General features: G+C 41.7%; 1 protein-coding gene across 3 annotated transcripts; it reads right to left on the reverse strand.

The window, feature by feature from the left end:
* Positions 1–47,455: 47,455 nt before the first annotated feature.
* RNF144B (ring finger protein 144B) lies at positions 47,456–118,485 on the reverse strand. Of its 3 annotated transcripts, none has more exons than XM_030971600.1 (8): positions 118,452–118,485; positions 77,957–78,146; positions 66,090–66,194; positions 58,038–58,098; positions 53,171–53,375; positions 51,882–52,026; positions 50,058–50,147; positions 47,456–49,864 (listed from the first exon to the last, which is right to left on the reverse strand). In XM_030971600.1, exons 2-8 carry the CDS (start codon positions 78,119–78,121, stop codon positions 49,724–49,726), a joined length of 912 nt encoding a protein of 303 aa, XP_030827460.1. In that variant the 5' UTR covers positions 78,122–78,146; positions 118,452–118,485; the 3' UTR covers positions 47,456–49,723. The 3 variants fall into 3 exon arrangements, with proteins under 3 accessions (XP_030827460.1, XP_030827458.1, XP_030827457.1); XM_030971598.1 differs by lacking the exon at positions 118,452–118,485 and adding an exon at positions 116,970–116,993; XM_030971597.1 differs by lacking the exon at positions 118,452–118,485 and adding an exon at positions 95,172–95,523.
* Positions 118,486–137,536: the final 19,051 nt, after the last annotated feature.

Genomic DNA, 137,536 nt, shown 5'->3' on the forward strand with positions numbered 1-137,536 from the left:
CTCAGTTTAGTCTCTGTCTCCCATACTATATAAACACACACGTGCTCACACACACAGGGTTTCTTTACTTTTTTTTTTTTGCTTCTTTTTTTTTTTTTTCCTGTTTTCCCAATACAAAGGAATAAAGTACAAGTGTGTTTGGAGCAGATAAAGTAAAGACTCCTTCTGTCCCCAAATTGGCTGCCTCAGAGATTAAGCAGCAAGAGCAGACACTCGCTGATTCAAAGGCTGCTGCTGTGTCAGAAACCAGAGGCACCTAAGCAGATTCAGGTTGTAAACCCTACGCAAATTATATATCCAAAAATATAAGGAGGGTTAAATTATAAAAGCACGTTATCAAAAGACACCTTCTAAAGTACATGGTTCCCGATTAGCACCATCAGATGCCAATGCAAAATAGCTCGTCACCTTGGCACGGCCTCCCACTTCCACACTATCTCGCTCTCTCACTCTGTCCTTCTCCGCCACATCGTCACCAGCAAGAAAAGCTGCAACAGTGTGAACAGACTTAGATAAAGCGACTGTGAGGCATCCAGCAATGTTTAAGATCACCATTACTGCCCCGGCTATCCATAAGGCGATTGCATGTGATTAAAGTCTGGCGCAAGGGAAAAACGCGTGCCTCGGGCATAGCCTGTGGGGGAGCAGGCGGGGGCTCTCTCTGCTGGGAAGCAAGTGGGAGGATGCAGGGAGTAACACTTTACCTGCACCCTGCTTCCCTTATTTCCATCTAGGGACTAAGCACCAGATTTTCCACTTGGGGAACACTTGGCCTGAAAGTCAAAGATGCGGTTTAACATTTCACAGTCCTTTTTTGAGGAAGCACTTCCAAAAAGAGCATTGTAAAATCTTTGATACTTCTGTCTTGTAAATGAAGTGGTGGGAGCAACTCCTATCCTAGATCCTAAATGCAACAGGCATGAGCAGTAACTTCCAGTTGCCAGCACACTTCCCATACTACAAAAATCACATCTGCTTTGATGCGTTCCCCCTGAATGCTTGTTGTCTGAGCTTACTATTTTGATTTCAAAATATATCTGAAGAAGCTGACCTTGGAAACATACCAGGAAAAAAAATAATAACATTCACATCCTAAAGCATAGTTTTCTTATTGGTCATCACTGCTTTTCTTGATAATTGCCAGGCCCCAGTTTTGTCAAGGATGATTTCATCTGTCAGCGGATGGTGCGGGTGGGTGAGGGTCAGCGTTCCTGGTACACAGGGAACATCCAACACAGCTACAGTCCTTCACCAGGGGTTGTCTGAGCATCTTTTCTTATTCCCATCTGACACCAGCCACACAAGTAGCTGCTGCTTTGCAAATCAGACCCAAGTGCCCAAGGAGACCCGTTGCAGTTCCAGAGCTTTCCCCACAAATACTCTCAGTTCAGCATAACCCACTGCACAATCACATTGTTCATATATCAGCAGTCAATGACATTATGTGCAAAAGCCTATGCTGAGGATGACCCATTTCTTCCTCCCTGACATCTGGTAGGTTTTATGCAACTCAGTGGCCAGGACAGAGTGCAGTAACTCTAATAATCTTCCTCTGCCACATCCAGGTCCCTTTCAGTGCCTTATGGCCCGCGCTGCTCCTGCCGCAGCGATTATGGAGACAGCAGTTGTGCTGTAATTAGGATCCTCCTGGGCAAGCCAATCTGAGTTAGCAGCAGAGGCCAGCTGCTCCACTGCCAGCCACATCTTTTTGGCACACCCTCCTCTCGGGCACTCATTCCGTCCTCTCTTCCCAAGCACCGGCAATGCTCGGACAGGCTTTGGATGAAGAAATTTGCCTCCTTTCCACCACTGCCAGGCCCATCCAACACTGCAGCCAGACAAAGCTTTCCCCAAGGAAGGCTGAGCCCAGAGCACAGCCCAGTACCCCCCTGTTCTGTCCTACAGGGGCCTGCTGCTGTTTCAGCCCTTTCATGCTGTTTTCACTGCCAGAAGCCACATTTTGCACAATACGGATGTGCACATTCCTTTTTGCATCAAAATATAAAGGCGGGAGGAAGGAGGGGGTGCATGTTCAGTATAGTTCTACCCTGTCCTTTTCCCCTCCTGATAATGACCCAGACAGTTGCAAGTTTGACCACCTCTGAGTCACACATTAAGAATCTCATTATAGTTCCATCTTTTAATTTTTTCCAGAGTTGGAGTCCTGCACCATTCCTGCTTCCTTTCATTACGAAAAAAAAGTGTTGACTTTTTTGTTTGATTTCTACTGCTACCAACAGCATATAATAGCTTGTATTTAAGCATATAAATAAATTTTAAAAGAAAAAAAAGGAAAAAATCCACACACATGCCTTTTCTCTTGACTTGTTAGTGTCTCTGGTTTTTATCTGTTCAGGCTTGAGCAACAGACAGGCTGTGGTCACATTCATTCTTAGTCAGTTTTGCTTTCTATTTTTATTATTATTTTACTTACTATTTTATTACTATTACTTCCATGCTGCAATGAACTGCCTTACCTTTTTTCTTTAATTTTTAACATTATTGGGAAAAAAAGAGGTCTACTGTGATCCCTCAAGAGCACCCCCTCAAAACATATCTTCCAAGAGATGGCAACACCTTTGCCTCCAGCATTTTACAGCACAGTGCTATGACCATGACCATCATAAAAAAGTCTAGAGCAGAGATGCACACTTAGTTTTCTTCTTACAGGGACAGTAGCTTTTTCTGACATGTCTAATATAACCATACCACACCTTGTGGGGAAAATGGATGGTCCCCTTAATCACAGATGAAGGTAAAAACAGCGTAGCTACCCAGTGCCTCTCTGATGACAAAGCTGACCTTGGGTAATTGTCATAATCACAAGTCTAGGGCAGGTTGGTAAAGAGCTACCAGGTTTCATGAAGTAGGTTCTGAAAGCAAAGGGAAGTTGTTCTCCAGTACTCCCCATGGGATCAGGTTGCCTTTACAACCGTGTTCACATTGCAAGGTTGAAATTGTCATCATCTTGCTCTGAAAGTAATGTCAGTTTGCTATGTTTTCAATAAAAAAGAAGGGATGCCTGTGGTGTACTGCTTCAAGAATACAAAAAAGTTTCTGCTTTTGTTAAAGATTGGATTTGGTTTTTTCCATTAAATTCTGTCGAAGGAAAACAGCCCACCTACTACAATTCTACATGTTCCTCACCTATTAGGTCCCAAGAGCATCTGCTTTCCCGCCTGGAGTGGATGGACGGAGCAGACCGGAGTGGGCGATAATTCCGTGTAGTTTTCCTCCCTCTAGCGATGGAAACCGAGATTGCGGGTCACCCCTGCTCCGAAAGAGGACAAGAAGCTACAAGGAAATCCCCCCCGGAAGCTCGGGGGTACGCTGGAGGAGCCCGGTGACCCTTCAAGCATCTCCCAGACCCCAGCACACGAGTCCTGTGCTAGGAGAATCACCATGTGCCAGCCCAGGGGATCAGGAGCCCTGCTGTCCATTCTCCACTTGCAAATAAACCCTCCCTGCCAAGAATTAGGGACAGAATTTTCAGCCTTGACCCAAGAGGCATCCAAGTGCATTTCCTTCCAGAGACGAGAACAAAATGGGGTGATAAGCGTGAACTGCTCCCGCTCTTCCGCTGCATTTTGCCTGGGTTTAACGATTGTGGGGCTCATAAAAGAGCATGTGTCTTCACAGGGCTTCTCAAATATTTACAGAATGTATTTGGTATCCCCTGCTAATAATAGCCCATTAGGTCCCCAGATAGAGTGCAAGAGACTGAGGCACTCTTGTTCTGGCTGTTATTTCACAGCCTTGCCTCACAATGCTGAAAGGCTCCTCAGTTCTTGTAAAAGGGTAAGAGACAGGGAAACAGATTGCAGAGGTTCCCGAAGATGTTATTTTAGGAAACACTGCTTCATCGGTGCAATTGTGTGCTTTCTCCAACCAGAGCTGGGTGAGGTTCACACTTACTTTGCTTCAACTTACTTGTTGAAATCAAGAATAAAACACCACAGAAGTGGACAAGTTTGCTAGACAGATTTCTTGGGCTTACACTTCTGAAGTGAAAATTGCTTGTTTTGACCAAAATACATTTCTGATACCAAATGCCAAAACCAGAAAACACCATTTCAAAGCTGCCTGTCCTTAGCAATGAGCCACCCCAACTAAAGCCCACCTATGCAATAGCCATAGTCTCAGCCTTTGCCCTAAGCTACCTGGAGCTACACAGATTGGAGGAAAGGAGTTTATCTTTCATGGTCTGGGATGATAAGAGCCAAACGGGCCTTGTGGGAGTGCTTCCCAGGCAGGGACATATAGGAGAAACCATGTTTCCCACAGCCTTCCTTTGATCTCTGGCACACACACACAGGGGCCTCAGGGGCCTGCAGTTCCCGCTGCAGGGAAAGGAAGGAAACAGCATCAACCCTCTATGAAATCTCTGTGGGAGCAAGGTTTCTTTGTATTGCCCATTCCCACAGCAACCCAAACACAGTTCCTCCCATCCCATTGTGCATCCTCTCCCCTCAAAAGCCACAGCTCTGGTCTCTCTCTGGAGACCCTCCAGCATCATATCTGTGGGTCCAGAAAAGCACCTGAGCTAAGATGGGGTCCAGGGACAGACCTGTGCAGCTGGATGGAGATAATCACTCCTGCATCACTGATGCACTCAGGGGCAGGATCAACAAAATCCAAACTCTTGCCCTAACAGGGGTAGTCAGTCCCTCTTTCACTCCTTGTATCCAGCTGCAAACATTAGAGAGGGACCAGGCCTGCCTCAAGCTGCAGGTCTTGCGAGGTGCAACAGGGCAGTTACAGTCTGCAAAAGAGATCCAGGTCTGTCTTTAAGCTCCACTCAAGTCCCACTCAATCTCAGTTGGACTCCAGCGTGCAATTAAATTCTGTCCTAAGTGAGAACACTCTTGTGAACTGGGCTCACAGTTTGCCCAAACTGTGTTTTAGGACCAGCAGGCTGAAGAGAATGGCTGCTGTCAGGCATGGTGCCAAAGACATGACCACAGAAAACATTTCCCCAGGCAGCAGGTTGACCCCAAACTGAGCTGAGAAATTTTCTCCTTCCACACATGTGCTTTTCGGGTTTTTACCCCTTTTTTATCCTTTTTACCTCCCCACTTCCTTCCCCCTCCATGATCAAGGGGGAAGGAAGAAGCAGAAGTCACATCTGTATTTTGGTGCCAAAAGCATTAACAGCACCGCTCAGTGGTGGCAGGGGTGCTCTGTGGGGCACATCTGGGGCTCCAGGAAATCTGGAGCTGGGCCAGCCCTAAAGGAGGCACATCTCTCTCCTGTTGTCAAGAGCACAAAGGCAGGCACACCAAGGGCAGAACCATATTTTGTATGAAAGTCTTGCACAGGATGGCAAGGCACCCCAAGAAAGGAGATTTGATGCATAAGAACATACATAAATGCCCTTCTCTCCTGGCTTTGTGAAAAGTCTTCATACCAGGCTGTAAACAAGTCCCCTAAAGCCAAAATGGTGCTTCATTACTCAGATGCCCCATATAGCACAGGCACTGCAGAGAAACCATTTGCAATGCATTTGTTGTTTCCTGCACCATAGTGCTGCTCTGGGCTGAGCCCAGGTTCTTACTGGGACAGAAATGTGTTGACTCAAAAGCCTACAAAATGAAATACTCAACAGCCATGGGCCTGCACCCTTCCCCAGAGCACAGCAAGTGGCACACAGGGAAAAGGGAGGAGATTCTTCTAAACAAGTCTAAAAACTACCCTTAACAGCCAAAAGACGTGTTAACATTGGCACCAAAAAGAAGCAAGGACGAGTCCGCCAGTGAAGGAAAAAAGACATGTAACTGCAGTGGAATTTCTAGGAATAGCTTCATTTCTCGTCTCCCTCAAGAATTCATGTGAAGAGCTGGAAATACAGAGGATGAAGCTAGGCACGCACAGATGTCCCAAGGATGTACTGAGGGATGTGCCAGGGCAGCTTCTCCAGGCGCAGCTCCCTGCAGATGGTTGTTGAGTACATCCATATTAGCCCAAGGGTGTTTCTGCACACCATCTGAAGTCAAGGAGATGGAGCAGGGCTGCACAAGCAGAGGCTGTACTGAGAGCCCCCAAGGCTTCCCCCTTCCCAGTCACACCCCTTCTTCCCACCTCAACCAGCACTGGTAGTCCCACACGAACACAAAGGGACAAGCTCTGACCATCAGCACTGTCGAGTTTGCATTGACTGGGCTTTGCTGCATTGGTTCACAAGAAATTACCTGCCTTAAGCACTCTTCCACCCCATCCTAGAGTGAGAACTACTCACTTCAGGCTGCTGCTGCCTCATCCTCTTGGGCAGGTCCCTTTGCTTAACTATTTTCACCCTGCTGGTCACCATTAGCTTCCTCCTAAATCCCAAAAGCCATCAGTCTCCACCATCTGGGAGCACTCATCTGCTAGCATCTCATATGACACCCTAGGACCTAAAATACTGGGAAGAACAGATCCAAAAACACATGCAAAAGGTGCACATCTGAATCCAAATTGCACCTGCTTCCAAACTAGCCAAGCTGAGCTCCCAAGGACATCACCACAAAGCAGCCTGTGTCATCACAGACTGGAAGACTTCCAGACTGTGCCTATTTAGGTACTGGAGCCACTATGCTTTGGTCCTCCCATCCAAGTCAGTACAGCCTGTAGCAGCATGGGAACACATGCTTTTGGACGGCTCAACCTTCTCCATTCCCAAATCTAAAAGGAAACCTTGGAACAGCCCAATGCTCCATTTCAGCTCAGTTCTTCTGGAGGCAACAAACATGTGCATGAGTGTGAAAGTGAACACATGAGGAAGATACGAGTTGCAGAACATACATGAATACACTTGTGGTTTGTGTGCATTTATTTCATGATGGTTAAAGCATCATCAAACACATCCCAGGAGCCTTTAGCAAACCAAGAGCCATTCCTGGTTACTAGATACAGTAATTTTCTACACAGATACTGTGATTTGTCCTTCAGAAAACTTCACAGCCTTGTCATGAATCTCTATGATTTACAGTACCTGCTGCTAGCTGGAGCTCACAGATGGAGCGCCAGTACTCCAGACTGACAATACGCAGCCAGTAACGCTGAGCAGGGATGTGTCACCTCTACAAAGGTTGAAAATAGGACAAAAATATCAGAGAACAGAATAAACTTCTGATAGAGGCTATTTTAGTCCTCTAATCTGAATATTCAGGCTTAATTTAGTATTTTACATGGGTCAATTAGGCATCCACAAAATGGCACGAGGCTGGTTTGCACTGATGAGTATTCTGGGTTTATATTTCTTCTGTCAGCAGCCTTAGTCACTTGTTATTTCATGGTCAACTTACAGGTATCTTTCCAGGGAGGTAGCAAGGAAGGGAACACATTACCTTAAAAAGATATTAATTTAAATTCCATCGGGAGACCATTCTTTCCCACTTACGTATGCAAGTTTGCTTAACTAGGTTGCCTGCCATTTTCAAACATCAGAATTTCAATTTATCCACCAAATTAAACAGTTACCTTTGTACCTCAGGGGAAATCTGCACGGAGGGAGGAGAAGGGGGAAAACGCATACACGTGGGCACACATGCACACTTTTCTGGCTTTTAGAAACAATGAATAACTTTGTTATAGCAGCATCAGATCATCTAGAAGAAAAAAAAGAAAACAAAAATAATTGTGGGACTTACCAGTTAAATTTAGCTGTTCCAGCAAGGGTATATGGTGCTCAGAAGGGAACGTGCAACTGGCTATTAGTGGAAGTCTCTGCCACATCGGAATTGTGCGCCAGCACTTCTCCATTTGTGGCACAGCCTGAAAGGGACTGCATGCCTGTCTGTCATGAGCAGATCACTTAAGAAGTGATGAGAAACATTTCTAAAGGAATGATGAGAACTGTCAAAACATTTTAAGTGTTAAAAGCAACAAAAGATTTGATTTAGAATTTTATTCCTCTATCCAGCCAGAACTATTGTCATCAAGGATGCCTGAATCTTCTCAAAAAATTTTCTCTTTTTTTCTTTTTCTTCTTTCTCCCTCTACTAAATTTAAAAAATATTCCTATAATTTCCAAACCAATGGCAGGAAATGAGGATCAAAGAAACTGAATCCTCCTAGAAGCCAATGCAAATTCTAGCAGACTTACTGACACACATTAGAAGACAGAGAAACTACTGACATTAAGAAGTGATAGAAAGTTCTCAGCAGCCTCTCACAGGTGCCATAGACTCAAGGACAAGGACACAGAAGATGGTCCATGCACGTCACACACCTGCTCACTTTGTGCATTGAAAAATCACAGAAGAGGCCAGAACAACTTCCAGTCCCACCTCAGCAGCATGACCCCAGCAACAGCTCAGTTTTAGCATTGATAACCAGAGCTCTGCAGGGTGGCATCCTCACCTGAGGAGGCTTAGGCCGTGCAGGGGACATGGTGTGTTCAGCGCAGCTCTGTGCTGAAGGCCCACGCTCTGTGGAAAGGGAACTGCAGGGCTTAGTGTCCATCACTGAGTGTCAGGGCACAGCCATGGCAACCACTCAGCAATTTCAGGTTAAGAGGGAGAATTGAAAAGCATAGCAAATGATCAGGATAAACAGACCTTTATTTCATCTTTTTCAGAACATATCTAATAAGCAAAACTACAATGACTATGCCAATACCAGCCTTCACAGCAGCTGGCCTCCAGCATTCTTTCAAATGCTACAAAAGTCAGAGCTCTTCCCAGCTGAGAAAGTAAACAAGCCATGTTTGCCCTATGACAAACCTGTAGCTGACTTGGGAACACATTGATAGGCTCTCACTAAGGGAGAAAGTAGTGCTTGTGCACTGAGTTTGGCTCCTGGGGCACTCTGGTCCCACAGGAGTTTGCAGAGGCAGCAAACATCAGTCACAATCTTATGGGTTGAGGATAAGATTCAGGTCATGAAAGGGGTCTCAGCTAGAGACAGGTCTTAAAAGAGCTCTGTATCCTTCAAAAAACTTTAAGGAACTGTTTTTTTCCTAGGAAAAAGGCAGATTTTAAGTGACCTATTTCCAAAAAAATAAGAGCCAAAAGGAAGTTGTATTACAGTTTTCTGTTCTCCTTACATCTTTTAACTTCTCAGTTCCTCTCACACACTGGGAATTCCCTTCTAATCAACTTAAAAAAAAAAAAAAAACCACACACAGAAATGAAGAAAAGGGCAGCCTTGGACCTGGTATCACATGCTTCCAAGACAGGCAGAAGCTTTTTTCAGGAGACTAACAGATCAGTCAAACACAGGACTACTCATTTTTATAACTCCCATCAGGAGCCGCCTTGCCCTGACAAGCCTTCATTGTGCTCTCTGCAGGCAGCAGCCAGTGCAGACCTCCAGCATCTGATGAACCCAAAAGGATCAGTGGCTGGAGGGGAAAGGGGACAAGAAGGGTGACCCTCCTAAATAACTTTTGCAAAGTGACTCATCCTTTCACTGACAGCATTAACATCTCTGCTCCTGCCAGCTGGGCAGCTGCTCTAGCCCTCAGAACACTGAGGGAATGTTTTGTTCCAGAGATGGGAAAAGGGGGGCGCAGGGGGAACAACCCTTCTGTGTGCATGTGAGTGTGCATGTTTAATTGCCGTATGATTCCAGCTATTTTGACCTAATAGGAGTTATTGCATTAGTCACCAGCCCTGGTACAAACAGATGGGTTTGCAAGAATTTAAAACAGAAGGGCAAGGGAAAAAAGATATGAGAGATGCCACAGTCTCCAGGGCAAAAGGGCATCCTGGCCATGGGAGCTGGGGAGGTCCCACACAGCACAGCCCCACTGAGAGCAGCTGGCCCACAGCACCTGGTGGCTTCCCACCTCTCTGCAGTGAAGTGCCAGGAGATCCCATCCTTCATCCAAACAACTGGACTCAACACTCCACTTGTGCTGAAAAAGTTTCTCATGAAAAAGAAAAAGCACAGCTGATATTATACAATAGTTTCTTTATAGTTTCTTTAAAACCCTCCATATTTTTGTCACATTGTAGGATCAGCTTTCAGGTCTTCATCATAAATTTGCAGTACAAGTCTGTAAGGCTTGCTTGGGACACAGACTGTCTGGTTTTGCTCAGGGAGCATACTTAGTGCTTGGCTAAAGGAAAAGGCATGGCAAGGCAAAAATCAGCCTTCCTACCCTCTAAGCATCTAGATTAATCAAACATAAGCCTCAGGTCCACAGGGTTGAGCCCACCAACATTAGGAAAGCAGATTCAGTGCATCTGGAGCACTGTTCCCATAGCCAATATTTACTTTTCCAAACTAGAGCAAGAAGGCTTTGCCATCATTCATGGAAACATGGGCAGTTCTCTACTAAAAATACTTTCTAGCCTTCCCCCTTTACTCCTCCCTACAGCATTTCCTATTTTCTTTCCAAAAGCTTTGCATAGGCCTCTGCAGACTCTACTGCCAAGAGGGACTGGACACACAGACATCTTTCCTGCCTGGCTCCAACAACATTCTTGCCGTCCATGCAAAAATTCTTTTTCACCCAAGAGCTCCATCCAAGCCCGCAGAAAACTCCAACCGGCTTCTACCTTGGAGCATCAATTCTAAAAAACTCTCCTCTGAAGCCTCTAACTTCCCCACCCTATCCCTCTATATTTACTCTTTGTCTCAGCACCTTTCATTGAACCAGTGAGATCAATGCCACATTCCTGGTCCCTGCACCGGAGCATTCACCAAAACACACATACAGTCATTCCTGCACAGGGTTGGAGGTGGGACATGACAACACAGAAGGGGGTTCAGTTCTAAGCACAAGAAGCCCATGGACCAGAACATCTAGTCTTTCTGGGGCACCTCTGCCCAAAAAGATGGGAGCTGGGAACACTCAATGCCAAAATGACAACTCTCATTGTGCAGGGAAAGGGAGGGGGAAGCTTCTTGCACTAAATTACAGGTCTGAACATCAGCGACAGAAACCCCAGTCGATGAAAGCTTGTAAGAACCTGCCCAAGCACATACATTTTAATTCTGAAATAAAAGAGAACAAATTTGGGAGCATAAAGGTTTTAAATTGTTGATTGGAAGATTTGCATGTAGACAGAGTATTGTTTTCTTCTCCTGGCTCACTGGGTAGCAAAACAGAAAAATTATGTGTAATTAAATGGAAACAGTATCAATTAGCTGTGATTCTCCAAGCTGTGGAATGAGTAAACCAATGAGGAAAGACTGTTCTTGTCCTCTGGCAGCCTCTTCATGTCAAGATTATTCTGAAGATATCTTAAATCCACTTAAGCATGAACTATGCAAACAAATTTTAAAATAAATCAGTGCAGGTGGAGGGTTATTTACTAGCCAGCGTATTACTCAATCAAACATATCCTGAGGAATTAACTTGATTGCCAGTACTTGAGCTCATTTCATTAACATTACTTCTTTGTCCTCCTTGAGTTATGTCCCTGAAGTTTAAAGACTAAATCTATATAGGGACAGGCCTATCTTTTACCACTATGGAAAGGGGCCTTTGGGTCAACACTTTTAGATACTCCTAGAAAAAGGACACACACAAGGACAGCAAAAGTCACCAAGTTACTGTATCCAGTGCACACAAAATCCTGAGCTTTAAAACAGTCAGGCAGACTCCACAAAGACATTGCCCCTAAGTACCATTGCACAATGACAAATTCTGAATGAAGTAGTGTTTTATTATAGACTTCTTTTCCCCCCTGTGATACTGTTAAGTCAGAAATTGCATCACTTAAATCTATTAAGTAATAATAAGAATGGCTTGCTTCTTATAATTTAAAAGTAGTATACTGAGTGCACAGATCAGCAAAGATTAATATTCCATGTTTATATTAGTGTTTCACACAAGAACAGAGTTGGACTTGAATTTGATATAGACAGATTCTTCCAATAGTTCTCATCCATGAGAATAATTGCTGACACATGAAGGAGATAATTTAACACTTTGGTGCCAATCCAACATCTTGACTCAGACTTCTAGAAGACAGACATCCACCAAAACACCATCAGCACATTGTTCTTCCATCTTTTTTCATGCATATTTTTAGGCTCAGCACCAAAGGGGCAGAAGTACATAGAGAACACATTTGCCAAAAAAAAAAGGAAAAAAAGTCACAACTTGACCGAGTCACCATTTGAAGCCATTTCATAATACCATGATGTCTCTGAAATAACACTAATTTCTTCCTGTCCCACAAATCACTTGTTTTGGTGGTCTTGAGAGCTTGATATTAACACACCCCAACTAAAGTTTTTTCTTCTGAGCAAACAAATGGCAGCTTGCACTCTCTAAAACCTCAGGACTAGTCTGCTGCTGCCTGCCTGGGGATTTTTGGGATATCAGGAGTGCACCTTGGAGCTTAAAGGAGCAGAAACTGTGCGTGGCCAAGAGGAACATCTTCTACACACCAAGGTTAGCCCAATACCATGTGTCCTGCCCATTCTCCACCCCGGTATGACCCTGTTAGCCTTCCTCCAGGCAGGGAGCATGCCACCTCCATAGCACCTGCCAGCACCCTTTCAAACTATTTGTCAAGTAGTTATTTGTGAAGAATTCTTTTAGTGCTGACACATTTTATAAGTTGGCTGAAGATAATTAACAAATAGGGAAAAAAAATACAATTGTGAAGTAGAATAATTTATTGCTAATTATTCTCTCAGGTCTAAGAGAGCTGCTGACCTTCTCGATGCATTTCTTTTAGTTAAATGAGTACAAACAGATGCTGACCTTCATCAAAACAGCACTGATATATTTCCTGAGGAAACACAAATGAGAGTGTAAAGACATGACCAAACATATCGCAGCCAGTCGCACATTAGTCATGGAGAGCATTTTCCAAAGTGCTTACTTGGTTCTAATGCTCTGTGTTTTGGAGGGGAGTAAAGGACCCATCCCACCTCGGACAACTCAAGTGCAATGGTCTTGGAGGTGAGCAATTGAAAACCCAAGGACATAAAACAAGTGGGTATTTCAGATCATTTTATATATTGTTTTGCACTTTTTTTTATTTGTCAAGACAGCTTCTGGACCATTGCTACTCATCATTTGCATCAAGTTTTAAGCTAGGGACAGCAAGAGCTGTGAGTTTGAAATGTGACACCACACATCACAATTTAATGAGGCCTCTAGGGCTACATGCAACACAGCCCCATTCCCCCTGCATGTACAAACACACTCAGATGGTGAATCAGAATGGAGAGCATCTTGCAAAGCACCCCAGGGCTTTATTTAAAGGAAAAAACCCTGCAATTTGTCAAAGACACTACAGCTCCCTGGAAAGAATGAGATAGTCTTTCTGAGTATTTGTGCTCATGGACACTTAGAGATCCTTGTCAGGAGTGGAAAATGGAATCGTTCTGGTTTTTAATCCTGAGTAGCAAGTCATTTTAACAGCAAGGTTTCTACAAAATCATTTTTCTTGACCTGAAAGGGTACACACATACAGCCTCCAACAGATGTGAAAAGCAGTTAAGTCAGTATAGATGCTCCATTCAAGGCCTTCCTGAACAGAGATGCCAGTGCTACATAAAGACAGGTATTCATAGCATCCTCTTAGAGCAATTCCAGCCATCCAGCTTGGACATTATTCACAGGAGCTAAACTCAGAAGCACAAGTTTCCTCTGCATTCCCTGGAGTGAGGAGACTGACCAAGCACAGCTGTGACTCCCCACACTATACTAGAGTGGGATGGGCTGAGTGAGGACCACTGCTCCCTGTCAAGAACTTTTTGAGATACAAGTCAGTGCTCCGTGTGCAGCAGCCCTCACACAAGAAAGCCAGCTGAAACCATCTAACAGACTACAATCAGGCACTTTAGGCAGCTTTGAAATAAAACTACCAAAACATCATATATCCTTTTCCCTGGCTGCTGGGGTGAAGAAAGAATCAAAATGACAATAATAAACTTTTGCTTTTAGTGTTGAAGGATGAACTGACAAAAAACACTCAGCGCAAATCCAGATCCCAGTTTCCTTCTAAGGCTCCCAAACATGTATTTCACCTACTGCTCATGCACACTCAAACTTAAGAAGCTGAAAACACTAACTTTGATCTAGCATAGAAATCATTAATTACCAAAGGGAGACTAAGCTTCATCTTTCAATTTTCACAACCCCATCTCTCTGTAGGCTCTGCAGCTATGATACACACATAACCTGCAGGAGATCTCGGGTTTTCCAAGTACAAGCAAACTGCCAGCAGCACTTGCTGCCCCTCATGATGAAAGTTAGTACCAAACCCTGTTACTTACACATGGAATCATAGAACATTAAGGGTTGGAAGGGGACCTTCAGGATCATCTAGTCCCAACCTTCCTGCCATGGACAGGGACACCTCCCACAAGGCCAGGTTGCACAAGGCCCTATCCAACCTGGCATTGGACAATGCCAGGGATGGGGCATTCATAACCTTCCTGGGCAACCTGTTCCAATAACTAACCACCCTCATAGTAAAGAATTTCTTCCTAAGATCTGTCTTTAATTTCCCCTCTTTTGTTTGTGAATAATCTGACACTTGGAAATTAAGGCTTTTAACAAAGGATCCATATTTCACATGTGACACTGTCTTAAGTGTCAGCAGACAGAGCACTTCTTCCTACCTACCAGGGTGTTGCACATTGTCCACAAAGCCCAGGTTTTAAACTTTTGGAAGGTTTATTCAAGAGTATACACCACTGCCTGTGTGCCAGAAAGAGTTGGAAGGGCTGGTGACACTATTAGACCCCACAGCTCTCTGATGGCTGGAAATTCAATTGTTGAAACATCTGGGAAAGGCAATTTGTATCCTATATTGCAAATAAAAGCAAACAAAGCCTTAAGACTTTCACTATTTGACCCCACACATCATTCTGACTTTGGGCATTACATAACCAGCCCCATCCACAGGGGTTTAGATCCCCTATCCAGAGCTCTGCTGAGCATGATATTTCAGAGAAAGATAAGAGCTAAAAAAACAGGAGAACAAATTCCCCAAGCTTGGAAAACCCCTTACTAGCAAGTAAGAATAAAGTTTGACATCCATTCTATAGGGTGTGACCCAACAGGAATCATAGCACTCTATGCCATGAAAAGAAACCCTTCTTTCCTGAATATCCTCAAAGACAGGGATGAATGAAGGGATACTTGTACCAAGAACTAGTGGCTGAGTTCACATATAATCTTATTGTTAAAAAAATACACCAAACAAAACAATCTTTTTTTTTCTCCTTTTAAAGCTGCAAGTGAAGCTCTCCTCCTCTGAGCTGCTCCTCTATTTGCACTACTCAAATACCTGTAACACCATCTCTCTTACCAAGATTAAACTCAGGGAACTGGCAGGGACTAGACAGCAGCTCTTTCACAGAAAAATAGTTCTGGAAAAGGTGTCTACGTCTTCCAAATATAGGTACTTATATGGAACGATCAAGTTATCCCTCAGTCTGTTTCTGATTCACTGAAATGCACAAACCTCTTTAGATTCACTTCATAAACAGATAGTTTCTAATGCCCTCATCATTTCGCTGACCTTCCCTCAGATTTTCTAGATTTTCTTTGCACATCAGCACTGATTCTACTAAGAGTTCTGAGATGGACTATGGTCCTTTCAACATAAACTTGACAGTTATAGGTAGGAAAAAAAAAGTAATATCAAGAAGATAGGAAGTTAATTTCTCCAAAGGCATCATATTTATGACTATTTGCCAATTTTGACAACAAAGTCCCTTTCACAGTGTGCATACAAGTTATCATCCACCATTCTCAGAACATTAGCAAGCAAGTGTCTGGATTAGCCCATCTAGCTGGAACAGAAGGAACTGCATTATGAATTTCAAAGGTGAGGAAGAGCCCAGAACACCTGAGCACCACAAGTGCACGTAGCACACTGTACTTTGAACACCAGCCACTGAGACTACATTGAACTGAAGCACAGGAGGAACCACAGTCTTACTTTAAAGTACCAAAAAAATATCCAGCATGATTTGTAACTCAGCAAGTAAAACACTAACTCCTAAGTTGAAGATAGGACAGAAAAACATGCAGAAAACAGTGCCAGTGAGGGGGGAAAAAAAAAACTAGAAATAGTTTATCAGAAATGTGCATCTTCCTTTACTCATCATTTTAGCAAATATATGAAGGAGGAAAGCACTCTTTTAGTATTTCACAAACTTAAGAGAAAATCAGTAAATCCTTTAAAAACAAGCACTTACCTAGGACTTTTCCCAGAGCTGGTCTACTTCCTTCAGGCACCACGCAGAAAGTCACCTCGCGTTCTGCAGCTCATAGCAAAGAAGCTCCTTTACAAATACCTGTCTTGCTCTCCGTAGACTTTTGTGATCCTAAAATACTGTTCAAATGGAAACAGCTGCAGAACTGAGGGAACGCTGGAACGAACATGCCTTCATCCTCTTTTCTCCTTGGTTTCACCTTTGCACTAGAAGATGCCAGTATTTGCAATGCTTGGTCTTTTGAGACTATTCACTTTTATTTTACTTTAAATTATACTTCCCTGTGTTACCTTAAATGTTCTGTTTGCATGTTTCTTACTGTTTGCAGAACCATCTTAAGAGGCCTTGGAAGACAAGGCTAAATCCCATTTTTGCCTCCACATAAATGACATTATCCATGAGGAAACCAAATTCAACTTTTCTAGTAACAGCAGAGAGAACTTATGAGGAAGGGATTTGGAGAAAGCTGGGTCTGACCAAACCTTGGTAATTAATGAGGCTTGGGACTGAAGAGAAGAAATAAGGTCTGTGGTGGGAGATGCAAGTGGGAAGCTGAAAGTAACTGAAGCTTTGGCAGCTGGAAAGAAACCCAGGGGCTACAAGGGTCAGGCTGACCATGGCCTTTCCAGCAAGGTCATTTTCTGTCTCCTCAGCTTTCCATTTCTCTAGTCTCTATGACTACTTTCCTTGCTTCCATTCCTTTTCCTCCTATTCCCCACTCTGAGATAAAACAGAAGCTCAAGGGGTATTATTTTGAAGTACTGGATATCATCATTTGTACATCTTCTTGCTGTCAACTCCTTCACAAACTTCCACCTCCTCATGGCAATGGTCAAGTGCAAGGCAGGGATGGGGTTCCCATATGGCTGGGGCAAGGCAGGCAGGTCCTTCTTGTGGACCACAAAACCACACACACAGCTTGGGGACTGCGCCTGTGATGGTGAAAGCCATGCTGAGCCGGAGAGAAAGGAGAGCAGATAGAGCCAAATATGTCAGGGCTGCTGGGGAATCAGCCATGCCTCAGTGATGTTGGATTCTGCTCTCTATTAATAGGCCACCAGCTTCCTGCTCCTCCAAGAGTCAGAGATGCTTTGAAGTAAAATCAGCTTTTCCGGGGACTGATCAAAATAGAAACCCAAGCTGCCTAAATCTGCAATGGAAATTTCAATCAACATTAAGTTTTTAAATAAAATTTGGACTCTATTCTGGTTCAAAATGAATTGAATAAAGGAATCAGATACACAAATAAGGCTTTTGGTCAGCTTTTGCTTTACATTCACTCTAATAAAACTTCCTGTAAAAATGAACATTAACTCTAGGAGATCCCAAGTCCTCACTTGTGTTGAGACACTGCTAAAGATGCCAGCAGTCAGCCCAAAGACAACAAAGAATAACTAGAAATTTTGTACAGGTGGAGACCCCATCCTCCCGTTCTGACAACTCCCAGTCAGCGAAAGTCAGCCTCCCAAAGAGTTAACGCTCAGTGGGCCAATAAATTGTGATTGATTCATCGATAACACACTGCTTCTGCCTCGGGGAGAGGGAAGAAGCCATCTCCAGAGACAAGTGAGGCGATTGTTTGCTGTCCCTGGTGCCCGCAGCGTGCCCCGCGGTAACCCCTGCGCTCTGGAATACTCACGTTGGTTATTGCCGAGCGGGGTGCAGAGCTGTGCTTTCCCATGGCTGCCACTAATGACTTGCAGCTGTTGCTAATCCGTGCCTCTGATTTCCTTTGATTGCTGTGTGTATGGATGCCTGTGGTAAACAGGCATCTGCCAGGTGCCAGCACAATCAGGGGGGAGAATATAAAAAGTTCCCTGTTTCAAATTCAATGTGACATTGTGCTTGTCGAGAGGCAGCCGTTTAACTATTTAAGGGGACCAGTTTCCTGGGCTCTTCACTGGCCTCCTGGCTATGTAGGAGATTCTCATGCATTTTGGTGACAGCAATCTCCCAGCCCCAGCTGTAGGAAATAGCCATGGGGAGAAGGACAGGAACTGTCCCAGCCATATAACATAGCCCATGACATGTGAGTTTGGCTCTGCTATCCCAGAAAGCAGGGGCTCTCTGGCTCCACTTATTCCTCCCTCCTCAGGCGCAGCATCCCAGAGCCTTAGAAGGACATTTGTTCCCATGTGAACCCTCAGGCTGACCTCAGCCTGCTGCCCCTTTCTCCTCGAAATTCTCTGGTCTTGCTTTGTATTACACAGAAAGGCAGTGAAACACCTCAGCTCACAGTTCCAGGCTAAAAAGAGTGGAGCAGAGGCTTCCCACAGCCCATTAGGAAAATATATGCCTTGATGGAAGCCAAGGCTAATATTAAATTTTACAGAAAGAAGCACAGGGGTCTCGCAATAAGAAATGTCCCTGAAAATGTTTCCCCAGCAGAGTGCTGTAGCATGTTTCTAGCACTAATGTTTTGCCTCAGCCCCACAGCCCCTCCAAGCAATTTCTCTGGGCATTTCTGATTCCCCTCCTGTCACAGCAGCCAGCTGAAGATGCCACACAGCTGCTCCATGCCTCCATCCATCATCCTTCCTCCTGGTAGCAGGTAATTATTCCCAGCTGTTCATTACCCAAGACCATCACACCTGACCCATATTGTTTGCCTTTCATTTGCACCTCAGGTACAAATGAAAGGAAAGCCTCAGAGAGGAACTGATTATATGCCAGTGCTAGAGAAAGGGGTATCCTGCTCTCTCCAAAGCTGCTTTTGTGGTTCCTTTCCTTGGGTTGCTGCTCGCTTGTGCACAAGTGCACATTTAAGGGGCAACAATTAGTCAAAGGGGCAAGTCTACTGGAGTCCTCAGCACTGGCTCATTCTGGTTTCCCTGCCTGCTCATCCTGCTCCCCTGCATGCTGTGAGGAGTCCTCAGGCTCAGGAGAGTGGAGCACAGCAAAGGATGCAATCCCTGTCCTCACAACAGTGCTGGAGAAAATCATGAATACTGAAATTTAGCGCCGTTTCTTTAAGTCCTGTTCTACTCCCTATCAGAAAGAATGGGGAGCTCATCTTAGGAGAGGCCAGTGATGTTGCACCTGAAAAGCCAGAGGGTACATCACTGCAAGAGTTATGTTCTCTGAGAGTCATAGCTGTGTGCTGGCATTTTAGTCCTCCTTCCCACTCAAAAAAAGAAGGCTGAACATGAACAATGTATCCAAATGTGCGCACAAAATTTCTATAGCCAGAGCTGTTTACCTTGGCTACCAACTAACAGCTAAGATAACAACTAAGAGTTATTTGACTCATATCACTATCATAGCTGATATTGTCCTTTCAGTTTTGTGCAAAGTGCTAGTTCTGGTTCCCTACAGATAGATAACTGAAATGGAAAGCTGGGCATCCTACTCTCCTAAAACAAGGCAAACAGAAACAAGGCCTTAGAAATCTAAGGTCTCTCAGTTAAAAATGATTGGGCTCAGAGAGCCAGGATGACAGAGGGAGTTGGTGAGAAGCTGATCCAGATGGAGAAGGAGAAAAGCCCTTCATCAGTGTGCCACAGTGCACAGCCCATAGGAGAGGTGGAGAATAGGGTTTCTGAGCCAGGGGGCAAGTGATGGGAAATGGGGGTTTTGAATAAAAAGGCAGCCTTCTAATTGTTTGACTGCTAGTGTGTTCAGGGTAACACAGCCTTGTACTTGGGAGTTACCATCTGACTTCAGAGACAACTGAGCTCTCTATCAGCCTTTTCTCCTCCATGGAATAACTTGAACTTTTAGCTTTGGTCATTATGTCACGTTTAGCTGATGTAGAAAAAGCACACCAAATTCAATCACTGAACAAGAGAAAGCAAAAAAGCTCTCTAGCAAATATAATGCACATCCAAAAAGTTTTCTTTAGCTTAAAGACTGGGTGATTTTGGGCTTGGAGCTACACTGGCCCTCAAGACTTCTGCCAAGGAAGACTGCTCTGCCCCTTTTAATCAACACTGACACTCCAGACTTCCTCTGGGCTGTAAAGCAAGGCTCTCCACACTCCCAGCTCACAGGGGGGAAAATATGGACATTGGCAAAGAGCAGCAGGGTGAAGGTCACTGCACCTCCCAATTAGCCTGTCAGCTCCCTTCAGACAGTCACATATCCTTGTTCAGATGTGGCTGGGGACTCAAAGGGACAGGAAAGTTTTACATTTCACCACTGAGACTCCCAGAGGTTTTGCCAAGTACTTACCAAGTTATTTAGAAGGAAAACAAGAACTCGTCTGGGCTTCTCCTTTGTTTCAGTCCTGCTCTGGGATCAGGCACCTGAGCTGGCAGCTGCATCTCGTTCTAATGACACGAGAGAGAAGGGGACATTCATGCTGTCATCCCTGCTGGCATATCCTGTTTCTGTAAGTTCACATCTTGTAACTACCCTAAGCTAGTCAGCGCTGTGTTTTTCAAGGAAAAGAAAAACATCTGAACTTTGGCATCAAACCCCTCTGGAAACTGGCCATTGCCTAGGACGTAACCAAGCCCTTCAGCTCAGCTTTCATTACAGCAAGAGTTCCCAGGAGAAAATGCACAGAGGTCCAACAGCAAGGAATTTTCTTAGGATTTACAGTGTTGCAGACCTGGTTTCTGCAGCAGTAAAACACACAGATGCCACCAATCCCACTCAAAAGCCATTCACAGACCCACACGATCTCTGCTGGGAGCACACATCTGTCATCAGCCTCCCTCCAGGCAAGGTAGGAGGGTGCTTGAGGACCAGCTGGATGCCAGTGGCAGTGAGCAGGCTCTCCCAGGTATCCCTTTCAGTGTGGCAGCAGGCAGCACAAAGAACAGAGGGGGCCCAGGGTCCCAGCCCAAGCATGGTGCCAATGATGCCAAAGAGAGATACCCTGCCCCAAGGAAGGCCTGTAGGGTCACTCCCCACGAGGGAAAGTTGAGGATCAGACCAGGCATAGAGTCTGACCCTGTTTCCCTGCATGGGTTTGCAAGGTTACACACTCTGCCCCCCTGAGCATTATTTATTCTCCAAGGTGCACTGGCCAACACCAGGTCCCAATGATGGCAACAGCCACTTTTACAGCTCCAGCCTCCACAAAATAATAGAGTGGGGCAAGTGCCTCACAGTGGACGGATGTACTGCTCAGTTTGCCACTCTAATCTCTTCCCACCATACCTAGGAATGGTTATGAAGATAAAAGAGAAGCTGGAAACTGTTATTGTATCAAAGCAGATCTGCAGTATCCAGATTTTGTGCGGTTCTGTTGTATTCTCCTCTGCTGGCTCTCTATTTTTAAAATCTGAGCGACAAAAAATAAATTACTCTCGACCTGAGTGTGAAAAAGAATTTTCTTTTATACTGGAATCTTAACTTTATCTGATAATGAGACCCAAGTAATTTCCTTGAGTTTCAGCTGCAGCAAGTAATGAAACAGTGAAATCTTTCTTCGCTGATTAACAGTATTAGGCTTCCAGGGAACTGAAGCAATTCTCCAGTCTCAGGGAACATGAGAAATTTGCAGGTAATCCTAACCTCATCCATGTCCCCTCTGACTCCCCAGTTTCTGTCTCACTCAATATGTTAGATTGGCAATGCAGCAGAACATAACTTCCCAAATCATTAAACTGATTTAAACCTCTTGGGGAGAAAAAGTTTATGGGATTTGTGTTGTTGTTTTCCAGGGTTTCAAATCCTTAAGGGACAAGATTTTTTCGTAACTAGGAAAGAAGGCCTGCTTGCTCTCCCTTGGTACTTCTAGCTGTGTCATCTCAGCTAAAGTACCCAGAAACTCAAGGAGACACTTTCCATTAACTTTAGTGGGCTCTCAAGCAGTGGGTTTATGTCAAACACCAAACACTGTTTTAATCCAGAAAGAAGTATATCTCCCTATAAATTTATAAACTATATCTGCATTCAGACTGTGATATGAATCCACATCTTAAACACATAAGTTACAGTTTGATTATTATGTAATTATAAAATTATCCACATTTTAATTCTATAAATTCCACATCTTCTCTTACAGGTTTTCTGATACATCAGCATATACACCGAGCCTCAGCACTTGTACTTCACAGTGATCAATCATCAGCCAATCTCCAGTTTTCTTTCTGCAGCCAGGACACCATGGTCAGTCACAGGCAAAAGCAGCCACGTTTTGGGAAGAAGTAAAAGTGCTGTAACAGAGACCAATTATGACAATAACCCATAGCTGTGTTACAGAAAGAATAATCTAGAGTCTTTTTAGAGAAGCTGTTTGGAAAATAGCTAGCCATTTTGGTGCCAAATGGGATATAAGCATCTGGTTTCCAAAGGACACTGAATATCGGTTCTCTGGCAGTAAGACACCTCTGCAAGTTTCGCAGGCTAGCCATTTAAAAAAAAAGGACACCCCAAAACTTATCAACTGCTAGGCTACAACTAGCTCTTTTTCAGAGCTGAGAAAATGATGTGAGATGATGAAGCAGCAGAAAAAACTTCCATAAGGTTTTTCTTTATTTCCACATGCTGTATCCTCTGTGCTGGTGCTTGCAACTTGCAGCTCCTGGTGCCTGCACAGCGTATGGGAACTGAGACATTAATGCTCAACTCTGTGGCAACCACATGCCTGCCTACAACTGAAGTCAGTTGCACACACTCAGTGTATAAGCCTACTATTTGGGTATTAATTGAATAAGCTTTCAGAAATAGTTTAAGCAAATTAGTTCCTGATACATTGCACATCTTGAGCTTTTCCATTTGTGGCCTTTCATTCATAAGCGATCATCCACAGAGTGAAAAGAAGCACACTTCACTCTAATTAGGGAGGAGCTAATTATCCTCCATCAATTAGATCCTACAACACTTATCTGTAAACAGTTGCTGGAAAGGTACATAACAGATTAGTGACTGAAGACCTAATTAATAAGGAATAATGAGCTCCTTCCTGCAGGAGATAGAGGAAATGTGCTCTCACTCCTTGAAAATGCCTAGTGATAAGAGCCATAAAACAGACCATAAATGTGGCAGGAGTAATTTTGTACATAAGAGTTTTCTCATTTTTACATCCAATGTGCAGCCTGTGCTTTCCCAGTCTCACTGTGCAGCCATGCCACACCACTCTGTCTGCCACCAACAGAGTCATGCAAACAAAGTGAAGGAAATGTCGAATTTCCCAGCTCTTATGCCTCATCTGCTATTTGTATTTCCTTTCATTAAATTAAATATGTGCATTTTCCTCTGCCTATTTATAGAAAGGCAGCAGTTTAGATTTTTTTTCCCTAACTGGCTTCACATGTGATTTTTTCTGCTTACACCCAAGCAGTTTTATGCTGCTCTGCTGCAGTCACTGTCAGTTATGAGTCCCCATTTCCCCCGTCACATAAATCCCTTTGATTTCTAGGTCTTGGCTCCTGGTGCAGTTGGATGCTGCTCTCCTGCTCGGTTTCCTCTTTCTTTTGCACCAGGATAGCTTACCATTCTGCTTTTGTTAACAGCAGTTTCAGTAACTGACAGTTCATTTCTCTCCAGGATTATCTTCCCAGAAGACACACATTTACCTGTTTCCCAGGCTTGTTGACATCTGCTTTTTGAAGTTCACTTCTCTTTTTCTTCCCCTTTCACTACCTTCTTTCCCCAGAACACTGATTCTGTTGTTTCATGGTTGCTTTCACTCAAATTTCTTTCTAACTCGGGTTTATCTCCATCCATTTGTCCCTTGCATAGTCAAATTTTAAAACAGACACTGCTCTGATGTTTTCAATATTATAAAGTCTGAGCTTGGGTCAACAGGAAAGTTATAAATGATGCTCTGGTTTTATGCACCAAGGTGTCTCACCGAGATGTTTCTCTTACACTCTGTCCAGTGGAAGAAACTCATCAGGTTACAGTAAAACCAAATAAACCTGGATTCCTTTAAAAGTGCATAACTCTAGCAGCATTCAGTTTAAAAATATCAGGTAATACATATTCTGCAGATAAATAAATTATATCAGTCAATGAAAAGTTCTGTGAGTGTCCTACAAAAATTGTTCTAATCCACATCAAAAAAAATGTCTAACTTTGAAGCCTTAGAAAAGATAGGGAAATAAATTATTCCTGAGGAATCACTGACTGAGGTTGCATAGAAATCAAATTAAATGGGCAGGGGGGGAATTAGAAAAGTTAAAAAGAAAACCACTCAAAAGATCTCAAAAAACCCATAAAATGCCCTCTTAGTAGCTGCCCTCTCCTGTTAAAGAACCTCCACTAGCGATTATAACAGTGCAGATGGACAAATGTTTCTAAGGTGGACCTGGTCCCAGGCTACTCCAGACTTCAGGCCAAGAAGATTTTGTATGGGATGAGGTGACAGAAAGCCTGGGTATGATCTGGCTGGGAGGGAAACAGCAGCAACTTCAGCCTGTTCCTCCAGCACATTCAGGCTTTACACACTCCAGCATTTTCCTAGAGTGTGTGTGTCCTGCACAGCCAGGAACAGGCAGAACTGAGCCATGGACAGTGATTTAATGCACACCAAAGCCAGATGTACTGAAGCTTTAGAGTTTTGAGGAATGAATGCATGACAGAGCACTAAGAGTTTTCTGGAAAACAGAAACTGGTCAGAAAAGACCAATATTAGAAAGCTGCAGAGGAAATGGAAAGAAAATTTGCTGCTCCTATACATAGCAATTTGTTTCTTCTGCTCTGGATGATGAGTAAGGCCTCAGCTGGAGCATGGTCTCCAGTTTTGGGAATCACACTGTGAGGAAGATAAAGACTAATAATAAAATATTTAGAGATCCACAGAAACAATCAAATCTCGATGGGATTACTTTATTAGAAAAATTTGATTGAACAATGCCAATTTATTCAGAGGAGAGCAGACTCAGAGAAGTGGGATGCATTAAAGAATTAAGTGTTTTATCCAAGGAAACCTGTTTCACATACTGAAGACAAGAAACAGATGCCCAGCAGTACCACATTAGGGAGGGGAAAAACCAGGTAAAACAATAGGTATGGGATTAATCTGGCTAAACACAGGCATCTCTGCTGTAGGCATCTTGAGGTGAAGAAATCAACATCAGTGAAGGCTGTGAAGGTGAGACTCTTTTTGTCCTCAGTAGGTGACTACAGTCAAATTCAGCTACACTGAGCAGAGAGACCAAATGTCCATTGAGCATCACGGGAGCCGAGACTGCTGGGTCAGAATACAGAGAGCAAGGGAAGTCTGGTTCCATGGAGGAGCTTTCATGACAGTCAGAGACCAGAACTGTGACAAAGTCCACTGCAACAGATACAGGGCAGCTGGAACTTCTTGGGACTCTTATAACTCATTCATCAGTTAAAAGTAAAACTTATATTCAAAGTATTTTAAATCATAAAAGTGCCCATGTGTGCCAAGATGTACTTGAAGGCAGCATTTAACATGTCTTCCTAATAAATTAATATAAAAAAGTTAATTGACTGTGAATATTTATATATTTAATAATAATACAATACTTAGCAATATGAAAAACTAAAATAAGGTTTCAATGGGAACATGTTTGAGAGGACTGTTACTAACTCAGCAAAACAGGGAGTCTTGGAATACAGACATTTTATCAACCAACTGCCTGCTTGTGTAGATCCTGCAGACATCAAATCAGACTCTAAGAAAGCCATTCTGAGTAGGGCACAGATAAACCTGAATAAACCAATACAACAAGCCCCTGGTGAATCTGGGGCAAATCCCTGTTGCAGATCAAATCCCCAGCACTGAGGGCTACCTCTGTGTTTTTCAGGTCCCACAAGGCACAGCTGAAGGGCACCAAGGCTGAAAGAAGAATTTTTGCTCTGGACCCAGACCTGGCAGTTCCCCTCACTCAGCTGTTGTACCAAGCCACCACCACAGAGCCCCTCTGCCACCAGAGCTGCTATAGAGCCAGGGCCACTGTGATTGGCACTCTGGCCACTTACAGCACTGTCCCAGATGCTTCTGCAAGCATACATGGCTTGAAGGAGGTTCAAGAAATGTGTGATCTCTAACTCTGTGGATTACCTAAACAAATGCTAAATTCCAAAACATTTTTAATCCACGTGAAGTTAAAATCTAGGCTTGTCAAAAAATTTCCCTGGGCAAGGCCAGCTCCTTTTCAAATGACTCAGCTCAGATACTGTCTGACAGAACCCAGAAGTGCAGCTCCCTTGGGACAGACAGGGATGACCTGAGATAAAGCTGATGAGATGAGAAGGACCGATTAGGATTACCATGTCAGGAATTTGTCCATCCTTACCTACCACAAGAACTACTGGACAAACCTGATGGCAAATCACCATTATTTTCCACCTCAAGGGCACTGGAAGCAAAGGCCAAAATCATTCTCATTTGTATGAAAGCAAGAACAGCTTCAGATGCAGAAAACCTCAGTGAAGAGGTTTTCATTAAACATTATCGTCCAGATAGAAGCACTGATTTTTTTAAAACATCTGCAAGGCATCATGACCCAGTGAAGAGATGAAAGACAGTCTCTTGCCACCAAATCAAACAGAAAAGGGAATCTATGTGGATGCAGTTATACTCTAGCTGCTCTTCTCACCCCAGGAACGCTCCAGCTGGGAATGAATAGATTGCAGTGTTAAAAAGCAAGGTGATCACATCTGTTTTATTTCTGCACATATCCACCACTAGAAGCCCTTGCATATCTCCTCCTCTGGGGAAGGCTGCCCTCAGTTAAACCCCTGTGGCTGAGCACAACAAAAAATTACATATTTTTAAATCAAACTCTCTGCTTGAGGAGTTCCAGCCCAAACGACTGATAAGAGATGATGGCTGAAACTTTAAGCCTGTGATTTTTCCTGCCTTAGCATCCAACACTCAGCCTGGGGGCTTTAGGTTTGATACATAAACTTCAGCAATCTCACTTAGGCTTCTTGTCCAACTTATATCTTCTGGCATCCTTTCAAGACAAAGCCAGACCAATTTTTTTTTAATCCATCTATTTAATTCAAACAATATCAGAGGATTAGAGTTTACCCATGTGCTTACATGTGTTTATCCAAACTCCAAAAGACATGCACATTTTTCTGCCTGCCATGCAAGTAAAGCAAAGCACTTTCTCAGATGTTTTTCATCAGTTTTACAAGGAGTTCTGAGGTCCCAGTTTTGGTCCTCTGATACAGCTGGCTGTGAAGTCGATCTGAATGTTTGCCACGTACATGGTTCCTAGCATGAGGAAAGGCTGTGAATGGAACTTTGTACATAATATAATAATTCTCTTTTTCCTCTACCTCAAATGTTACTCACTGTAGTCATCTTCTGATTTGGTTCGGTGAAACCAGCTGGTCATTTTTGCATCCTCATATATATTGGAGAGGATAGAGGGCAAGAACTTGAGTGTGACCCCTGCTAGATCCTGCTCCCTATGCTTATTCTAGTAAGAAGTTAAAAAGTAACATAGAACAGCTCTGGAAATGTAAGGCACCTGAATCCTTTGCAAAGAAGATATTGCAAACATGAGGATTTGACATCACCAACATAAAAGTCTTATGAAGAGAACTTCTAAAACCTTATAGGTTTGGGGTATATAGTGCTGCACTTGCTATGCCCTGAGCCCAATTACTCATGGCTTTGTTACACCGTGACTTTGGGAAAGACATCGCATCTTGATTTGGCAACTTAAAAGGATGGAGATTGCACCAACTGTTCCAATAGTAACACTCCTAGTTACAAATTGGGTCTGGTTTCCAGTCTGGACATGCAGTGTACATGCTGGATAATGCTCCATGAGAGTCTTTTCCACTTTTGCCATTACTAAACCTGTTGGGTACTACATGCCCAGGGTTTGAATTTGTGAGCTAAGTTCCTCCAGATGGTCTCAGTGGGACAAGACAAAGAGCAAAATCCTTTCTGAGCAGTAACTCTTGGTCATCAAGTGTGACCAGTGACACCTCCACTGCTGCAGAGGACACATCTATCCTACAGCACACAAAAGTTCTACCCTGCCCCAAAATTCATGCCCAGATGTTTCACAAAGCTGGCCTCCTGATGGGAGCAGCAAAGGAGGGATGCAGTAGCCATCAGGAGTTGGCTGAGCCCAGCAGCAACTCTGCTGCCCCCATGCTGCAGCCTCCTCAGCCTTACAGGTACATCTCCTGCTTCTTACTGGGGACCAGCTGGGGCAAAACAGGGGCTCATCAAACCCAGATGGACCTTATTAGTTATGCAGTGCCATGGTACAGGTCCAGGAAGGGAAAGTTTGGCCTGTCTGCATATGACAGGTGTGGAAAGGGCAGGTGCCTCACCTTGTGAAAGTCACTGCTCTGCTTTTTGTGTACCTTTCACCACCTTAATCTCAGCTGCACTCCTCCAGCAATTTTTTGACTTTACTTCTGTCCAATTTTTTACCTCTCCAGTGATCAAAAAGTATAGCACACCTATCACAGCAAAGATACATTCACCTTCAGAGCAGGGAAGTACTTCACCACCATCCCCTCATGAGGCTGTCTGACCCACCAGCAGCCCCAGTTCACCTCTCACATCCCCACCTGAGTGCACTGTCAGCTCCTCTGGGGTCACACACACATCACCTTCCTGTGTCCAAACAAACCTCCTGACTCCAATGAAGGAGTCTGTCATCTTTAATTCCCTTGTAACAGTCTTTAAAACATTATAGATGGATAAACACACTTTCAAGGCCATTACACATTTGTTCCCTTTTTAACAAGGGATCATTAACCTTGTTTTAAAAATACACAGGTTGGAGAGCAGTACTTTGAGTGTTGTATTCCTGTTTGGCTGCTTGCACTGCCCTTGGTGCCAGCAGTTTGCATCTTATCAAGGATTTAAGCTCTTTTGGGATGATGGCAAGGTTTTTTCTGATGGCTGAAAGCAAGGGTCACTCCAAGTAATTACTACAGCTGCCCCCAAAGACACCAGCAGCACCAATGATTTATCACTGTTGGCACCACAGCTCCCTGAGATGCCAGGGAACAAAAAGGACTGAAGGAATGGGAATGAGACACCTGCAGTATTTCTAGGCATCCTGCTTTCAGCAGCAGAAGACCTCTTGGTGGTTTTCCCTGCAAAGCTGCAGGCTGGGAGGAAGGCACAGAGAAAGAGTGTATAAGGAAAAGTCATTGTGCAATGCGCTGTTTCTATCACAGACCTTGCAAGAGACTGTTTGGAGGCAAAGGAAGAAGCCTGCTAGGTGATTACAGGATGCAAAGGTGGTTCTTGTCAAGGGTATTTAGAGACACAGGAGCAAGGTTAGAACACCCATAACATATTATACTGGGATGAACGGGCCACAGCAGCAAACAAAAAGGAGCTCCAGGAAGCTTTCTAAAAATGTTTCCAATATAAAAATATTATCTTCATCATGTTCTTATTTTGAAGCAGTAAAAGGATTCACAAGTTTTATAGTAAAATCTCAGCATAATCAGAATTTATAGAGGCTTCTTTAATTTCTGTAGAAAATGCACAGATTTTCACCTTTAAGTTCAAGAACGTCCAGTTAGAAGATTAATTGCAGTCCTATTCATTTTCTAGAGCTGGAAGGGTCAAGATTTATGTGATCCCTATAAACCATTTAAACAATCCATTAATGTCCTATTTCTCTGCTTTTCTAGGTCTGCCTTACACTTCTCCATGAGAAAAAATGTTGTGGGTCATGGTCCATCATTATTAGGGGAGTCTGAAGCATTTGAAAGTACAAAAATAAAAATAAATTTTCCCCTTTTTTATTGAGATAAACTTTGCTGGTGAATCTGGAGTTATCTTGGGGTCTCCTTGCCCGGTCAGGGGCATCACCAGGGCACTGTTACAAGGAATGAGCACAGCCAAGCAAAGCCAGCCTGCTCCAAGGCAGAGCCACACTGCCATGGAGGAAAAAACCCAGCTTTAATTTTGCCTCAAATCTGGGAAGAAACCTTATTCCTTTATTCAATAAGAAGTGCATTTTATGACTAATAAACCCACCACAGCCTGTCTTGGCGTGCCGGAGCTTCCCAGGGTTGTTTTGTAGGAGATACAGGAGCCAGACACCAACCATGGTGTTTCAGGATTGTTTCCCCGCCGTTTGTCTCTGCCAGCTCAGCCGCTCCGCTCGCAGCCCGGCGCTAGAACCAAGCACTTTTTGACATTTTTAGGTACCCACGAACGTCACTAGATGGCAGCAAGAAACTGCACTTGGCCACCCGATGGGCATCTGCCCACCTGAGTGTCCCCAGCTTCCCCTCGGCCTGCGGGCAGGGAACTCACTTTGCTCGGTGTCACAGACATATTTTATGAAAAATCCTTTTGCTAGGATCTTTTCTCCCGAGAGGCTTCAGCTTCTCCATGTTTTGCTGCTTTGGAATGTGATTTGGAGAACTGTTTACCCAGTATGTGAAATTGTTTTTACTTGATGACCAATGACAGCCACCTCTGTCGAGACTGTGAGCAGTCACAAGATTTTATTATCATTCCTTTCTTTTCTATTCCTTGCTAGCCTTCTGATGAAATCCTTTATAGTCTTTTAGTATAGTTTTAATATATCATTTTCTTTTACTGTAATATATATAATAAAATAATAAATAAGCCTTCTGAAACATAGAGTCAAGATTCTCATCTCTTCCCTCATCCTGGGACCCCTGCGAACACCACCACAGCCCAGGAGTATTGATGCCTTTTACCCAGGACACCAGGGACACAGCTTGCTGCCCACCTCAGTCCAGCAGCTTTTCCAACCCAACAGCGTCCTTAACACACAGTAAGATCACATAGATAGAGCCTGAAACCTCACAAGTTTCACAATGCAGGCAAGTGTGCATTGTGAAATGCACCTTCCCAAGAAGCTGGAGGCATGTTCCCATTTCCAAATGCTCTTCATGCCCTTTTTATCATGCCTGCCTCACATCACTTCTTGCTTTCCCAAGAGTGAATGTTGTACACCCAGGTGGCAGAGAGGGATCTGCTGGAAAAGCCCTCAGCCAGCTGCAGCCCCAGCCCATCCCAAGTCAGGACCTCCAGCAGGAAATGCCTCCTCAGGAGCATCTTTCCTCCCCCGGCCCCAGGTTTCTCTAGGAGATGCTTTCTCAAGCTGTGCTTACAACAGCAGGGGTCACACACACGCAGTGTCAGCAGAGTGCTCTGTGCTGTGCTTTCTGAAAACCTTCCTCAGTTACCAGATATCCATCTTTGGCCTCCCATATCCCCCCACTATCTCTGTCTCTTCCCCTCTGATGGAGCAGCTTTTCAGAGTGTTCCCACACACACTCACTTCTCCTTCTGCTCTAAGGCATGGCTTTCTTTCACCAACATCTCTTTATTTTCTATCAGAGCCAACTTTTTATATAACTGTACTGATCTGCATGACAGAACTGTCTCTGCCTGCCCCAGTTCATCCCTCTATCCTGACATACCTACAGAGATGCCCTCCTCACCTGCCTGATGGCATGGAAGGCCAGAGAAGAGAAAATAAGTGGAATAACCCATTGGATTTGCTTCATTCTCTTTTCAGTATTCACTTAGAGGCCATGGACAACTTCAGTCACCCACCTGGCCATGCGTTTTGCATTTCCCCCACCATATCCCATGACAGCTCCTCTCAGAGGGCAGAAGAGTCACTCATATCCTGCTTTTATCACCACATTGGTGCCTCCTATCCAGGGGTAGAAAGAGCAACATCGAATGGAATCTTTAAAATGTATGACAACAGACTCAAACTGTTCTGTGGCAGAAGAGCAAAGAGGCTGCTCACATCTTTGCTTTCCCCAGCTTTATTTCCCACGAAGGGGCACCCAACTGTGCAGTTTCTCAAACTGTGCACCCCTCATAAGCCTCTGAAAGCAGCTTCAACCAGTGGCCACCTGGAGAGATTATTTTAAGGGCCTTCCAGTGCTGCTCAAGGGAAGCCGAGGAGGATGTACTGAGGTACATCATCTGTCACACTCCATTTTTAAGCTCATTCTTTAGGTTAAGATGACAGGATGGGATTGAGGTGAGTCCTTTGTCTAAGCAGCACAGTGCTTATGTTCACAGCACACAATATAAAACACATATCCCCCTGTATTTACTTCTGCAAGCTGCCTGACTCTTCCTGGGAGGGCCCAAACCTGCCAGCCCCAGCCTTGAATCCCTCCTGAATCAGCCACAGAAGGTAACAAGGAGCACACAAATTCCCCAGTCTCGTATCCATAATAGCCACCTTTCAACCCCTTACTGGCAGAAGGGGAGACCATGAGCACCTCTTACCAGAGGAAGGCTGAGACCTGACAGAAGCCAATGTTCCAGCTACAATTCCCCTTTGACATCAGATGGATTTAGCATCATGTGCACATAATCCCCCTTTTTCATCCTCTCCCCAGTACTCAACCCCTGGAGACTTATTCCTGACTCAAGGAAGCCCATATCCCATCTCTCCTCTGCAGCCTGCTCTGACACAGGTGCCTGGTGCAGGAGCCAGGGCCTGCCCTGGCTGCCCTCTGCAGCCAGGACACACCTGGGCAGGGCTGGGGTGTGAGCTGGGAGTTGTTGTCATCTAATTGCAGGGGTTCCATACTGTTATCTCCTATCACAAAAGTTTCACACCTTCTTGGTGTTTCTCATGGGCATCTCCTCTAAGCACTGGCTCTTTCTTCTTCGCAAAGCAGCCAACTGAGTCTAGTTCCTTTCTCAACCAGCCACCCCACTCTTTTATAGCACTCTTCTTCTCACTGGTTACAACTGTAGCCTGTTAAAGTCAGGCCTGTTCCTAATCTTTGATAACTGGCCCAGCTGCAACTCCTTAGGGGTAAGATTACTTTCTACACTAACTTTATTTTCTTATATTCTATCCCCCTACAGGGAGGGGCAGCATGCCCCAGCTACAGTCCCACTCCCATGGCAGGGGGTGAGCTTGTGAGAGCTGCCAGAGCTGACAGCAACCTGAAAGAGGCAGAGGTCCTCTTGGCAGACCTGTGCTTTGTGCCTTAAAGCTGCACAAACTTGACCAGCTAAACTGAGTCCCTTCTCCCTTCTTTGCTAACACTGCCCAGGTTCCTTCCTTCACTGCACCAAGTTTCTACAGACCAAGAGAAAACATAGCAAAGTGAAAACAGGGAGCTCTTTCATACAGTCTAAGTGTGTTTCTCCTTCCCTGTTAAGGCTGCTCTCCTCTCTGCTAAAGCTGCTCCTTCAAAACACACTCTGACCTTTGATGTCTCAGCCAGATCCAGTTAGTCTGCTGCTGTAGCCATCACTCTGGCAGTTCAGAGAGCCCCATTTCACTCAGAGGCTTCAATTTCACTCTCTCTTTTTTCCTAGCATTTATTCCAGCCTGCTGCAGAACTACCCCACTGATATTTGCTAGCAGCAGCCAACCTTCAGCCTCACCAGCCTTCTATCCAACCCAACAGCAGTTCCAGGGAAAACCTCACAGGCAGCAGAAGGGACTCCTTGGCATTTCCAGACCCTTCAGAGCCCACACCAAGAAGAAAATAAAGACTTGAGCAGGAAAAGCATAACTCTGTTTTCTGGTGCCCACTCCAAGATAAATGATATTAATTTTCTAAAAGGCAAAGCACTGGCTGTCATCATCAGCTGTATTTACCACCTGCTGGGAAGGTCACCCCCTGGCCCTGCCACAGTGGCTGCTTCTGCAGTTCCAGAGCACTCATGCAGCTTTGGCTCTGAAATGACACTCAGCTGAAACCTCTGCATTAGTGCTCTGCTTTGTCCCATGGGGACAGCAGCTGCCTGGCAGAGGGGCAAGAACATCAGCGCTTTCCCTTAATCCTACCCCTTCCCATTGCCTTGGGTCACTCCTGCAGAAAGGGGAAGAAGCAGCAAAGAAAAGTACCTAGAAAGCCCTTCAGTGCACAGATTGTTCCCAGACTTGTAAAGGCTCTGTTCCTGCAAGTAATAGTGAAATTTTCCATACAGAGAAGTGTCTGAAGCATTTCAGAGACATCCTTTAACTTCCATGAAAAGCAACACTGTTTTGCTCCCACAAAGCCTCACACATCACAGCTGAAGCTCACAGCAGTCCGTGGTAAAACCCTCATCCCAGTTAATGGGAAGTTGCATCATCCCAGCCACACAAACCATGTTTGGATGCGTCAGATGTTGTGGCACTTGGAGAACATAACCTACTTCCTCTGGCTGAATTCTCTCTTATTTCCAGAGGAGCAACCGCTGCAGCACAGCCAGGCAGGGGAGCAGAGCTTGCACTCAGCTGTTCTGCAGGTCAGTATTTAACCTTCCCACTGCTGCAAAGGGGAAATTGCTGTCTATGGACCCTTGTAGGGCCAAACCTCACCAGTTTATTCCATTTCTATTCCCACCCTTGCTAGAGGTCTGATAAGAGAAATGGACACTATCTGGCAGCTTCCATGGCCCCATCCCTTCTTGCCCCTCTCTTCCCAGATTTGGGGAGTTGGCACTTGCTCAGCCAGAAGCCACGAGTGCCCCATTATCCAGTCAGCAAGCCCACACACAGGCGTGATTCAATTTCCTCTGCAACCCCTCCAAGACCCTTGTTGTCACTGTGTAAAGCCCCCAGACTTGACCCAGCTGGGGCAGAGTGTGTGATCATGAGGTGAATCCACACCTCTGAGAAAAAGGGTATCCCACTTTCTGGAGCAGGAATGTGGTTCTGCAGTGTCTTGGCTTCACCCATCCTTGAGGCCACACAAGGAAGATCTGTGGGGAAGTGAGGGAAGAGAACAGGGAGGCACAAGGACAAACACAGCTTCCCATTATTACTCAAGGATGCTCAAGTCAGGTACCTCCAAGACTTATGCAGCAGAACCCCATCTGCAGGGTCAAGTCAAAGATGTGCCCACCTGAAGCCCCAGTACAGGCTTGAAAAATTCCCCTAAAGGTATTGGAGAAGAAGATTAGGGACTGGTCAGCTCAGGGCTCTGTCCTACCCCAGTGCTGGATCTACTAGGCAAAAGGCACGATCTCATATGACATCCCATGACAGCAGGGCAGAAGGGTCCCCACATGCCCCCCGTGGGTAGCTGTACCTCTCTTGTGCCCTGTGGAGCCAACACCAGCTCTGCAACACATGCAGGTCTCCATGGGGTCATTCATGCTGTGGTGTCCATCCAGGTGCCAGTCCCTCAGCTACCACTTTGAGAAACCCAGCTTCCAGACCCTCAACACCCACCTCCAACATCACTTGTGATTCCTCCAGGAGCATAAAGTCTGACAGTGTGCCCACATCAACTATTTCCCAGCAGAGACTGGGCAACATTAAAGGAAAAACAGCTAAATCACTCCATGAAATCAGCTGGCAAGAATCCTCCTTTTTGCATTTGAGTCGGACAATTATTGTAACCTGCTTTTTGTTTCCTGGCCCCTGTTTTGCCTGTTTGCCCACATAATCCCTCACTTGCAAGCTGTTTCCCTGCCATGACACAGGCAGGAGATTCAGAGCAAGGAGCACAGCCAACTACTGATGCCTCTGCACAGCTTTTCTGGCAGCTCCCTTGCTTCCTGGGAGCAGAGATGATGTAGCACAACCTGCAGTAACATTCCAATGGTGGCTATGATGGACAAAGAAAACTTCAGAAGTGCAAGACAAATCTCTCTGACTCTCATCACTGTTTCCCTCTTACTCTCTTTCTCCCTTCCCACACTCACTTTCTCCTCTGCACAAAATCACTGGTGAGCAGCTGCTGTTCCTGCTCCTCTCTCACACATCACCTGCCCTGTACTCCTCAGGAATGCAAACAAAGTGGTGAGCTGGGTTTTACCTCAGGGCATTTGACTCTCAACGTTACTGCTTAGCCCAGAGATGCACTGAATGGATTTACTGTGGGTGCCACAACAGTAAATGGCAGAACCCTACATCCAAGGCAGTATTTGGTTTTTCTTTTTCCTCTCTTTCCTACCTTGGACTTGCACATCTTTCCCCCACTGTTTTCCCAAAGATGTAAGTGAAACACAAATGATACAGCATGAAACAGTGCAAATGGTTTCTAGTTAAACCCTGATTAAAAATAAATGGTATCTTTGCTTTTAGTACATTAGCATCCATTTTTTAAAACAAATCTTGGGGAGGAAGCTATTATACTTTGCTTGATGCAGTCCATAGAGTATAAATCTGTCTCTTCTTCCTCTGTCCTGCCAGGCCACGGGAATGCTGGAGTCCAGCAGCAATCCCAGCAGGCCCACAACAGTGCCAGCTTTACAGGAAGCTTTGGATGTGCAAAATCCCATAACAAGAGGCAGAGGGCACATCTTCAGCCAAAATCACTGTCATTTCAAAGAATGAGCCAGGGCTAAGGGGGACAAGGATGATGGTGACACATGATTTGCAAAGAACAAAACTTCATCTTCCCCCAGAAAATGCCTCCATCCTCCCCCAGCAAAGCAATGACCTACACAGCTTGAGTGCCTCATCACCCCTGGACTTCTCCAGGCCTCATCCAGCCAGGTATTATAGTTTCACATGCACTGGACCACAACCGTGTTTGGGAAGAAACTGGTAACTTCAGGTATCCCAAGATCATTGCATGCATATAAATATCTAGTTAGATAATAGCAATTATATAAAATTATATGATAGAATAATATAACTTATGAATAATAGGGCTTATAATAACACCTCCACTGCTGAGGTCATAAGCAATCCTGGTTGTCACTGGTGCTTATCCTTTCAGTGTGACCTCAGTTTAATGACAGCTGCAGACATGGACTGACACCAAACCCTGGCTCTGAGAGGGACTTGCCTTCCCAGAGGAGTGGGAGCAGGATTACTGAGCACCTTGCTGCTCTTGTACAGATCAGCCTGGGGGAGAAGAGGTGAGCTGCAGATGCCTCCCTGCCAGGGTGTGGTGTGGGGCACACACTTCCCTCTAGGCCACCATCACAGCCTGTGCCAGAAAGGCCCTTCTCTGTAGATATTAACAGCTGTAACATCCCCTATCCCACTCTGCACAGGCTCCAGAGTCTGCTGGAGTCACTCAGGAGTGAAGGTGTTCACTTAGAAAAGCCACCAGTCTCGTTAAAATCAAGTCTCTCCTTGCCTCAGTAACTGGGTCTCCCCATGCCTCAGTAACACCCACAATACATGGATCAGGACCAGGAGACACTAGGCGCTTAGGAAAAGAAGGGGGCACCACCCTCCACTCCCTTGGGTGGTGTCAGCAACAGATGAGGCTGCTGGAGGAAAGCAGGCAGGCATGCAATCCCACCAGTCTCTGTGCCCATTGCCATTCAGGGTTTTCCTCCTGCAGAGTTATCATTCCACAAAATTCATATCCAGGCACAAACTTGGCACAGAACACACTGGCAGCAATGGGACACACATGCACATGTAACACTAAGTACAACCATAAGCCCAGGCCTGGCACCATCAAAACCCAAGCCACAGCTGGGAAGAGTGACCAAAATCCTTAGAGGGATTATGAACCACCAGAAGCTTAGAATTAGGGGCTTGCTTTTAATTAACAAAGAAGTACATGCTTGATTTTTGCTGAGTTACCCCCTGTTGTTTTCATACATGCTCTTTTCTTTGAATTCTTTTATTGATCCCATATGCCTCAACACTGGCAGCTGAACCAAGTCATCTTACAAAAATTAACAAAAATAATGTAGTCTTATATATTACTCCCATTATTTGTTCTCCAACACAGGCATTTGCCTTCCCCTACTTTGAAAGGGTTTTTCTATCTCTGCAGTCAGTTTTTTCCTCTATAATATTCACCTCCAGAGGGATTTGGAGTGGCTCAGAGGAAGGGTCTTGCCACACCAGGAGCTAGCTGCCAGGAAGCAAATGTGAGCAGAGCCCTGGAAGGCAGGAGAGACACTGGGGCAGCAGCAGCCAGGTATCCCCCAGGTCCCCAAACCTGCCTCCTCTTCCAGGCTCTTGGGGAACACCTTTCATATGCCCTGTTCAGGTCCCAGGCTGGGATTCAGGACGCTGGACAAAAATCTTCCACAGCCATGCCCATTCCCCTTGTGTTTCCTCTACAAACAGGTCTCACCTTAAGCACACAGATAGTTTTATTGGCTCATCTAAGGTGGGATTAGGGCATTGTTTAAAGAAGTCAACCCTTACATGGAGAAGAGAGGTGAAAGGGCCAAATTCATGACAAAACTTTCCCTTCATCTCACTGTCCAAGCTCCCTACAAGTGATGAAGGGGTCCAAGCCAAGCTCTGTGCAGCAGCACAGCCCTGTAAGGAGACACATTTACCACCTCTCACAGTGCTCAGGCAGAGTGATCCTCTGGAGTGGCCATACCAGGCACCAATTCAAATAAATACATAACAGCATGAACAGCTGTGCCACTTGTCTGCAGGGAACAGGCAGAAAGAAAACCCACAAGCATCACAGTCGAAGGACAGGACATTATGGGAAATCGCTCATCTTCATAAATAGAATTAGTGAGAGGGTCATAGCTACAGGCTGAACTTTAACCAGGACACCTTTGGCTAACTAGTGAAGTGTCTTTTCCTCCAAAAGCTATCTGCAATACAGACTAAAGCCTTTAATTAAACACTTTCACCATACCAAATGTTATACATTTGGTGGAAGAGAGAAAAGTTTTTTTACAGCCACCCCAAACCTCCACTCTGTCTACCAGACTTCTCCTGCAGCCAAGAGCCCTAGACCACACATAGGGATGATGTGAAGGCAACATAGCTCAGAGGTGGTAGGCATGAGTGTAAAACCCAGCCAACCCACCACTACTACAAGCACTCTTCTGGTTTCTGAGCCACCAGAGATTTATCAGGCCCTGCTGCACTTTCTCACCCAGCCAAGAGGGACTCAGGTCTGGCTGAAGCCCAGAACATCCCTGTTACCACTGTGAAACCACTGCCCCTGAGGAGCCACAAACTGCTCCCTGCTGAACCTCATGATGACACAGGCTGGAGGCCGCAGGGCATGCCACATTTTAGTTGTTTGTAGTCATAGCCTGAGCAAAGCCAGCAGTCTCCTATCCATTCTGATTGCATTTTTAAAATGACACTACCTCACTTGGTGGCACTGGCACTACGACACTGCTCACTCCAGCTGACTTTGGTAGCAGACATGCCACTAGGCTTCTCCAGCTGAAAGATCATCGGGAACGCCATCCCTTTCCAGGCAACGTATAGGTCAACAAAACTGAACACAGCTTAGCAGAAAACAGACTAATTCCCCTCTCCTGGCAATGCTGAGGGCAGAACAACAGAGCTTAGTCAAGATTCAGTATCCCAGGGAGTCAGATATCAATTCCTTGATCTTTCCCATGGTATATCTCACTGTACACTCTGACTGGGAATCCCAGGGAGACCAGAAAGAAAAACCTCCAAATGGGAGCAGGTACAGTTAAAAAAACCTCAAAGCTTTCTGAAGAGACATTCAGCTGAGCAAGGCTCAAGGTCCTGAATTATGTCCTCTGCTATCCAGTGTCACAGACATCTTTTTATGAAAAAACCTTTCCTTAGGATTTTTCCTCCTGAGAAGCCGAGAGGCCTCAGGCACAAAATGTAAAAAATGGTTATCTGCTGCTGTGGAATGCAACAGGTGGATCTTTTATTGGCCCATCTTGGATGTTTATAATTAGTGGCCAATCACAGCCCAGCTGGCTCAGACAGAGTCCAAGACAGCTGCCTTTGTTATCATTCCTTTCTATTCTTAGCTTAGCTAGCCTTCTGATGAAACCTTTTCTTCTATTCTTTTAGTATAGTTTTAATGTAATATATATCATAAAATAATAAATCTAGCCTTCTGAAACATGGAGTGAAATCCTCATCTCTTCCCTCATCCTGGGACCCCTGTGAACACCATCACAATCCAGAGCACTGCTTCTGGGCACTTCCACAGGGCACTCCCTGGAGTCCTCTTCCTAGGGCATGACCCACAGGCCCCCATCCCACAAAATGGTTAGGGTTGTAAGGGTCCTTGAGGTCATCTAGTTCCAATCCCCTGCCACAGGCAGGGACAACTCCCAGTGGACCAGGTTACTCCAAGTCTCATCCAGCCCAGTCCTGAGCACTTCCATGGACAGAGCACCCACAACTTCTCTAGGCAACCCAACCAAGCAATAGGATGTTCAGACACACTCACATGGGTCAACCCAACAGCTGCCAGAGCAGCTTCCCCACTAGCTGGGGTGTCCAGGATGAGCAGGAGCTGCTGGAAGCAGCAGCAGCCTCTTACCTCTCACACCTGGGAACCACACACACTACCACAGGCACCGGCACCCACCTGGGCTTAAATACAAATTTTTTAGCCAAGACCCAGGAAAACACAATTATCTAGTAATTGGCCAGTCATCCAGGTTTCTCAAAGTCTGCGCTCTTAACACTGGTATGGATCTGAAGAAGGTGAGACTGTGAAATTACTGACTGTGCTTGATAATATGTTATGCTAAGAAAGGATCAGCATCAGGAAGGATTTTTCATTTCTTCACTACATTATCAAGAAAAAAGACATGGGGTGCTCTTGCTCAGAGGCTTCACCCCTCTGCAGACACTTTTTATAACCGCATTTTGAGAAATCTGAGATCCAGCAATTTTCTGCTTTTGGATAAAACACGAGCACATCTTCAGGAAGGTGAGGACACAGTTATTCTAGCATCCTGCTGAATTTTAAAGTGCACCTATTTCTGGGTACATTGCTCTCTAGCTCAGGTAGAGCTCAGATTAGGGAAAGGAATGACAATAAATGATTTAGGCTTTTTTTATATTGAATATCACAGTGTTGTCATACTATTGCAAAAGTTCCATACCTTCTCAGTGATTTCTCATGGGCAGCTCCTCACAGCACTAACTCCTTCATCTTCACAGCCCAGCCAACAAACTCCAGCTCTCTCCTCACCCACCTAACCCACTCTTTTATAGCACTCATCCTTATTAGACACAGCCATGGCCTGTTAAGGGCAGGCCTCTTCCTAATCTTTGATAATTAGTGCAGCTGCAACTCCTCAGGGGTGAGCTTACCTTCTGCGCTACCTTTATTTTCTTACATTCTATCCCCCCACATCACAGTACAGATTTGAAGCCTTGAGTTTGCCCATTGTACGTACACCTGTAAGACTCAGCATGGCAGTGGCTGCAGACATGGCTCACTACAGAGGTGGTAACAAGGTACTCTCTGGGCTGAGAAACTCAGTATGAGATGCCCCATGCAAGAAGTAACCCACGGCTCCAAGTGGAAAGTGTTTCCTCTGAAACATATAATTTTGTGGGTAGTATGGGATGTTGGTTTAGTTTTATTTTTGTTGTGGATTGCTGTGGGGTTTTGGATTTTTTGGTGGTTTTTATCCATGGAAAGCTCTGTAAAAGGCAAGCCTTTTTGTTCTAATTTTCCGTGATTTCTGGTTTCCCAAAACTAAGAAGTTTTCAGGCCAGAAAAGTTGTAGAACTTGAGAGAGAAAGAAGCTGCCAGGCAGGCACCAGGATCAAATGACATTGGGAAAAGTATTTGCAAGGGTAATCCTTCTGAGAGGCAGGCCATCACTGCCTACAGAGGAGGAAGGATTCCCAGGAGAAGTCATGGTCCTCACAGGAAAATGTGACAGAATGATGATGGGGTGGGTGGCAGCACCCACAGGATCACCCCAGAGCAAAAATGGGAGACCAGGAAAGGTGTTTTAACAGGGTGATGTGGGTTGTGTTTGTCAAAGTGGAAGGATGGATCAGACTGTGGGTAGTGTAGAAGTGGGCGTGGGTGAGTGGATGGATGTGCACACACAGAAGAAGGTAAATGACATCTTATGTAATCTCAAAAAACATGGAGAGTTTAAAATTGAGGAATTTGGTTACAAATAACTCTGGAATACAAAGCTTTTGAAGAAAATTAGTCTTCATGACAAGTGCAGGAGCTGGGAGGGGCAATTGCACCTTGAAGCTGGAATCAAATCAAAATTGAATCCATCGAGTTTGTTTTTATTTTCCTTGCCAGAAGTTGTTTGGGTTGCTTAGACTAGTCTGATTTGGAATTTTAAATATTGGAAGCTCAGAAATGTGTATCTTTTTTCTTGGAAAAGATTTGTTGGTGTTTTCTTCAAAGTTGCCAGGTGAGGAGCTGGCAGTTCACTCGTCTACCAGGTGGGAAGCCGGGCACTTTGCCCACCACTGGCAGCTGGTAGGCTGGCAGGGTACCAGGCACACGGGCTGCCAGCAGCTGGTGTCCATCACAAGTCTGACAGAATGGACACATTCCCATCAGAAAGCTGGTTCCTCAGCAATCAGCGAGATCCTCTGAAGGAAAAGTGCTGTGCTGGAAACCTTCAGTCTGCTGCAAGTCATCACCTTTGTTAATGTGTGGACTGGTAAGTTGCTCCTGCTTTGTTGCACAAGACCAGAGCCTTGAACACACGCACACACATTAAAAAAAAAAAAAATTGCTGTGTTTAAGTGGAATAATATCAGTGCTGAATTTATTCTAAGCAAACTAGTGGGGGGAAAAATGTACATTCATCACCAAAATTTGAGCTGTAAGTGACAATGGCGGTATTCTCCTCAGCCTTCATCCTGAAAACATGTTCTCTGAGGCAAAACTATCAAGACCTTTCAGACAATGTATTGAGGTGAAAAGCCCCACAGATGACACATGGGGTTTTCAAGGATGTGTCAGCCATTTGGAAAATCCTACCTTCAGATGCTCAGTAATTGTAGCTAAGCTAGAAATATTTAACAGTAAACATAGTCTTCGTGAGTGATGCTCAGAACCACAGTTGTGATTGTCTCTTGTAAGCACTGCAGGATGCAGTGGGAGTGTGAGGAAACTTACAAGGAGCATGGATGTCTCAGAGTGCACAGCAGGATGTAGCTTTCTATCAGGTCCTTTGGAAACTCGGAGCAGGAGGCCCCGTTCTGCTGCAAGGACAGGCAGGGCTGAGGGAGCAAGTGAAGAGAAAGGGGGCTCTGAAGCAGCAGGCTTTGCTTTGTGCAGCCTGCCACATATCCCACATCCACTTCCTGGGGTAGCTCCAGCTCCTGGTAGCTCCCAAGCCGAGTCTCCACCAGACTTTGCAGAGGAGTAGATCTTTAGTAATGCTGCACCCCACCTACAGAGAGCAACCACCACTGCTGTCTGCACACCCTGCATTAGCTCCCAGGGCTAATCCAGAGCCTGCCCCACACTCTTTAAAAGGATTTTAATGTCAATTATTCTTGAGAAAGTAAATAACAGTCCAGACTCTCGATTCAAGCTTTTTTACCTTCTTTTATCCTCAAAATTTCCATTAAGCACATCCAATGTATTCAAATTCTTTCCATAAATTTTCTATGTTATCTTTTTAAAGGCAGTTGAAGATTACAACAAAATCAGACGATGTCTTTACACTGATTTTTTAATGTTGCACATATTGCATTTTATAACATCAGAAGAAAAAAACCCCAAAGTAAACCTTAAAGACAGAAAATAAATATAATTTTTATGAATATATGCAGAGAAAGTGCAAAAAACTGCATCTGTAAAACATTTAAATGCTGAATCATACCACAAAAAAAAAAATTTACAAAAGCATTCATTTCTTTATACATGTCAGCTTTCTTCTTATAAACACAAAAATATTTTAACAAATCTTACAAAGATCAAACCCTTTTGCCCTTCACCAGAAGAAAAGTGGTGAAGAAAGTGTATTACCTGGAGGAAAAGAAAAAACCCAAAAAACCAGATAAACAGAAGGTAAAATCTGCGAGGGGCAGGACAGGGGTCTGTGGCTGCTGCTGGTTCACACCATGCACACAAACACATCCAGTGTCAGACCTGGACACTTCCATGTACGCACATTTTAAACATAGGCTTTTTTCAGAAATAAGCAGCAATGCTGGGGCAGTCACAAGAGCTCTCACACAGTGACCCTTGGTGCCTGTGATGCCAATACCAGGGTATGGAACAGTTCTGCTTCTCTTCATCCCCAAGCCTTGCTCATTAGGGAAAAGTAAATGATCAGACCATCTGAGCCCCAAACAGCTCATGTGAACTGAAGCTTCTGTGAAAGTGGACCAGGACAGCAGCGATAGACTTGGAAAATGAACACATTTGCTCCAGGTTCTGGGATGTTTTGGAGGTGGGCAGGTAGCTATGGAAAGGGCTTGAGACAGGGCCCTGATGAAGATCCAGGATACACTCAAACATGGTGAGACAGCCCAGCACAACAGGTGCCGTAGAGCTGGTGACACTGAAAGCCTCACCTGGCCAAGTCCCTTGTGCACCACATCCACCAAACCCTGTATGGGCCCCAGGAAGCTGAAAAGCTCAGGCACCTTCTGGAAATTTAAGCAACTCACTGCACATGTGCTGCAGCTTCGTACATTCAACCTGTCTGGGATCTCCTGGCACGTGGCCACCAGAAGCTGCAGCTTCTGTCTGGACATCCAGAAGGCATAAGCAAATTACTGACATCCTTAATTTTCATCCAAGAAAAGATAAAGTTTCTTGGGAAGAAGGGAGAAGAATGAGGTTGTGTCCTCAAAAGAGCTGGTGGACCTTGTCAATCAGTATCATCTTTTATAGCTCAGATTGTGATGGTTAATAAAATTAATTGCTAGGAAATCACCTTTCCTAACAACAGAGATTTGCTCGATTCAAACAACTAACTTGAAGGATCATAAAAAAACCCCCTCTGATATAACTACAAAATAGTAGGAAACATTTACTGTGGACTGCACCATATCACAGAAATTTACTTTGCAGGTGCACCATGACCTTCTCTACGGGAAGCAGAAAAGAAAAGCCTTCCAGTATGAATGCAATTAAAATAAATATCATATGATAACGGCAATAATACTTCATCCTTAGTATTTTATAATTACTAATTATAATTATATTTGCATTGCATAAATTATAAAACAAATTATAAAACCACATTGGTTATGAGAAACTTGAGTGTCGTGACACAAGACAGACCTTTGGGCTTTGTGTTCAGCAACATCATTCACTTCTCACTTCATTACTTTGCTAACTAGAGTACAAATTAAAATGAGACTGAAGTTCTCCAGAGTCTTAGCAGTAAGTTAACCTTCCAGAAGACTGCAAGAACCAACTCTTGCTGTTCCAGGAAAGGTAAATTTTCACATCTTTATTTCGAGCCATGTAAATTATGATCTCATTCTACACACTCGTGTGAGAGATGCCTGACAACTGTTTTATAACTAGCGCACTCTGCTCAACTGCCTCAGCATATTTATAAGATTATCTTCCTGGGCAAGCGTACCCTAGAAAGCCTCCAGAGAGCTTGAATTTTTAAATTATGAATCTATACAAGATAAGTATTTTTATTTATATAATAAAAATATGTATAGAGGATATAGGGGTTTTGGGCTTTTTTTTTCCCCCCAGCACATTTCCAAAGAAGTCTGCTTAACAACAGAAGCATCTCCTCTGTGAAGCTCAAAAGCTGCATGGCTCCCTTATCTATTAGCTCTAACAAAGCAGCCCTTATTTAGGTGTTAAAAGAGAACTTCTTAAGTCTCAATAAGTTTATCTAAACAAGCCAAGTCTGGAATTTCTAACTTTGGTCAGGTAACTCAGCATCAAATTTCTTTTTAAAACCTGTGAGAAAATGGCTGGAAGATTTTTATCCTCATACAAAGAAATCTACTAGCTTTGCTCTAAGACTCTTTGGCCTGAAATACAGGATGAAAAATAAGATCATAAAAGGAATTGAGAAAGAATGACTAGGAGAAGGAGATTACAGTGCAAAACAGATTTCAAATTTTTAAAGCAGCAGGCACTAGAGCAAAACCACTCACTATTGTACCAAAGAATGGAGTTGCCAAAAATTTATTTTATTGTCCTATTGTGGAAATGCAGTTGTACCTGCCCACTTGTATTTATTTCTTCATGCAAATATGGAGGCAATATCCAGTTTCTCTCAGTTCATTCAAGTAAACTTTGTGTACATTTTAAATGTATCTTTGGACTTCATGCTGTGCTGCTGGACAGACAGCAACATGTAGCATTTAGCATCATTAAAGCACTAAGAAACATTCATTATTTTTTACCCCTTGTGCCCTTCTTTGGGATAAGCAACCCCATGCACCAAAAATAAACCATCACTTACTGAAGGGCAGCACTGAGCACCCACTATAGCTCTGGAATAAATACTGCAGAGATGCACTTATGCTGTAGCATGACAAGTATCTTCTTTTTATTAAGAGATGGATTTGGGAGCAGGTATCATCGTGCTCATTTTAACACAAGGACATGGAATGCTGAATGGGATCTTCAGCTGTATTTGACACAGATCCAGTGACTGATGGGAAATGATGTGATATGTGTCCATGGAGATTTGCGGCCAGATGCAGTACAAATCCAGGTTTCTAGCACTGGTCTCTTAAGTTTAGGAACTGACCTTTAAACGCCTAGAGCCCAATTTTCATAAGGTCTGAATGCCCCTGGTTCAGAAGGAATGGAGTACTTTCCACTTCTGTTCTCCAAGAGAGACATCTGTGAATGCTCTCAATGTAACATTAAAGGCCCAAAACCCCCAAGGTGTCTCTCAGTTGTTAAAGGCCCAAGAACAAACTGGTGATGAGTCCAGGGTGGGCAATTTCTCCTGTGTGGTACCTGCACTGCCACAGGCCCGGGCTCTCCCCTGGCTGCTGCCCCCACACCAGCCACCTGCCACAAGGGCAAGAAGAGAGAGGGGAAGAGCAGAGAAGCCTGGTAGCTGGTGATGTGCACCACCTACATCGCACAGAGGGAGCTCAGGAGAGTGGATTTACAGATAACTTGATTAAGAAGAGTCAGGTGTAGTCAGAGTCCTGTCTTTTTTTGTTCTCCCTAATTATTACTAGTATTATTTGTCATGCTTTCAATAAATCTTTTATAAAGTGACTTTAATGTTTCTTACAAAATTAAAAAACAAACCAAAGCAACACAAAGGCAAAAGCCAACACTGTAAAAAGATTCCTGCTAAAATATTTCCCTGGAAACTCTGTGAGCATAGCCAGCTGGTGCAAAATAGTTGCCTTCTGGAAAACAAAGCAACAGGGCTTTCCTGCTCCCAGCACTTCAGCACAGGTAATGCTTGACTTGGCCAGGCCAGGGTCTACTTAATGCACATGCTCAAGTATTCCCATGCAATGAAAAGCCAGGATACATGGGGCACTGGACACAGCCTTTTTTAAAAAATCAATGTTGTAAAGCTTTCATTTTAAGCTCTTAGAAGAAGATGTCTAGAGCTTCTTTCTTGGTCCATTTGTTGCACCTACAGAGCCAAAGGAAGGCGTGCCTGTAACTCGTCCTAATCCAGTTTTTGTGTAAAGACCTACAGCAAAAGCTTGGGCTACCAATCCACATCTAGATTTCTTTGATGCCTGGACTGGCACTGAGACTGCCAGGCTGTGTTAACTCCTGCATGATTAATTTATACCAGTTTTGGTATGCCCACCAGGCACTTAAACTAGTTCAAGAGCTGCCTTCAGCTGCCTTTCTTTAGCAGAGGGAGAACCTGACAGTTTCGTTAACACAACAGTGTTAATGAAAAAAAGATCTGCCACCCTCATTCCAATAGGCATTAGCAAAAACAGGCCAACAGAAGGAGGGAAAGAACAAGGAAAGGAACAAAACTAGCAAAGGATGCATTGGTCATGGGTAAGATCACAAAACATGAAAAAAGCTCAAATTTTAACATGCAAAGGATATTGGTACATTGCAATGCTGGTTCTGGTTAAAGAGACTGTACAGCTCCTACATATTTGTCCTTGAGGCTTTGTTAAAGTAAGACTTGCAACTTCAAGTTCATAAATAAAATGGAAATGACAGTAGTGCCATAAAAACATAGGTAGAAAAATAGTGCAAAGCCAAGGGCTGGACACTTTAATCTGTCACAAGTACCCCAAAGCACTACCATTAGTGCTCTTCCAGAAAACACATACAGAAAACATTCTTTATTTATTATAAATGGCAGTTGCCTGCATTGCACTCTGTATTTAGAATGTACTGTCTACTGTTCTGCTTCCCTTCAAAGCTGAGGATGAAGAATAAATACAGTCTTTCACACTGGCGAGCACTGCCTGCCCTCCAGCCACGACTGGTAGCAAAGTCAGGCAGTATTTATAAAAGAAGTCAATTAAAAAGTAAAACAGACAGTATCATTTAAGGCCTCTGTCCTTGCTAGTCTGCTCAACAGACTACACTTTCTCAAAAGAAGAAAACCTGCCACTTTTGTTACAGTAACCAGAGAGCGAAGTTAAACAGAAAAAAGGTCACATTTACAGCTGCCAAGAAGGCAAAGTTCCTGAGGCTTGGCCAAGCAGCACACACAGGCAGCACTCACAGCACCATCACGGCACTCCCAGCTGAGCCACGCTCTGTGCTCCGACAGGGGCAGCTGGGCTGAGCGCCAGCCCGACACCGCACTCGGGCCGAGCGTCTCCTTCAAACCCTGCAGCCCTTGTGGAAAGGGGTTTGGAATTACAACCAATTGTACAGTGCAAACTTGAATCTGCTCCCACAGATATAGAATGCACAGATGGGAGTCCAGAACAAAAGCGCCACCGGCCCCGGTTGTGAGGAGCACCATCCATTAAGGAAATAAACTCCAGGGAGCAGAGTCTGATCTCAGCTACTCCTGACTGAAGAGCTGCAGTAATTCCAGCTCTTCAGTGAGCTTTCAGTGAACTTACACAGGTGTAACAGACACCAGGGTTTGAATTGGTTTGGTGGTGAGGCACCAAATTAAAATGAAGCACTTATTAACTGATAGCCTTCCAGATTTAGAGTAATTAAAAAATATCGCTAACAGAGTTGGTTAACCTTGAGCAGGACAAAAGAAATACCCACCAATGGATAGAGGTCACATTTACACAGCATTTCTCAAGTATTCACTTCAGCAGGTCCATAAGGTTTTGAAGGAGGGCTTGGCTTAGCCTGGTTTCAATAACTTTTTATCAGGGTTCTTGCTGCCACCCCATGTAAACTGTTGTAAAAAAATATACTGACTGGTCATATGTACGTGGTATATCTGCGCCCATGCTGCCACTCTGCAAAGACCCAACCAGGATGCCAACGCTCCGCACAAAATGGGAACTGTATCACAGTCTTTCTTACAATATTACCTCCATTGTGAGTTTTCTACACCCATGGTACTGACAAAAGGCATGCCCAGTGGTAGGGAAATATGCATATTCCTAATATTTCATTATAGATATGTCATGTTTGATGTGAAAAAAAATAGCAGCTTTCTCAAGGTCCAGTCTCTTAAAGAGAGCCCTATCTTAGACACCGTTTTGGTGGTTTTTTACTTCTGTAGTTGAGAACAAGGGCAAAAATCAAATGGATTTCAATGCTGAAAGAAATGCCATGGCAGCCAATTGATAGGAAACTACCAAACATATTTTCTTAACGGTTTGTTACGTTTAACTGTACACAAGCTATCAGACAGAAGAACCTAATCAGGCCTTCCCTCTCTCTCTTTCACAAAAGACCCAAAACTTTCTGAGAAATCTGAGTGTCACCAAGAACCAACAGCTAGCACAACAGTAATGACTGAATCTGCAAAGACAGAGTAATGCAGCAGGATCAAGTCATGTGCAGCTGATGGAAAACAGGAATGTTCTATCAGTCTTGAATGGGGTATGAAGGACTGAATGGTGTCCTGTTTTCCTCTTCAGGAAGCAAAAACCTACACTGCATGTACTGCACAAAAATCTGGACTTGTTAGTGATAGAGTAGCCTGTAAAGAATAGGCACTTATCCCAAGAACTGGCAAAAAAAGGGAGCATTATTTGGTAGGTATGGCACCAAAACACAACCATTGTGCTTCCTCACATACTTATGCTGTACAGATGGAGACTCAAAAAGACACAGAGTTTTAGGTTGTTGGCAGGCTGGGTTTTTTCTTTTTGCTCCGGCAAGATTTGCAAATGCAACAGATGATGCATGGAGATGCCACAAGCAGCAAGGGAGAGGTCACCAACGCTATGATACCTAGTCCAACGAGGATCCCCACAACCTGAAAGAGAGGTGAAAAATACATATTTAGATAGCATGGAAAATAAAATATGCATGTGCATGCATAAACATAGCATAGGTCACCAAAAAAGAGATGAAAATATGAAAATAATCATCTTGGTTCTTCTCTGAAGGCTAAAATCTCTTTGCTTCATGCATGCATGAGAGCTCTACCCAGCTGGTTAGGAACACACCTGTGTTCTGTTCCACATCACTGAAGCCCGTGAGTGGCCCAGCTTGTTTCTGCAAGGGCCTCTGTCGTAATGCCGTAAGAAAATATCATTCTGAAAAACAAAAGGAGAAGCTGTAAGAGTAGGTTACAGAACTGGAGGAAGAAGTTCAAGACCAGAGTGGAAACACAACCTTCCTGGCGCTGCTTTGAAATTGCCAGCTGCCAGCAGACAAGTTCACCTGTCTTCCAAATAATTACCTAGAGTAACTTGCAGTTTCAGAAATTGGCATATGTTTGGCATCTGAGCTATCATACAGCATCTTTCCTCCTCCACTTTTAAAAAGCATAAGCACGAGTTTCACCTAATTGCACAAGTACCTAGTCCATAATTTGGTGATGACAAAGGGAACTGAAAACAGCAGGCATTTCTAAAAAATAGCAATGTGAGGGATCATCTTCCTGAAGTATTTTACCTTCTGTTCTCCTGCTGTACCTACTTCACAGTAATTCTGTTCTTAGACTTAACAGGAAAATATAAAAAATACAAAAATCCTGTTTAATTTCTCTTTTACCATTAATACTTATTAAACTACTCATTCTTTTCTTCAGAAGGTGACTCATGCCCTGCATTACCCTCCCTAAACCACTGTGCTGTAACCTGATGCTGCTTCCCCTTTCATTTTTCAGCTCTGCTCTCTGGCTTTGCAGGTACTACCTTCATCTACGCCTGGAGCTCCTGTAACCCCTACACATTCAGAAAAACTACACTTTAATCACACAACTACAGTTTGTTCCTCTCTTTCTCCCTTTGAACTGACAAAAACTCGATAAGGGCATGTCTGTGGAGTCTGCAAGAATGTGACACTCTTCTGGTTCAGCACAGTGTTAAGCAACCACCGTGTACTGCATGTACTCTGAGGCAAGCCCTAAGACTCATGTTGAAAAAGCATGTTCACCCCCACAGAAAGGGGACATAACACTAAGGGCAACCTGTTTAATGTGCTGAGTAAAGGATGAAGACTGAAGAAGTCTCATTGTTTGCTGGCTGTGGAGTACAAAAAAGACAAGAAAAGCCATGCAGCACATTTTATTTCAAGTGCTGGTAAAGTCCTTTTTACGCTCCCACAGCTGTTACTGATGACTGTGCCAAAAGGGCAAGCTGCCATATATACATGCAGCTTCCAGGACTCTTATATACGTGCATTACTTCCAGGACTCTTCGTGCTGCTAGGATACTTGAAGTCCAAACAAGTTGAGACTGGTTTGCAACCTTTGAGAAGTAACTAGCAACATGCACTTCACAATCTGTGTTCATGATCCAACATTTTTATCCTCAAGCCTAATAGCCAATCATTCACTTCAGCAAACACGGCACTAGAGATGGACTAGTAAAGGAGACCTAGTGCTCCCTAGCCACCATGCCATGGAACAACCCCCTTCACCCAGTACCATACCATTTTTTAGACAGGCTGTGTCCTTTGCTGTTGAAACAGGTGGAAGACATCTATTTCCCTCACTCACAACCAAACTGTTTTTAGGAAGAAGGAATCCAAGCAAGGTATTGCTGGAACAAACCTCCAGAAAGCAAAGCGTTAGTCCCATCTCCCTCAAAGAATGAACATGGAACCCACAGACATGGCCATAACCCTTTATGGAAGAAATAAAAAACTGTATTGATATAAATAAAAGGACTGGGTGAAAGAAGAGAGAGCAACTGAGTCAGAAGGTGAATTGAGCCAAGAAATTCGCTAGGACAGCAATGAAGTAACAAAGAGCTTGCACAGGGCCTCAGACTAACCCTTAACCCCACTATTCTTTGTCCTGGTGTTTTTTCTGCAGCACTTACATCCAAGTTCTGTAGACAATACCAGCAAAACGTGTGCTTGCAGTTCTTGCACATCATCTGAGCACAGCCCTCGTTTCGCTCAATATAAATTCGACAAACTGGGCACTGCTTAATTGGTGCCTCTGTCTCTGCTCCAATAAGGAATCTAGAAAAGTAAGGAAACATTAAAGTGAGATGTGAACATAATTGTTGGTATTCAGGTCCACTGCCTGATGTGTATTGTGCTTATTTTTCAGAGCATCTAATGTTGTTGTCCTAAGTGTTCTCAGTGTGTGAAGCTTCTTATATTCAGTACAATACATTGAAACATACTCACTACTAGGCATGAGACTATTAATATCACATAAAAGTGAAAATCCCTTGCCTTGTTCCTTTATGCTATATAAAACTAACACTCACTACACCCACAATTAATCACCTACAGCATTAAAACTTAGCCCTTTTTACAGAGACCTTACACAATTAATTTAACAGGACTGGATTATGCAACTCATAATCCTTGTCTGAATCCTCCTTGTCTGAATAAAATAGGCTTAAACTCTACCAGAGCCAGAGATCACACCTAGAGAAAAAAAATCATAGACATAGCTTTTTGGCAACACCTATTCCATGGAGTTTCTAGCAAGCAGAATGCTCTAGGTTTTAAGTTTTTCATTTATTGAAAAAAATTGACAGAAAACTTTGAAAACATGACTCAACATAACCTGATTCTGAAAACAAAGATGGATAGCCAAAGACATGACCTAATTTAAACACAAAAGCCTCTCTTCTATAGATTAATGACTTTTACAAGCTGATCTGCAGGTTGTCTGCAGTTAAGGAAACTGAGCATAAACAAGGCTCACTCCAAGTGAAATTTACACTGTGTAGGAGTTAAGGTTTTTCTATGCAGGGATTCTGTAAATATTAAGCAGGGGTTATTTCTTAATCACAATAGAGCAAAATTTGGATCCTGCAATATTGGTATATCGGATTTTTGGTATGGGCACAGGTCATAATTCTAGCATGTGAACAAAGCCTTTAGGCAGATTTAAAGTCCTGGAGGGCTTCACCTTTTAGAAGTTTCAGTTGCAACCCAAGCTTGACAAGTACACAGATAATATTAAGTATTAAAAAACAAAATTTGGCATTTAAAGTAATATTTCGACTGGAATTGTATTTACGAAACACCAGGAGAGATGGACAGTCTCCAAGCTGAAGCTGTGGACCTAGAAGGAAGCTGCTCCACGAACCCAACTGTGATGAAAAGAATCAAAAGATGGCATGACTATCGTGGATTCCCATCTTACCCCTGCTCAGTGGGTACTGGGGTCGTTTGGTTTTCCTGGCATAGGTGCTGCCCGTGCCATGGCTCCTTGCAGGAGGAGCAGAAGGTCAGGTGGCAGGTGGGGCACTCCACTGGCACTGGCGCTCCCGACTCGCTCGGTGCAATGTGGCACACGGTTTGGCAGTCGGCTGTGGGGCACCATGTTCTCTGGGGGTCCAAGTGGACTTCTGAAACACAACAGAGAAAGAAATAAAACTACTTTTTTGTAGTCCCCTTCTTGTTCCACTGACATGTGTCTAGGTATACAGCACCCAATTCTGCACAAGGGTGTGGAAGCCAAAGCACTCCACACCCATGCCCATGGGTATTTGGGCCTGCTCTTCTTTAGGCAGGTCTGCATTTGTCCCCTGCTAAGCAGTTGCACTGAAAGCATTGCAACAATAAAAATACACTACACAGAATGTGTTTCTTGCTTTTTTATAGCAAGGTTCAAAATATGAACCTAGCTGCTGTTTGCTGAGAAGCACTTTTGTAGCACTAGGCCACTCCACGTCTTTGACAATGTGCAAGCCATGCAGAAACTTCCATATAAACAGAAGAAGGACTGTAATTAAATTAATGTCAGGTCACTTTCCATGCCTTATTTAATCTCCTCTATCTATAAACTGCAGTTAATATTCACTATATTCACAGTATCATATCATTACTTACAGTAATGATATGATACTGTGAATATAGTGAGCACTTACAGTATCATATCATATCATTTGTTTGGTATCAGATTATTACAGGAGTCAAGATTCAGGGTGTAGACACTGAATTACAGTCATCACCACATGGCAGAGAATGATAAATGTTGATCCTCTCTCTCACTTCCTAATCTTTATTCAAGGAATTTGCAACAAAAACCCAGCTGGGACAAATTCACTGTTGGTCATTTGCTACTCAATTCCATGAGATGCAGCTGAACACTGACATCCTGCAGAGCCTCCCCAGAAAAGGGCTGTCAGGAGCTACCTTGCCCCTCCTTCCCTGGGAGCTCTCTGGTACCATCACTGAAAATAAACAGATGGAGGGGATGTCTCCAAAGTCAATGGAAATTCCTGACTGTGAGATGGCAAAAGCCATAACAAGGTACTTCCAGCAGATAAAATTAGTTGTCCCACTTGAAACAAAAAGCTGCACAAGGACCTCATATACACTTCTCTGGCAAATTTTGCTGAAAGCACATATGGACACACAGGTACACAGTGCTCTGACTTTGGGTAATTTCTGAGCCTGTGTCAGAGAGCTCCAACAGATGTAGAGAATTTCTATTTCCATGCAAAGGCTGTCACCTATAATTTAGGCAGTGACAGCAAAACACCTGTACCATCTACCTTCAGCCATTTCATGGATCTAGTTGCATTCTTTTCTCTTACCGCCTTGCACACACTTTCTTTGCCTCCAAAAACAAACATTTTGCTTTCTACTCAATGAAAGTAAAAACAAGTTAGCTCTCAGCTTCATTATGAGGGAGAAGAGAGTCACAGCAAATCAAGTAACTTTTCATATTCACATACTTTTAGAAGGTAATGTCCTGACTGAAAAATTTTTATTTCTCTAGGTTCCTTTGATGTCTCTTAAAAGAAACCCTGAATTGAGTAAGACTATGGCCTAGTACTTGCTATTGCATGTAATGCTTCACACAATAGGTTCTGCATGTTTTCTGTTGAAAATTCAGCTTTGGAAACCAAAATTCCCCTATCCTGTGTTTGGGTGAAAGACAGAATGTCTGGTTTTGACATCACGGGGAGGAGGGGAGTTGGGTTGTAAACCTGTTTTTTACAAATTTGTTGCAGCAAGATGTAATGCAAGAGATGAAAGTCCCTCCTCTCCCACTTCCTCCATCTTACAAAGAACCTACAGATGGTGTTTTGCAATCCACGCTGTCTCATACTGTTTGGTTTGCCATGGAGCACAAGCGAAACCAGAAAAAACTAAAAAGGCGTGGCCAAAAAAGGGAAAGAGGCTATCCTCCTGCTCTGGCAAGTTGATCCATCTCTTGGTTAGGGCCATTTCTCTCCCAAGCTTTTCCCCTGCCTCCCTGCAGCCAGTTCAGCCACAGCTCCCTCAACTCTCAGGAGGAAAGCCTTCCCAAACAGTGCCAGTTTTGGGCAGGGATCTGGCCAGTTTTCATAAAACATGCAAGCAAGCAGGTGAGATGTAGGTGGCAGACAGGAGGAATGCAGCAATCTGAAGAAAATTATTTCTGGCTCAGAAGAGGTACTCACTGAAAGGATAAGACTATGACTGTGTTTCACAGAAATCTCCATTTAAAACAGACTCCTTTTGAGTCAGGCATAAAATGCAGATTTTTCTCATCTACCACTCAGCCTACTGACAAACATAATGCATGTGCCCTAACCACTTACCATTCCTCTATTCTTTACTTCTGTTGACTACCTTAACACCATCCTAAATAGACATAGAACAATTCCTGGTTTTCTAATAAATATGCTTCACAGAAACATATTCTGTGGCTTAGCCCTGTCTGGATGCAGAGAAGTTACAGATATGCAAAAACATCTTGTTTTTAAAAACACATTTGCATTCTAAGAACACAAAACACACAAGAGAATAGCCTATTATCAGTGCATCTATTATTAAATTTAACAATTGTCTATAGACACACCATTCTATACCAATTACTTCTCACTATGTTTCCACACAATATTATTGGCCCATTAAAAAAAGAAAGCAATGAAAATGAGAAGAAAGATATTCTATTAACATAGCTAGCACAGATTGGGGATGAGGAAAATAGCTGTTGGATGTGTAAGTCCTTCTTGGGGTGTTCCAAATTTTCCTCAGAATTAATCTCACAATGGAAAATGTCTGGAAGGGCTCTACCAATCACTTGAAGATCAGGAAGGAGTCTCTGGACAGATTCTGGGTGAGAATTCACCCTCAGCAGATGCCATCAGTGAGGTCTATTGCTAGTTTCAGAAAAAGAGTGTCAGACCAGGGCAGGCAGGCTTTGCCAGGTAAGGCTCAGGTCTGAGACTGGTGCTCCAGGCCAGAAGAAGCTAATAAACCAAGTCCCACTGATGAGTGCAGAAAGGTCAGCCTTGGGAACAGCATTTAATCCAGGATAGGCAAAAGGTCTTGGCTAAGGCTGGGATTAGTGCTGGGTGTCCAGGTCAGAGCTTTAGCTAGCAGGAATTGTTGTTCCCAGACATCAGTAAGCTGGATTTATTGCTGGGGCCAAAAGGCAAGGCAAAAGGGGTATGCCTAAGTCAGCTGCTTAGATACCAGTTTTATCATAAAGGAGTCAGGACTGACCTTAAAATCATAATGAAGAGAGATAGCGGAGGTGGAAGAGGATTTGTTGGACTTAGGCAAGAAAGAAAAGGAAAGGAGGATTTAAAAAATAGACAAGTTTCAGGCTTCTCTGTGTGGGAGGCAGTAAAAAAAAAAGTAACAGTGAGTTGGACAAAAGATCATGAGTTCAGCTTTGGCTAGTTATAGAGGAAGAGATACTAGGAAACCAATAGTTACAGAGTCTTCAGTAAAAAAAGGTTTTACATAAAACAGATTAATGTATTGCAAGAAAGTCCCTTTCTCCTACCCCTTTAATATGGTGATTTAACAAGTTCTGATTTCCATTGTCTAGGACTATAGACAAGCCACTGATTAGATGATGAACTGGAGAGACTTCATAAGAAATTAAGAATAAACAAGAAGGTGGTAAAACAGGAGAAAGAAATAAAAAATAAAACTAAGGTTTGGGATTTTTTTTCTTTTTGTTTGACCTGAGTGCCTGAATATCATATCTACAATCTGCATTTGCCCATAAACTCTGGGGCATATTTGAGTGTTTTGCAGTTTTTCCACTTTGTGGTCATTCACAAGGATTCATGTCAGATGAGATTCTGTAAAACCCTATATATTCTTCTATCCGACCAACTTCTCAAGTGCATTATTTTGCCTAATTTTTATAGACCTCTGCATTGTCTTACACAATCCACTGCATCTAAGCAGGCACGCAGAGCAAGAATATGAATCCAGTCTTTCAAGGAAAGTTTGAGAACAGGCAGAGTGGGGCAGCGTCTGGGACACACCATTCTGCATGCTACCACGCACTCAGTTCTTTAAAAACACACCTTCCAGCTGAAACTTGCAAGCTGGTGACAGTCTTTAAAAACAGCAAGAGGATCTCATTCTTTCTAACTAGCAAGTTTCTTCTTCAGCCTTGTCAAGGAACCATCTCTTGATGCAGAAGAGTGACCAATGGGCACAGGAAAGCTTGGCCTCAGTGAGACCTTCAGTTTCAAACTTCTTTACAAAGTAGACGTTCCTCAGGAACGAGGGGACTACTATTCCTTGGGAAGAAAAACTCTACTAGATGAACACACATGAGGCTTCTACGTAAGCAAAGCTATTTTGCAGGGATGCTTGCAAAAATTCACACTGCATTTCAGAGTATGTGTCCCCTAAAAGCTCTGAAGATCCCTATGGATGTGTAAAGGGACTGTGCGCCCTGGCCAGCACCAGCCTCTAGCACCTTGACAAGTTCTACCAGTATAACCACCTCAAGGACCCAAGATGAACATGCCATCAGAAGAACAACGGAGCCCCAGGCACACACAGTCTGAGAGTGTTGCCCACAAGCTTGAGTAGAAGTCTGGTAATTCATTAAGATGCTGCTTTTTTGACTCTGCAAAACAGAATTTCGACTTTGTCTGTGGAGCACAGCCAGACCTAGTGACTGCTCCTGAACTATTTCAAAGCAAAGACATCTTCTCTGTCTCTCCCTTAACTCGCTCAACAGGCTCTGTCTCTGCCATATATAACAGTGCTGCCTCCACTGACAAAAGAGAAAGTAATAGAGACAAAAAGCTTCACACCTCGTTCAAACTTCAACCTCTTGTATAACTCAAACTGGTCAACAGGAACCAAACAGGCAATCTGAAATGAGAAACACACAAAAGAAGCATTAGAAATACAAACTTTAAAAAGTTAATAAGTGTTGTAATAGAACACGAAATGAACGATACACACAAGCTGAAATGTCTAAGGTAAAAAGAGCATAGCTTATTTTTGAACTCCAATATTTATAGACTTTCAAAAGTGACTATGGATTGGAGGATGAAATTGCCACTTCTCCAGCCACACTGGTCAAGCTAACAATTCATCAAATTTTTCTTCTTCCAGAAAGGAATGCAAAACAATCATTATTTACATGAAAAGTGTGTGAGAAACTCTATTACAAAAATGTAAACATCAGAAGGCTTAGAAGGACTTAGAAGAACAGGGCGACAAATAAGCACTATGTTCTACACACCTGCTATCCTGAGCTGGCTCTCAAATTCACCTTTTTGTTCCTGCTTGCTTTCACACGTTCTTCCACACCCTGACTTTTTCTCCAAAACTTAAAAAAGTAGTTCTTAACCTCCTCTATTTCAGCCACACAACCCAGTAGTTCAGCGCATGTCTTTCTTTCCACGCACACGCAAACCTTCTCTGTGGATTCCATATTAACTTCAGGCTTCTCATTTTTATTTCATGTTGGTTTAGTGTAACAAAGGGTGACATGTTGCCAGCCCTGGAGACTGCAGCATGCTGTTCATGCACAAGAATACAGCTCAAATCAATGGTTCTTCATTCACATCTCCCAGTGTTAATGGCAGGGGCCACTTAGCTCTCAGGAACTGGAAGGCAGTCTGGTTTCCATTTTTTATTCATTCCATGGGGTTTGCGCCAAGACAGCTAATGCCATTGCTGTTGGAATTTGCCTTAGACATGGAGCAGCCTATTGGGAACTGCACTGAAGTTAAATGGAGTTGGCATAGACAAACAGGCTTTGCTGATACATTTTACACATTACCCTAATTAAACTAGCAGACTAAAAGGCTAAATGCTCTAATCTCCAATTAACAGTCTACGTAAGAAGACCAAGTGTCCTATTTAAAACTAATAAGCAATCCCGCATACAGGGTATGGAGGGGTTTAAAAGGAACTTCACAGGCACTTCAGGAGTCACATGTTTGTCAGATTCAGAATGTGGGACCATTCTCTTTATCTGATCTGTTTGTAATATTGTACCAGTACTGGAAACATTTTTCTCTTTTACTGATAATAAACCTAGACTAATATAAGACCTGGGACCTGATCATTTGAAGCACTGTGAGACAGTGTAGAACTGACAGTTTCAAAGTGACAGGCTTTCAAATCTCACATCCAGTATCCAACCACAGTCCTTCAGATTACTGTAAAGGGCAAAATTTGCCCTCAGTGAAGTGGACACTGGCCCTTGCTGTCCTCCTCAGTTGTAGAGTATAGGACCCATGAGAAGAAATATAATGACAAAAATCCAATACATATTCAATATCATGCTATGAATCATGCTATAAATACATTTTCTATCACAGATGGAAAAAAATTGTATTAGAAAATACAAAATTGCTTTATTAATATCTCAAATAATTTGGACTTGATTGTACATAACTGTATTTTGTAGCAGATACTTGGCTCATTTATTTAACTGAATCCAGAGGAATATGAAAATGAATCCAAATTATGTCAAGATTTAATAACGTAAAGATTCATATGGCTGTAATTAATTAATATTTAAGATTAATATGACTGTAAGACACAGAGATTTTTCTGAGAAACTCTTCACCTATTCATCAGAAGTCAGGTGAAACACTTGTGGAGAACACCAAAAAAAATCAAATGGGTAAAAAGAGTGAAGTTTAGCAATTTCAGCAATGACACATCATTTCAGTTTTACCCACTCCTCCCCAGGGCAGCTTCAAATATAAATAGTTTGGAAAATGAAAAGAGTCATCTGCATTTCTCTAGCTGGGTGAGCACTGGCAACTACTTTAAATTTTCCTTCATTACAACTAAATTAAAACAGTGAGTCTCAATGCTGTAAGAGCCACTTGAGTGAATTGTTTAGTTGGCTGGGGTCCTCCTGTACTTGCTTTTACTTCTAACAAACAGTTTTTTCAAGAGCAGTTCTATTGAGCCCAGAATTTCCCATGTATTAAAAATCAGCCTTTTTGATTACAGTGGGAGCAGAGTTATGCATCTTAACACAGATTTCAATAGGAAGCAGAGGCAGTGCTGAAAGCTTCCCATTCTCCTGGGGAAAACTTGAGCTTACCATGCCAGCTTTCCCCACTGGCTTCACTCAACTCCACTCTTTTTCCTACATATCCTCTTCACAGCTCAGCGTGCAGCTCTGGGTGTTGGACACATGGAGCTCATCCCCTGTGCCACTGATGCCCACAGGCTTGGAAAGGCCAGGTCCTGATGGCACCCACACACAGGTCAGCCTGAGAGGTGCTGAGCCAAAGCCTCTCACACATTTAGTATCTTCAGGCATGAGGAAAACAATGCACAAATTCCTGTTACCTGAATTCAGTGCCACGTGAAAGCTGTATGTGCAAACTTAATTGAAAAAACAAACAAACATGAATATCAGGTCTCTATAAAAAACAGCAAATCTTTTCCTCAGGGAACTTTTAATCTTATTTATACCTAATCAAGAAGGACAGTGGTAAGGACAATAAGGGGATTAGGTGTTTATCTCCTCCTACTTGGCATCAGTCTAAATGTCCATTTCCAGACAACCTCTCAAGCCCCACCTGGGTGTCTGTCCATCCCAAACACCTCTCCTATGCAATCATTCATGTCTCCGGGCTGGTCAGGGCATGGAAATCTGGGGAGGCAGCAAACCAGCAACCCAGCAGATGGCAAAGAGCCAAAAGTGGAAGACCATGAGCATACCAGAAAACAGGCTTTTCTTATTCTATGCTATGAAATTATTCAATGTAGGAAGAAATGCTAGAGGACAGTTTGATGAACTTGTCTTTTTTTTTTTTTTAATACTGGAGGTTTTAATTTAAAAAAATACAGGCAAGAACACTCCTCTCCTGAAAATATCTTGATTTAAGACTTATCAGGCTGTTAGGAGTTGAAGTAAGTTTTCTTATTTCCCATACCCTGTAAGCAATACCTGCAGTTAAAATCCTCCTGCTATACAGCACAAGGACACACGAGCTATTGCTAAGAACAACAGCATTCACCTGAAGTAAAAATATTGATGGACAAAAGCAAAATTCTGAAGGCTTACTACCACAAAGGGCTCCAGCTGGATCCTTGTCAAGCATCCAAAAAAATCATGTCATGAAATCTGTCACAATAACCAGGGTCCCTGCTACTACACGAGACAAAAGAGCAAAGAAAGGAAATTGAAATGGTTCAAAATAATTTAGTTCAGTGTACACAGCAGCAAACTTTTCCAGGCAGTGCAGTAACCAGGACCCAAGGAAGAACAACTCCCCTGTCTTTAAATACTGGCTACCACAGTGGAAAGGGAAAATCACTACTCCACCTATTCTCAGACTTTCAAGGGACATGCAAGGAGGCAATCAAGCAAATTGAATAGATCTTACTTCCTTTCACACCCTTATGAATCAAACTTTGATAATGCTAAGGGAGGGAATTTCAGCACAACAAAAAACTTTCTCACTTTAGCAGACAGGCAGCAAGGGCAGATCCTACAGTGGCAGAAGAATTTGCAAAGGGTGGCATTGCCCACCTCTGCCAAGGCCCCACTCACAGAGGCATTGTCTTCTTTTGCAAGCAGTGTAGAACGGTTCCAACAGGGGCAATGGTTTGCTTTTGAAAGGGGTATGGGAGCTCAGTCTCTATGCTGTTAGAAATTACACCCACAACTTTCTTTGTCAAGCTACCATGCTCACTAGACTCATAATGAAATACTAAATTATTCATGTTCTCCATTAAAGAGCTCTTCTCTTATTTAGTGACAAATAAAACAAAATTAAGGCTCTCTTACTTGCTCCCCTAGGTTTTACTTAAAAACAAGTAAATAAGAAGAACAAAAATTTTTATTTTGACCCTGAAAAAGATAGGTCGGCCTGCAACATTTTCTCACATTCCTTCTCATTTTACCATTTCAATCTCTTCTGCAGCAAAGCATAAACCAATTTTGAAATTAAAAATAAAACTGATATTTTAGACTGAGTCCCAGTGGGATTTTGTGTTTGGCTAGGTATGGAATATAAGGCAATTAAGAATTCTAAGATCTGGGTTACTGTCCTATTTCAGCACTGCATTACAGAGTGCTGACAACCCTCTGTCAGGCTGGCACTGGTGTGGATCACAGATTTACAAAGACAGAGGGCAACAAGCAGAACCTGCACTGCATGCAAAGGGCTAATTCTGGACAAACTTAAGAACCCAAATCAGTGCCTCCTTTACTGACTGCTGCACAGTTTTAATCCAAATCAGATTATGTATACATGGATCACTGCATCAATGTTATAAACCCCAGAACAATACAGGAATCGGAAACAGCAAAGCACAATGCCCTAGATATTATCCAAGTGAGTATTACAGTAGAAATCCCTGTATGCAGTGGAGATTTACCCTGATTCATAGCTTACACTGGTGACTGGATTCACACCAAGCAAAATAACTTCAAACCATGATAAATTACCCCTTATTTAGATTAGCGATATTAACTGGTCCAATTAAATCAATGGAGCAAGTTCCCAAGAGAGACAGGAATATTCTAGACAGAAGAATTCTGCATGTTTAAAGAGAACTGTATTAACATAAGATGTTCCTTCTACCTTCTGCTTCCAGGAAGGAATCCAAGTAATCTTTGTTTATTGTGCCACTGGAGCTTGAAAGGGCAAACATTTTGTTTAACAAGACTGTTTTTGAACTTCCCCTGTTCTGTGTAACCAGCTATTTGAAAGAGAGTCTGTAGCCAAAACCACTGCCTTACCACCACCCCCCTCATTTATTTCTACTACAAGACAACTATACTACAAGCTGCTATCTAGATGTAACAGGTCAAGATGTGACCTGGGATTGCACTTCATTTCAAGCACTTCAGTGGAACAGTTCCTTCTGTTCAAATGCACTATTTGTCAAAACAAAAAAACTACTGGGAAATAAACCAGTTTCAACTAGATTTTGCTGAAGGAAAAAGACACCCAAGCCAGAGGGGTTTCAGAAAACGTATTTTCAAAGTACTGGAAAGTATAATTTTCTAGTTCAAATGCCTTTTTACTTTATGCATTTTAAGATCAAAAAACCTGGAACTTTTTTTTTCTGAGGTCCAGAGGGACCTCAGAAAGTAAAGACTTAATTCCCAACATCTCCTATACTCTATGAATAAGCAGTTTATTCCCCAAGCACCAATTAAATATTCAACTGTTTTAGAGAAACACATTCCTACTATTCACACTTGCTCATTTCTTCATGAGACATACAAGAAGAAATTCTATTCTGTGTTTAAATTGTTAACCAGAGTTCTTCCCTCCCTCCATCCCCCAAAAGCAACTGAAGAAGAACACAAACCAGAAGCAAGGCAAGAGCTTTGAAAAGGCTCTAGTAATTTAGCACCAAACTAGACAAACTCTTCAGAATTTTACTGAGAAAATAAACAGGACTTAATTCTGATTTGTCTAAGTGAAGACAAACACATCACTGGAAAGCACTGAAGGAATGTTAAACAGCTTGAATAAGGACCTTGAGAGGGAGAAGATGAACTTTCAAAGCTATACTGTGTTCATAGCTATACCGTGTTATATATGCCTATAAGCTTTGTTATTAATTGTTCAGCTTCCTTATTGAAGAAAGGTCAATCCAAAATGCACTGAAGCCAATGAAGAGGCTTTCCTTCACTTCAGGTTATGCCCAAATTCACATTTATCTCCCTTTTGCAGACTATGGCAAAAGGCATTTAAAAAAGCAAACAAAACAACTGCTTTAGCTAACATAGTGAGGTGCATTTAGCCCAAAGTATAGGACCCAATTTAGCAACATATCCATGACAAAGACAGTTTGAACTGTTATTTTTTTCTCCAAATTGTAACAGTACCTGATGAACAGCAGTCACAGCATAGTCTGAAATGAATGTGGCATGAAAAATATACCTTTTCAAAACATTGATACTACCTCAGAGGAGAAAAAAAAAAGGACCTTTTATTTTTGCTTTTCCCCACAATACAGGCAACGTGTCATTCCTCACACCATGGCCCTGGTCAGGAACCTTGTCCTGCCAGAAGCCTGAGAAAAAAAATCCAGACCCCCAGAGGTGAGAAACCTCCTACTTTTACACCAGGAATTTGAGAATGTAAGGAATAACTATAACTATAAATAGTGCTTCCATGCCAAACAATAGCCCTAGTTAAGCACATTCTGTATCATCTGATAAGGCTCTGCTTTTTTAAGAAATAGTTTTAAAAGGCCACATTTTCACAAAGAACAGCCTTTATTTCTAGAGAAAAAAAAGTAATAGAGAGTGTTCATACATAAATATGTAGTTTACATACTGTTCTTTTAGACTGTGAATGGAGTGAGTTTATTCTTTATGTCACTACTGTTTTTCTGGGTGGTTTTTTTTTCCTTAAAGAAACAGGTATTTGGTAAAATACATAAGCAGCAATTTTAACCAGGCTGGGGATTTGTTTGCTATTCAAGTAGAAGGCTTGTGTTTCAAGCACATTGCCAAAAGGGAGTGTCAGAACATTCAGTCATCCATGGGACACTAGTGTACATTTGGGCTGTTTAGTCATTCTGCTGCCAGTCCAAAAAACACCCAAGGATTAGGCCAGTGGTCCATTATGAAAGGGCCCTGGAGTCTCCTTTACTAAGGGGAAATACACCTTTCTTAATTCCTATAGCATTATAACCCTGGTTGAACAGAGCAGAACTCTTCCTGTCATTTGGTAATTTTCCTTTAAAAATACATTTTCAATAAAGGCTAGATGCCTCCAATCAGGTGCAGTGGGTGGAAGGACATTGCTACACCCTCTCTGTATCTCTGCAGAAAGAGGAGAAAGGGAAACAGCTGGCTGCCTTTCACAATAGCTGGATTCAGCCAAAAAAAAGGCTCCATGATATGCCTGCACACCATAACAAACATAGCTGAAAGTCCCATGACCTGATTCAACTAAGCACAATATTTCAAATGGATGCTAGAGAGCAGGTCCAGAATTCTTTCTGGAGTAAAGGTTATTTTTGGTATTGGGAATCACACTGTCACTGATGGCATTTCAATAGGATTATATACTTCTGCCATAGTTATGCATCTGTGTGCACAGAGCTCAAGAGAATCCAGAAGACAAACTTCTCTTCTTCAGTTCAAGGATGGAGATCTAATTCTCCTTGATTTTATTCCTCAAATGCTGAGAGAATGCACAAAACTAATCAAAATCCCTTAGCCATCTTATTTTCCCTGTTTTTTTTGGAGGGTTTTTTTTTGTCCTACTTGTATGCTCAGACTCAGCAGGGACATTCCTACCTCACAAAGCAGGCGAGCAAGCATCCCTTGGGTGTATCCCAAGAGACACCTTCCATATCTCTTAAGACCTACTTCTACCTGGTGTTGTGCAGGTATCTCTCTCCATATAATTATAGAGCCCTACATGATTAGATTGGACTGCAAATTGGTTGTTGCACCCCAAGATCAACAAACACAAGAAAATTCCAGCCTTGCATAACATCAATCTGAGTTCTTGCTCTTAAGAAAGATGCAAGAATTTCAGTGTTTGCAGTCAAATTAAATCTGACTGAACTGACAGGCTAATGGAGGCTCAGCAATTCTGGAATACAGGGTATTCTGGTTAAGTCACCTGCATGGGTAATTTAGAGGCTGTCCAGATGCCAAGGGAACTTCTCCCCCAAGGCACAGAGGGAGGGAAAAAGGAGCAAAACCCCTGAAAAACATCTGTTTGTTTCCATCACCTCTTGTCAGTCAGGCCTCTTCCCAAAAGCTCATTAAAAGTAATTAAAGGGAAGAAAAATTGTATGATTCCATTTATTACTATGCAGATAAAGAAATTTGGAGGATATACATTAAAAAAAAAAAAGAAGAGAGGGAGAGAAAGAAGTATGAGAAGTATAGATACCTCTGCTTCTTGTAGGGTCCCATGGTTCAAGCATACCATGTCTGGACATGTGATAGGGGAACCACAACCTTCTTGAATTGCCAGCTCCATATACTGTTTTAGACACTAGAAACAAGCGAAGAAAAGAAAAAAAATGTTATAGCCCACGTGTTGGTAACAACCAGAAGTCAGAGATGCTGTGCAGTTCCCACCTTCACCACTTTAATTGGCTGTCCTGAAGCTCCAGCACACAGCAAACATCAATTACTATAAGTGTGAATGCTACAAGTCATTACATTGGAAAGAATGCAACAAAGAACAATTAATTATGCATGACTTCATCTGCCAAGCATTGCATTTACCTAAGTCAGCAAGTCAGACCTTTCAGCCCTAACAACTCCTATGCTCTGCTAAACTGGGATTGGAGAATTTGGCAGGGGTGAGTATCTTTTATCCTAATTAAACAGGCTTTGTGCCTTCATTTTTCCTCCTGTATTCTTAATTCAGACTCTCATCCAGCAGTCGCCATTGTAGGAGAACTCATTTACAAGAAAGACACTGTTCTCAGCTGCACAAAAGAGGAAGGGGGTTTAGCACCTGCTTGGGAGGTTATAATGTGCCCTAGAAGATGTGCAACTATCAGTTTTTCCTCCCCCTCAACCCCGCCCCCCCCACAGTTCGAATAATATCCATAATTTATTACAATTTATCATCAGCCTCTACTCTATCCAAAGTCTATCTCCAGCATGGAGGCCACTTTATGAATGTATCCAAATTGTTCCATTACAAAAACAGCAGGCTTCCCCTCCAAGCTCAAAGAGCCCTCTACTCTCCTAACACTTTATTTGGTATGCCAGTTTCAAATATATTCAACTTGTCTTTAAAACACATATTATAGAGTCTTCAGTAAAATCATGGCACAAAACTCATGCAATGGACCAAAGAACAGTGCTTGAACGGTTCCTCCAAATTGCCTAGGTAAGTAAGTAGGGTCACTTCTACAGAAAACAAAACAACAAAGTCTCCTCAAAATAATGGCAAAGCATACAATAAATTGCAAGTCACCATTAACAGAACAACAAAGCATGGACTTCTCACAGATTTTGGTATCAGCTTGCAATGTTTACTGTAAATGAAAATAAACATGTTATGAAAAGTAGGACTAATGTAGTTTTTTCCCTACAGTTTTATATTTCATGCCCACATTACAAACCTCCTCCCCAGTAGTGCAGATTTCTTCACTACTGCCCCATCAATTTTCAAGAAATATGTCAAAGTGAAATAGGGTTTTGAGACCTCTGTCCCTCTGCCAACTTTTGGAAGAGGCACTGTGTTCAAAAGCTAATAGGTGAGTGATGGGGAAATCACAGCCCTTCTGAGTATGGCAGCCTTAGACTCTTCAAAAAACATTTTTTTATTATTTATAGGCATGTAAAACTCAAGTCTGTGTTAGTCTGGACTATTCTGAGAAGGCCTTGCATATTGCGCTCTGATTAAAGAAATTTCCCCATTTGTATTTTTTATTGGAAAACTGATTCCCTCTAAACCATCAGGATAATTAGGACCCTTACAAATGGAAATGAGATTTCCTTATTATTCTGTCTCTCTACTGAAATCTCCACATCTACATTTTGTTGACTTCTGATGAGCTATAGAGATATTAGCTTAAGCAAGTAGAATCATCTTAACTTACTGGCATTTTAAATTAACTTGTTTTTGATTTGTAAATATTTGAAGTGTATTCTCTTAGAAGAATGTTGGAGTATAACCTAACTGGTAAGCTTTATATATGTATCTCATTAAGAACTAATGTATTCAGATCCAGCACGCACCCCTATAAGAAAGCAGCTGAGCAGGTTGTAAGGAATTGATGGTGCAAGTAGTGTGTGGGAGGTGAGGGAGATACTCACAGGTGAAAAGCAAAAAAGAAATCATGTCAGTTACTGAAGGCAGTATTAACTCCCTAGGGATTATAAACCCAGATTTAATCAGGAGTCATTCTTTTATTATTCCAACAGCAGTCTCAGTGCCTTGTTCCATCTTCTCGCCCACTGCTCCCAAAGGCATCCAGGCACATTGCTTTTACAAAGTCAGTTTACCCATGGGATCAAAGCACCCCCGGCACAGCAGCTTCCCCACAGAGCAGTGAGCAGCAAACAGAAGCAGGTATGGAACCACAGTGGTGCCTGGAGTGGGCTCCTGGTGACACTGGAGCTGCCAGGGCCGTGCCCACATCTGCCACCAGGGGCTGGGCAGTGGCAGCAGGTGACATAGGGAAAGCCCAAAAAAAGCATCCCCAGAGCCCAGGGTGGCTCCCAGTGCTGTTATTGATGCAGATGGAGGCTGTGGGTGACCTTGTCCTGCAGCTCCATATTCAGTAAGCACTGAGCATTGCCCACATGCTTCAGCACGTATCACAGGAGAAATGGGGCAGCAAGTACTCACTCCCTACACAGATTTTCTCCCTGTTTTGTACCTGTTCACAGCCTCCTCCACAAACAATGTAAACAGAAAATTCTGCCCTCAGAGTCCCTTCCCCAAGGCCTGCACAGGCTGCAGTGTGTTGAGTGCACTTCTTAAATCCGTGGGCAGAACCTCCTTACATCTCACTTCATCTCCTCATGGGAGACCTGATTACTTTCTGGATCAAGTCTCAGGGCAGCATTTGGTGAAGGGCAAATTCTTCCTTCCCACCAAAGCATTTAGGCTGCCTTAGTTCCTCAGCAAGCATGAGAGAGCAACCTTTTACTTTTGCTAAGATCCTGGCTTCTGTCTCCTCTGTGGTGCCGCCTGATATTTAGTAATTTGTTTTGACAGCACGGTACAGTGGATTTGTATTTTGGGGGCAGCTCAGGTCAGGTGGTTACAGAGGGAGGACAAAGCCTGAGAAGTTACTGCAGGCCCAGCAGCAGCCCAGAGGCTTGTTCTTAATTTAGACTCTCAGGACAGGAGCTCAGAGCACTGACGATTATGCTTTCATACAAGGATGGGCACGAATCCCTTAAGGAGCTTCGATCTGCAGTAAAGATTTTCCAATCATTTTCCATATGCAGTATCTAAGTCATTAGGGGTACCAAGCCAGGAGAACAAAGGTTTCTGGGGATTGCTAATGATCCAGATTCTTCTTCTCTTCTAACCCACTGCTTGGTTGTAGGTGAACATAAGTGGCCAACCAACCTTCTGAGGTTCTTTTACAGGTCGCTGTGTTTTCAACTTGGAGAGATTATGTAATTGGGCTGTGCAGTGCCATGGATCTTCAAGTATCTTCCAGAAAATCTCTCTGTTAAATCATTTTTATAGATATGAAATTTTTGGTCTTGACTTTCTGTGCTTGGAGAAGGTGCTTTGAGTGCAATACAAGAAGGGCTTAAAGTTGCTGGGAAACTTGAAGGAAGCATTTAATATTTATTGCTGAAGGATTAGGCTTTTTACCAAAGTATGGGCATGAATGAAGATGTGAATTTCTTGTTCCCTCTTAGCACCAAAGAAGAAACATCGGAAAATCACTAAAACTTTAAAATATGCCTCCATCTTGCAGAGAAACTGTTTTCAGAGGGGTTTTACCATTATTTACAGCTCAGCTACTAATTTAGCTGCCTACTTGAGAAGTGGCAACTAAGAGTATCTGAAAAGATGCAAGCCAAAAACGTGATGAAAAGATGTTTCCATGTCTGTATAATGAATCACGACTGACCTTCTCAGCAGTGTGTCCTCCCACACTTTAGAGAATACACTATTACAGACATAAAATGGCAAGAGTTTTTGGGCATTTTGTCTACAAAACTCAGCAGTGTCTCAGGAAAACTGCATACAGTACATATGCTACTTAATTACCCTTCAAAGTGAAGGGAAAATCAAGATGCTCTGCCTTCTGTGATAAAAAGCACTTCCTGAAAGGGTCTTAATCTTGACATCCTAGAAATCATGAGATCTCAACACCCTGGGCTACACTGTCCCACCAATTTCCTGCAGTACAGTGACTTTTGAGCACGGAGAGCAGTCAGTGGCAGGAGTGGCCTCAACACAGGATCTGTGCCTGAGGTGACATTAATGCCATCCTCTTACTTTCCATGGCCAGAGCCAGCAAAGTTTCCATGAATGTGTCACATAGCCAAGGCAGGATGGTTGAGACAACAAACTAAAAGTTGACCAAGGTCCTGCTGAACAGGTTAGAATCCTGCTGACTACAGATCACACACTGGAGTTTTGACTCCATTATGTTCACCCCTCAAATAAAAAGCAGACACCAACACAAGGAGTTTTAATTCCCATACCTGTAAGTGTGCTCTAATCAGTTAACTCAGATTTTGCCCACTGAGCAACTATATCATGTACATATCTGTGCTCTGGGAAACATAATAAAATCCTTAGGCATTCAAGCAAGAGAGATCAATTCAAATGTGATAATATAATTCCACTAGTAAAACTCAGTACATCTAATAGAATGTTTTGTTGCTCATCTAGCTTTGTGAAGCATGTTTTGCTCACGCAGGACTACTGACAACTTCAGTCAAAAGAGGACTACAAGTATTTTTTTCTCTGCCTGAGATACATAATGTATAATGGCATTTTTTTCAATAATTTGCTGTCTAAGCGTTTTGGGGCAAGAGTTTTTTCCTCTTATGCTGGTTTTGTCTTTCAGGCCATCACCCTCCTCTATTTAATAAAAATAAGATCAATATCCAGTTACCTATTGCACAAAATGCTACTCATGAGGGTTTTTTGGTGTTTGGTTTTTTTTTTTGGTTGGTTGTTTGGTTTTGGTTTTTTTTTGTTTGTTTGTTTGGGGGTTTTTTGGGTTTTTTTTTGGGGGTTGTACCTTGCAAGATCTGTGGGAAAGATTACGATTTAGGCAAATTCTTACAAATTCCCCAAGTAAATATTCCCCTCCTGGAGCTAAGGGGCTGTTGAAAGAGTACATTGAAACATGATGGAGTCATCTTTAAAAATACACTGAAAAGTCTAATCAAGGAATGCACGAACTAGTAATGTAAAAGATTCCTTCTTCAATAATAAACAGAAGTGCTTTCTATGGTCAGCTTTGAGCCTAAGAATGAAAATTCTGTTCAGGCTATTAATGGATTTTTTATTTCAACACTTCTGCATGCTGCTCTAACTTCAACTTTTTTTTCCTCCAAAAGTATATTGTAGAGAGGCTATTCTTAATGTACTTACCAAGAAAAAGATGTTTGTTTGGTTATGTATTTACTCTGCAAAGGGATCATAACAGTTCTGCATTTTATAATAAAAATGAGTTCAAAGTGTAACTTTAGCATTAGGTTGCTAGGTAATGATGTGACAAAGGCACTATATCCCTTTCACTGTGAAATCTGAAGTTTCCATTCAAATCCACTTTCAGATAAGTTATGTATCAAAGACAAAAGATGGATCTCAATCATTCCTACATACTGCTTTTCAAGTACCTGGACACGTTCCATTACCTTGCTCCTCTCTGACCTGCCTGCAACTGTTCAGATCCCAAAATGCAGCCTCATTAGTTTGGATACAAAAACATGAAAGAAACCCCTTATGTAATATAACAAAACTGAACAGGTATCTTTATTAAGCAACATGGAGGGAGGGCTAGAAAGAAAAAAGAAACAGAAAACACTGGCTTATTTTCCTGTCAAATGCCACCAATACTGCTGCCAGCCACCGTGCAGCAGTTGGTACAGGACAAGTAAGGGTATTTGTCTTTAATGCAATTATGGAAAGGTAAAGAACAGATCTACAGTATTTCCCAGACAGTACTAGGCCATGATCTACATTAAATGTGAAAATGCACAATATGATTGAAGGCATCTTGCCAAAACAAGGTCTTTCTCCTAACATGTAACTTGAAGACAATTTCCATTCAAAAAAAAAAGGAAAAACTCAAGTGTCCCTCTTAAAATCCACAGGAATTATTTACTATGTTAAGTCTGTCTTCCAAAGATCTTCTCAAAACTGTGTTTGTTTGGGGTTTGGGTTTTGTTTAGCCTAGGGTTTTTTACAAACTCCAGGTTTGGGAGCAGGGTGCAGAAATACTGTATATGGAGAGAATACTTCACCTTTCAGTTGACATTCCAGAGTGCCTCATGATTCAGAACAGATGAACAGATAGGCATTCAGTTTTTATTTTAGTTCTGGGCCATGGTTATGTACTTTTTATTCAGTGAGACATAGCATTCATTTATTTCTTATACTTTAGAAATGTTACCTGTTCTTTAGTGCGTACACAATCTAGTATTACTAATTTTGGTGAGACAGTTCACGTCAGAACTCTAAATTTAACCACCTTGATCTACCCAGTATCTAATCAAACATGTACTAAGATAAATGTACCCCCCTAGACAGTACTCATAGTGTTTATGGCAGATGTATATTATGTTTAATAATATGTTCATCGTTGCTGTGATGTCTGCACTTCCACGTTCCATCACCAAAATGGATCAGTCACTTTCAATGTGTGGTACTCAAACTCCTCAAGTATCTCTCAGAAGGTCTTAAAACTAGATTAAACAAGTGTATTGGCAATTAGCTTGGAGGCATTTGCACTTCACTTGAAAAAAAAGTGAGGCTCTTCCAATTAAAGTTTTTAGACAAAAATAGAAATCTCTTAATTTGCTACAGATAAACTTATGATAGGCACAGTTTAAAGCGAGAAGCAAAATTCCAATGAAATATTGCCAATCTATTTTAACTGCTAACGACCTGATACAGTGATAAATGAACAGATAGAAGATCAAATTTATAGAAGAGCAGGCCACATAAGAGCCTTATCAAAAAAGATGCTTGAAAGAAAGTGAAAAAATGCCCCTGTAGCTTCAGAGAACATACAGTCAAGTTCATGGCTCAGTATGAGTGAAGGAATAACATCACTAACAAGACTTTAATTTTGTCATGACCAAGTGAAAACACCAAGCAAACATGACAGTGGACCAGAACATAACTGTCTCTTCTTCATCCACGAGTCTACTTTTTATGGGATCCTTCAAATGTACCTGAGAAATATACTGTCATCAGCTTTGTCTCAAAATATCTACCAGTGATGCTGAATTCTGCCCAGAAACACTGTACGAAACGATGAGGCCCAAGACATCCTGGCAGCCTTTCATAAAAAGCAGGAAAGGTTCCTGGTAATTGTTGCCGTGAAGTGGTACCACCAAACAGAAAAGGACCAGAGAACAGGACCAGAGAAACTCACGCTTCACAAAACGGAACCAGCTGCAACTATAATTTCTCTTGCCAAAAATCCGTGTCAGGCCAAACTTGGTCTTACCAACAGCTAAAAACAGATGTGAGCATGAGGCTTATGTCACAGTCTGGCTCAGTTACTGTGGCACTTCAAGGCATTGACAACTTACTTCACATAGATTTCTTCATTGGTTAAATGGAAATAACACCAACTGCATCGATGCAATGCTGTCATTAAAACATTAGCTCCCTCTTCCTCTCATCCTCCCTTGGCCACCATCCAGAGGCTGCCACCTCTACTGATTTCAGAAACATGCACTCCCCTCTTCCTGAATTGTGGTATCCCTCAAAAGTCAATGGGTACATCTGTACTCTTTTGGTAACCCAACTCTGCCTTTGGTGTTACTCTGCACAGAAATACATGCAAGAAGTTCTTAAACCATCAAAATTACTACAGATATGCTCTGTGTTCAGTGCCAATATCACCAGGTGTAGGAATTCTCTTGTTTAAAACTTGAAAAAAAATTATCCTGCAACATTTCAAATGTTGAGCAGGAAAAAAAGAACCCCAAATGTCAACACTTCCAAATGGAAAACAACCTGAGATGAGCTTTATATAAAGTAAGTGGGGCATTGCAGCACAAGGTATATTTAGGAAGAGGAGCAGGTAGTGAGTGTTCTGCTGCAGTTGTGAGAAGGTGTCTCATAGGATGGGGAGAAAAAAGAGAACAAACCCCTTCTTGAAAATGAGGACAAACAAACAGAAGTGATACTAAAACCCAGTGTTGGCTAGATGATGGCAAATCCAAATATCCCCTTGCTCGTAAGTTTTACTAAGTATTATTTCAGTGGGTTATTGATACACAGTTGTTTCACTTAGCAGGTATCCCATTCTTTTAGTCATCTGCCTCCTCCTTGTCCTTGATCTACTTGGTCTCCTCTGCTCTCTGACTCTTCTGCCCATGTTTTTTGCAAAGACCCCTCACATCAGTTTTTCCAGTTTCCCAGTGCCCTCCTCCACAAACAATCTGAAACTTCACAGCACTAAGGGCCAAATGTCACTGTTCAGCCACCCAAAGGAGGCAGGACAATGCACAGCTGTTCTTGAAAAGATTAAGGAAAGCAGAGGAGCCTTAGGGCCTCCTGTTAATGAAGTACCAACAGAGAAACTCCTATTTCTCTAACAGTTTCTTCTTCTCCTCTAGTAAAAGCAGCCATCAGCAGCCTCTTTCAGAGGCTGAAGCCCCCCCAGGGCCCAGGCAGGTGGCTGTCCATGGCATCACACCACCCATGACAGCAAAGGAGCCTTTTGAGCCCATGCCTAGCCCTACCCTTGCTGTCATACACAGCTGCAGCAGAAAATCTTGTTCTCCAGTTGCCTTTGGAACAACGCCTACTTGCAGAAGCACAAGAAAGCACAGAAGCTACCTGGGCTTGCATGCTGACTCCTGATTCTCCTAAGGTTGCACTGAAGTTTAATCTCATTTGGACTGCATTGTGTGCACCAAAATAACAAACAGCTAGATCATCATGGTATTTGTTTTGCACATTTTGTAACCCAGTTGCCTCACACACTTCTCAGAAGAACAAGACTCAACAAAGAATTTGCTCCGGAAAAAAAGAAGGGTGAATCATGCTAGTTCTGCATAAACCTGTGCCAACAACACAGAATAACACACATGAAAGCATCTTCTGTTTTCAGTTTGTTACACATTGTCTTTGACATCTCAAACCCTGTGCCAGTAAATAACATGCAAGACAGATGGAAAATATATCTCACATCTCTTCCCAACCCTCTTCAGAGATCATTCCTTCATTCAAAACTAATATAAATCCAAACATGGTGAAACCAAGTCATTAGGTACACTACACTACAGCCATTTCCAAATTCCTGGGATGTGTAAATGTGTGCTTTATCTCACACTGCAGTGGAATCTTATGCCAAGTGCAACACATGTTGAAAAATACAAGGCTCATGACTCTTCAGACCTGACTGAGCTACCAAGATGGCAAGTATGTTCTGCAAGCCCTCTGCTTTTTCTGCTGACAACAGAGAGAGTAAAAATGTTTACAGTTATTTGAAAAACTCCTGCCCTACTAGCAACATTCCACCAAAATGCAAACATACACATGCTAAAGCACTTTACTTTTACAAAGTTTACTTACTTTGGCTAGAACACAGCTTTTATGGGGTATTTTGTCTATTGCAAGAGTTTGTAAGCTGAAAAAAAAAAAGCTGTACGCAATTCTAAGTTGTTTGAATGCCTTGGTTTTAAAGTCTACAAATGGAAAGGAAATATAACCTCACCTCCACAGATATCTAAATAGTAACTATTTTCAATTATTTCCACAGCCACAAATCAAATACTGTGAAAAATAATCATCATTGCAGCATCACCATTACAGTTAGGAAGAAAAAAAAAAAAACAAAGAAGACTTCACATGTAACAGAACAAAAAATTAACAAAAACAATGGTTTCAGCTTATTGGAGCAGAACCTATTATTTCCATGTCAAGCCCTTTTCTATTTCAAGTTTAATACTACTCCTGGATACATAAAATTACCCTTAGTGACAGAAGAATAAGCTATACAATCTGAGAGCATTGCTAGCTGAAAAACTGCAAAACTGATCGGTGCTCAGTACCAGAGCTCACAGTGGATATTCTTACCCCAAAATCTTTCTTAAGTGTAGTGTGAAGGTATCTAGATGTCCTGGCATGGGTGAGAGGAAATTTAGGGCATGGCACAACAGTAGAGCTGCTGCAGGCTGTGCCCCAAGCAATCCTCCACGCAAGTCTCGGCACTCCATGTCAAGCTGCTCCTGACACTGCTTTTTGGAGGCTGCCCAAAAATGGAACTCTCATGGCCTCCCAAAAACTGCTCTGGCTTCAAGACAGAGAGCCATGTAGCCAGGTTAAGAATTTCCAGAGCCCTCTTTGTGGATACAAGATCTACATGTCTGGGCATGCGTCAGCCCAGACACATCCATCAGGAGGACGTTGGGACACAGGCAACAGTCAGACAAACGCTGGACTTGGGAGCATGAACACAATTGAGACATATTATGCCCACTGAAATAAACAGAGCATGTCTAAAGGCTTCTCCCAGCTGCATTCGGGCTCACCCATGGCTGGCTCTTGGTTCAAAGTCAGCAAAGTTTGCACAGATGCCAAGTAACTGTGACTGCACCTTCCTTGACACTGTCACAGCACTGGAGCACCAAGCTCACAGCATTCACTCTTCCTGGAGCTGGCCAGGGAAGGAGTGTATGGATGTGATGGCAGCTGTGGCACTGACAGGGGTCATGCAGGCACAACAACACTCCCAGCCATCCCTGACCTCTCCCTTTGGTCAGTGTCTTGTTGGAGTGCAGAGTCCAGCTCTGGCTGGCACAGTCCTCAGCAGCCCATGCTTCCCTGAGGGTTACTCTACCCAGCTAGCACTGAGGTTCATGTACCATTAATACTAAATCAGAGACACTGAGTTCTTGGCACAGGAGTGGGACCACTGTAAAAGTATCAACTTCTCAAATTTTCTGGAGTTTTTTTATTTAAAGCAGTATTTTCATATCTACCTTTTAGGTTACGTGTTCTTCAAACTTTTGTTACAAACTAAAATACAGAAATGTTTTATGCAAGTCAGTATGGAAAACAAACTTCATGAAGTTCAGGTTGAAATGCATATTAATCAATCTCATCTTAGTTTCCTGAAATACGCATCTAGATTCTCATCCTGTTTAAGCTACCGTGAATTCAGCGTAAGTGAAGCGATTCTCACCCTAGCTGGCTTCACAAATATCCAATTTCTTCATGAATTCAAACAATCAAGAGTAAAACTTAAAAATACTTGCTTGATGTTTATCCACAATTTTAAGTATGTTTATCCTAGAGTTAAAAAAAAAAAAGCTCGCAAAAAACAAAACAAGCAAACAAACGAAAAACAAACAACAAAAAGCACCACACCAACATCCTCCAGTGACTTCTGACCTGTTTTCAGGTCAGGTACTTTAGTTACCATTAGTGAGGTACATCAAAGTCACTACCACCAGAGAAACAAGGTCCATTTTTCCCATGCTGACAAAGAGACCAGAAGAGTACTACTATCTGTAGGGCTTTTATCAGCTCATTCAACTTCTCCCTCTATCATTTCCACCAGCTTTATTTTATCTGAATTTGCAGGCCAAAAAGTCCCCACTGACTACTATAGGCAATGCATGACCTGAGCAACATCTCTGTAGCACAGAGGCAAAGGTTCAAAAGGCCATTTTTGTTTAGGTTTTCTGATTGTGCTTAAAAGTTACATAGAATACTTTAAAGGTCCCTAAGAACTCAGAAAAGGATAGTAGGGAAATGAAAGCTTACAGATATCTTATGATATTTCAAGGTTTTGCTTCAGAAAAAAGTAAATACTGAGATTGCATGCAAACTGTAGTTTAACACTCTTAAACTGCATCTTATTTCCTTTTATTTATACATTTTGCTAGTGTTTGCTATGGGAATATATTAGTTACAAATCACCAAAAGTAAAATGACAAGAGAAATCTTTTAAATAAGGCAAGACAGGCAGACACCAAATGCTCTTTAGAAAAGCATCCTGTGTCAACATGGGTGTAACACATGCTTCTTGTACAAGACAAGTAATCCCATCTTAACAGTTCTGTCCATCTTCCATTACACTGCTTCTGTAATGTGAAGGCACTGACAGATCTTACCGCTGTACAAAAGATGCAGTTGCATTCCTGAAGAGTGGTCATCTTATCCTGGGAATATTCACAGAGACATAGCTTGCACGTGAGGAGAGGCTCCAGAGCTAACTCTCCAGCTTCGGACTCATCAGCTGTCATGGTGTCAGGACAAGCCTTCTCAGCAGAGCCCATTCAGTCATTAATGGTGCAACTCAGCCTGAAAAGAGAAATCAGCAGCTGAAACTTCGTACAAGCCATGCAGTTACTCCCATTGCTTTGAAAATTTACATCTCAGATCCATAAAAGTACCTGCACACCCAAAGGTACTACTCAACATCTTGGAGCCAGTCTCAACTTCAGGCCATTCAAAATTTACAATGAGAGCACACCTCCTTAATAGAACTGAACTGGCCGAGTTCCCTGAGAACATTCACCTTGCTGGCACAAAGCACCTCAGTCAGGCTGCTTAACATCAAAATAAAGAAAAAGCCAAATAAACACAAAACAAAACTCACACAGATTGGGCATTACATATATATATATATGTATGTGTGTGTATATATATATATATATATATATCACTCTGCCTTTTCAAATGAGTTTCAGACTCATACTCCCACCCAAATGGGATCCTTCAGTCTTCACTGCACCCACAGAGTTCCAGTGAGTGTCTCTACTCCCACTTTCTATTCCAGCTGGTGGCTTGGAAACTCCCCTAGGCAGTGCAAGACAAGAACAGACTCGCACTTTCTAGGCAAATACTTCAAACATTTAGTCTGTAATGCTGGTGGTGGGTACCATGAACTCCACCTTCTCTGTCACTGAGATAGTGAGCCGGCACTCTGTTTCAAGAGGGATGGTGAAGGCATCTAAATGCAGGAAAGGGCTTCAGCTTGTATGTGCTACTTCACACAGGGCTGGAGCTTAAAACCAAATGAGTAAGAGCATTTTATGCACAGTCCTCTTCTTTGCATTGCCTTAATGATGCCAAAAAGTAGCTTTTGTGCATCCCACTTCCTGGCATCCAGCGCTTCTATTTATTTCATAGACCTCTGAGGCATTTAACTGATGTTTTTGAACCAAGTGCACTAGCACTTTGACAGAGAGATCCTCACCAGAGCCATGTTTTCACTACACATCACAGCAATGCTTGGGGATGAAATTTCTCTTCTTTGATGAGCAGCAGATGGAAATGCCATATCTGCATGTAATGCTTTCTAGCCTAATCATTTGAAAACACTGCACCATAATCATAAAAAATCTCAAGTCCCCCATCCTTACACAGTAACACTGAAAAAGGAATTAAAGAGAATATCCTTGTGCTTAAGCTGAAACAATGCAAAGCCTATTTGCAGATTTTACTCACCTCAGCACAGACAGCGAGGTTCAATGCAGTATTTAAGGCACAGAAAAGTCTACCCACACCTCTAAGAAACTTGGCCCAACTTCCACAGACCTCCTTCTGAATACACTTTCCTGATGGCAAGACAACCTTCACACATATTTTACAAGCAGAGACCTGATGGCCGGCTGTGCACAGCTGCTTGCAGCAGCACCAAGAGTGCAGCTCTACTAAATCTGAAGAGCTGCATCACAAATGAAGACTGCATGAACATGAAACCAATCAAAACCTATTGATGTGCCTGTCAGATCTGACGTCTCATGAGGGAAACCAGAGACTTGAGCCCTTTGGTCCTCTTCTGCTGGCCTCCCCTGCAGCCCTGAGCACCCTCTGGGCAGGGCTGTCAGGTCACATTTGGCAGCACATCCCTGCCGCCATTCAGTGGCTGCCGGAGCGGCCAATGCAGCTGCAGACCATCAATGCATATGTGATGTACTGACTTGCAGTGCCTGCTGAATTCCTCCCTGGGGGAGAATAATGGGGCTCATGGAGTTTGTGGAACCCTTCCCTGCGGCTCCCATCTCATACCCTTACTCACAGCTGAGCCCATCCCCAGGCCTGTCCCCAAAGCCTCATGCCCCGTGCTCCCACAATCTGCAGGAAGACACTTTATCCACAATAAATCTGGGTCAGAGGATACTTAGCCCTTTTTAATTTTTACACTTGGTAGTTTCCTAGACTATCCTGTCAGAGAAGCCATCAGATTCGTACCTTGGAATGTCTTTCTTGTAAGTACACAGTTTCAAGAGATATGAGCATCATGGCCAAGATTCTGGCAACCAAACTCCTGACCACAAATCGAAAGCAAACTCTCTTTTTATGGCTTGCTATCACTAGTTCATAACATACACTACTCCCACATATATCTTGTTGCAGTCCTGGGGCCTGCTACCCTGATGCCCCTCACAATTTGCTCCGCACAGCTCCAGAGCTTGAGCTCCAGCATGGCCAGAAGGCTTAGAAGGAAGTCTCCCTCTGAGTCAGGAACTGCAAACAATCTTCTGTAATTACTGCAGCAGGGGGGGGGGGAACTCTGAGTCACTGGAAAGACTATGGCAGATCAAGAACTACCTGTTATTTAAACCTACGTGCTAGACATTATCTCAGTATTTAGGAGAATCGTAACACATTTACTCAAGTTGCTTTTCAACAGCAGCTGCATCTGTACAGGTGAGCCACTCACCCTCACTCTGCAGTGATCTGAGATTTCTACACAGTAAAAGGCAGCAAAGCTAAAAGGACAGATGCACAAAAGAACAGGTAGGAATATTTCAAGATGTGGGAATGGATATAAAATGGATACAACCGTTTCAAAAGTCAGTGTTCTTCTTATAACTAAAAGGGTTATGACCCTGCATGCAGGCAGCATTAAGGCAGCTGTAGGAAGATTCAGGTGTGTGATTGAGTTTTAGGGCTAGAGGCTAATTTTAGATGGCCTAAATCCAGCACTCAGTGTGACAGTGAGGAGCAGGCTCCTGACACACTGCTCTGTGCTAGTAGTAGCCTAATGCCACAGTGTGATGGCTGTAGGGACTCATTATGATATCCCATTGTCATTGATGATAACTCTTGTCCCTGAAGACTGTAGCTTAAATTCAGTTTTACTCCTTGTCCCTCCACATATCCACCCTTCCCTCACACCAAGACGCCAGCGCACAGCTGAGGTTCTCCGTAAAACAGGCAGAGCACCCTGTGGAAAACTCCAGCAGACAGCACCAAGCAAGCCTGGCACATCAGAGGATCCACCCCCAGCCAGCCCAGGCTGGCTCAGCTCACTGCAGCCTCATTAACTCCATCAGAGTTCATCAAACAAAGAGAACAGGACCAGAGAACACAGAGACAGCTCCATGTCCTGCCTGCTCAGTCCTTGAAGGAAACACCATGGCTACGAGGAAGAGCACTCCTCCCACAGTCCCTGAGAGGCCAGCTTGTCCACAAGCAGCTCTCTGGGTCAGGCTGGCACAGGCAAACCCATCCTGTTAGCCCTGAACACCTGCCTGTCAAAGGGAGAGCAGACCCGTGGCCTGCTGGCCCTGCTCCTTTTCCCAGAGCAACCCAGACCACACTGGTCCTTCCATCTGCCCTTTAAAATTGGGACTTCTGCTACTGCTGCCAAGGGACATATGCTAGAGGAAGAGCTCAGGGTTACAGAGAAGGGTAGCCCCATTCACCAGCAGCTGGGCTCTGAGATCAGGTCTGCAGGGGAGGTTCATTCTCATCATCATCAGATCAGATGGTGGTAACAGTATCTTCCTCCAGTTCCCAGCCTCTACTCCTCCAGTTCCCCCCCAACACTTCAAAATGCATTGTCCTCTCTCAAGATCTCCAAATATATCCTCAACTTTATAAGCCCAGCAGAACTGACTCTTCTGGGTTCGGCAGGGAAGCCATGAAGTTCCACCTCAGCTGCTCTGAATTTTTATGGCTTTCACTTTGTTGCAATTGTCCCACAGACTGTCATTACTTAATGACACATCCATCAGTCCTCTTTACAGAGGATTAAAATTCCTATTGTAATTACAAGTGAGTTGCCAATAGGTTAGATTGAAAATAAAGCATCTTGGGTGTATGCGTTGTGCACGGGGAGTCACTGAAAAATGAGTTAAGAACAAAAAGTAAAACATCATTCTGTATTTAGTTACATGAACAAAAGTGATCAGAAATTAAAGTCATTTGAAAGTTTCTGAAAAACAATGGACACTCATATACATATAACACATAGTTAAGCATTAAAATTGTTCCTTTCATGCTTACAAACACAAATGACCTGTTTAGGAAAGCAAGAAATGTGTCACTGAAACTGTAGTATAGCACCTCAACTCTGCAAAAAAAACCTCCACTGAACAGCAGCACAGGCTCCATGAGATGTCGTGGAATATGGACAAAGACTTCTTGAGGGCATTGTAATCCAGAGAAATATACTGGTCTGAATCCTGCACCAGCGTGAATCAACGGCAAGGAAGGGACAAACTGGCCCCGGCATGCGTCAACACTCAGGAACTCGGAAGATCCATTTCTTTGGTCTACTTCTATCAGCCACGTACACACACAGAGATCTTACCGCTGTCACATTGCACAGGATTTCCAGGAAATTGGACATCTTTCCTCAAATTGTATGCTGCTCAGCTCATAAGAACACTCATACTTCCCTGGCTGTGACCCTGATGGTGCTGATGGCACAGGACAAGGCAGGACCAGAAAGTCTGAACAAATGTAAGTGAGCTAGGGAGGGTCAGCCCTGTGGGGTGCAAACTGCACAGTCACCAGGACCACAGCTCACCAAGCGCTCAGACCTGTCAGCGTTTCCATTTCACTCATCTGCCTGCGGACACTTTCGCTTTGTCTCTGGGAGGCGACAAAGCTTTGTGCTTTCTTGTAGCACTGGAACATCTCAACACTGCCCATAAGGAAGAAAACATTAGAGTGTGCTCAAAGCAGAAAGGGCTGAGAAGGGTAAGCACAAGCAGGAACACTAACACAAAAGCATGGAGCTTTTGAGTGAAATACAAAAACCAGAAGAAAAGCACTGGAGGAAGGAACGCAGAACTTGTCTGCCTTCAAGGCCTCCTGACATTAGAGTGTCTGATGTCTAACCTTGAAAATTACTTCCTAACAGCAAATATCTGTAATACCTGCTTCTAGACAGGTACCCATTGCAAATCCTGGCATTAGCATCCCAAAGTGGAAACTACTAACTCCCTGTGATGGAGGTGAGAGAGCAGCTGAGTGTCTGGGAGACACCCAAAGCCAAGACACCCCAGCTCCATAGAGGTATCAAAAATCGATGCAACCTACTGCTGAAACTTTTCCTATAAGCAGGAATTTTAAGGTAACCTCCTTGTTGCAGTCACACAAAGGCTCACTTGACCCTGCCCAGCTGCCTCAAACCATGACCATTACCCAAGAACAGAAGTTACTCTGTATATGCAATAGAGAAAACAAGCCAGGCAGTCTCCTGAGCTGGACATTGTTGATATGCCTGCAACCAAGTCACTGTATTTAGCTAAAAAAAATGTGTCTGAATGTGACTTTCACCACTTAGAAACATCACGCAGAATTCATTAAAGCCTCCTGCACTGAAGCTAGAAGAGAATGAATGGAGTATGTTTAGCACCACAAGTTATGCTTTCATTTTTCATATGCTGCATCCAATTGCAAAAAACAGAGCTCTTGGAGACGCTACCTCAAGCCCTGTGCTTACAAACAATTCTGCTGAAGTTAGTCAAGCTGTATGCTTTTACCTGCAATTGGAAGAAAGCTAAGAAATGCACAGGTATGAGACACAGTGTTCCAGGAAACATTAATGGAACAAAAAGAGTCCTTAATGCGCTTTCCCCTGTGGGCTGGCATGTCCATCCTGTGGGCAGGGTGAGACCTGAGAGGCCCCTCTGCCCCAGCACACCCATAAACCAGCACCCAGGCATGTGGACTACCATAAACATGGTGAGATTGAAAAAAGGTATAAGGACACATGTGGGTCTAACACCTAGCACAGCACTTCTCCCTTTTACAAAAAAAAAAAAAAAGAAGAAAATATTTAACATCAAACAAACTCACAGCATGTGTGCTACACTCCTATTTAGTGTACCAGGTATTTACTAAACTCTCTTGGAGACACATTTGCAAGCACTGCAAGTAATTCTTTCTCATGCCCTAGAGATTTTTCAAGTAATCCACCCATTATGAAATTACTTCAGTGCCATACAAAAACCTGGCTTGACATTGTTCACTCAGGATTCTGCTGTTTCCTGTAACTAAGGCTCCCTCCTTAAAAAATAAAATAGAAAAAGAAAACCACCTGAAAAACATGAGTGTTCAAAACCAATGCTTAAAAATCAGGTCCTTGGGGAAAAAGAGTAATTACAGAAAGATTTAAAACATGTAACAGAGTGGTATTAAGATAAAGGGGTCAAATTACAAGATATAAACTGAGCTATGAAATTAGGACTTATGAAGACCAAGACAGCTGTCAGAAACCCACATTTCTATCAATTTCAGTGAAATGCCATCATTACCAGTTTTGGTTACAAGTCCTTAGCTGTCCCAACTCTCTCAAGACAATGTCATTCAAAATTCTTTACTAAGACAGATTTTTTAAACTCAGCATCTCTGCTTAGAGGATTTGTCTGAGTCAAGTGCACTACAGCTTCTGTGGTCTCACACACAGACCACTAACCCACGGTGCATTAATTTCTCCTTACGATATGCACTGCCTACACAGAGCTACCTATCCAGTCCATACAGCATTACTTATCAGGCAATGATCCAGTTAAGCTGTAAAACATATGATTAAAGCCACAATTTAAAAAAGGCTTCATCTTCAAGAATGACATTTAATCATATGTTTAAGTGCTCCTGTGTATCAAAGCCTGAATGTTCTGCTTTATTTAAATGAGGTTATTAAGAAGTTAAACAAGTACTTAGATTTTCTGAAATCATGATCTCAAAAAAAGCAACCAGATCCACAAATAGAAGGTCTCATTTTAAATACATTTTTAATATATTCAGAATTACTGTATTACATCTGAGCCTTAAAACAGCAAGCAGTTGATTACATGCATGTACAAGGAGAAGCCATTTCTGGATTACCATAATATGCTACCAAGCTGAAGCATTAGAGAGAATAAAAGCGTTTCAATATCTGTTCTCTTTGAGCAAGGCTTAAGAAAAGTCAGACATATAATATTTCATTACAGCTTTCTACACTGTAAAATTTTTATTGTCAGAAAACTTGTTTAAAGGACAAGCAGCCTAAGTAAATGTGCTGGTTACATGAGAACACACCAAAGGCAATTTCTCTCACTTGTTTTCATTGGAATGCCTGGGGAAAAAAAAAAAACAAAACCTTGAGCTGCTGAGCTGCTGTTCAAAAAGCAGTAGCTATATGGAGTATTTTCATATCAAGCTAGCAACCAAAAAATAAATATATCAAATACTTTTAAAGGAATGCAGTGAGTGGAAAGCCTCTTGTGCACAAAAAAAAAAAAAAAAAAAAAAAAAAAGTTAAGGGAGTCAAGGGACTGACTATAGTAATTCAGAATATGATCTGGATTTCTGCCAGGAATTTTTATACCAGCACTTTAGGATATTTAAAATACACATTGAACAGCTTCCCAAATATCACGTACATCCAATAATTCCAAAACATTCTAATAAACCAAAACACCACTAGGACACATGCACATCAGTCTCCACAAGGCTTTGAGAATACACTTGTTGGATAACTTCTCTACTGTACTGCAATACTGTGAGGTCTGAATAACTTTGAAAATTTAGAACACCAGTCCTTCACAGCAACTTCTTGTGACCCTATGTCAATATGATCTCAAGGAGGTGGGGTTTTTTGCAAGAAGACCATGGATATTAACTGAATATAGCAGAATATATACTTTTTTTCTGAAACAGATGTGACTGAAGTTGTGGGAATCCTTTATAGATTTCCTTGCTATACTGCTTGAGAACAGGTAAGAGGGAAAAAAGTGGGGTTTTCCCCCTTCCACTCTTAAAAAGCAGGAGAGTTCAAGCACAGGGCATCTACAAGTTAATGGTGAAATAAATGCTGCTACTCACAGCTGAAGGCAGCTAGGAAAAGCACTTTTGGATCACTTAAAGATAAAAACATGTCAACTAAAAGAGAAATAACTCAGCCTGTTATTAAACTGAAAGGCGTAATCAAAACATGTTATTCGACTCTTTCCAATACTGACAGGAGCCACACAATGGCAATACTCATGGAGTCCATGAGGATGGGAGGAAGCCATTCTGTATGGAATGAGTTCAGACCATACTGCAGAAGCCACCACTTTCACTCAGTTCTGTGCTTGAAACTAGCACATATCCAAGTTCAGGACACAGCTCTATCAACACTGGCAGGCTGGAAAGCCACAGCTTCCTGCACCAGATCTCCTGGGTGTGAGTGCTGGGCAGGCCTGTGGGTTTCCATCTTAGGATGACCCAGATGTATCAGGCTTACTGTGCCTGGTGCTGGCCCCAGACACAGGCTTATCGTGACCCCCTGGTCCTGCAGGAGGTCAACAGCAGGATTCTCCTAAGGTTTTATGTTCATCCTGGTCACTGTGCTCAGCAAAGTTGATCAGCACAACATGCAGTGAAACAAAATGCAGTCAGAGAAGAGAACTAGAGTGGTTTTGGCATCAAACATTTCCAAATATTTCCAAAATATATTCAAACAACAAAATTATACCAAGTGGAATCCCAAGTACTGGTTACCAGGTCTGAGATTAAAATCTAATGCTTTTCTAAATAACATCCTCTGTTCTTAACAACACTGTGCAACATATGCTAATGCTAAGCTACAAGGAATTTCCACCCAAACTAGTTTGGTGTACTTTACTTTTAACATCCTGCTGACAAGAGGTAATATACCACTATTAAATAAAAACACATTGCTCAAAATGACAAATGACAGATCTTTCTTTCAGACCACATCAAGGCTTTTGGTAACTGTGGCATTTACTAAGTAAAAGGAATTGACCTTTTGGGAGGTCAAATGGGTTGATAACTTGGCTAGCTGTTTTTGCTAAAACAGGAATAGAAAGTCAGATGTAACAATTTGCCTTTGACACAGAAAAAAATGTTTATTTTTGTTAATCAGATAACAAAACCTTGGGATATGCTAAATCCCTGAGCTGGAATGTTTACAGTTTAGATAGGATGTGTTCAGAAGACATTTGCAACACTAGCCTGTTCTAACATAAAGGACTTTTAGGAGAGACTTGTAAATACACATTGTTAAAGTGAAAGCAATGGAAAAGCAGTGGAAAACAGAGGGACCAGCTTCATGTGAATGTAGTTTGCACTCTTCTTCTAACAAGAAACTAACTGGACTCTTGGGGACCCCTGGCTGGAGACTGCCAAAGCTGTGTCTGGAGCAAGCAGTGTCCCAACTGCAAGGCAAGCAGGTCAAGGCAAATAGAGATGTGACACAAAGCCAGGCCTCCCAAGAGCCAGCAAGAACCTTACTGGTGTCAAGAGGAGAATGCAGAGTTTGCCAGAAGCCAAGGAACAACTCAACTGACAGGAACAATGAACCTGATCCTTCACTGAATTCTGCAAAATGTACTGAAAGCCATCTAATGGGGAAAAAAAATTATCATGTGTTTGTTTTTAGAAGGGATGACCTGAGAATTTTTCTTTCAGTGCTTGCAATAAGATGATACCTTTAACATCTCTCTCATGTAGTTTTGTTAAGCCACAGAAGGTGCAAACTTGCAAGAATATGGTCCTACAGACTTTTTTCACTGCAAGCATTGAAAAGCACTTTTAACAACTTTAGATTTACATCAACAGAAATAACAGAATAAGTTGATTTTCCTCCTTTAACGATTTTTGTGCAACTGCTTAGTGAACAAAACTAATACATATAATATTTTAATCTGCCCCTATCTAATCTTACAGCCAAATACACTGCTGATTATTACACAATAAATATGCTATTTGAGGTAACCAAAATAAAAGAACTGAAACATTGAAAACTGCCCTTGACCCAAATGTATCTCAGTGACCTAGAAAGCTTACCCAGTGGTAGCTTTCAAGTCTTAGCTACAAGGACAGTCAGTGAATCAAAGACTGGAAGTCAAAACTGAGGATTAGACCTTGGGGAAGTCACTATCTCTAACGTAAGCCTTTGCCATTAAGAAAACAACATGAACAGCTACTGACTATGCTGAAATTTGGCAAGAAACAATAGTAGAGGTTTGGACCCGGACATGAGGCTGTTTTGAAACTAAACACATTTATTGAAGTAACTATTACTACTGCTTTTCATGACTGGTAGTTAAACTAGTCAGAGTGTATCCCTAAACCACTCCTCTGCCAGCTCCTCAACAAGTCCTTCCAAAGGCAACTGGAGATGAGGAAAGGACAAGTTCTAGCTCTGGCCTGATCTGCAGAGGCAAAAAAGGAGAAGTAAGCACCAGTAACAGTCCCCTGACTTAGCATCTCTCTGCTTGTCCTCTCAGTATTCACATCTCACCTCCCTCTTTCCCAGCCCACGCATGGAAAAAGGTAAGAGCCCAGCACACTGGGAGACAGATCCTGGAAGGAATTCTGCTGCAGGCAATTGCTTCCATATTGCCTACTGCTCCAGTGTGGAGGAGCCCCATGTGCCCAGGCTTTGAATTTGGGGCACCTCTAACCTCTGGTAGGCCTCAGTACATGCTACTTAACAGAAGATGTGGACTATGCTGGAATACCTTCAACTACTATTAGTCTTACACTCTTGACAAACTTTAACAGACGTGTATTTTTAAAACAACTGTATATTCCCATTTCTATAAATAAACATTTTTAACACACATTGTCTATTTTGCTCTGCATTTTATTAACAGTGTAAGACAAATACTACATTTGCTTAAACCTGAGTAAAAAAGCTGTTTGGCTGATGACACTGTCTATCACACAACACAACGCTGTCTCATTGCTGCCCTGCCCTCCCCCGCCCTATTTTCCACATCCCCCTTCTGTCTCTGTGCTTCAGGCTCCAAGCATTCACAAAAAGATTTCTGCCGGTACTGTGCCAAGCACAGGGAACACAGTTAGTTTCTCAGGGGCTCAATGTAACTACTTAGAAATCCAGATGTTAGTATAAGACATGTAATAAACCAGAAGTGTCCATCAAACGCAGTAAGAGGTTTGCATTCATCAGTCCCTCACTTCAATTCCAAATTTCAACATTCATTGCAGAAATAATTACAAGGGAGAACAGCAACCTGCAAACACAAGAGATTTCAGCCTTAAGTGCCTCAGCCTCTGCTAACAATTGGCTAGTCTCTACATGATCTTAGCCATGCAGTCCAAGTCCTGCCAAGGAGAGTGTTTCCAAAGGAGTGCTTTTCAATGGACCTGTGCATTATGTGTGCAAAGATAAGCAACTGGGAGCTTATCTTTGTAAGAAGCTGCCCCACCTCCCAAACTCTCAGGAAAATGAGTAAGTAGAGCTGAAAAGAATTCATAGACTTGTTACATTATAGGATTACAGTCTTACAGAAAACTTTCTAGAAACTTTCTGCTAGCTGGTCTTTTAATTATGAACATGACAACTAATGCCTATAGGCAAAATAGGCATTTTGTCCTCATTGTCATGGAATTTGGAGAAAAGACAAGAATTCCTGACTTTTTTCTACTCTCCACAAGTGTATGTTCCCTTAATTTGTTGGTCTATCCTCCCAAAATGTGATAAGCAAAGTCAACAAGGGGGTTGAAATTGCTCAAGCCATGCACATTGCTTGGGTATTTGCAACAAAAACATCGACCAATACTAAAAATACACGTCCTCACGGTAGTATTTTCCAAATTATGTACATATATGTGGCTTCTACTTCACTCCTGGCAAAGGGCATGATTGTCTTTCCCACAGATTTTCTGTGGAAACTGTGATGAAGAATCTCCACCGCTGAAACCATGAGGGTAGAGGAGAGGAGAGGTCAAGAGGGTGCAAGATTGCATCTTCTCCATTGTGCAAAATTTCAGCAAGCAAGTTATTGCTGGCCCCGTGGATGTTATCTTAGCCCTAAAATGGGCAAACCCCATGGGGAAGAGTTCCAGTATCAGTGGTTGGCAGAGCGCCCGCTGCTGTGAAAAATGTTCCAGTGACTGCAATGGTAAACAGCCCACAGGATCACCTCCATTTCCCCAATGACTACAGCTTTGAAACCCTATTTTTTGAAGGGGGGGAAGACTGGCTTGTTTTCCTTCATCATCTTGCCACCTCCATCAGAATGCTTCAAAAATTAATCACAGGCAGAACATACAAACTCTCCCATCTACTGCTCAGACACAACCAGTGCCAGCCTGTGTGTCACTGCTTCTACTTAACTCTGGAATTTTTTTGCATGCAAAGGATTAGCCTGGATGCGAGTTGTCGTGAAACATGTTTTTCCTTCTATGTACAAAGGGATTTAGAGTGTGCAATTTTGAACTATTTGCAGCTATATATACACACGTGCAAAGAAATCTCCCCTACGCCACAGCAACATTCAGCACGTAAGAGTGTAACCAGAGGTAGCCTCCAATTAATTGTTTCAGTCCCCAAAAACAGATACAGCTCTTCTGTGCCCATGATTTTTCCTTTTTGCACATATATAGAACACATCAATGTTTTCAGATCTGCAAGTTTCGCTCCTGTCTATCTGAAAATTCAACATGAATTCAATATCATCAAAGCCTCTGTCAGATACCCAGACAACGTCCACTCCTTGAGTAATGACTCATGTCTTATACTTTCCATCCTCTCTGCATTTTTACAACAAAGCAAAAGGCAGAAAAGCTTGCAACAGACACAAATACTGACAGCCTCAATTAAAGGGCAGAAGCATGAGCATGACAGTAAAATGGTAATTTTTCCTTCTAATAAAAAGTGATTCTGTATTCTGTCTCCTAACCAGCATCTGGACAAACTAGAGAAGTGGGTGCATAAGAACTAAACGGCTCAGCAAGTCCAAGTGCAAAGTGCTGCACCTGGGTCAGGGCAATCCCAGACATGGGTACAGAATGTGAGAAGAACTCATTGAGAGCTGCTCTGTCAAAAAGGACTTGGCGGGTCTCGTGGATGAAAACTTGGACATAAGTCAACAGCATCAGTGCTTGCAGTCCAAAATGCCAACCACACCCTCAGCTGCAAAAGCAAAGTGGGCAGGAGATCAAGAGAGGGGATTCTGCCCCTCTACTCTGCTGACACTCCACCTGGAATTCTGAATCTAGCCCTGTGGTCCTCAGCACAGGAAGCATGTGGCCCTGTTTAGAGCACATCTAGAAAAGAGCAACAAAGATGATCAGAGGGCTGAAACAACTCTCCTCCAAAGACAGGCTGAGAGAGCTGGGATTGTTCCGCCTGGAGAGGGGAAGGCTCCAGGAACACATCAGTGTGGCATTCCAGTAGCTAAAGGGGGTCTGTAAAAAAAGAAAAGTAATTTTTACAGAGGCAGATAGTGATCAAACAAGTGGAATGGTTTTAAAGTAGAAGAGGGGAGATTTACATTAGGTGTTTGGAATAAATTCTTTCCTCAGAGGGGTAGTGAAACACCAGAACAGACTGCCTAAAGAAGCTGTGGACGTCTCATCCTTGGAAGGTCAGGTTGGATAGGCCTATGAACAACCTGGTCTAGTGGAAGGTCTCCCTGCCCATGGCAGGTAGGCTGGAACTAGATGGTCATAAAGGTCCCTTTCAACCCAAGCCATTCCATCACTCTATGCTCTCTTGTCTCTCCTTGCAACAAAAAAGCACGTGTAACGAGTACCCCTGACGGCTGTGTCTACAACAGGCTCAGGAAATACACAGGAAGAAACCCATGCAGGGAATTTGTTCTAGTGTGCATGGACCCAAAAGTCAGACGCACGTGTCCCAAATCACTGTGCCTGGTGCTGGCTGGCTTGGGGACTCCAAAGAGATATTGACTCCAGAGAGATATTGACTCACTCAGAAGGAGCAAGGATGCTAAATTAGCCCAAACTCAACCAAAGCTGGAACTGTGCTTGCAGGAACAAGGACACTCAAAGCAGAAGGTAAACTGGTGACCTTTCTAACTACATTTTATTGGGTTTTTCTTGTGGGCTGAGCAGATTCCCCTAAAAATATAGGAAAAAAACACCCAGATCTTGGGCAACTCATGACATTTTTTCATTATTATAATAGAATAAAAGAAACCAAAAATTAGAAACACATATTTCATTGTGCACAAGTGACCAATACATACAAAGATATCTAGGAAACTCCAAAAAGAAGTGGATTTTTACATTGCTACATTTTTTATTTGAAAGTATGCTTACAATGCAATTAACCTAGTTATGCTCTGGAGCCTAAAAATTTCTACTTGGCACCTCTGTTCCTCCTGGAAGACTAGGAGTTGGAAAAGTTCTACTTCAGCAGGAAGGAAAGGATAAGGACCTTTGTAATTTGAGGTACTTTTTTTTTTTTTTTAGTGTTTTAGTATCTCCTAGCAGAGACCTATTTTATGAATGTAAAGCCCACTCAGTTCCCACTGAGCCAAAACTATTTAGAAGAGACACAGAACGATTACTGAACACTATTTTCTTACTAATCAGCACAAAGTTATTTGGCACAAGCATCTCTGTAAATGTTTGTCCAAGACTAGGTAAATTTGCAGTGTACGATGGCCCTCAGACCCGTGCTTCTGTCAAGTGAGAAGGCTCATAGTCTAGCACTGCAGCTCAGCTATGCTTCAGCAGAAATACAGAATGCTAGAGGCTGAGCTTAATATCACTGCTGTCTTTCCTTTTGGATGTGCTCTTTCATGTTTTCTTCAATGCTTCCCTTTGCAAACCAAAAGAAGATTAGTTTTCAAATGGAATGAATGTAAGGGCAAAGAAGACAATTTGTGAAGTGCATTATACTGGGCTCAGCTTTGGCCTGGAGAAACCAGAGGAAGAGGAGGGAACTGTACCCAGCTCTGGGCAAGTACCAGAGGAAAAGCACAGCTCCAGAATCACTTTCAGCCTCACAAAGCTGAAGGCAAAGTCTGCTTTAGGATATGCAAGGAGGTCTGATGGGCTCAGCTCACAGCGACACTGGCAGCCTGCCACAGTATTTTGTTCACGTGTGCCTGAGATATCCATGGGCCCAGAGCTGTAATTATGGTCTCAGATATCACAGTACTACTAGCCCAGGAGATATTTATGGATCTGATCCGTACAACCTATAGGCACTGTGAAGTTTCAGGCACATTCAAGAAAACTCCCCACTCCAGAAGAGGGACAGCAAGTCTACAGCAGTTCTTTCAAGCTACATCAAAGCAACACACTCCACTGGGTCTCAGTCACTGAAAGGTCTGAACAGGGTGAACTGCAGGCACAGGGCTCAGGCTCACACCACAGATTATATCAGAGGCATAGTAATGAGCTGTGAACCAGGTTAAGCATTAGCACTGCTTGTTTCCCTACAGAGTCGTTTGCTGATTCTCACAGTTGCATTTTAAACTCACAATAATAATATGGACAAGTACATACTTTCCTCCACCAAAAGGGAAAGGGCAGAGAACCACTTCCACACTATTTATTTCTACAAAGCTAATGAAGCATTTAGAGAATAGAGTGCAATGCAAAAACCTAGCTAGAGAGAAAAATCTCCATATTGTTTGCTATTTATATTGCTAACTTTTGCCCCAAGGCATACTTCCACACAAACAGAATTGCCAAAAGGTCACATCTGCGGGAAAGAAGCCCACAACCACCAGTGAGGCGCATGCAGAATATACCTCAGCTGGGGGAGTAGAAGCTATTCCAGGTTGCCAAATGCTAGTTCCACATGAAGCCTAGGGAGGTTTCTGTGTCCTTGTGTGAGCAGACAGGACTTTGTGTGAAATACCCCCATCAGCCAGTAAGATGCATGGGAGAAAAGGAGTTTGATTGTCATCACACTTGTTCGGCTCTGGAGTACCTCTGGTTTATTTTGAAAGAATACCTCCACTTTCCTACAGCTTTAGACACTCTGCAAACACACACTTCTCAATTCATAATCTAAAGCATTACTTTCAGCAGCATAACTGCATCCGTGCAGACTTATCAACGTGCAGTTCTTTCTCCAAAATAGCTTATGTTCATTGATGGAAGCGTTTCAGACACTTTCATGTTAAAGCAACAACTCAGACACCCACTCATATTCAGGCACAGACAAGTCCTATACAGGACAAGCATCAGGACAATCTGTTTGTTTTGAAAAATATTTAAGATCAGGATTTTGAAACTTCTGTTTCCGTAAATATTGGAATCCCAAACCCAGTGCCTGCCCTTAACCGAGACCGCTTGCCCTTCAAGCTGAGGGCAGCCAAACATATCAGATTGCTCTGCCTGCTCACAGGCACTTGGAAAGCTGCATGGGGGTATTTCAGTCACAGACTGTATCTCTGCTAAAATTTACTTCTTTAAAGCATTAGTGTCTATTGATCAAGAGGATTCAAAGCCACACTGCAATGCTTTCTTTACTACAGTAATTCTAAATATTTTACAACTTACAGTGCTCTCTGAAGGAAGACATTCGATATTGCTGCATGCAGTTAGGAAGCAAAGTGCTTTTGTATGACAGAAAATACAGAGCTTTAAAATAAACTAGACTGAAATATATTCATTACTAGAGCTGCTTTGCACTGAGAAAGCCTTATGATGAGAAAGCAGGGCAAACATTCCAGTAAATGCAGTTGTCTGTTCTCAGCATCAAAAAATTTTAAATGCAAACTAGAAAACTAAAGTATGGCAGATTTTCTATGTGCTTACATAAACGACATAACCCTAAACCCTGATCAGATTAGAAGTGTACATTAACACGGATTAGAAGTTAACATATGTACAATACAGATGAACGTCTTTTTTCCTTCCTGATAACAGCTGCATGAAACTGTGGCAGAAGAAATGCCTTTAAACCAAGAGGAAGTATCAGCATTTTAAACTCAGGCTTCCGCCAGCTTAATCAGGTATTTTTTCAGTATGAAAGAAGTTCTTCTATTTAAACTAAAACATATGCCATTTCAGCAATTGCTTTTCACACAGATTTATCCTAATTCTGCAGTATTTTTAAACACTTCACACAGAAGTTATACTGACAAAAGTAATTTCATCCTTTTGGGAAGTACTTGACATCTATTTATTTTCAGCCTTTTAACAGTCAGAACACCAAGGTTTCCTTCTGCCTCAGCTCTAAGCGCCACATCGTTTGATTTTAGCCAACCACAAATAACATTTATTTTAGCTATTTAATCATTCTAGTCCTTACCTTAAAAAAAAAAAAAGCTTTTTCCATTAGAAGCAAATGCTGGCTTTCTGTTCTTTGAGGGTATCCTAAAACAGGCAGAAAGCTGTATTCCAACATACCTTGAAAGGAGAGTAGCGCTCACTGCCAGCTGTGTGACTTTTCAGCGGCTGCACTCAGACTCGGGCATTCCCAAAGAACCACGATGCCACAGAGCCGCGGAGCTCGCAGCGAGGAGCGGAGCCGATTGCTCTTACACGCCCTTCCTCGTCCCTGGCTCTCTGACAGCTGAACACTTGTAAGGGCTGCAGCAGCGCTCGTCTCCCAGCCCCTGTGCCACTCCGAGAAATCATCCCCTCCCTGCTATTAAGTGCGTGCTGCCATTATATCTTACCCGCGCCTCACAGCCCGCATGCAGTGGCTGTGGGAAAGCTGCATTTATTTGTACAGGAAGCGTGAGCACAGCACTTCCTACTTCCCATCCGAGACTCACTTCAGCCGCAGGTGATCGCCGGCACCCGGGCAGCTCCCAGCCAGGGCACACCCTCACCTTCTGCTTGGGGTCTCTGGGCAGCTTTCAGCCGCCGCTCCCACCCCAGCCCCGACAGGGTAAAACTGAAAGCAGCGAGGCTTCAGATGTGACACTCAACAGAGCCCTCCCAAATTAACCTGTTTGGGGAGAGCAGTTTGCATAGCAGCTGATGTCTGAAACCTCGCTGGCTTCTGCTTGTGAAAAATGTCATCTAAAAAAAAAAAAAAAGTGATTTCTTCACGTTGGAGGGGAAGTGAGCAAAAAATCTAAACTCAAAAGTGAAGCACCCGTGTAATTTCAGATCTGAGTGTTTAATGATGATGGTGCTCATTTTACTCTGTCAATACTAAAATTACACTCTTTAAGCTGTCCCTGTGTGCAAGAGGGCTTGGGAATCCTGCAGTTCCGTATTCCAGACCCAGGGGTGTGATTCACAGCAGCCAAGTAGCAGGACAATATCTAATTGTGCCACATGACACCAAACCCTCAAGAACTTTTCCTGCCGTAGGAAATGCACCACACCCACAGATAAGAAATATAGATATATCAGAGTGAAGAGGGTGCAAAAAACCAGAAGGAAGTATAAATGTTAATCTACAATTTTCTTATGATGAAATAAATTTACTTTGTACTTCATGCAATCATTGCTGGCATTTTGCCTTCAGTACTTTCCTGTGAAAAATTATATATAGGCATTTCTTCCGGGGTGTATAAAAGTTCACAGCTGAGCTTTTAGTTATTTTCAGACAATTATACTGCACCAGATTAATTTGTGCAACTTCACAAATTAATCTTCCTCCTTGCTGAATTATTCCTTTATATTACAGCTTTGCTTGAATTACCATCATTTACTCTTTTCCTCTCAGAATAAGTAAAAACTTAGAATTTCTCTATTTAACATTGGGTGTTATAAATAATTTTAGATATATTATATATATATATAATTTATATAATTTTATAGATACCATTTTATATATTTATATATTATTTATATATATATTTAGGGAGGGAGGGGATAATAACCAGAAAAAATATAGCTTTTCCAGCATGTGGGACCTTGTTGATCCTTATGGTGTTCATCAACAGGGTTACAACAGGATTAGGCAAACTAGAGCCATGTCACATTTACTGCCACTTGAGCTATGAGAGCATTTCTCAGGAGAGGCAGACGTATATTTTCTTAGCAGTGGCCAGTCCTAGACAAGACTCAAGAAACACTGAAGGCTCAGAGCTATTTTTTAGGCTCTAGAGCAGTCCTGAAAATGTGGAATTCTTTGGAAAACTTTACGAGTAGAAAATTATTCTCTTTCTGTTGTTAGATTTTTATCCCCCATGTTCTGTTCTAGTATGAAATATCTTGAGCCTCGATCACTACTCTCTTCACTACCTTCCCTCTGCTTCCAGCTCCTATATTTTCCTCCTGCAGCTGCCCCCTTTGCTACTTTGCCTCCATCAGAGAAGTACTTGATAGGCCACAGATGAAGCTCAGCAGGAAAACTCTTCCTGTTCTCAGCCCCTGTGCTCAGCACCACAGCACATGAACAGCAAAAGGCAATTATCTCAAGGAGGAGAGTGGTGAGAGAGGGAGGATGAAGGAAATCAGGTCGTTCATGCAGATGTAGGAAAAATAGCAGGGCAGTAAGTTCAGAAGCAGAGAAGGGCAGCTGCCAATAGCAGAGTAGCAAGAGTAGCATCTGGTTTAGAACTTACTCCTTGGTGGCACAACAAAACAAAAACAAGCTTCACTGAAGTAGCCTCCACCAGTGAAGAGACAGAACTACAACAAAGATTAGCCATCTTCCCTTCAGATAAATGATGAGGCCAGCTTGTATCTGGGGGGGATGTTCTTTTAAACTATGAAAACTAGATTTAGGTACATTAAAACGCACAAAAATTCTGGAAACTTCAGCTACAAACATTCCATAGTGTTTTTATCCCATTTCCTACTGTCTCCATGCAAGTTGTAATGTGATTGCATAAACGTGCAAAACTGCTTACAAAAAATTATTTTCCTTTAGACATCACAAAATTGGTGAGAAAAATAATGTTTCTTGAAACATTTAATTAACTGGAAATATTAAGATATGCTTGTTTCAAGTACTCCATCAAATCCTAAACTGTGGGGCCTGGATTTACATGCTGGACAGTCACTTACTGATGCTCTGTGGACAGCTGGCTATGCCTCTGCTTCCATCTTCTCTTCAGTATTTGCCCCTACTTTTGTGCTTCTCCAGGATCTCCACAGCAAAGGGGAGCTGAAGGTGACGTGGCACTGTGCAGGAGCTCAGGCTATAAGGACTTGAGATGATCAATACTGATGATTCTTTCAATTGCCATCACCCAAAGACGTGAGCTGGACTTTTATGAGCTCTTCTGTCAAAATGATTTCTCTTCCAGCTGTACCTCGAGCCCAGGTACTTCACAGTTTCACAGAAGCACATCTTCTTGGCAAGCTAAATTTATGAAGTGTTATGAGTCATGCTAAAATTGCTACCCAGCTCAAATCCCTGAATCTCTTAACCCAGATTGATTGGCTTCCTTTCTGAGCCAGCAAATAGAAAAGTTCACATTGTCACACAATTCCAGACAAGGCACAAGCTAAGTTCTCCCCATTTGCTTTCTTCTTTGACAGCTGTGATATAAAGCACGAAACTGAAAGGGTCCAATTAATTTTTTGGACACTGATGCTTTTATACCTCCAGACTGGGGGAATAGCTGAGCCTTTGAGATGTCAAAATGCACTATCACTGGAAACTTTTAGTTGAGTTACTAGCCAAAATAAGAATGAAGGCTGGCCTAGTTAATTACTAACATGGCTGTGTCATCCTTGCAGTGACTTGAAATACTTCAGAAATGACTAAGCCACTCTTCATTAACTGAAATTGCTAATTAATTTTTGACATAGATGGGTAAAAAAGTAATAGTGTGACCAGTGAAAAGATCACTGACATCCCACAAACAAAATACCATTAACAGCAAGTGAAAACACTGAGTTAGTGTATAACTAACAGATTCATTGTAATTCTACATAAAGTGAACAGGACTAGCTTATCAGGGGAAAAATTAAAATTTCACGACCCTGTTTCGCAGTTTTCAACTAAAAAAACCAAATCACCTGAAAAGCAATTGCTATACATAGGTGTAATATAAAAACAGATTTTATAACAAGCTTTGTAAAATCAGAGCCTGACCTAAAAAAATAATGAGTCTTAATCAATTTTATTTAGTGTACATGCAAATAATCCATTTTGCTATGGAAAAAGAAAGTATTTGTAGATATGAGAGAGACAGTTTCACAACAAAAATAGATACTAATGAGTAACATAACCAATGCTGAAAACAAAACAGGAAGGGGTTTTGCACAGGGAGCATACATATATTATCTGAAGTTGAAAGTGTGACGCCCCTTATGTCATGGACTATTAATAGTTGTCTTCAATGGGAACTATTTTAAAGGGGAATTACACCATAAAAAGTCATTTGTGGTACCTTCATAAACCAAATGTTTTAAAAAGGAATCTCTATTTCATATATGTATTTATACAATCACACAGCGCTAGAAATCAGATGTCAGTGCAGAAAAATACAGAGCTATGTAATATTTTGCATGCAGACAAGTTTTAATCAGTATAGCTACAAGAAAATCAGGACCACATCTTTTCCTGTTTAAATAACCCTATTGTTCTACAATTCTGACTTGGTATGCAAGTCACTCACTGACAAGCCAGGCTTGAAATCTTCATTAATCCCTTTAGCTAAAACATAAAACTTTATTAAAAGGAGTTTTCTATTAGAGTGAAATAAATCAAGTTAAATTATTTTGAAATAATAGTAGGTGCAATGTAAAGAGCTTTTAATTTTACAGTAGAAAAGGGAGTGGGACGGCACACTGTCTACTGAACATTTATGACTATGATCTCAAAATGAGTGCATTTGTCTCAGACACAAAGAAGAGTGGTAGGTGACTTATCCTGTTCCTACAAACAAAGCAAAATGCAACATTCATTAGACTTTGTTGGCATAGTGGACCATCTCCAAACAAAATCATATGTCTTCCATAAGTTCTGTATTTCTTCTCCATCTGTATTTTTTCCTGTGTTTATACTTTAAACTATCATTTGGTATTTGATCCATACAGAACTGTGCTAGAGGGGAAAAATAAAATAGAGCAGAAAACCATGAGAAGTCAGCCTGCTACCCCAGTGGGTGGGTTTCAGGTGCTTAGAAATTTCAGCTTAATAATCCAGGCCAATGGCTTTGACAATCTATTACTAGAATTCCAGTGCAATTTATCTCCTTGGGACCTGGAAGCATCAAAAGAGACAAAGTGGATTTGCCCTCATAGCAAAACCTGCTGGTGGCAGAACTCTACAGGCAATATCACCAGGAGTGGGCATTTGCCACTGGCACCAAACAGCTCTGCAACAGCTCTACAGAATTTTTTGCTTAGGCTAACTCCTCCCTGCTCACTAGGTGCATGAAGAACCAGCCTGCAGGAAGAAAACAAGCTAAGTTTCTATGAGCCTGCCATACATAAGACACTGATGAGCTGCCCGTGAACAGCAGACAGCCAGAGTAGCACCCTCAGCCCAGGGCGTGTCCTCAGACACCTCCTTGCACTTGGGATGCAGGGAAGAGGCAGGCTAGTGTCACACTCCCCCTTGACCTTCTCCTGTGACATGAGGCGTGCCAGCCACCATCTCACAAGACAGCTGTGTCCCTCCCCAGCCACACAGTGGCCATCAATGAGGTGACAGCACTGCTTCTGGAGACACTGCAGCCAGGGTCATGGGACACCTCTCGGGCCCAGAGGCTACCCTGTGCAAGCTGGACAGCACACGTAGCCCCCCCAAGCCAGCACCACCTTGTGACCTGATGATAAAAAATAAATTGGAAACAAACAGCTTGCTTTGCTCTCATAATCATGTGTTACACATACAGAAGTGGAGTTGCTCAGTTCTTATGGGCATCAGGTAACAGGTGAAACTCTCTAGCTGTGAAAAGAGTAATTTATAAAGCAGCATTGAAGAAACCATACTAAATACACATGAAAGAGGAGGCAATGAAGTTGTCCTCTTCTCCTGCCTTCTCTTAAAGTTAGCACACATTTTTAACAAGAGTAGATAAAGATTGCATGGGGATAAGTTAAGGCTCAGATAAATTAATTTATTTTATATTAACGGTACTTATAGTTAACTTCAGAACATGGCACAGACCTTCAACAATGCACAGATACTTTTTTTTCCTCTTCTGATTGCATGCCCAAAATGACACATTCTGTTGACTTTTAACAAAGTGTTTTGGTAATGTACCTGGAATTGCAATGATTTCAGACATTTGAATCACCATCAGTTTAAAAACTGAGAGGGGAAAACCATCCTGGCAGCCAGTACAGGAAGCTTCCTCTGTAACAGAGGAGGTCATCAACCTGTCCTTGTCATAAGATAAAAATGTGCACTGTTTTCATGTTTCTGATTCTACTGTGTTTCCTGTCCTGCCTCAAGCTCTTGACTGCTTTTTTTGGAAATAGTAAGAGACAGCTTTATTCCTTCCAACCCAAGCCAGTCTCCTAGGTGATGGCTTTGCCTTAGCCTGATGAGACTCTATGTACAGGTTTAAAAGTCAGGTAGAATTTGGAGGAGAGGGTGGCAGGGGGCACCTAATAATAAATTTCAGCCCAGACCTTGTTGATTTAACTAACCTCTGAAGAAAAGGATGGGCAGATCAGAGATGAGACAGAGCTGAGGCACTTAATTTTATGTCTATAAAAGCCAACAAAAGGACCTTTCACTGACGTCTGGCAGGAAGGACCAAGGTGAGGAGCTAATATATACCCTTGAGTCATAACTTTTCTTTAGTATTTAACTATGACACACACAGCCTTTGGTTTATTTAGGGTGAGAAATAGTTTCCAAGAGGGGATGGAGAGGGGTTACTCCAATGGACTGGCTATGCAGGGAAATAATGGAGCTGAAGCATACCTATAGGGGAAAGCCAAGAACTTGTTCCTCTCTCCCAGCAACCCTCTCCTTAGTCAACTTCCAGGAAGGGTCTCCATGCCATTCCACTCCCCTTTTAGAGTCTCCTTTCCCCACCAGAATTTACATCTCACCCTTTTATGATGACATCAGATATGAAAAGGTTTATCCAGATGCACTTTCCTCTCTATTGAATTTAATCATGTGGTCAGGTAATACAACTAACAGTTTCTAAGGATTTCAGCCTCTCAGTGCACTACAGCAGGGCAATGTTTGAGTGATCCTGTTTTCTCCCCGCTGCTTTAGGCTGGCCGCCTTTGTAATGGCAGCATCCAACAAGAACACAGTGCCACTTCCCAGATTAGAAGCAGCAACATGTTAAAACATGTGCAACTGGCACATTTTGCTGGCAGCATTCTTATTACATCACACCTGTAGTAACAAAATTCAAGATTGCTTCACATTCTCATTAGAATAGTGATAAAACATTTTTCTCTCCTCTGCTCAGAGCGGAGCAGACAGCAATTACAACAATCTCCTTGAAAGGACACCTTCAACGCACACCAGCTAGCAAGCAGTTGTTAAATTCAACAATTCCAAAATTAGGATAGTGGGAACTCAAAACCAAGCACATGGCTTGCTTGCTGCAAATGATGTAAGGATTTATTCAGTTGTACTGAAATAATTTGGGAAGAATTTACTTCATGTTTATTTTTGTGTCTGTTACAATTTTTGTTAATGTTTATTTTTGTGTCAACTGCCAGGTAACTTCATTAAAAATAGGTGCTTTTAACCCCATAATTTGTTTAAGACTCTTATAAAATTAGAGATACCCAGTTGGGCAGAGAGAATCTCTAGGAAAAGAAACCTGAGTTTTACAAGACTGATCAGGGGCAGGAGGGTAAAAGGCATACCAAAACCTTTGGTTTTCCAAACACTGCTAAAATCCAAGCAAATCGTGTTTTCTACTTCAGTACTATCTGCGGTCATTGAAGAAATTACAAGTGAGCTCATCTTTTTGTCAAGCTTGACTTCATCTTTGAAAAGCCCCTGGCTCCACTTAACTGCCCTATACTCATCAGGAAGAAATTTAAACAGATCAAGTATTTCCTCCATGTTTTGATTTTATACATGTATATATACTTCCTGGGATATGACAAAACATAGTCAGGGCAAAACGCATCAATAAATCTGTTCCCACCGAGAATTACTTTGCATTATACAACATAAACAAATATATATAATATATAAATAAAGCTTTGAAGTGTGAACTCTGAATTTTTAGTTTCCATGAGTTCTGTCTTACAAGGTGAAGAAATCTCTTTAGTGACCTCTGACTGTGAGTAAATTTTTCTAAACTAAATTTTTTCTTACGATATCCTTAGGATAACTCTCTACATACTTGCAATTTACATAGCTTAGGAGAAACAATATCCTAAATCACAGGGGATGGAAACTCTGCATTGTGGAAGAAGAGAAAGAGACTTTAGACAATAGGAGAAACAACTGGCCTACTTGCAAGGAAGAACCTGACACCACTCTCATTTACCAAACGAGCAAAGCTAGGTCAGATCCCACCTGCAGAAGGTAGATGGGAAGAAACTTCCAGGATCTTGAATTCTGCCAAGGAGGTGTGAGAGAACACGAAGTTTAAGGAGGAACTCAACATAAAGTTTAAGGAAGGTTTGGTGGATGAGAGGCTGGACGTGACCCAGCAATGTACACTTGCAGCCCAGAAAGCCAACTGTACACAGGGCTGTGTAACAGGAACCATGGTCAGCAGAGTGAGGGAGGGGATTCTCCCCCTCTCTGCTCTCATGAGACCCCACCTGCAGTGATGCCTGCCCCTCTTGGGTCCCACACACAAGAAGGCCATGGACCTGCTGGGGTGAGTTCAGAGGAGGACCACAATGATCAGAGGGCTGGAGCACACCTCCTACAAAGAGAGGCTGAGAGAATTGGGGTTGTTCAGCCTGGAGAAGAGAAGGGTTCAGGGAGACCTTATAGCACTTTCCAGGGACCTACATGAGAGCTAGGGAGAAACTTTTTGCAAAGGCAAGTACTGACAGGTCAAGAGGGAATGGCTTTAAACCGAGAGTCAGTTTAAATTAGATATTAGGAATTGAGGGTGGTAAAACCCTGGAACACATTGCCTAGCAAGCTGGTGATGCCCCACTCCTGCAAATGTTCTAGGTCAGGTTGGATGTGGCTCTGAGAGACCTCAGCCCATTGAAGATGTCCCTGCTCATTGCAGGGGAGTTGTACTAGACAGGTCCCTTCAAGCCAAAATGCTCCATAATTCTAACAGAGGCCAAAGACGGGGAAACAATTTGACTCTTGAATATGAAATTAGCAGCATGAAGAGACTGAGCATAACACTCTCCAGTCTTTCTGGTTTTGGTTTATGAATAGAGTACAGTTGCTACACTGAAAAAAAAGCAAGTGAAAGGGAAGAAGAATCATACACATTTACAGAATATTTCTAACATTGCATGAAAAAACATTAAGACCTTTTAGCTTTGTATATCTTCATGGCTCTTTGAACAACATAAACAAAAAGATGACAAACAAACCTTCCCAATAGCCTTGCAGAGAACAAACTCAGTGTCAAAATCTAGACATGTAGCATCCCCAGCACCCCTCTTGGTGATCGCAAATATCCCACCAGTCTCTGGGTGTCCCAAGGAGCAAGCTGCCACAGGCTTCAGCTGGGAAGGCAGCACAAAGCATCTCTCTGGGCTGACAAAACTGGAACAAACAGGCTACTAGCTACTGAGCAAACCTCAGAGTAATTGTACAGCACAACTTGGTAAGAACCAAGAAACTCCACCTGAGATCCTCTTGAAATATGGTGATCATCACACTATGCCACAGGATCAGGGTTTACAACAATGGCTTCTCGCCTTTGGGTTAAAAACAGTATCAGATCATGATGTGAGATGTAACAGTCAAACTTGTATGTGGAAACCAAATTTGGACAGCAGGAGACTATAGCTTATTTCAACTATGGATTTATTCCTGATAATACTGGTTTAAGGATTTGAAGAATTTCTGGCAGTTCTGTTAAATTGTTTATTTAAGGATAATTGTTTCTCTTTCCCCAAGGAAAATGACAGGAAACATGAATCAAGACTGTTCAAAAACTAAAATAACAACTTCCTTTGTCCTTATTGATAACATTTTTGTTTTTGTGGCCTGAGTGGGTATTTGTGAGTGTGTTTACTGTGTGAAATCTTTTTCTAATGAATCATTATTTTGATGCAATATTTTACATAAAGCCAACAGCTGATCTTTTGTATGATTTCCTTTGTTGTCAATAGGACTAGGAAGGAGAGAACTGAAAAACATGTAGGAAGAATAAATAAAATTAATGCTTTACAGGAAATCCGATGTTCTCTGGATGTTCTGCTGCAGTTAATTTCCACTAAACACAGCAGAGTATGACAGGAATGGAGATAGCGACGGTGAAAGAAAAATTCCAATAATGTGCTTTCATCCTTTGATTGTCTTTCCAGGAAACAGAGAAGTTGCTTCAGCCTCCTTCAAATGGCAACAAGTGCGCAATAGATTTTTTATCTCTTAGTGATAACCCAAATGTGCAACACTCCACATACCAAGATGTTTTGAGTTTCAATACTATTATGGGCCACAAGGCCCATCCATCACTCTGTCTAGACCACACAAACTCTGTTATTGGCACTGTATGAAGGTTTAAAATTCTTTCACATTAAAGCATATCTAAACTGCTGATCAAGATCTCTGCTCTCTATACCATCCATTACCAAACCACTTCAATTTTTCTATTGTAAAAAAAATTCCAAAAAGCTTATGAATTTAAAATAATGAACACTTGTACAAGTGTTTCCAGCACGTTGCTGAAAAACAGTCAGTGAGTAAATTATTTTCCTCACTCAGAAGGCATTGCAAGCCATGGTTTCCTCAGGAATGGAGGTTTATTAATTTGGCAAATTTTATGCTCCAAACTTGTACGTGAAGAAATGGTTGAGCAGCAAAACTGACAAAGCTTGGTTTGTGTACTTTAAGATTACAAAAACAATAATCCTAGGTCCCTGGTATCGCCTCCAAAGTGCCCCTGGAGCAGTCATAAACTGCACTGCCCCACATGCACACTGATTAGTGAGCCTTATATGCGATGATGGTTTTTTGACTGGATGTACCAGAAAATGTACAACAGGGGAATCCTGCCTGCCTTTTTACACCAATTGCTCAGAAAGCTGTCAAACGTATCAGCAGACAAATAGTGTAATCCACATGAGCTCTATTTCCCTAAGAAATTCAGTTAAGCAGGAGACTTAAATCAGCTCAAACCTTTAAGGATTAGACTGATCATTTCACAAAATCATAGCAGAAGTCAGGGCACTTTACTGGGTACCCTCCAAACGTGTGGCTATGTACAACCTTTCAGTTTCATTATACACAGTAGGAAGTTAAGAGGAAATGCTTTCATTTGACATGCTGGTTTTGACCAATGGAAGTCAACTTCAGGAGTTTTGCAATAGGCTTTCCAGCTCTTCAACAAAAAAACACCTGGAGCACAGATAAAAGGTTTAGAGTTTTTTCTTCTTCTTTTTTATGCTTTGCCACAAAGACCTCTGACCTTGGAAAAGCACAGTAATTTTATCATCTGTAACACCACTTACTTGTATACAAAGTATACAACACATGCCTCAGCTGTCCTGTATGCTTTGCTACAGACTGTAAAGTGTCTCGCATTCAAGGGCAAAGCTGTGATACACAAATTTTCAAAGGGAAATCTGGAGTGAATTAAAAGATGAAAAGTTAGTCCCTATAAAAATAAGTTTTCTAGTGAACATCACTGATTTGATGAAGTATATTTGTTTGGAAGATAATACAAACGATCATTCAAATAATACAAAGTGTCTATTGTGTTTCCATCAATCCTGCCAAACTGAGGTAGAAGAGATAAATGCCATATACATTCTACTTGCCTAAATACTAGATGCTAATACAAAAGAAATACAAAATGCTTGCAGAGGAGCCAAGGGGCCACTGATACCTCTCATTTCTCAATCTCTTCCTGTATTCTTCCTCCCACCTTCCCACCATCTTCCCTTTGACTCAATGCCCTTTCTATCTTGTTATCTCAGCCACACAAAATGTTTGGCAGACAGTTCCTAAAACTTCCTGCACTATCTGTCTGAAACCTGTCTGAATCTATTCTAAAAGTCTAAATCTTTTCACCTTTTCTTCAGAATAGTTACTTCCATCAGTAAACAAAATCCCAAATATCCCACTGTGAATATGGCAATAGCTCATGACTTTTTGTATCTGTAGAAATATATAACATGCTCCAGTGTGCTTGATCTTGTTTTTGCCTTAAAGGCCTTCTTGTGAAATGTGTTGAACAAACAATTTTTTCTTCTAGTATTTACATCTGGGTTCCTGTGCTACTGCAAATGTAATGTTCATGACCATGACATTTTAATGTTTGTCATTAATGCGTGCATAGGATTATCAGAAGGCAACTCCTTCAGGTAACACCTATTTGACAATTCCTAACTGCTAACATTTCTACTTTTAAAAGTAATGATAAGAGGCTGTACTTTGTGAGACTGTGAAGTAGCCTGGTATCAATACTTTTTATGTTACAGATTTTCTGTACCCTACTTCAGACTGCGGTCCCCTACAAGGCATCACCCAAACACACTGTCAGAAAGAGTTCACAGTCTGAGTTGCAGTCAGAGGAAACCAGAGGAAGAGTTGTGAAATAACACAAAAAGCAAGGCAGGAAGAATGTGACAGGATACAAGCTACCTTTGTACACAATTAAACCAGTCTGAACATTTGACATTTCCTCTTCAGCCTCCTTTCCTCCTCATCAAGAAAGTAAATAGCTGCAATTCTTGACCAGCATTAACTAGTCATCACTGTTGACTAGCCACTGTTACAAGTCATAGAGGAAGCAAAGAAGCTGAGAGAAGAGATGTTTCCCTTATGAATAATAAGGCAAGGTGCTTTTTTTTTATAGATGGGCCCACATAAAACATAAAAACACAAGCAAGGATGACATTTATGGCAGAAGACAAGGGAGTAGCAGTGAGTTGTGGAGGATCAGAAAGTAGAGAGGAGAAGCAGCAATTCTCTCTGCTGAAAGGTTGTGGGTGGGAGAGAGGGTTCTCAGCATGAGCTACAGGCCAGTGTAGGGACTGTACAAACAACTGAACAGCCACAGCCAGCACCACAGGATGTTTGATGGTAACACCTAATGCCTGAAAAACACTCACAACAAAACAACACATTTCCTTTCACTTGTTTCCAGAATCAGTCATTTTGTCACTTCAAAAAAACCCAACAAAATCCACAAACAACAACAAACTTTTTCAAGCAGATTTTATCCATTGGCCAGAACACTTTTCCAGACTCAAGAGCCCCATCCCATGAAGCACTCCTGCATCAGTTGATGTCAAACATTTTATCACAAAGCTGGCAGTCCCTGCGTGGCATTAAATGAACAATTCCTGGGAGATTTCCCCCTTTTTCAGCTTTTCCTAGTTCATCCACCAACCCCCCCACCACCACCTGCCCCCTCCCCCTCAAAAATCCTCACTGTTTCAGACAGGTCTGGGAAGAACCTGTTTTAGTAATCAGTAGGGTGCTCCAATTACTTCATCATGACACAAATATTGCCAACACCTCAGATGCGGAGGTGTTTCTGGCAGAGTCTGTGTTTTGCCATGTAGCCTTCCTCCACAATGGGAGTCACCTTAATAAAGGAAGACATTTTGCTGACATGCACAACTGAGAGGAACTTTCCCTGGCATTTGTAATTGGAGCCTCAGTTACTGATTGTCCTGAAAAATGATACAAGGAAACTATTCTAGGAGGGATTAGCTCTTAGTTAGGAGATAGAAACAAAGCAGTGTTTAAATGCCATGAAATCAAGGAGCACTCCACAGACCACTCTGGAAGAACAGTTCTGTGTGGATCAGCTTCCTGAAAAACAGACATAGAAGAATGCAGAGACCAGGCTCTAGAAAGCTTCTGTTTGTCTGTCTGTCTGTCTGTCACTGAGGTTTGCAGTAGCCAGGCAGACAGGTTAGTGATCCCCTGACTCAGCCCCCTTGCAGTATCACACAAAGCTTTGCCTTTTCTCGGATACAAAGTCCCAAGCCCTGCTGACAAAGTCAGCAAGGGATCAACTGTCCCAGTCCTTAGCTAGACACGTTTCTCTTTTCAAAGTCTGTTTGAGCCATTTAATTATCATGAATGCTGTCTTTATTAAGCTGCCTCCAGTCATGTGGCAGATTCAATACTACTCAATACTGTTTGGCAGAGTAGTTGAAACCCATGAAGTGTGTGCAGAACAGTACTCTGCTGCCCTGAAGCTCAGATAACTCTCGAACATTGCCTTGCCATGATTTTAGACACTGGGAAAGATTTCTGCCTTTGAGAAACATCATGGGCTCCAGAGCTCCTCCTCCATTTCCACCTCCACTTCCAAGTGAGAACAATTAATCTCTTTTGCCAGCCTGACCCAACTGAACAAGCTATCCTCTTTTATATTTTTATATTATATATATATATATATATATATTTCAGTCCCTTCCCCCCATATTGACACCCACTACAAGAAAACAGTATTGGCCCATTTGTGCTCCCTGCAGCTATTCAGCCTCTTCTGGGCTATGCTACATTTGTAGACTTCCTCTTGGGACAACTGCTCCATGTCGGGTAAAACTACAGTAAAAGAAAAAACACAGACTGAGGAGTCTGGCCTGAAAGTCAAAAGGTTCACACAGCACGTTACCAGCATCTGGAGTGTTGGACAACCTTTAGTCAAGTATTTTGATCATATAATTGCATTATTTGTCTTAATATCATGCACAAAACAAACCTGATGGTATCTAATGAGCTCTTCAACTTCTGCAAAAGGCAAAATCACTAATGCATCCTAGCACTGTGTGTGAATTTCCAATAAGGTTTCCAAGAGGCAAAAAAAAAAGGTGATAAAAGCCCTCTGCTTCTGTACCTCATCTCCTTCAAAGAGCTGCTGAGCGAAGTGCTAAACGGACATGCTACAAGGGCACCTGAAAACCAGCTCTGACCAGTTATTCAGTGGTTCTTCAAGAACAAAATAAATACTGAACACTTCAAAACACAGGTCACAGTTATTATTTACCCTAGCTTAAAAGGGGAATAGTCAATAAAATAGAAGACTACTTAGTCAAAGCTGCTGCAGTAAAAAAACACAGAAATCATTAAAAAGAGAATGCAAATTAAGAGCTGTGCTAACTGGATAGTGTCTGGCATTAGTAGGCTGAAGAAAAACACACTACTGTGTAAAAGATGAATAATGTCTGAAGAGAAGGGCTATTAGGACCAGCTATCACAGGATTTAACACATTCTCTCATCAGACTACACCAAACAGGTTCATGAGGATTTTTGTTAACTGAAATCAGATAGATGCTGCTGGAGGAGGAAGTTATAGGTGCTCCCAGTGGCTCACTTGCAGGATAAATGCCTTTGAGATCCAGAGCACCAAAGAGTGCACCAAGCTACACTTCACCTTTTTTTGTTTGTTTGTTTTTCCACACTGACCACAGCTTGCTCACTAAGCTTTATTCACTCCTCTTTCTGCCTTTTTATTTTGCTCTGCATTACAATGTGTGGGATAATGTTGTTAAACAATCACATTTGTGAATGTTAGAAAAAAGTATCCTTTTGAAATAATTCAGTGGGAATCAGCAGAGGAGTCGCATACAAGGACCAAATATGATTCCATCCCCTCCAAAACTGTGGCTTGTCAGAATCGCTTGAATTTCCCTTTTGATGCAAGTACGTGCCAGTCTCAATTTTAAAGATACATTTCAATAGAGCTACTGCCTCTGCATTCTTTTAAACTATTGTAAAGAACTATGAACACAAAAAGAGCTATTTTTATATCAATATTCCAAAGGCACATAAAAGGGAATCTAGCTTTGTCCTCATGATTTATACTGTCAGTAGAAAGCTTTAACTAAGTTACAGTAATATTATTCAGTTAGATTTGGGTTTTTTTGTATAGCAAACATAAGTGAGCTATAAATCTCAAGAAACAAAAAAAATCTATTTAGCTTTAGGCGCTTTTGTATCACCAGCAGGCTTAGGTATGCTTTCAACATTTTGTCTGTTCAATGCTAATGGCAATGGATTAGGCAGATTAGATATGCCTACCAGTGCAGTTCCCTGATAAATTACAGGCTTTCTATCCTCAGCAGGCCCTCAATAATTCCATTTTCTGTAGAAATGAAAATGTGTCTTTGGAACAAAAGAAAGCACTCAGTCTTCCAGCCATTCACACAAAGTTTTGCTGGTATACAGCCATATGTCAAAGCATGCCTACTGTTCTGTAAGTCACCCTGGGAACAGCAGGACTAATGAAGCCTGGTTTCCTACAGAATCATGTCCTACATTTAGCACCCACAGTGTAATGCAGTGCCTGAGCCCTCCAGTGCAAGACAGCTGTATTGCCTATGTTCCCTCACAGCAATCTTGCACAATACCTGAACTGCTCCAACACACACAGCTCTGCCCAAGTGTCTCTCATAGCATTTCTCCACTGCCTCCTCTCCATGCCCTTCCCCTTCCCAGAGTCACCTCACTCATCCTTCCTCCCTCCCAGCTCCTGCCAGCCTAGTGCTACATCTGCACTGAGGGGGGACCAGCAGCGGCTGAACATAATGAACTAGACCTGAACTCTGCCTCCTCCAACCTGGCAGGAACCACTACAAGCTGGGCAGTGAGTCCAAGACCATGAGAGGGAAGATGGACAGACAAAGGGATACATAGGGAAGTTGCACACACTGTGTTTTCTTTGAAAGCAGAAAATCTAATCTCTTGAGAAGGCCGCTGAGATGCTTCTTTTTGCTTCTTTTCAGGAAACACATCAGCATGACAGACTTATCAGAAAATTTACCCTTCAAAATGGCCTGAGATAATTACTTTCATCGCACAACTTCTGCTTCTGGGAGTTTATTTGCACAGCTAACTCAAAAGAGAGAAAATAGCCACTAAGTGTGCTATTAAGTTTTATGCACTTTATTGAAGCCAATAAGAAGCTATCTAAGAAGATCAGTGCTGCTGCCTCAGACTGAGGTTCTCAGCCCTATCTTCCACCTACAGAAAGGCCTTGGCATGACAGAAGAGGAGGCACTATGCAATTCCTGAAAAAAGATGGACTTGTGGCAAGCAGTTCAGTTTCCTCTAGCTGTGAGATATCAGAGCTGCATCAGCAAGAGATTTAACAAGGTTTTGGCTGCTGTGTTATAAGACAGGTCTCAATAGCAGTCCGACAGTTTTTGTGTTCATATTTTTAAACTGTGTCATGGAGCCTAAAGCAAAATTTGCTTTATGGAGGAAATGTGCAATTGGAAAAAGTATGAACTCTTGGCAAAATGAACATGGATAGCTGGGGTAAGTCCACAGGATCCAGCCTGTCTTTGTGAATCTTTGGACAGGTTGTCCCATGAAAACAAAATAAAAAGCAAGAATGGAAAGACAGGGACACAGTTATGGGTACACTGAGAGTGTCTGTATGCTTTGCATTGGAAAAAGGGTTATTTTTTACCACCACCCACATAAAATTTCCCACTTCCAGCTAACTTCTCAGCTGAAAACTGGGAAACATCAATTTTAGATAATGGGTAGAGAAAAAATATCTGCATACCTATCACAGAAAAGTATTTAGCTGTGATACTAGTTGGCAACGCCCACCTTCTGAGATTAAGAATAAACTGCATTTATATGAAAAGCTATTAAGTTAATTATATTGCTTATATAGGTTACTAAATATCTGTGGGTTTTATAAACTTCATCAAAACAACAGACCTCTTCAGCATTCCCACACCTACTGGTATACAAAGTAATGGGAATTGGTTTGGCCCCATGACCACCATTTTCTACTGGCAGAAGTCAGGGTCTAACATTAATATTTCACTTTCTTCCCTTCCTTTTCTTTCACTGCCTCTCTACAATCCAGGTAGACATTACCTTTTCCTCTAGGAAGAGCCATACCTCTGAAGATCCATATTAATATAACTTGTTATAAACTGAAAGAGGCATTGAGGCAAATAATACTATATATGAAAGAGGATTCCCCATATTTGTTAAAATTCCCAATCCCTACATTTGTTAAAATTCCCAACAGAATTTCTTTCATCAGAAAGACAGAGTTCTAAATGTGCTCTTAATTCTTGATTTTTTTTTTGTTGATGATTAGGTTTGGCATAATTACTTATTTACAAAATGTCAAAATTATACATTCATTAATTTTTCAAAATGGTTTTACCAGCAGTATAGTCAAATGTTGTCTGCAGCAAGCTTTTGCTACAGAATTTATGTAATACAGAACAAAATCTTTCTCCTCCAAAGAACCCTGTCCTTGGACATGTTAGCATTTTAGAATTACTTGATTCTTTTAAACATAAGTCTTTATCTTCTAATAATGTGAAATACATTAATCTTTCCTGACTCTATTTGTCATAATTTAGTTTCCTCCTGATGTGCTGCAATTCTTGGCAATTTTTGAATCTTGTCCTAAAACGTAGAATTGAAAAAGCTAAAAATATTATTTCAAGTAGGAATTACACAGAATTACATATATGTATATATTAAGTCACATTAGCAAAAACTTAGTAGAGCTAGGAAATGAGCTCAGGCTTCCCAGAATCACAGAATTTCACATTCTATTTTTTATTCAAACAAAGCCTAGTCAAATAGAGCTAACCATGACACAGAAGACTGAAATATTTTCTAAATGCATTATGTTCTTTTCACTGAGCATTCAGTCTGTTCTGCCTAGTGCCAACACAGACTCTCCTTAAATCCTAGACTGCACTCATGGGATAAACTGCTGATTATATCAAAGGAACCTTCTCATTGCCAAAGTGTTTGGTACCTGGCTGGCATTTTCCCTAGGCAAGTGTGTTTTGCAAGCTCTATGAACTGTGTTGTAGCTTATGCTATTTTGGTTCTATGATAGTTAGAAGCAGCAGCTGAGACAGATCCAAGTTTGTCATCTTCTAATCTAAGTCACCACACACATCATGCTTCATCAGTGATGAAAATAGAAATATAGCACGTGGACACGTCTTTGGCCATAGAGAGTCCAGAAGACATTTTAATGAAGTCTAACATCCATAGCTCAAATTCACTTTGTGTGCAGCAAACTGAACTACACAGACAGTGCATTCATCCTCAAAGAAAACTGAAATTACTTTGATTCTGGTAATTGTTAGGTCTAATATTGGCAGTGTTTGGGAGAAGAGAGTTATGCTATCCTCCATGGAATCACTTCAAGGCACCTCAGCAAGATGGATAAAACTAAATGCTACTGCCCCGAGGATGAGAAGAAACTAAGTACTTCTGTCCTCATTCCTGTGCCAGCAATATTTGGAAACAGCAGCAGAGCAGGGATAAAGGTAGGGCAGAGGTGATAGGAGTGGGGTTATGGTAGGTGGGGAAGTTGTTGGACTGCAGTGGAGAAAGGGTGAGGATGTCAAAGAGGTCTGGAGGGATTCCCAAATGTCCCTAGGGAGTGGGTACCAGCAAGAGATTAGAGGGTTCTGAGAGGGGTAGAAGGTTTAGGAGCAGCCAGGGACAATTTGTGCTTGTAGCAGGTTTTCTTTGTCTCCTTTCCCCCTTAACCTTCCCCACTCCTCCTCACAGTCTGACCTCAGTACAGCAGATGCTTCAGTCTATTGCTTTTCAACACTGTATCTTCTTTCCCTATCTTTTTCCCTGGCAGGAAAAGCACCCCAATTCCACCTACATCACTCTTAGATACCGTTCTCCAAATATTCTCTTTCTCCCACTCCCCCAAGAGCCTGTAGCATGTAAGAACAATTAAGTGAACTTGATGGGACCTGGGGGAGAGAAAATTATAAAATGGACCATAATGTTCTTTCCTTGCTCTCTTTGCAAGCTGTTCTGCTCAGTTAACACTTCACTCAACATCAGTAAGAATCTTTTCTGACTAGGAAAGATTCTTTCTTGTAAATTCATAGCCCCCCTTCGAACAATGGATATTTTGAGTCACCAAGTCTCAGGAACCTGAAAAAAAAGCCAGATGGGAATAGATCACTCTGATCTGGAAACAGTTCAACTAGATCTCCTGCTCTTGGGCCCACTACATCATTACATTTCTTTACTTCCAAAAATTCCACTTGGAGGCAGAATGTTTTGTACAGAACACCACCACCAAGGGCTAAAAATAAGTTGCATATACCTGTGACTGGAAACAGTACATCAGGGCCAGGAAAATACAAAAAAGTAGGGAATGTCTGACAGACAAAGAAAGTGTTTTAAGTATAATTACCCTGCTGCTGCTGCCAACATTATTTAAGACATAAAAATCTCCACTGGTTTCTACGACATTGGTCCCATAAATAAACTATCTCTCAGCCTTTATTTAAAGTCTCATTTGCTGCTTTGATGATTGACTTGCTATTGGGGAAAAATGCCCTTCATTTTTCTAAATAAGCAGCCTACTCATTGTTCTCTACAAAGTCTACACTTGAAACAAGTGTACATTTGTGTCTATGTAAAAGCTTTACATATTGAAAGCACAGTTGAACTAATTTTGGCTCGTAATTTCAGGCTTCCCTCTGACAATAAAAAATTATGCTACCTAGAGTGATGTAAATTGGGTACCATAATAACTAATTCAATTTTTAATGTCTCTCTCTTTCTCTAATATCAATTACCTTCTGCAACACCATGGTGTCCTTGAAAAATACTAAAAAAAATTCTGCACAAGAACCATTATACAAAGAAAAATCAAGACGATGTATGAAAAAAAATATATCTGACTACAAAGACTGTGTAAACCAAGACAACAAGACCACTGTTCCCCTACAACTTATAGAGTGGTCCTCTTTTATGTTTTTTTTTTTCCCATCAGCATAGAGTAGGTTTTATAGGTCCTCCTTTCCCCCAAATCAACTAACTAGGCATCAGCTAACACTGGAATAAACACACCCAATCCACATATCAGCCAGTGTAAGATGGCAAAGCCTCTTCGGGCTGCACTAGAAATTCAGACCAGCTAAGAATCATTTTTGACATTCATCAAATATATAATGTTCAGCCCTTTTTTGAAAAGCAAGTCCAAAGTGATTGAAAAACACTTCCAAAGAAGCACAGCTACATTTTACATTCATCTCTGCATACAGCAATCACTTTTATTAGATTGCAAGGCAGACTTGGCCTTCATAATGCAGGGGCAATTATAAACTAACCACCATGTAAGGAAAGAGATTTAAAGGTGGACAGATAAGCAGAAAGAAATAAACTATGCACTTAAGTTATCTTAAAATAAACCACTTGGAAAGGGAATATGAAAAAAATCTTTACTGCTAATCAAAAAAAATGTATAAAAATGTAAGTCAGTAGGATGCCTACATATAAAGGCAACACTTCTCAAAAACTCAAACACTTGCTATGTAACAACAGGCTATATTCCTCTCCTTTCAAATACATTCATTTATTTTTTCTTGAAAAGGGAAGCCTTAAACTATTCTAATGAAAACAAGGGTTTTGATTATTTAATTCAAGACACCAAAACGCCTCAGACAAATCCTTGATGACAAACATGACATTGTATTCTTTTGCTTTAGTCTAAGGAGCCCTCTAGTGCTCACTAACAGCAACCATAATATATTATTTCAAATAAGTAAGGAACTTCCTTGCAAATCTCTGCCTATTAGCTCCACCAAACACCTCCAGCTAAGGGAAAAAAATGAATGTGAGGCACTGGATGATACATCTGCATGAAGCAAGTAACTTAAATACCATAGTTTGTTATTTGGAAAATATGTTTACATTGCTTTCTTATAATTTTAAAGGACTCATGGGTTTAAAGAACATTTCAGTCATCCACTAATAATTTTAACAAACTAGTAAGTTTATTTATATATAGAAAAAGAGCCTTCAGTTTTCAAAATTATTCAGCTCTCTCAGTCACCACTGATGAAAGTCAGTGACTAATGAGCCGCACTGCAATCATCTCCAGAGAGGTATTTTTTTTCCTTGGAGGTTCTATTCAGGTAAGTTCATGAAGGACCACCCCATTCCACTTTAAACAATTAATTCACTTTAAACAAAAACCTCGAGATCATGTTGTGGAGAAAAGGTGCTATTAGCTTAAGACTTCTTATTCATTCACACCCCCCACTCCCTCATTTGGGTCAACAAAACTGCCTGTGGAGATAAGCTGTGAACCACACCACAACATTCCTCAGTGCTACCACAGGCTATAGAAAAAAAATAGAGACTATGGCTTCAAGTTCCTTATCCACTATCTGAAAAAGGATTTTAACCAATTTCTCCACTGAAAAAAGCTGCAAGACAGAGATATGGCAATCCAAAATATTGCACAAAATTTTCTTACATTTTGTCTGGAGGAAGTCTACTGATAGACTAATTTGATCCACTCTGTAATGTCCAATATCCTGAGTTCGGGTTCCTAAAAAAGTTTCGTTTAGCAGGACAGTACTTGTTATTGAATCTTCCAACCCCCACCAGTAACAATCACATAATGGATTTACCAGTGAAGGGTGGTTGCCAGCTATCCTAGAATGAATACCCTTCCCATTTTTAAGGGGAAACTGATTCTAATCCAAGAAGCTGTAATATTAGAATGAAGTTAATACAAAATTGTGACTAATTTCTTTTTCTTATCCTAATATCAGAAATTTACTGTAACTTATACCTTAGAAACACTATTTTGTCAACTGCAGTCAGAATCCAGATGTGAAAGAAATATATATTGTCTGCACTTTGAATTTAAGAAACTACTTACACTTACGTATACTTACAAACACATGCCAGTATCATACAAAAGTCCATGCCCAGACTGCAGGAAGCTTTCAAGAAAAAACCCAAAAAACCTGTGAAGCTCCCCAAAGTACCAAACCTCCCCTCTAGTTTAGCTGAGGACCTATATATCTTGTATTTACTGAGGGACAGACAGAGCCTTTGGTCTTAGCAACAGCAAAGTGTTGGATGTAAGACTGCCACCTTAGAGACATGAAACTTGCACAGGCGATTATGAGATTTCTTCAGCTCGCACAATTCTCCTAGACCCCAGTATGCATCCAAAATTGTCCAGGACAAAGTACTTCTATTACCTGAGCCAGGAGTAGGGAATATATGTGTCTAGAGGATAATGAGATGGCAAAGATAAAACTATTGTGTTCTTTAAGTTATTACTTGTATAGACTAAATGGTTACACTGGTGCTTCTACAGCACTTTAACTAGCCTTGATACAGCTCTTGAGGGTGAATTTTAAAAAGTTTCTCAACCTGAAGGATCCTTGTTGTCAGCAAGAGAGGCAATTCTTCATCTGCACCAAAGCATTTTCTTTAGGGAGATAATGCAATAAATGTCAAAGTATTATGATATTTTATTCCTGCTTCTTTCATGATTTGTAGTAGTTTTTTATATCCACAGCATGACTGAAATTGAAAAAGGGCTAGAAATGTAATGCTGCAGTGAGATAAAAACTAATGTATTAAATACTCTTACAAAAAATATTATATTTCTATAATTTCTTCATTTTTAGAAAGACTGTGCAAAAGTTTTGAGAATGAAGTTTGGTAGCAAAGACATGCCCTCTGACTAAACTGATATTCATCCTCTAGATGTCATTTCATAGTCCACCTTTAGATTTGCTTAAGTATAATGTTATATTACGTGCAATCAAAATCACTGCTAAATCAACAGGATTAGGAGGTGTAACATCTGCCTTTGTCTGAGCTCTGTTAGGCAAGCTGGACATATGAAAAGCCACATAGTGACTTCTTGTTCACTCTTCAATTAGGAAGAATATAGAATATTTAACACAGTCTTAACTCCCATATGTTTACTTACACAATTCTTTCTTCAGGGACTTGAAAGGATACTTCTGTGTTGCAGTTACTGTAAAAACAAGAAGTGTAAATTATTTTAAATATGGAATGAAAATGTTAATTCGCTTAACTCAGTAACAGAACATTTATGCAAACGCTTTAGAAATGTTCATAACATCCCAGAATTAGCAGAAGTTGGTTATCTAAAACTAAATTAAATTTATGTTTCCTATGAAATCAGTAAAATTATCTAGGGACTACAAGAAAAAGGAAAATACATTAAATCCTGTAGTGAATTTAAGTCGATGGAATTATTCTATTGAGGTCATTGATGACAAGGTCAAAGCACATACAACTTCACCAAGAACAACAGTACCAAAGAAAACCTTGTTTTCCCAAAGGAAATTTACTGCTACTTTATATTATTATATTTTCCCATGTAAATTAGAGTTCAATTCTCAGTGTCCTGTTATGATTTCTCTCTTCCTGTAACCTCCATTAGAAAATGAAATGCAGCATGAAAGAAAGCAGACTGACACTAGAACAAATTAATTATGATGCTCTGACATGGGGGATTGGATTGTTTTATTATATTAATGATAATACAGATTAATTTTGAAGAACCCTACTGGTCCTAATTCACAGAAACTAGAAATGCCACAAGATTGTTTTGTTAAAACAAGCAATGACTTCCAAGGTCAGGGAAGAACTTTGTATGCCATTATTTGACAGGAACATTTTCAAATATTTTCATGACTCAAAAACATGTTTGACGGCTGCTCTCAGGTCAACTGTCACAAACACAGTTACATTTTCACCCTGACATAGCCAAAACTATCAACTAATCTATCCCCCGAGAAAGACATAATATACCAAATTCATTCAACATTTTTTCTTCTCCTCCTTGAAAAAAGGTCAGGGTAAGGAAAAAAACATGCATCACAGATCCCTGTTGAGAGATGACTCTGCAAAGGTCAACTCAAATAAGCAAGCATATTTTCTTCACCTGAAAACTGAAAACCATAGCATAAAAAGTGAAAACCATAGCATCTTCTGCAAATGCTTTAAAAAGAACTGTAATTCTGTAGTTACAAAGGTTACAAGTGCTTCTGTCTTCATCTTTTAATAGTACATTGAACAAAAATAATTTTCAAGCTGTAGCTTCACACTTTCTGTTCCACGTTGGATTAATGACCTATTTTTCTTTTCCACTTCCCAAAGAGATTTCAGAAATGAACGCATTTTCCTTCTGCAATCAAAAAGGTTTATGGATCTCATAAGACTTTACACTGATCTTTTCAAATGCCTGTTAACATTACATGTGAAAGATGAGGAGATTTATATGTTTGCCTGAGATGCTTTCAACCCATTTCAAGTGAAATAAAAGTCAAACATTAAAAGTTTTACAACTGTTTCTTGTAAAGTCAAGTGTGAACTGAGCTCCTAGTTGAAACCGAAGCTCCTTCAAATTCTGTGGAACCCAGAACAAAGCAGGGAGCTGCTGCACAATGGCAGTACATGCTACAGCCACCATCCTGCCCGGAAAAATCAGTTTGTAGCCCTGTACTCAATGCTCACTTCTAGCTATGAAAGCTTTAAAGAGAGCAGCCACCAGTCCTTTGAAGGCCTCACATTGGAAACTGGTTGAATTATACAGAAGTAAAAATGGTGTGACATTAAAATTCAGCACTTCAGAGCAAATCATAATAGTAAACAACCAGAAAAGCAGCCAAACTCTTGGACCTTCCAGAGGCAGCTGGAGTGCTCACCTCTCAGCAGTGGCTGCTCTCCTGGTCCAGCAGGGCAGCTCTGAGCACAGGTCTGCAGTGTGGAGTGGCTTCCTGCAGCTGTGCACAGACTTTAGACAAGCACAGTTTTGATTCCCTGCATTTGCAGCATTGTGCCTCATGGTAACATATCACATGAGCAATATTTGGTATATATTAAATATTTAAGTATTTACTCCAATATATTAAGTAACATTATGGAACCTGATTTTAAGCGCTTATTATGTCAGTAATTGTCCTTCCGACAAAAATACACTCAAACTTTTAGGGTGCCTTCAAAGCTCAAATTTACCAACATTGACATAATAAAAAAGAAAAGAATGTATTAGAACTCAGCTCCATACATTAGAGCCAGCAAGTTTTCTCTTCTAAAATAAACCTAATTGGGAAGGCAATTAGGGAGCAGGCAAAAAGGCAACAGGATTTGGGAGTTTTTAAAAGTGTTCTTCGTAGAAGTCTTTATATACATTTAACTATTTATTTAATGAAGAAGTAGCGGGGGAAAACCAACAATTCTGGAAAGCTGTCCAGCTCCACAAAGCTTCGCTGTGTACTCTAATATCTGTGGCTCACACGGCATAGCTGAGCCCTCTTTAGGTACTGGGAGACTGCTCTAACGTCTTCCTAGAGCCTTCTTCAGGCTGAACTACCCCAACTCTCTGAGCCTGGCCTCCTATGGAAGGTGCTCCAGGCCTCTGATAGTCCTTATGGCTTTCCACTGGACCTGCTCCAACAGATCCACATCTTTTTTATGCTGGGGGCTGCAAAGCTGGACACAGCACTCCAGGTGGGTTCTCACCAGAGCAGAGCAGAGGGGCAGAATTGCCTGCCTCAACATGCATCACGCTTCTTTTGATGCAGCCCAAGATGCGACAGGCTTTCATATTCAGTTTTTCATCCACCAGTTCCCCCTAGACCCTCTCCACAAGGCTGCTCTCCATTCACTCATTGCCCAGCCTGTATCCATGTTTGGGATTGCCGCAACCCAGGTGCAGGACCTTGCACTTGGCCTTGATGAACTTCATGAGGTTTGCACACTCCCACCTCTCAGGCCTGTCCAGGTCCCTCTGGATGGAATCCCTTCCCTCCAGCCTGTTGACCTCACCACACAGCTTGGTGTCATCAACAAACTTGCTGACTTGGTCTTGCTTGTACTACTCAAGTACAAGCAATAGTCCTAAACCTAAAATAATGTCAGTGAACAAACAAACCATTGTTTTCTCAGAACTCATCCCCCCTTTCCCTTGTTTATGTCATCAGGTTATCTGAGTTGAGCTTGAACTAACAGCTTTATATCCCAAACTCTTCTGCCAGAGGGCCAAGGGAAGAGAACAGATAATGAACAGGCAAATGACAAATGAGTGCTTGGTGGCACTCATCCAGGAGATGGATGTAGAGAGGCAAGAGCTCAGTAAATCCATGCACACGAATATTCTGGATGAGGGAGGTCCTCAGGGGCCTTCAATTCCCTCCTGCCACCCCAAGGGTATCACCACATACACGCTCTCGATGTCTCTAGACATTGTGCCAGTGCTTCTGCCTGTGCTTTAATTCATTCCTGCACCCTTTCATTCCCTAGCTGGATCTCCTGAGCTGATGGACAACAGACATCACAGCTCCCTTAATTCCCAGGCAGCAGCGCAGGACAAAGTAGCACACGCATGCGTCTCCTGAGAATAAAGAAACTAGATACAAAGTGCACAAGGGGAGTCAGAGGTAATGAGCATGTAATCAGTGCTGGAGGGCACTCTGCACACTCTATGACTTTTTTTTTAATGCCTACCTTTTACAGCTTTTGTAAATTAACACACTTAGCAGGCTGGTGGGAATTTGAGTCATCTGTAACAAAAAATCAACGTATTCAAATGTTAAAAACAAGCAAGTATAAGTTTCAGGTTTTAGGAGATATTAGAATTGTAATTTATTTTGTTTTTCTCATAAAAATATGTCCATGTATACTATGTAAAAAATCTAATGTTTTATTCAGTAAATAAAGTTATTCAATGAACTATTATTCATATTGCTTTACATTTGGTTTTAAGACCCAAGTCAGCTAATCTCTGTGGATACTGCAAAATCTGATGATTAAGTCTGACTTTATTAACACACACAAAAAAAAGAGAAATATTTCATAAGAGCTAAAAAATCCCAGAAGCATTCAAAATAATTAAAACAGTAGTTTGTTTTGTTAATAAAAAAGTAGTTCTAACTCTTATTAAATCTTCCCTTTATGACAGAAGACTAACTTTTTTTATTCAAAAGCAAGTCGTCAGAACTGTGAGGACAGAAAGAAATGAAATTCTACTCAGATTTGTACTTTGTTATTTTAAATATTTAGATGTAATATGTCTCCAACACCTTCCAATCTGGTGCAACTGTGGGCTTCCCTGAAAGAAGGGCTCCTACTTGTCTTGTTCCCCCTCATCTCTCTCTTCCTTAGCTTCCTCTCCACCAGACCTGGTAACAGTGCCACCACAAAGACAGTCCTGCTGATTGACCTGACAGAAGATTTAGTCAGTCTTCTGCCAACCTTTGAAAAAGAAAAATCATTTTCATCAGACCAGTTTATTGGACTTGCCCCAGCAACAGAGAAAGTATATGAATTGGCACCGAAATGTAACAGAAATCCCTTTCTGCCTATGGGAATGGCAGTTGTACTAGACAGCATCATATCCAGCCACAAGCTCAGGGCACAGTTTTTAGCCAAAATGCATCTAATTTCATCTTACTCCCCAAAAAGAAAGAGGGTCCTGACTTCTATTTGTACCAGAATAGCACTGGTGTAGGCACGCGATCTGCAAGGTCAGAGCCTTAAATAGCAAAAAAACTGATCCCTCTCCAACTGGGTCTATGTCTATTACCCACTTAATCTTGTGGCTAATAAATGCTACAAGTAGCACAAAAGAGGGCAGCAGCACTTGGTGAGAGGCCAGGAGGAGGTCAGAGACCAAAGCACAGACTGAAGGTATTTCTATGCAATGTTGAGGACAAGGGCAATTCCTCCAAGGGCCCAGAATAAGGTAAAGAAGGAGAGCAGCTCCACCTCGTGAGGCCAACAGGCACCAACCAGCACATTCATTCTCTGTAATCCTTGCACAGTCCCTTGTGATGGATGAATAGTCAGGCACATGAGAAACTTTCTTGTGTTTCAGTGGGTTCTACAGCTTTCACATCCTTCCACTCCCCAGCATTGTGCATTTTCCTCTGACAGTTTAATGAATGACAGAGTGATCCTGCTGAAGCAGCACCACTTTTGCAATAAATAAATAGGAGTTATCTTCCTAGTCCATTACTATTTTAAAAAATAAATAAACCAAATAATTTCACTTAAGCTGTTTTGTTGGTTTTTGGTTTTTTTCTTCCCATCTTCATCTCATTGTACACTAAAAGGATCTGGAAATCTACCGCCAACCAAACATGCAATAATTCTTCATGCAACATTCGTCCCTTAACCCCCCTCCTCATCAGCTATAAACATAGATTAATTCATTTTTTCAATTACCTACAGATTTGCTTTTAAAATATCCTGCAACACTTGAGTTCTTTTTCAAATGTATCTGCAAATGTCAACTGGCACAAAAAATATAGACAAATTTCCATATTATACTATATTTGCCAGAATAAAATGCAACACAAGAAGCAAAATGGGCCAGTACTCAGCTCTGCAATGATGACAAAATGCAAGCAAGCAAAAAATCTGCATTCCAAAAAACAAGTTTTAAAAGTCCCAATATGCTGTAAGGATGAAACATTTAATTTACATGAGCAAAATACAGAACAGAAATAGCTGCAAGTCTATGAAGACAACTTATTAACCCTTTACAGAAGAACCCCAAGCACAAAACCAGGTGTCCTCAGAAGAATGCAGAAACCAACACCTAGTAATAATTCCAAAGTTGCTTCCAACTGCTCTGAACTGCTTCAATTCATTTTCATGACTGTTCCTCTGAGGTCAGGAGCAGAGCCCATGCCAAAGAACATGATCTGTTTCACTAGTCAAAAGGGAGTATTTGGTTTGGGAAGCTTCAGGAATGTTCAAGGGGGCATATTTTGGAGTTTTTTGCAGGTTACTACCAGGAAAGTTTCAGATTATTTGGTCTAGATTACAGGAGAAGAAAGTGATGTGTAACTACTTATAGGTTATAAAGAAGCTCAATATGCATTACTCCACACTAAGTTTGAAAAGCAGTCAGTGTTCCCAGCCAGAACCATATAAACAAGAATGATTTGGATGAACATGTGGAATCTATCTGTATCGAATATAATCATAATTCCAGAGAAGGAAGCTTGCCTTATCCCACCAACTGCATTCAAAATTTCCTCTTGCACAGTTTCTCCAGTTCTATTCCAGAGTTTCACTGTGTGAGGACCTTTGGAATCAGGAATGCCCACATGTGAAGCAGACTTTTGTACTGCTTGAGAAGTGTGGAAAGATATCAAGAATACATTCAAAAATTGCATGAATAAAGAAAAGGACTCTTATAGCTTATCTACACAAAGAAATTACTCAGTATTAATTGAGAGTATGAATATATAGTACAAATTCAAACACTCAACAACTACTTCCACATGCAACGAGCTGAACACTCCAGTATAATGAGCATTACAATTCAGTGTAATTTACATTGAACAAGAATATTCAGTAACACCCAAAACTGGAGTCAGTGTGCAGCAACGAGTGTTTTGTACATTCTGCCTTTTTCCCCAGCAAATTCCCTTGGAAGAAGCATTTTCAGTATCAGTAAAATACAAACTTAAACAAAACAAAAAGCAGAAACAAAACAACAAACGAACAAATCACCAAAACCACCTCACTGTACAGTTTAACTTAACAGAGGTTTCCAGGAGAGAGCACATTCCTATTTCACTGTTTGTAGACAGATCATTTACAGGGATGCTCTTGCTACTGATGCAAGTCCTGCCAAAACCTGAAGGTGTCAGGGAACACTAAAGATGTTACCCCTTTTTGCTGCCTGGCCCACTTTCTCCAGAAGATGGCCCTTGCTGCAGCACAATAAGCAATCTGTCCATCCTCATTCTCCCCCAGTATTCACAGTTCCCTGTATTTGCTTTCTCTGCGTGTAAGTTTGTGCTGTGCACCATCTGTGAACCACCCTGGCTGCTCAACAAGTATCCACGTTGCTCTGCTGCTCTTTGTCCAGCAGACTGAGGAGAGGAGCAGAACAGAGAACTAGACATAGTAAACTCAGCAATCACCATACCACAACTTAGAAGGGTTTATTAGCCAGAACTTTCGGGAAGATTAATTTGAAAAAGCTTTTAAAATGTATTAGTTAAACCATAACTAAAGTTTAAACGCTCTTGTTTAATTTACTTAAGAAGTAAATTTAACTTAATCTACTTTAGAATTCAAAACAAAAGTCGCTTGCAAATAAAAGAACCCATAACAGATTTGAATGTGATTTAATTGATAAACTTTTTAAGTGAGCTCAAATTAAAAATAAAGAATGTTCATGTAGCAATTTAGAATATTTTTCCTGAATCTTCCTACATATGCAAGCTGAGAGACTGCTATTCATTTTTTCTGAGACAGAAAATGCAGTGAAGACAGAGGGCTGTGTTTAGAACTGGGCAGGAAGGTAGCTATGAAGAAGTGTGAAGTGAAAGCATTTCAAGTAAGTATTTTTGTAAGGCACTTGCAAAAATGACAAAAATTGCTCTGTTGCCTAGCTCATTTTTCAGCTGAATTACTTAACCAGATGGTAAACCAAGATATGTGACCTTTATGCCAAGTAAGGTCATGTATCTGGGTTTTGGGGGTTTTATCCAATATAGTTTAAAAGTAAAAAATACTCTGAAAAGACAAGCAAAACTTTTTTGGAAAACTAAAGGCGAATGCATTTTCTAAAGGATAATTTGCTTAGTCAACACAAAAGAGATGTAATCTAACAACACTCAGACTTTTAAGAAAATGTATATATGATATCACCCCTGTATCATTCTGATGCGTACTGCAGGCCAAATTCTACCTTGCCAAGTCATCTCTTAAACACACCAGAAAAAACAAGCCCAGAAAATGACACATATATGCACATTTTAAATAAGAAATAGCCACAACATAACAAAGTTCTTACTCTGATGAGAACCATGGCATTCGTTTTTAATAAGCCTTAAGTTCTGTAGTTAATGCTAGATCCTGCTTCACTGTTCAGCATCTGCATTCCCTCACAGCAAAGCCTGCTGCAGATTAGATGGAGGCTTAAACTTACAAATGGAACTGACATTTACAAGTCAGAAGTGACACAGAGAAACTCTGCAATTGAATCACTCAGTCTGGGTACACTCCCAGCTGGCTTCAGTAACAGGATACATCAGATCGCAATTTACCATGGACAAAAAGACTTTTCTCACAGTTGCTACATCCAGGACTTTGTTAAAACATTGGAAAGATTTTACAAGGCTTTAGGACCTGACAGATCTTATAGCAAATTTTAAGGAAAATTAAGCAAATTTAGTAAGTTATTTAAGCAAGTAATTTAAGCAAGTTAGTGTTTCGGACATGTTCACTTTTAAAGCCCAAAATGGGAAGTGTTATAGAACAACCAGACCTAATAATATTAGGTAGTACTATCTTATATAAAGCTTTAAAACTTGTTACAGAGATGTCAGCTATATTACATTATTAAGGTCTACAATCCTGCACACAACTGTAGAAACCCTGAATAAGTGAATAATCCATCTTTACATGGTGAGCAAATCAGGAAACCACTCTCATAGGTATTTAAAGCTTTGGGGTTTCAGGACCTGTTTCTGAGAGGCAGACTTCTTTCAACACATCAGAGTGTTCGGGTTACAAAGCTCACGTGTGACCAAGGATCTTCTAAAAAATGTGCAATCCACCACCAAAAAGTCTAATTCTCATGAGTAATAGAAGCTGCTTTACATAGTGGGTGCTAAGTATTTCCCTTAAGGCCTAACTAAGCATCCAGGGAAGCCTCATCCCACCAAAGGCAGCAAGGAAGTGTAGTAGGTATTTATTAATTTGTACTAATTTACAGCAGTTTAAGGGCACAGCAGCACAAGCCTCACCAAACCGTAGCAACCAGCATGCAAGTCTTTCAAAACAGCATAAAGCAGCTGAGAGTAAACTAGAAACAGACATCAAAATTTTAAAATACTTTTTCAATTTTTTATTTCCAAAGTAATTAAACCCTCAATGAGAAATGGCCAGGCTAAAACTGTCAGATTATATGGTTGTGTTTATACAACACCAGTCTCTTTCTCCAGCTACATTTCAAATGGGAAAAGCATACAATTTTTTTTTTAGTCAAAACCAGCCAAAGTATTTTCCCATAAGCTTTCCAGGAAAGCCAACCTCTGGACTAAAACCAAACATAAAACTTTCACCAGGAAAGGAGAATATTTCATTAAATTGTGAATACGCAAAGACAACATTCAGACATAAAATGATGGAGAAAATTCTTACGTAACTTTCCACTTAGCAGCTACTACAGACTACCACCTATTATAATAAGAACATAACATAATAATTTATTTCAAAAAACTCAACTGAATTCAAGGCACAGGCATTATATTGTATCCTCTCTATTGCTGTCTGAGTTTTGTACATTAATCTTCAGCATAAGGAGCGAATGATCAAAAAGCATGAGAATGAATACATACTACTCCACAAAGCTACTTTTGTCCACATAACTATGCATGTTTTGTTCCAAAAAGCAGTAGATAATTTCATAGAATCACAGGACTTTGATAAGTTTGATGATTGTAATTTTTCCAGTATTAAAGACTTTTAGCTGATTTATAAAAAGTAATTACTTGGAAAAGCTGGAGTATTTATTTTGAAATATGTATCACCTTCCTCTAAACAGAAGAAATAATAAAAATACCTGCAACAACAAAATTTTTGTAAGAAGAAAAAGTCTGAAGTGTATTGTAAAATTATTTATATAAAAATTATAGGGTAAAATTTGAAACACTCCAGAAACTTTTGCAGAAAATTAACAAACCCAAGGTCTATTTTACCAATTCTTAAATCTTTTAAAATTACTGTAATGCACCTATCTGTGGATATTGGATCATTAATAAGATTTAAGTGAAATACTTCTTCTACATAATGTTCTAAATAATGCACCATCTTAACCAACATCAAAAAAAATACCAGTTTTGAAGTTAATTTTTCATTTCAAGATCTACCTTAAAACCTGCTCACAATGTACATAAAAATGTGATAGTGAGAATACAGGAGACATCAGAGCTTGCACACTTTACTCTCACTAACACCTCTTTGCACTAAAAATAGGGCACCTACAGGAACAGATGTTTGGTTGCTTTGAGCTGGAATCCTGAAAAGCACAAACAGCCAAAGTTCTAAAGTCACCCTCAAAAACTGAAGAAAATAATCGTGTTACAGTTTTCACGCCAGTAAAGCATTCATCATAAAACACACAGACATTCACAAACACAGAAAATAATACTCAGAAGAGAAAAGTCATCAGCTTATATGCAGTATGTGTTTGGGTTTCTGTCCTGAATCCCAGCTGCCTTTCATGGATGGCAACCCAGTCCTTCATCCTAACACACCAAGCTGTAGAGCACAGTGAGGCTGCTGCTTCATAGGCAGGAAAACCAGCAAAGGTGACAGAATGGGCATCAGAACAATTTCCAGATAAACTGCTCCTGTTAGCAATTAAAGGTCTTCTGGGACTGTACAGTTTGATCAGCTTAATGTTCTACTGACTTTCAGGAAAGATGTTGTAAATTTCCATTTTCTTTTTCCACTGCCCACATAGTATGGATGGAAATCAGCAGACTTACAGCCTATTTCTAGGTCTGCTATTAAATAATAGTCATACTATGTTAATCCTCATTTTACTAAGACATAAAAAGAAAAAACCCCAACTAACCAAAAAAACAAGGAAGAAACCACTGACTTTACCTGAGCAGCTAGTCCAAATTCCGTGTTTTGGAGGTATTTTCACTTAGAGACACTAACTGGCAAACTCCAACTAGTTTAAGAATTTTCCTAGCTAGTGCTGTGCATTTTCTGGAAAAGCTTAACCAACTACCCATGAATGCCTGTGGGTAGCAATGTGATGTTATTCCTGGAAAGTGTATTTCAGAAGTGGCATCTTTAGGCAATTCAGTACTCAAGTTCTGCCTTCTGTGACAGCCTTGCAATAATTTTGACTTGCACAGGGATTGCTGTAACCGAAGTATTTTACAGAGCAATCTAATTTTTAGAATTTCATCAAGTAAAATAGTGTATTGATATCATCTGCAAAATAAATAGGATACTAAAGTACTGATGTCCATGTAAGTGGATACTCCTGTGTTTGGGTATTTTGACCAGAAAAGCTTAGCCCAACTTTACAGGCATGACTTAAAATACAATGTACAATTCCATTGTCCACTTTGAGAACTTACACAGCTTCCATTCACTGGGCATCACACAGTGTTTCATTTTTTGAGTGAGCTTCAGAATATCCCTGTTAGAGCATGGTGCTAACAGCACCAAGGTTGTGGGCTCAACCCCCATAGCGGCCATTCACTTAACAACTGGACTTGAGGATTATTGTGGGTCCCTTCCAACTCAGAATATTCTGTGAATCTGTAATTTTTTACTCCATATTATACATACAAAGCCCAGTATAGAAACCTTCATAATTTGTCTTTGATGACACAGGAGGTGACTATCAGATTCATACACATAGGATTTGCAACTTGTCTTCTAGTTCCATACTGGAAAAGAATTAAGCAATACTTGGTAAAACATATTTAAATTTTAAGCAAATGTTTTCTAAAATCTATCAACATGTGTAAATACACTACTTTTTACTAGGAAGACTTCTGAATGCATCTGTTATCAATGTGCAAAAAGGACTGAAATACCAAAAAGTCTGTTTAAAGGAACAATAAAATTTATGACTACATGCTTCTCTTCTGTACAGAAAAAAAAAAGCTGAGCAGCCATTCAAGATCAGTGAATTTAAGTGAGTGACCTCCTCCACAAAGAATGGCTGATGTCCTAGGGGTAAAATTTGGGAGAAGTGAAATTCTGCAGAACTGGCTCCAGCTTTTGCATCGCAGCATCTCAAATCACTCCTACTCCAGCATCTTCATCTCTTTATACATACCAAAAGTAATGAGTGTCCTTGAATTTCACTCCTGGTTGTTACAAGCAAAATTATCCACCTCACGTTTTAACATGGGGAATTTCCCCTTACCTATTATAATTCCTGCAAGCCAGATAGCTTTATCTGGTAATTACCAAGGTGCAGTCTTTATTTTAAGCTCTGGTAAGAAAGAAATTTTTATCACCATGTCCACAGCTGCTAGTCAGGAATTATTATTTTCACAGCTTTCAGACCTTGCCACATCATTTGAATGCACTATACAATGGCACATTTCAGAATGATGAGCTTCTTCAGCCAGTACATCCACTAGAAAGAATGGTGATTGATTCAGTCCTCTCAGCCTAAATGCACTCTCCCTTTTTATGGTTTTTCATAACCATTACTGCATACGGATACCTCTTGGAATTACGTAACGTATGCATGTCAGTGCAAATCTATCATGCTCCAAACTCAAAACAAAACATACCAATTAAAGTTTACTTGAAAAAATGATAAAAGAAAAAGCAACAGGGTGGAGAAATATAGTGACAGAAACTACAATTACAAACTTCCAACCTTTCTAGAATGTTTACATTAGGCTGCAGCTCCGCAAAAACTTCAGAACGTTTAATTTTCCCCTTCATGTAACAAGCAGTTGAGTCTCGCATACAAAATTATGTATTAAACCACGTTTTCTCGAAAATAAGGATACTGCTATCAAAAGTGATACTTCAGGTAAGTGTTATAAAATTTGTTTCCACTTAAAAGTATTGTGACAACATTTAAGTAAGACTTTGACAATCCATTTCCATGCATGCATATTTGAATATCAAATTTCTGTATAATAAATGAGGCATTTTCCCTTTATATACTTTAGTAATTTAAAATACGTCTTTCTAGGTTCTTATACTGAAATTTATCTAAATGCCCCCTTAAATATGCATTAACACAGAACAGGAACAAACCAAGACCTGACTTACAAAACAGTATATCTTCTGTCCTGTGTTAAACCCCTGCAGCTCTCTACAGGCTTCCAGCAACTTTCCTTGGTGTCCTAGGCCATGGTGGAGCCCACCTCACACTAAGAGGAAGCCAGATGCAGAAACCAGTGAAGCTTCTGAAGTTCAGCCACCAGAAAGGAAAACATGAGCTTCCTATATTTAAACTGCCTCTCTTTCAGAATGTCATTGCTGGAATTCTTTTAACACTTTAAAAGCCTTTCTCATCTCAACTTTGCAAGTTTATTTATGTGTGTACACATAAAATAGTTTCCCTAAAGCCTTTAGTTCTGGCATACCAGAATTTTCACTAAGAAGTCACCAGGACTGAAAGCTTATAGCTTTTAGCCATACAAAAGAGTATTGCAGTTTCTTGTCTCTACTAAAAGCATATTTGCAATTCTGCAGCCCTAGTAAAGAGGGGAATCAATTAAACTGTGCATTATCCAATTTACATACAAATCCTGTATTAAAAACTTCAACTTGAGCTGGCAAAGTAAAAAAATATGACAGAAGCTATTGAACAAATTCAGGCTCCAGTTACAGTCAGGTAAATCTGTAGTGACAGCTCTGAAACAAATAAAGTTACCATGGTGTAAAGTCTGAAGTAGCTGGGAACAGAACTCGGTCACCTGGCATTTACTTACTTCACTAAACCTAAAGCCCTGCAAGGGTCAAACAATGAATAACTACATAGTTTGTGAGAAAAAATGCCTAGAAACCCAGGATACAGAGGTGAAATGAGGATAAATGCTTTGCTTCCATACTGAAATTTATGGCTTTTGTTACTCTAAGCCAGGCCATGGATATTGCTTTAATGCGCTACTAATATTTTCAGTGTAAAATTACATTCATTGAAAAATAAGGTATGATTCATACAGAGTTCACATGGAATATTAAAGTAGATTGACTATTACAGCCAGATGTATAAACCTTTAAAAAACTTCAGTTGAGATTTCTTTTTCCATATAATAAATGTAATTGTTTCAACTATGGACTAGTTGAAAGTATCCAATTAGTATCTTACAACTAGAAAGACTTGGATACTTTAATACTTGTTTCTGCATCTAGTTTATGTATTTCATAGTAAACACCATAGCCTGAACCTGGAAAATGTGAAGATTAATCAGAGCAGTAGTCTCTTCAAGGCTAAGAAGCTTTTGTAGACTTGCACTTGCACCTCACACGTAGCAAAGCACATCTAAAGAAAAGGTATGTGAAAAACAACAATTGCGAAAATTACAAAGAGTACAGGCTTAAATTGACGTTATTTAAAATAAAAATGAAACCTCAATTAGGCTTCAGATATTACTTGTAAGAATGAAAAATGAAACCCACACTAAATACCATTATCCCATTATGTTAGCCCCGAAGCATACTTGCATTCTGAAGCTTCCAGTCGAGAGGAACCCCACGCAAATCCCAAAGCAAACTTCAGTTAAACTTTAAAAGTTCACCTCTTTTTGCATAAGATAACGCAATTAACACACATGCCTCGAGCCAGCAATCACCTCCTCTTCACCTGAAAGGCGGGGTGGAGAAGCTTCGGGAGAAGGCGGGAAGGGGTTGAGCTCCCTTCCCCGCGCTCGCAGGTGCCGGTCGGCGCCTACCCGGCTCCCTGCGGGAAGAGCGCGGTGCTGGCGCTGGGAGCGCAGCGCCTCCCGCTGCCGGGGCGCTGCGGGGCCGCCGAGTGCCGGCTGCCGCTCCCTACCTCTGCCTGGCCGCGGGTTTCTCCTGGGCGCGGAGCGGGCGGCACTCCGGGGGGTATGCCGCGGGAAGGCGGCCGGGGAGCTCTGCGAGCCCCCGGGCAGCGCTCGGGTCCTGCCGCCCTCGCAGCTCCTCTGCCGCGTCGCGCATCTGCCTCCCAGCCCGGGGGCTGGCGGCGAGCGCAGGCACCGGGGGGCTCCGGCCGCCGAGGCCGCTGCCGGTGGCGGCCCCGGGCGTGCAGCTGCAGGCGGTGCTGCCGCCGCCGCCGTCTCCCACAAAGGACAAATTCATTTTCCACGTCCCGAGCGCGGCGGCGGAAAGGCTCGGTGCCGGGTGGGTCCCACCGCTACCGGGCGGCTGCGGGGGGAGGACCTCGCTCGGGAAAGAAAAGCCTCTTGTCTTCTGGACAGCGTCGAATTATCTCATGTCAGGAAGACAAGTTATTACCCAAGATCACCTTAAAAAATTATTAGAAAGCCACAGTGTTTTCCTTTTTCTCATCTTTGGTTCTTTGGTGTTTTGGTTTTGTTTTTTTTAAACAGAAGTTGCCAATACCTCCATACAATGCGTGTGGAAAACCACCAGTTTCACTTTGTCGTACAACTTGATGGTCTAAGTGTAAACTCCTTCTAGTGCACAGTAGTAATAGCCCCAGCAATGTTTTCCATTTACAGTAAGCTCAAAAATGTGTAATTGTAAATGAATTGTACAAATACCTATGGACTTGCCAAGTAGAAATTTGCAGACTCAAACCTTTAAGGCATAAATGAATGGACAGTGTTTCTTTTTCCAAAGTGTGGGTTACATAACATTTGCATAGCTCGCTGGCACATCCACACACTATTCATTGCAACCCTCTCCCAAGGTAGCAGGAGGCCGGTAACTGAATGAGCATTCACTGCGGGTCAGATTCTGTCCTTGCCATGCTTTGCTCTGGAAACCATCCTGAGCACAGCTCGATAGTGAGAAGTGGGTGGGACACTAAGGCAAGGGCCCTTTTATACCCCTCTCCTTGGTGTCAACAGTAGAGTTTTTTAGGGCTGTCACCTATGGGAGCTACAGGTCGTCTGTGCACAGTTCCCAGGCTCTTCCTTCTAAATACTGCATCTAGCAGTAGATCTGAGCATTGCATAGAATACATAAAAGACATGCATGCTTTGACTGAACACAGAGTTGTAGGTCTTCCCAAACACACACAAAGTGGTAATTTTCAAACCCTGCAGTAAGATTCGACTTGACTTCGTGGTAAGTGGAAGGTAAACAGAAATCCCCACACAGAGCTGTCTGACAACACATCAATGTTGTTATTAGACACAGATGAAAAACGTGCCTTTAATATCCTACTTCGATTCATTGTCTATCTCTGATGTTTCTTTGTACTTTACAATTTTGTTGAATCTTGTGCACACTTACCCTGAATCACGGCACAAAAAGAGATTTCTAAAGTAAATCTCTTTGGATTCTAAAGTGAAACTCTTTGGATTGATTTCATATTGATTACACACTTCATGTTTGCGAGTATTTGTATTTACAGGGACAGCTCTTTAAGCTTCTTAAGGATCAGGCATGACAAGCCTGATGATCCTGCTAATCCTGAAACACTTAGATGGGGTATAAAAAAGGAAATGAATGTAGGATGCAGGACCCCCTTAGGAAACACTGTGCAAATTGAGTGTTCTCATCAGCTAATTAATGTAAAATACCTTGCACAAGTGTGCAAACCTGAAGAGTCTCAGCTTATGTTATTGATCACATCACAACTTAACTGCATACTACCCAAACAGTTTTCAAGTTCTTGTCTTTAAATTGTGTTAATTAGCACAATTATTAGTTCATGTTTAACTTCCTGCTTTCAGCAGTGATTAAATAACCCTTAGATTCAAAAGCCACACACTAGTCTTAATGGTAATAAAGATGTACTTGGCATTTGCACCGAGTTTTCTCAGAATTTCACAGGCCAGGCATTTTGACATTTCTAGGAAATCTTGTCACATGACTGTTAGAAAAACCCTGAAGTGTAGACACACACATACATATATTTAAATGACTCACATAGGAATACAAAACAACAGTACCTACACTACTAGAAAAGTAGCATCCCATCATTTGTTGCTGTGGTATTTTACTCTGTGGATAAAATTCCAAATGAAAGGTACTTAGTGTCTACTTTGACGCAGGACACTTTCTCTGCAATCCACAGATGACCCTTTCTGTAGTTTTGCCCACAGCAGACCAGCCAGTTTCTGTGCTGATGGCAGGACACTGCAGTAAACAGGTCACTTTGGAAACAAAATAAAGGCAACCCTGAGGGACTTTGTAAAGGGAAGCCTACATTTTTGCTCCCAAAAGCTTTTCATACATTGTTTTATGCTCTATACTGAGAGCCAATAAACATTGCTTGATAATACAAGCTGCACTGAACTAACTGAAAAAAGCTATTTTCTTTAATTAACAGCAGCTGGTGAACATGTTTAAAACTGCACTTCCTGGTGCACTTCAACATAAAATACAAGCTTGTAATGTATGCTGAAACATGAAGCTGCCCCTTTTTACAGCCCCCTCAAAGCAGTTTTCACCATTTAATGCTACTGAGCTATGACGTCTAAGAAATGTACCCTTTGACATGTAAAAGTGAGCCCCAGGTACCTCCAGGAGAACCGTGTTTCACAGAAGTGGCATCTGCAGATGGAGCTAGCTCAGTGTGCCCTTAACATTAGGACTCTGACAGTAGAGAAGCACGCTCTCTGTGATGGAATAAGAAGAGCGGGTTATAGGAAGCAGCTCTTAAGAACTACTTAAAATTTCTTATCCCCTTCTAATTTGTCCTTCTTCCAGGAGTTTAGGTTGCATTTAGAACCTTTCATTACACTGTCTAAACTCCTTAGATAGTGCTCATATTTTATACCAATACCATTGTCTCATCCAGGTCTTTCAAATCTCAACTAAAATAACATAATTAAGTGAATTTCCTCAGACTGGGAGATGACAGCAATATAGAAGAGTTGATACACTATATCCTCCCAAAGCAGTATATTGAGAATTCTTACTCATAATCAAAATGAGAAGACAAACCAGTTTCAAACTATTTTCTTGAATTTAGAGATTTCCCTTTAAAACATATCTGATTTTTTTCCAATTTGGTCCCCTCCTTCTCCTAAATTATAGCTTTGAAGATTTTTTCTGGTCTTCTTAACCCATATTGTCTCAGTCTGATGTGGGAGATGCAACAACCCATTATTAAACTGTTGACAGTACTGAAACCACTCCATAAAGCTGTAAATCAAAAAGATACTATGAAGGGCAGAGAAAGTTTCAAAAAACACAGTCAAGAGAAGTTATCATAGCTGTTGAAGTTCTGCCAGAGGAACCTGTGACAAAATGAAATTTACCTGCGCCAAGTATATAAATTCCTAAAATACTGGATTTGGTTTATGTTTAAGGGTCTGTCAGCTACTAAAGTGATATGACTTCACTAAAAGGATCAATGAAACCATTATCTTCTATTTCTCCTCAAGATAAAGGTGCATCTAATGTGGTATGTGTAGAATATCAATATACGTAATTCAGTTAGGCAAATCATCTCCATTGGGTAAATACATCCCTCTTTACAAAATGATGATCTAATTTATCATCACCACCTGAAGCACAGCCTTTGGATGTTTTCTGTCACAATTCTGAATTAATCCAAACCTATTCATCTTCCAGGAAGTAGTTTGTTGTCTTCAAACATCTGTCTCGTGCCATTTGTGTAGCCCATGGCTCAATTATATTTTTGTCTCATTATTGTGTGTTAACAATAAGCTTGTCTAATTACATATTGTTGGTAAATAATTTACATTTTCCCTTTTAAAATGACCACCATCTGTGATTGCACCGGCTTTTAAAAGAAGCTTTAAAATAAGGAATCTGCATCTCTCTTGCCTAAATTGGGTGGTGATTAATATACACTCCCCAGACTCTCCTTTTGTACACAGCATATAAATTGTTGTATTTCCTAATATCTTTATCTTACAGCTTGCCCAGAGCAGCTGTGGATGCCTCATCCCTGGCAGTGTTCAAGGCCGGGTTGGTTGGGCCTCTGAGCAACCTAATTTATTTGAAGGTGTCTCTGCCCACAGCAGGGGGACTGGCACCTGATGACCTTTAAGGTCCTTCCCAACCCAATCTGTTCTTTGATTCTAGATATTTTGCAGTATTTGTGTTACACTATTTCCTTGGTTTACTACCCATTCTACCGGATTATGTTTTACATGCATCTAAGATGAACAATTCAAAGAAGTGTGACACTTAATTTCCTCTCTTTTACTGTCCCTTTACCTCCCGAAGAGCCATGTGCCTACAGCTCCTCACAGTAGCCAAGAAATTGCTCTTGGGAAAACACGGCTTTCAGACAAGACGCCTGCACTGGCTAGTTTGGGCTGCTTTCCTGCAACATACCGCCTGTGTACTCCTGACTCCTGTTGAAGGCAACGTGAAGACCAGCCTGGCCTCTTCTCAGGCTCCAAGATTAAATCTTAAGAA

The sequence above is a fragment of the Camarhynchus parvulus genome, chromosome 2, assembly GCF_901933205.1.
Source record: "Camarhynchus parvulus chromosome 2, STF_HiC, whole genome shotgun sequence".
Classification (NCBI taxonomy): Eukaryota; Metazoa; Chordata; class Aves; order Passeriformes; family Thraupidae; genus Camarhynchus; species Camarhynchus parvulus.

Excerpts from the sequence above, each read along its gene's own strand:
- RNF144B (XM_030971600.1), bottom strand. The coding sequence starts at position 78,121 with ATGGGCTCTGCTGAGAAGGCTTGTCCTGACACCATGACAGCTGATGAG. Across the intron at positions 53,376-58,037 it reads GAGGTTGAAGTTTGAACGAG|AAGTCCACTTGGACCCCCAG; the intron begins GTGTGAAGCTTT and ends GTTGTGTTTCAG. Across the intron at positions 52,027-53,170 it reads CCAGTACCCACTGAGCAGGG|ATTCCTTATTGGAGCAGAGA; the intron begins GTAAGATGGGAA and ends TTACTTTTCTAG.